The 144,179-nt window shown below is 39.5% G+C and overlaps 2 protein-coding genes across 2 annotated transcripts; one reads left to right on the top strand and one right to left on the bottom strand.

Annotated features, from left to right (window-relative positions):
• Window positions 1–48,134: 48,134 nt before the first annotated feature.
• NKX2-4 (NK2 homeobox 4) lies at window positions 48,135–49,774 on the top strand. The gene is made up of 2 exons (XM_049868890.1): window positions 48,135–48,558; window positions 49,179–49,774. The coding sequence occupies exons 1-2, from the start codon at window positions 48,147–48,149 to the stop codon at window positions 49,772–49,774; spliced, it is 1,008 nt and encodes a 335-aa protein (XP_049724847.1). The 5' UTR covers window positions 48,135–48,146.
• Window positions 49,775–54,864: 5,090 nt separating this feature from the next.
• XRN2 (5'-3' exoribonuclease 2) lies at window positions 54,865–143,499 on the bottom strand. Its single transcript, XM_049868888.1, has 30 exons — window positions 143,322–143,499; window positions 125,390–125,517; window positions 125,195–125,306; window positions 123,129–123,240; window positions 121,611–121,669; window positions 121,445–121,534; window positions 120,563–120,635; window positions 120,365–120,415; window positions 119,734–119,891; window positions 118,921–118,995; window positions 118,701–118,834; window positions 118,544–118,601; window positions 118,353–118,460; window positions 105,870–105,914; window positions 104,315–104,446; window positions 100,533–100,651; window positions 98,123–98,258; window positions 96,588–96,695; window positions 96,406–96,495; window positions 95,637–95,709; window positions 89,079–89,162; window positions 88,150–88,247; window positions 87,987–88,066; window positions 82,049–82,105; window positions 76,085–76,153; window positions 75,871–76,002; window positions 73,795–73,922; window positions 64,144–64,207; window positions 59,334–59,472; window positions 54,865–56,450 (listed from the first exon to the last, which is right to left on the bottom strand). The coding sequence occupies exons 1-30, from the start codon at window positions 143,394–143,396 to the stop codon at window positions 56,385–56,387; spliced, it is 2,853 nt and encodes a 950-aa protein (XP_049724845.1). The 5' UTR covers window positions 143,397–143,499; the 3' UTR covers window positions 54,865–56,384.
• Between the last annotated feature and the right edge of the window lie 680 nt (window positions 143,500–144,179).

Here is a 144,179-nt window from a genome sequence, read left to right as displayed (position 1 = left end):
TAATGATCTCTTGCTTTCTTCATGTATGATGTCCTTGATGTCATTTCACAACTTGTCAGGTCTTAGGTCATTATTGCTCAACGCATCAAATCTATTCTTGAGATGGTCTCTAAGTTCAAGGGGAATATACTCAAGGTTGTACTTTGGCTCTCAGGGACTTGTTCTGTTTCAAATTGAGCTTGCATATGAGAAATTGATGGTCTGTTCTGCAGTTGGCTCCTGGCCTGCTCTGACTGATGACGCTGAGTTTTTCCATCGTCTCTTTCTACAGATGGAGTCAATTTGATTCCTGTGTATTCCATCTGGCTAGGTTCATGTTATAGTCGCTGTTTATGTTGGTGAAAAAAGGTACTTGCAATGAGGATGATGTTAGTCTTGCAAAATTCTATCATTTGATCTCTGGCATCATTCTATCACCAAGCCCATATTTTCCAACTACCAATCCTTCTTTCTGTTTCCAAATTTTGCATTCCAATTACCAGTAATTATCAATGCATCCTGATTGCATGTTCAATCAATTTCAGACTGCAGAAGCTGGTAAAAGTCTTCAACTTCTTTATCTTTTCCCTTAGTGGCTGGTGCATAAATTTGAATAGTTGTATTAACTTGTCTTCCTTGTAGGTGTACAGATATTACCCTATCACTGACAGCACTGTATTTCAGTAGAGATCTAGAAATGTTCTTTTTGAGGATGAATGCAATGCCATTCCTCTTCAAGCTGTCATTTCTGACATAGTAGACTATATGACTGTCAGATTCAAAATGGCCAATACTGTTCCATTTCAGTTCACTAATACCTAGGATATCGATGTTTATGCATTCCATTTCATTTTTGACGATTTCCAATTTTCCTAGATTCTTACTTCATACATTCCAGGTTCCAATAATTAATGGATGTTTGCAGCTGTTTCTTCTCATTTGGAGTCATGACACATCAGCAAATGAAGGTCCCAAAAGCGATACTCCAACCACATCATTAAGATCGACTCTACTTTGAGGAGGCAGCTCTTCCCCAGTCATCTTTTGAGTGCCTTCCAACCTGGGGGGCTCAACTTCTGGCACTATATCAGACAATGTTCCACTGCTATTCATAAGGATTTCCCTGGGTAATTCTTTTCAGAAGTAGACGGCCAGTTACTTCTTCCTAGTCTGTCTTAGTTTGGAAGCTCAGCTGAAACCTGTCCTCCATGGATGACCCTGCTGGTATTCGAATACCGCTGGCATAGCTTCCAGCATCACAGCAACACGCAAGGCCCCACAGTACAACAAACTGATAGACACATGGGAGAGACAAAGATTAGACAGGAGTATAAAACAAAAATAATACACGTGAGGAGTGTGCTGCTTAGTTCAGTCAGATACACGAGTCCAAATGGGAGGCTCCTGTCTGGAGGCAGGATGTGAAGGCAGGAAGGGACAGGAATTAGTTGAATGGACACAGGCAACCCAGGATGGCAAGGGGAAGTGTGCTGTCACATTGTGGGGATTGCCATAAGTGTCACAAAACAATATGGGTATAATTTTTTGCATGAGAAATTAACTTGAGCTGTAAACTTTCACCTAAAGCATAATAATAATAATAAAAACACAACTTCTAAATAGGAAAGCTTTAATTTTCTATTTGCCTATGCCCCATCTCACTCCACTCCAGCTTAAAATGGCCATCTTAAAGCAATGCCAGCGACCCACACTCTTCTAAAAAAAGGAGCCTGCTCTCAGGCTCTAGATGGAGCAAAGCACAGAGTATTCACAAATTATTGTATGTGCTCATCTAGGGGCTGCCTGAAGAAATGAAGCAAGACCCCTCATCTTGGTTTTGGCCAGTCTCAGAGATCATACAGGGCTGAGGGGCAGCAGGCAACAACTAAAAGCTATAGCTTCCTGTAGCAGCCTCAGGCCATACAATAGGCACCCAACGACTGAAAGGAAACACCAGGGAGAAATTTCTTTCAGAAATTAAGGCTTTCAAAAGCACCCTGTATATGGGGGAACTGAGAAAGCCACAGGCATGCTCAGGACAGAGCACATACTCATAAATTACCAGAGAAGATTCTGTGTTTTCATCTTGGGCTGGTCCCAAATCTCAGTGCAAGCTTTGCTAAATTGTTGAAGGAGGGCCGTGGAAGTGAGCCAATTTCCAAAGCCTGGGACAGGTGTTTATATTTCCCCCAGCATTCAAAGAAATCTCTGTTAAAACACTAAAAGTCAGAGGCGGAGCCACAGTGACGAAGCAGTCAGGCTCTTCTTGTGATCCCTCTTACAACAAAGAACCAAAAAAACAAGTGAATCAATTATGTATGAAAATCTAGGAGCCCTGAACATCAAAGGAAAAGTTGAGGAATCAAGACTGAGTAGCAGGGGGAGGGAGAGATGGTGTAGAAGCAACGAGGAGATGCCAGATGTGACCCAGTGGAAAGCAGCGAAATCCACTGCCACAAGCACAAAGAGGCAAGCAGCGGTGTCCAAGACATGCTTTCCACATCGGGAGAGACTGAGCTGCGGCGAATCCACTCACACATCCACAATCAGTGAAAAGCAGCACTCAATAGGCAAAAGATAAGCACACGCATCTAACCCACCATATGGGTCAAAAAACACCCCTTTGGCAAAAACCTCTCTCCCATTTACCTGCTCCCTTTTTCCCATGTTACACTGGGTCTGAGACAGTTTCAGAGACTGCAGTATCAGCTGGGCTACAAGAAGGACCCGTCACACATCCTGAGCCATTCTCCTGGCCTTGGAGAGGGAACAAATTAACAAACAGGTAAAAATAACTGGCCAGCTCTCCTAAGCTAGGAACTCAGGGCAGAAACAGCTCCTTTGCCTAGGCACAGGAACAAGGAATCCATGGACTTTGAATGCCTTTCACCCCTGCATGGACCTGTATTGGCCCATTACAACAGCACAGGCCCTCATTAGTGTAGTACAACAGGGTATACAACTGAAGTCTAACGTCAGCTATATCAGCTATACAGCGGAGAGGCAAGTTCATGACATTTGATACCACTCTGCCTATTAAGCACACTTTCCTTACAGACATTTGGCACAGCTGTCAGTCCCCTGCCTTGCTCAGTGTGTGACCCCCTACTGCACCCAGATACCTGTGCCTACACCAATCACCCATGCTCGTATAGGCTCATATAGGAGCCTGCACCACAAATTTGGTGATCAACTACCTGGACACCAGAGTTGAATTCATATGAGAAAAGTAAACGGACTACTGGGCTCACATACTTAGTAACAGCTCTAACCACCTGGTGACAGGACATTAGAGTTTCAAAGGTGCCAATAATTAAACTAGCTCACATGAGCAGCCTATTTGGGCATACAAAAAAAAAAAGCTAGGACATAGTAAGCAAACATAAAATAAATAAATACAATAACTTATTGATGGCTTGGAGACAACAGTCAATACCAAATCATATAAAGAGGCACACCATGATGGCTTCAGCAAGCTCCCAAAACAAAGACTCAAGAAATCTTCTGGATGAAGAGAACTTCGTGGAATTACTGGAGGTAGAATAAAAAACATTAATATACAGAACTCTTCAAGAGATCAGAAAAGAGATCAGGCAAAATGCAGAACAAGCCAAATAGCACACAGACAAAGCAACAGGGGAACTTAAGAAGATTATAGAAAAGCATAATGCCAAATTTAACAGGATGCGAGAATCCATAGAGAAACAGCAAACAGAAATCCAGAAGATTAACTACAAAATTTCAGAATTAGACAACTCAACAGAAAGTCACAGGAGCAGAATTGAGGCAATGGAAGTCAGAATTAGTGAGACTGAAGATAAAGCACTTAATACCAACATATTTGCAGAAAAAATCAAACCAAAGAATTTTTTAAACAATGAAGAAACCCTAGGAATTATGTGGGATTCTATCAAGAGAAATAACCTATGAGTGATTGGAGTGCCAGAACAGGAGGGGTAACAGAAAATACAGAGAAAATTGTTGAAGATTTCTTGGCAGAAAATTTTCCTGATATCGTGAAAGATCAGAAGACGTCCATCCAAGAAGCTCACTGAACCCCACACAAGGCAGATCACAAAAGAAAGTCACCAAGACATATTATAATCAAACTTGGCTACAGATAAACAAAACATCTACAAAAGAGAGTCAATGAAACTAAGCTTGGACTACTCAGCAGGAACCATGCAGGCAAGAAGCAATGGGATGACATATATAAAGCCTTAAAGGAAAAAAATTGCCAGCCAAGAATTATATCTCTAGCAAAAGTCTCTCAAATACGATGGCGAAATTAGGACATTTCCGACAAACAATTTTATGTAATACACAGTGACCAAACCAAAATTACAAGAAATACTAAACAGAGCCCTCTGGTTAGAAAATCAATAACATCAGATAACAACCCAAGACTAGAACACAGGACAGAGCAACCAGACATCAACCCAGATAGGGAAATCACAAATATAAATCAAAGAAACAACACTGAAAATAGGGAAACATTATGTAAAAGATGAACACATTAAAACAAAAAACAGGGAATAAATAATGTAGTCATAGATCTTTCATATGGATTAGAAATCAGGGAGATATAAAGAAATGAAAGATTGGTATAAACTTTAAAAAGCGGGTAAATATTAAGGTAATCACAAAGGAAACAACAATCCTACATATCAAAAAAAAGAAAAAAAAACAAGAAAAACAAAGATTCAGCAACTACAATATTAACAAAAATGAAAAAGATGAAAGAAAACACTTAAAGAAAAACAACTCATCACAGAAAATTAAGTGGAACAAGGAAACTGTCAACACAAAAAAAAGACATCAAAATGACAGCACTAAACTCATGCGCTATCAATAATTACACTGGATGTAAATGGACTAAATGCACCAATAAAAAGACAGCGAGTGCCAGAATGGATTAAAAAACACGATCCATCTATAAGCTGCCCAAAAGAGATATACCTTAAAGAAATGAACTAAAACTCAAGGGATACAAAAATATATATCAAGAACAATCAAAAAAGAGCAAGAGTAGCAATACTAATTTCTGACAATATAGACTTCAAAGTAAAATCCATCACAAAGGATGAGGAAGGACACTGTATAATGATTAAAGGGTCAATACACCAGGAGGGGAAACCCTGGTGGTATAGTGGTTAAGTGCTATGGCTGCGAACCAAAGGGTCGGCAGTTCGAATCCACCAGGCGCTCCTTGGAAACTCTATGGGGCAGTTCTACTCTGTCCTACACGGTTGCTATGAGTTGGAATTGACTCGACAGCACTGTGTTTGGACACCAGGAGGACATAACCATATTAAATATTTATGTACCCAGCAACAGGGCTCCAAAATACATAAAACAAACTCTGAACAGCACTGAAAAGAGAGATAGACAGCTCCACAATAATAGTAGGAGACTTCAACATACCACTTTCAGTGAAAGACAGAACATCCAGAAAGATGCGCCATAAAATATTCTACATCCCACTTTGGTGAGTGACGTCTGGGGTTTTAAAAGTTAGCAAGCGGCCATCTAAGATGCATCAATTGGTCTCAACCCACCTGGAGCAAAGGAGAATGAGGAACACCAAAGATACAAGGTAAACACGAGCCCAGGAGACAAAAAGCGCCACATAAACCTGAGACTGCATCAGCCTGAGACTGGAAGAACTAGATGGTGCCTGGCTACCACCGATGACTGCTCTGACAGGGAACACAACAGAAACTCCCTGATGAGACAGGAGAACATGGGATGCAGACCTTAACCCTCATAAAAAGACCAGACTTAATGGTCTGACTGAGACTGGAGAGACCCCAGAGGTTATGGACCCCAGACCCTCTGTTAGCCCAAGATTGGAAACATTCCGAAAGCCAACTCTTCAGACAGGGATTGGACTGGAGTATACGACAGAAGATGATTCTGGTGAGGAATGAGCTTCTTGGCTCAAGTAGACACATGAGACTATGTGCGCAGCTCCTCTCTGGAGGTGAGATGAGAAGGTGGTGGGGGGGCACAGGAGTTGGTTGAATCCTGGATACAGGGAATACAGTGTGGAGAGGAGTGCACTGTCACATTAGGGGGAGAGCAGCTAGATAACATAGCAAGGTGTGTTAAGTTTTTGTATAAGAGACTGACTTGATTTGTAAACTTTCACTTAAAGAACAATAAATAAAAAAAAAAAGAGAAGCTCAATAAAGACATGGAAGAACTAAATGCCACAATCAACAAACTTGACCTCATAGACATACACAGAACACTCCGCCCCACAGCAGAAAAGTATACTTTCTTTTCCAATGCACATGGAACATTCTCCAGAATAGGCCACACATTAGACCACAAAGCAAGCCCTAACAGAATCCAAAGAATGAAAATATTACAAAGCATCTTTTCTGGCCATAAAGCCACAAAAGCAGAAATCAATAACAGAAAAAGCAACGAAAAAAATCAGACACATAGAAACTAAACAACACCTTGCTTAAAAACTACTGGGTTATAGAAGAAATTAAGAATGGCGTAAAGAAATTCACAGAATCAAACAAGAATGAAAACACATCCTACCAGAACCTCTGGGATACAGCAAAAGCTGTGCTCAGAGGTCAATAAATGCACACACCCAAAATGAAGAAATGGCCAAAATCAAAGTATTAACCCTACAACTCGAACAAATAGAAAGAGAGCAGCAAAAGAAGCCCTCAGGAACAAAAAGAAAGCAAATAATAAAAATTAGAGCAGAATTAAATGAACAGAGAATAGAAAAACAATTGAAAGAATTAACAAGAACAAAAGCTAGTTCTTTGAAAAGATCAACAAAATCAATAAACCACTGGCCAAACTGACAAATGTGAACCAGGAGAGGAAACAAATAACCCGAATAAGAAATAAGATGGGTGATATCACAAAAGACTCAACTGGAATTAAAACAATCATAACAAAATACTATGAAAAACTACTTCAATAAATTTGAAAACCTAGAGGAAATGGACAAATTTCTAGAAACACACTACCTACCTAAACACAAACAGGGGTAGAACAACTAAATAAACCTGAACCAAAATAAAAGATTGAAAAGATAATTAAAACTCCCAACCAAAAAAGCCCTGGCCCTTATGGCTTCACTGGAGAATTCTACCAACCTTTCAGAGAAGAGTTAACATCACTACTACTAAAGGTACTTCAGAACACAGAAAAGGATGGAATACTCCCAAACTCATTCGATGAAGCCAGCATAACCCTGACACCAAAACCAGGTAAAAACACCACACACACACACACACACACACACACACACACACAAAATCACAGACCAATATACCTCACGAAATTAGCCCCAAAAATCCCCAACAAAATTCTAGTCAATAGAATTCAACAACATACCAAAAAAAAAATTTACCATGACCAAGTGGATTCATACCAGGTATGCAGGGATGGTTCAACATTAGAAGAACAATCAATGTAATCCATCACACAAATAAAACGAAAAACAAGAATCAGATGATCTTATCAATTGGTGCAGAAAAGGCATGTGACAAAGTCCAATACCCATTCATGATATAAGCTCTCAGCAAAATAGAAACAGGAAGAAAATCCCTCAACATAATAAAAAGCCAACAGGCAACATCATCCTAAATGGAGAGTCTGAAAGCATTCCACTTGAGAACAGGAACCGGACAAGGATGCCCTTTATCGCCACTCTTCTTCAACATTGTGCTGGAGGTCCTAGCCAGAGCAATTAGGATAGAAAATGAAATAAAGGGAATCCATATTGGTAAGGAAGGAGTAAAAGTATCTCTATTCGCAGATGATATGATCTTATACACAGAAAACCCTAAAGAATCCACAAGAAAACTACTGGAACTAATAAGAGAGTTCAGCACAGTACCAGGATACAAGATAAACATATAAAAATCAGTTGGATTCCTCTACACCAACAAAGAGAACGTCAAAAAGAAAATCACCAAATCAACACCATTTATAATAGCCCCCAGGGAGATAAAATACTTAGGAATAAATCTAACCAGAGACGCAAAAGACCTATACAAAGAAGACTACAAGACACTACTGCATAAAACCAAAATAGACTTACATAATTCGAAAAACATACCTTGCTCATGGATAGAAAGACTCATCATTGTGAAACTGTCTATTCTACTCAAAGCGATCTAAATGTACAATGGAATCCTGATTCAAATTCCAATGGCATTTTTTAATGAGATGGAGAAAGAACTCATCAACTTCATATGGAAAGGGAAGAGGCCCCAGCTAAGTTAAGCATCACTGAAAAAGAACAAAGTGGGAGGCCTCACACTACCTGATTTTAGAACCTATTATACCACCGCAGCAGTCAAAACAACCTGGTGCTGGTACAACAACAGATACATGGACCAACGGAACAGAATTGAGAATCCAGACATAAATTCACCCACCTATGAGCAGCTGATATTTGACAAAGGCCCAAAGTGCGCTAACTGGGGAAAAGACCGTCAATTTAACAAACGGTGCTGGCATAACTGGACATCCATCTGCAAAAAAATTAAACAATATCCATACCCCACACCATGCACAAAAACTATCTCAAAATGGATCAAAGACCTAAATATAAACTCTACAATGATAAAGATCACAGAATAAAAAATAGGGACAACACTAGGAGCCCTAACACATGGCATAAACAATACAAAACATTACTAACAATGCACAAACACCAGAAGAGAAACTAGATAACTGGGAGCTCCTAAAAATCAAACACTTATGCTCATCAAAAGACTTCACCAAAAGAGTAAAAAGGCAACCTACAGACTGGGAAAAAAACTTTTGGCTATGACAAATCCAATCAGCATCTAATCTCTAAAATCTACAAGATACTGCAAAACCTCAACAACAAAAAGACAAACAACCCAATTAAAAAGTGAGCAAAGGGTATCAACAGGCACTTCACCAAAGAAGACATTCAGGCAGCTAACAGGTACATGAGGAAATGCTCACGATCATTAGCCGTTAGAGAAATGCAAATCAAAACTACAATGAGATACCATCTCACGCCAACAAGGCTAGCATTAATCCAAAAAACACAAAATAATAAATGTTGGAGAGGTTGTGGATAAACTGGAACACTTACACACTGCTGGTGGGAACGTAAAATGGTACAACCACTTTGGAAATCAATTTGGCACTTCCTCAAAAAGCGAGAAATAGAACTACCATATGATCCTGCAATCCCATTCCTTAGAATATATCATAGAGAAATAAGAGCCCTCACATGAATAGATATATGCACACCCATGTTCACTGCAGCACTGTTCACAATAGCAAAAAGATGGAAGCAACCTAGGTGCCCATGGACAGATAAATGGATAAACAAATTTTGGTATATTCACACAATGGAACACTATGCAATGATAAAGAACAACAGTGAATCTGCAAAACATCTCATAACATGTATGAATCTGGAAGGCATTATGCTGAGTGAAACTAGTGAGTCACAAAAGGACAAATATTGTATGAGACCACTATTATAAGAACTCAAGAAAAAGTTTAAACACATAAGAAAACACTCTTTGATGGTTACAAGGGTGGGGAGGGTGGAAGAGGGTACTCACTAAATAGATAGTAAAAAAAAAACGAGAATTATTTTAGGTGAAGGGAAAGACAACTCCCAATACAGAGGAAGTCAGCACAACTGGACTAAACCAAATGCTAAGAAGTTCTCCGAATACAACCAAACACTTCAAGGGACAAAGTAGCAGGGGCGGGGGTCTGAGGACCATGCTTTCAGTGGACATCTACATCAACTGGCATAACACAGTTTATAACGAAAATGTTCTACATTCTACTTTGGTTAGTAGTGTCTGGGATCTTAAAAGCCTGTAAGCAGCCATCTAGGATACTCCACTGGTCTCACGCCTTTGGGAGCAAGGAAGAATGAAAAAACTAAAGAAATAAGGGAAAGATTATTCTAAAGGACTAATGGACTGCATCTACCACAGCCTCCACCAGACTAGGTCGAGTACAGTAGATGGTGCCCGGCTACCACCATCAACCACTCTGACAGGGATCACAATAGAGGGTCTTGGACAGAGCTGGAGAAAAATGTGGAACAAAATTCTAACTCAAAAAGAAATACCAGACTTGCTGGCCTGATAGAGACTAGAGAAACCCTGAGAGTATGAACCCCAGACACCCTTTCAGTTCAGTAATGAAGTCACTCCTGAAGTTCATCCTTCAGCCAAAGATTGGACAGGCCCATAAAACAAAATGAGACTACAGGGGCACACCACCCCAGGGGCAAGGATTAGAAGGCAGAAGGGAACAGGAAAGCTGGTAATAAGGAACCTAAGGTTGAAAAGGAAGAGTGTTGACATGTGGGGTTGTTAATCAACGTCATAAAACAATATGTGTACTATGTAAACCTTCACCTAAACTACAAAATAATAATAAATAAATAAAGTTCTGCATCCCACTTTTGGGAGTGGCATCTAGGGTCTTAAAACCTAGTGAGCGGCCATTTAAGATGCACCAACTGGTCCCAACCCACCTGGAGCAAAGGAGAATGAAGAACACCAATAACATAAGGAAAATATGAGCCCAAGAGACTGAAACAGCCACATAAACCAGAGATGCCATCAGCCTGAGACCAGAAGAGCTAGATGATGCCTGGCTACCACCAATGACTGCCCTGACAGGGAACACAACAGAGAGTTCCTGATGGAGCAGGAGAAGAGTGGGGTGCAGAACTCAAATTCTAGTAAAAAGACCAGACTTGATATTCTGACTGAGACTGGAGGGACTCCAGAAGACATGGCCCCGGACTCTCTCTTAGCCCAAAACTAAAACCATTCCCGAATCCAACTCTTCAGACAAAGATTAGCCTGGACTGTAAGACATAAAATGATACTGATGAAGAGTGTGCTTCTTAGGTCAAGTAGATACATAAGACTAAATGGGCAGCTCCTGTCTGGAAGCTACACAAGAAAGCAGAAGGGGACAGGACCTGGTTGAATGGACACAGGAAATACAGGGTGGAGAGGAGGAGCGTGCTCTCACATTGTAGGGAGAGCAACTAGGGTCACATAACAATGAGTGTATAAGTTTTTGTATGAGAAACTGACTTGAATTGTAAACTTTCATTTAAAGCACATGATTTCACCTCAGAAACCTTAGAGCCCAGAAGGCAGTGGGACAACATATTAAAAGTGCTGAAAGAAAAAAACTGTCAACCAAGAATTCTGTATCTGACAAAACTGTGCTTCGAAATGAGGACAAAATTTAGACATTCCCAGATAAACAAAAGCTGAGGGGGTCTGTTACCATGAGAGCCTTGTAAGGTTGAAATGAAAAGGCAGTAGACAGTAAATCAAAACCATATGAAGAAAAAAGATGTAAATCCAGTAAAAATAGTTTCATGGGGAAATATAAAGGCCAGTTGATGGTATTTTTGGTTTATAGCTCTACTTGCTATGTTCTACATGATTTAAAACACAAATGCATAAAAATAATTACAAATTTGTGTTATGGGGCATAGTGTATAAAGATGTAATTCATGACAACATCATCATAAAGGTGGTGGGGGAGTGCCATAGAAATGCAGTTTTTATACATTATTAAGTTGGTACCAATTAAAACTAGGTTGTTATGAATTTAGAATTTTAAATGTAATCCCCATAGTAATAAAAGGAAATGAGAAGGGAATCAAAATGTTTCACTACAAAAAATCAACCAAACACAAAAGTAGGCAGTAATGGAGGAAATGAGAGGCCAAAAAAGGTGTAAGACACACATACAGAAAAAAAAGAAACTGCAAAATGAGAGAAGTCCTTCCTTATGGAATATTATTCAGCTATAATTTTTTTATAAAAAGAAATGATGTTCTGATACATGCTGCAACAAATATAAACCTTGAAAACATTATGCTGAGTGAAGCAAGTTAAACACAAAAGGACAAATATTGTAGGGTCCCTGAATGAATAATTTCTTTTATAAGGATCAGCACAAAGCTGGTTCCTATGAGGTGGAGGTTAAAGATGTCCCAAATGTCCAACTTTTCCAAATTGCTGACTCACTCCATCATCTCTAACATCAACTACTCCTCCTCCCCTCTGTACTCTCCCTTCTGTCTTTGGGTTCCGTAATACGCTGCAATGTCTCACAGAACTCACGAACTGTATCTCAAGGAAATAGCTTGGGTGGTGGTGGAGGCTAGCAAGTCCCAAATCCATGGGTCAGGCATCAGGATTCTCCTGAACCATGTGGTTGCAGGGGCTGACAAACCGAAACTGACAGGTCAGATGACAGGCTGCTGGCGCACAAGGCTGTGGAAGCTGGCAAATCAGGTCAGACCATTGTCTCCTGGCTAAAGGGGCTGCAGAAGCTGGTAAACCCCAGGATTGGCAGGTCAGATGGTAGGCTGCTGGCTGAAGTTCCAAGAACCAAGAGGTCAGATGACCACTAATCGGATGCAGGATCCACAGAGAGAGAAAGAGAATCTCTCCAGAGCATTTGTATACATTTGATGCAGACCACATCCTCAAGGAAACTTCCCCTACTTAAGAAGGCAGTGACTTGAGTCGTGGTCTTTAATAGGGATAGCGACTGAAGTAAGGGTGGTGACTTTAGTCACATCCTCTAGTAAGGTACGTAGATACATCCCTATTCCTGCCTCATTAACAAAACCACAGGCATAGAGGCTAGGATTCACAACACATCACAAAATGGAGGATAATTACAACAGATCACAAAATGGAAGACAACCATACAATACTGGGAATCATGGCCAAGTTAACACATAACCCCAACCATCACAGGTTCCATACACTTTATTTGCATAGTCTCACTCAATCACCGTGTGAGTCACAAAGCTATGACTAGAAGGGCCATTTTAAGTAATTCATTGCACTTGCTTTTGATGTAGGTAGAGAGAAGTTGGGGTCCTCCTCCCATCTTGATGCACACCCTGCAGCTCAAACTCAGGCCAGACAAGATGAAGTTAAAGAAAAACAAAGACACTTTTACTAAGAGTTCAGAGAAAGAAATAGCCTTGTTTTCTCAGTAATGTTTTATTCTTGAGTATTTTTATCACTGAAACAGATTTTCTAGAACTAGAAAGTAATTATGGGACTAGAGACAATCAATGACAAAGGTGGCATAAATGGTTTCACTGTAATACCTGAAATACTTTCACATGACAAGTTTAAACACGCTAGCATTTTCATTTCATTATACCGGCAACATGATTAGTTTCAGCATACAGGTACTGAAGCTGTTGATCCAAACGTAATCTCTTGTATTTTTCAGCTCTGAAATATAAATGTCAATGAGTTACTGCTGCCTAAGATGTTTATACACACACACACGCATATATATTGTAGATCCTATCTTTATACTTTTTTGACATAGCTTCCTTAGGTAGTGAAATGATGGCAGTGTTATGTCTTAAACACACTGTCTTGGTCATCAAGTGCTGCTATAACAACAATACCGCAAGTGGATGGCTTTAACAAAGAGAAGTTCATTCTCTCACAGTTCAGTAGGCTAGAAGTCCAAATTCAATCCATGACACGTACTAACGAACTTAAAATTTGTGAGATTTATGAACATAAAAACAGAAGAGTCCAGAAATTTAAATGCACACACATACAGTCAACTAATTTTCAACAAAGATAAAAAAGGCAGTTCATAAAAAAGGTACTTGAAAAATTGGACATCCACACGCCAAAGGAAGGAAGGGAGAAAGGGAAGGAGGAAGGGAGAGAAGGGGGAGGAAGGAAGGAAAAGAAAGTGGGGTAGAAGAATTAGATTCATACTTACTAACATCCTACACAAAACTTGACTCAGAAGGGATCGCAGATCTAAATATAAAACCTAAAACTTTAAAATTCCTAGAAAATTCTTTTGGTTAATGAAAATATTCTATATCTTGATTGTGGTAGTTAAAGTTGTCAGAACTCACAGAACTTAACAGTAAAAAGGGTGATTTTTAATATATGCAAATTATACCTTAAATTCTTCAAAACTATGAATGTTAAGACAGTTATTGTTGTTAGGTGCCATTGAGTCGGTTCCGACTCATAGCGACCCTATGCACAACAGAACGAAACACTGCCTGGTCCTGCGCCATCCTTACAATTGTTGTTATGCTTGAGCTAATTGTTGCAGCCACTGTGTCAATCCACCTTGTCGAGGGTCTTCCTCTTTTCTGCTGACCCTGTACTCTCCCAAGCATGATGTCCTTCTCCAGGGACTGATCCCTCCTGACAACATGACCAAAGCATGTAAGACGCAGTCTCGCCGTCCTTGCTTCTAAGGAGCATTCCGGGTGTACTTCTTCTGAGACAGATTTGTTCATTCTTTTGGCAGTCCATGGTATATTCAATATTCTTCACCAACACCACAATTCAAAGGCATCAAATCTTCTTTGGTCTTCTTTATTCATGGTCCAGCTTTCACATGCATATGATGTGATTGAAAATACCATGGCCTGGGTCAGGCGCACCTTAGTCTTCAGGGTGACATCTTTGCTCTTCAACACTTTGAAGAGGTCCTTTGCAGCAGATTTGCCCAATGCAATGCATCTTTTGATTTCTTGACTGCTGCTTCCATGGCTGTTGATTGTGGATCCAAGTTAAGATAGTATTACCTTAAATAAAACCTATCAACTTTGCCACTAACCATCAAATGTGATTTGGGTAAAAACCTATATTTTCTGGGCTACCTCTTTCATAAGTAAATTGAAGTCAACAAAAGTAGTTTCTGGAGCATATAAAAACATATTTATAAACATATCTTGGAGCCCTGGTGGTGCAGTGGTAAAGAGACTGGCTGCTAACCAAAAGGTGGGCAGTTCAAATCCACCAGCTGCTCCCTGGAAACCCTATGGGGCAGTTATACTCTGTCTTACAGGGTCGCTATGAGTCAGATCCCCCTTGATGGCAACAGATTTACTTTTTTTTTTTTTTAGGTTGATTAGAATTTAAAAAAACACTGAATTATAGAAAATTCAGAAACCAGGAATTACATAAAACTCAGAAACATTATTTCAAAATGATATTTCTTTGCCCTTGAAAACAGCTTCTAAAAGGCTTGGTTTATTTTTTAACCTTTGAGAATATGAATGTTCCTTCAAAACAAAACAGTAAGACGTAACACAACCAACCAAGGTCTTTCCCATTTCTTTTAACGACAAAGCTTTCAGTATAAAAGCAATATGAAGTAGCCATGTTGCACACAAGCTTTGTGTTTTCAATGAGCTTGCTACATATAACAGTTTCCCAGCAATGGATATATATTCAAACACATATCCAGCCTACCTCTTCCCTACACAAAATCTTCTGCAGAAGGCGGAAAGTCGGTTTCACCAGAGCTTGGGCACAAGGCATATTCTTTCCCTTCTGCCTCGCAGACACCCTTGTGAGCAATGCCACTATGGCCCTGCACTGCACATGCACACAAGTTGGGCAACAGGGGCCTCATTTAGGTGTACGGCTATGGACTGGCTGATAGCTCATAATATTCTTCTGCTGTGGAGAAGATCCATGCCTAATCTTAAGCTGCAAACCTGAAATGGGTTTCAGGACACTGTAAACCAGCTTCCTCAAAAGTCATCAAGATTATAAATGGGTAAATGGATTTAAACTATATTTACACAAAAATCTGGAAGAGTAGTGGACTTTTTTCTCCTGGAGATTTAAAGGACACATTATTTCTGAGAATCAAAAGAATCTCCATACTGAAAGTTACATACTTCCTCCTCTTATCTAAGGTAGTTTATCTTTTGCCATAAATACCTTGTTGTTGTTGTCAGCTGCCACAGAGTCGGTTCCAACTCACAGTAACCCTATGTACAACAAAACAAAACACTGCCTGGTCCTGCCCCATCTCACAATTGTTGTTATGCTTGAGCCCATTGTTGCAGCCACTGTGTCAATCCAGCTCATTGAGGGTCTTCCTCTTTTTTCCCTGACCTTCTAACTTTATCAAGCATGATGTCCTTCTCCAGGGACTGGTCCCTCCTGATAACATGTTCAAAGTATGTGAGATGAAGTTTCCTCATCCTTGCTTCTAATGAGCATTCTGGCTACACTTCTACCAAGGCAGATTTGTTCATTCTTCTGGCAGTCCATGGTATATTCAATATTCTTCACCAATGCGATAATTCAAAGGCATCAATTCTTTTTCAGTATTCCTTATTTATTGTCCAGCTTTCACACATATATGAGGTGAATGAAAACATCATGGCTTGGGTTGCGTGCACCTTAATCCTCAAAGTGGCATCTTTACTTTTCAACACTTTAAAGAGATCATTTCCAGGAGATTTGCCCAAAACAATGCATCATCTGATTTCCTGACCGGTACATGTGTGGGAGCAGACTGTGGATCCAGCTAAAATTAAATCCTTGAGTTCAATATTTTCTCCATTTATCATGATGTTGCTTACTGGTCCAATTGTGATGATTTTTGTTTTCTTTACGTTGAGGTGGAATTTATACTTAAGTGCTTCAAGTCCTCTCCATCTTCAGTAAGCAAGGTTGTGTCATCTGCATATTGCAGGCTGTTGATGAGTCTTCCTCCAATCCTGATGCCCTGTTCTTCTTCATATAGTCCAGCTTCTCAGATTATTTACTCAGCATACAGATTGAATAAGTATGGTGAAAGGATACAACCCTGACACACACCTTACCTGACTTTAAACCATGCAGTATCCCCTTGTTCTGTTTGAACGACTGCCTCGTGAACACAATTAGCTGTTCCTGAATTCCCAGTCTTCACAATATTATCCGTAATACGATCCACACAGTTGAATGTCTTTGCATAGTCATAAAACACAGGTAAACATCTTTCTGGTATTCTCTGCTTTCAGCCAATATCCATCTGACATTAGCAATGATATCCCTGGTTCCACATCCTCTTGTGAATCCAGCTTGAATTTCTGGCAGTTCTTTGTAGATGTATTCCATCTTCTTTTGATGCTTCCTGTGTCGTTTAATATTTTCCCCTTAGAATCCTTCAATATTGAAACTTGAGGCTGGAATTTCTTCTCCATTTCTTGCAGCTTGAGAAATGTCAAGTGTGTTCTTCTCTTTTGGTTTTGTATCTCCAGGTCTTTGCACATTTCATTATAATACTTTACTTTGTCTTCTCAAGCCTCCCTTTGAATTCTTCTGTTCAGCTCTTTTACTTCATCATTTCTTTCTTTTGCTGTAGCTACTCGGAATTCAAGAGCAACTTTCAAAGTCTCTTCTGATGTCTCTTTTGGTCTTTTCTTTTCTGTCTTTTTATTGTCCTCTGGCAGGGTGACCCTTCTGTTATCTGAAATACTTGGCAAGGCTTCCAGTAACACAGCAACACACAAGCCATCACAGTAGGACAAACTGACAGACACATGGTAGAATAAATACCTCAGGACTTGTCATTTAGCTTCTGCTTTAACATACTCAAGAGTCCCCAGGTGGTGCAATAAATTAACACACTCAGCTGCTAACCAAAAGTTTGGAGATTCAAGTTTACCCAGAGATGCCTCGAAAGAAAGGCTTGGGAATATATTTCCAGTGGTTGAAAAACCTATGGAGCAGTTCTACTACGATACACATGGGGTAATCATGAGTCAGAATTGACTCTACAGCAGTTCCTTTTTTTTTTTGTTTTTAAACATACTCACCCAAGGGAACACGGTAACTCATATGGCCATGAAAAACTTACTGGCATTCTCAAACCAATTCGCAGTTAGGAATGGATTTCAAATTCACAGAGTACCACCTATATATCCAAACTGTTGAATAATTTTGCTAGAAGGTTCTTATATTACATTAAGGTCTGCCTCCATATAAGTTCTGCTAATGAATTTTTTGATGCCATTGAGAAGACTAATCTTTCTTTTACATTATAGGTCTCTAAGTATTTGAAGCCAAGTATAATTTTCCCCCTAAACTTTTTTTTTCAATAAACTGGTGATTCCCAAGGGAAAAAAATGAAGTTGTTGAACAAACAAAAACTTCTACTATCTAGTCAAGAGTTTATTTAGTGGCTAGTAATTTTCAGCATATTTCTGCTTCAACACATTAAGAGTTTGGAAGTCATCACTCCCACAATTACAATAAACAGAAAGATACACAAAGCAAAAATCACTTACTTATCTTGGACCCATTAGAAAACTGAAGATGCAAAGTAAACTATCACCCTGAAATCTGCAAAGACAGGTGAATCTAAAGGGTCACAGCAGGGATCTGCTTACCTGGAACAGAAGCCACTAGAGCCATAAACTGGTAGGAACACTGAAATGTTAAATTTGGTGAATTGCTGGAGGCTGAGTGTAGACTAACATAAAAGTGAGAAACTCCTGGAAACCACATTTCTGGGTGGTGTCCACACTTTTGTGGGTTTTACGTCCAGGAACCCCATCAGGTTCTCACAGTAAAGAACCAAGAAAGATCCCCTCAGTAAAGAACCAAGAAAGATCCCCTCATGGCAGGGAGAGGGGGAAATGACTATTGAGAAATACACCCAAAACATTCTCCTACAAATGCCTACTCTCCAGGGTATTCTCCCAGGGAAAGAACTTTACCAGAGACTTGTCCAACCTGGGAAAAGGGCATTTCTCAGACCCCAGCCCCCTCCAGTCTTCCTACCTCACCAAAAGGGTAGAGGAGTTAAGAAACACTTGTGAAGGGCTCAGTAAGGGACACGGGTCCACTAAATGATTGAGATTTAGGCATAAAATTATAGGACTCTTCTTCTCCCCCACACCTTACCACTATACCAACAGGGCTCCAGAATAATACCAGAGGATTATACATGAAAGAGGGAACCCTGGTGGTATAGTGGTTAAAGCACTCAGCTGCTAACTGAAAGGTCACCAGTTTGAGCCCACCAGCTGCTCCAAGGAAGAAAGATGTGGTAGTCTGCTTCCATAAAGATTTACAGCCTTGGAAACCCTACGGGCATTTCTACTCTGTCCTATAGGGTCACTATTAGTTGGAATCAACTCGATGGCAGTGGGTTTGTTTGTTTGTCTGTTTGAGGGAAGGGGGAGTTAGGGATGACAGATCTGCAAAACAAAGACTATTTAAGAAAGAGTTCTTAAGGAAGTTCAAAGACAACAAGGGAGATGGAAACAAGGACACTAGAAGAACTTGAAGCCTCTAGCACCTACAGCTACAGCAAACATTAAACACAACCCAACTCCTAACCAATTTAACGTAAAACCTCACATTAAAGGCCTATTTACTTCAGTCTCTGTTATCCGGTACACCATGTTCAGCTTTCAACAAAAAATTACAAGTCACGCTAAAAGCAAGAAAAATTACAATTTAAAGAGACAATGCAAGCATCAGAACCAGACTCATATCTGAGACAGATTTTGGAATAATCAGATACAGAATTTAAAATAACTACAATTAGTATGAAACCCTGGTGGCACAGTGATTAAGAGCTCGGCTGCTAACCAAAAGATTGGCAGTTCAAAACCGGCGGCCCCTCCTTGGAAACCCTACAGGGCAGTTCTATTCTGTCCTATAGGGTTGCTATGAGTCAGAATTGACTTGATAGCAATGTTTTTGTTTTGTTTTGTTTTGGTATGATTAGTATGTTAAGGACTCTAATGGAAAAAAACAGGTAACATGCAAGAACACATGTGCAATGTAAGCACAGAAATGGAAACTCTAAGAGAAAATCAAAAGTAAATGCTAGGAATCAAAAACACTGCCACGGAAATAAAAAATGCCCCTGGTGATTTTATCATTAGGCCGGACATGTCCAAGGAAAGAATCAGTGAGTCTGAAGGCGTGCCAATAAAAACTTCTCAAGCTGAAATGCAAAGAATGAGAAAAAAAATACAACATTTCTACTTCTTGGAACCTTATATATTTAGGATAAAAAACAAATACAAGATACTTATTTTTTCAAAATAAAATCACATTACATGGCTTTGTAACTTGCCTTTTTATAATTCAATAGTGTATTACTGATATATTTTCACGGCTATAAATGTAGCTGAATGCAACATACCCTCACTCCTTTCAATGACTACATAGCATTTCCCATTGCTGGAAATCCAGATTATTTATAAACTACAAATTATGCAGCAATCAGTACAGTTTTTTTAATGTATATTCTTTTAAAAAAAAAAAACTTTTTTTTATATTCCTAGAAATGGATTTGATGGCTCAATGTGTACATACATGTAACATTTTCAGGGAAAAAAAGCTATACCACTTCATACTCTCGCCAACAATGTCCCCACTGGTCTTATTCTCCAACTCTGGGTATACTGTAAATGCTCCTGGGGAGAGAAATCGCCTCTTACGGTTGATTATTAGGATCACTAAAGTAAATGGAAGAAATGATGAAGTAAAAGAGCTGAACAGAAGATTTCAAAGGGCAGCTAGGGACAACAAAACATTATAAGAAAATGTGCAAAGACATGGAGTTAGAAAACCAAAAGGGAAGAACACAGTTAGCATTTCTCAAGCTAAAAGACCTGAAGAAAAAATTAAAGCCTCAAGTTGCATTATTGAAGGATTCTATGGGAAAAATATTCAGCAATGCAGGAAGCGTGAAAAGAAAATGGAAGGAAAACACAGTCACTGTACCAAAAAGAACTGGTCCACATTCAACCATTTCAGAAGGTAGCATATGATCAAGAACTGATGATACTGAAGGAAGAAATCCAAGCTGCACTGAAGGCACTGGCAATAAACAAGGTTCCAGAAGTTGAAGAAACACCAACTGAGAAGTTTCAACAAAGGGATGCAACACTGGAAGCACTCACTTGTCCATGCCAAGAAATTTGGAAGACAGCTACTCGACCAACTGACTGGAAGAGATCCATATTTGTGCCCATTCCAAAGAAAGGTGATCCAACAGAATGTTGAAATTATTGAACAATATCATTAATGTCATTAATATCACACGAGTAAAATTTCTCTGACAATAATTCAAAAACGGCTGCAGCAGTACATTGACAGGGACCTGTCAGAAATTCAACCTGGATTCAGAAGAGGGTGTGGAACAGGGTGTTACTGCTGATGTCAGGTGGGTCCTGGCTGAAAGCAGAGAATATCAGAAAGATGTTTACTTGTGTTTTATAGACCATGCAAAGGCATTCGACTGTGTGGATCATAAGAAATTATGGATAACATTGCAAAGTATGTGAATTCTAGAACACTTAATTGTGCTCATGAGGAACTTGTACTTACACCAAGAGGCAGTAGTTCAAACAGAACAAGGGGATACTGCATGGTTTAAAGTCAGGAAAGGTTTGGTCAGGGTTGTATTCTTTCACCATATTTATTCAATCTGTATGCTGAACAAATAATCCAAGAAGTTGGACTATATGAAGAGTGTGGTATTAGGACTGGAGGAAGACTCATTAGCAACCCATAAAATGCAAGTGACACAACTTGGATTGCAGAAAGCAAAGAGGGCTTGAAGCACTTACTGATGAAGATCAAAGACTACAGCCTTCAGTATGGATTACGACTCAACATAAAACAAAAATCCTCACAACTGGACCAGTAAGCAACATGATAAATGGAGACGAGACTGAAGTTGTCAAGGATTTCATTTTACTTGGATCCACAGAAGATTTACATGAAATCTTCTGTTCAGCTCTTTTACTTCATCATTTCTTCCATTTACTTTAGTGATCCTAATAATCAACCATAAGAGGCAATTTCTCTCCACGGGAGCATTTACAGTATATCCAGAGTTGGAGAATAAGACCAGTGGGGACAGTGTTGGCGAGAGTGTGAAGTGGTATAGCTTTTTTCCCTGAGGCAGTGGTCAAGAAATCAAATGACACATTGCATTGGGTAAATCTTCTGGAAAAGATCTCTTTAAAGTGTTAAAAAGGAAAGACATCACTTTGAGGACTAAGGTGCACCTGACTGCAGCCATGGTATTTTCAATCACCTCACATGCATGCGAAAGCTGGACAATGAATAAGGACTGCCAGAAGAATGAACAAACCTGTCTTGGAAGAAGCAGAGCCAGAATACGTCATCTCACACGGTTTGGACATGTTATCAGAAGGAATCAGTCCCTAGAGGACATCATGCTTGTTAGAGGGTCGGTGAAAAAGAAGACCCTCAATGAGATGAACTGACACAGTGGCTGCAACAATGGGCTCAAATATAGAAATGATTGTGAGGATAGTGCAGGACCAGGCAGTGTTTCGTTCCTTTGTATGTAGGGTTGCTATAGTCGGAACTGACTCGACGGCACCTAACAACAATAACATGGCCACTACTAGCTGGAATGGACTTGACAGCAGTCAGTTTAATACTACTGGGGAACAGGCACCTTTTCATTCTGTTGTACATGGGGTCACTATGACTCGGAATCAACTCAATGGCACCTAACACTATTTCTTCTGTAAATTGTTCACTCTTTACTGACTTACTTGAAGTCATTTTTATAACAGAAATTTAACACTTTGTGTATATATTTATTAAACACATTTTCCCCAATCATGTGTCTTATGTAATCAAATCAAACGTTTTCTGTAACCGAGTCCACGCCCTTCATTTTAAACATGCTGAAACTGACTTTCTCAATATTATACTTCTAGCTAGTATTGGAGCTGGGACCAAAATCCAGCTCTTTCCACATAATTCCAACAGTTACAAAACAACAGCAAAAAAAAAGATAAATGTAACTGATAAATGTAAATGGGTAGCAGAAAATACGAGATGGCGTAGGGGTTCAAGGAAGAAAGAGTCACAAAGAACTGGAGTGGCTGGTAAAGTCTTCATGGAAGAGAATTTAAATTAGGTCTTGATGGGATTTAGATTGTTGGAGGAAGGATAAGAACAAAGGTAAGGAGGAGGAATACGCTTGGAGGGTGTGATGGTTAAGGTTGTGTGTCAACTTGGCTGGGCTATGATTCTCAGTAGTTGGCAGTTATAATATAGTTTGGCAGTCACGTAATGATGGAATCACCTCCATGATGAGATCTGCTATGGGCAGTCAATCAGATGAAAGGGAGTTTCCTTGGGGGTGTAGCCTACATCCAATATATATGGACTTTCTGACAAAGCTTGCTGGCTTTTGCTCTGCTCTGGATCCTGCATTCAGCTTGTCATCATCTGACCTCCAGTTCTTGGGACTTGAGCCAGCAGCCTGCCAACTTACCTGCAGATCTTGGAATCATCAGCCTCTGCAGCTACAAGCCAGCAGCATGCCATCTGCCCTGCTGTCTTGGATTTGTCAGCCTGACTAGACCGCAGAATATATCCTGGAAGTGAGATGGGTTGGAAATAGTCCTCCACAAAGAGAACTACAGAAGCCATAAGAACAATGGATTTTCTGACTGTAAACCAGGGAAATTGAGTCCTTCTATAAAAGATAGCCTCATCACTTCCCTTATACCATGAGATCATCAAAAAAAAAAAAAAACCCACTGCCATTGAGTTGAATCTGAGTCATAGTGACCCTATAGGACAGAGAAGAACTGCCCCCACAGGGTTTCCAAGGCTATAAATCTTTACAGAAGCCAACTGTCACATCTTTCTCCCTCGGAGCAGCTGGCGAGTTTAGCACCTGAGCGCTTTAACTACTGTACCACTAAGGTTCCTATGAGATCACCATAGATAGTAAAATGCCCAGTGGAACCTGGAAGAGCAGTGGCGCAGCCAAATGCACTCTTCATCTCCCCTGCTGGATGCTACAGAAAAAGTGAAAAGAGGAAAGTATGGTAGCAGCAACCAACTTGAGATCTACTAGGCAAAAGTTTGAGATCTACTGAAAATTTAAATCTACTGGCTGATTAGAATGTCAAGGCCTGTGTTCTGAAGACAATTTACTGTAAGGGGCAGGAATTAGACGGGGAGTCAGTGTACAAGTCATAGAACAAGCAACAAATAGGAGGAGAAGCAGTAACAGAAGCCAAGGAAGAAGCTTTCTAGAAAGCAAGGATGGTCATTAGCATCAGTTTTAGCCAAAAAATCAAAGAAAAGACTACTGGATAAAAATCTATTAAAATTGATAACACAGCTGTGGTGGCCATGTTTTATTTTGTCTACTCTTTCCTTCCTTACTACTGGGAGCTGCTCTCTACCTATCCTCTCTCAAACACACAACACACAAAATACCCATACTCATGACTTGACCTAATAGTGCTAATGGTATCTGCCTATGACAGGACTACGGCCACAGTGGGTAAGCATTTGACCCAAACAGAGCTAATACATCCTTTTTAGGACTAAAGGGTAGAGAGTTCCCTCCACTCTCTAAGTGGGGGGGGGGGGGGGGGTGGACCAAGAATGAGAAGCCCAGAAGCTGTTGCTAGCCATGTTTCTTTCCACATAGAGAAAACTGATCTGTAGTAGAAGAAATTATACCAGCACGCACAGGGATGTCAGGAGATAAGTGCCTGGTGGCATTTGAGTTTCTCAACCCGTTTGTCCCTGATACCCAGCTGCATGCACACTCTTCTCTGATACCAACCCCAGTATCATTCAAATAAATCCTTCTTTTCACACAAGCTAGTTCAAGTTATCGTTGTCGTTAGTTGCCATCAAGTCAGCTCGGACTCATGGCAACTCCAGGTATAATAGAACAAAACGTTGCCTGGTTCTGCACTATCGTTCATGATCATTGCTATGTTTGAATCAGGTTAGGTTTCTGTCCTCTGCAACCAAAAACAGTTGTGAATAATACAACATCGGTTTACATGTAAATCAGTGGTCTGACTTTCTACATGGATGTACTTCTTAATATACTTTATTTTTAGAGCATGTTATGAATTAAATAGGAGCCTTGGTGGTACAGTGGTTAAAGCACTAGGCTGCGAACCAAAAGGTCAGCGGTTCAAACTGACCTGCGGCTTCGTGGGAGAAAGATGTGGCAGTATGCTTCCATAAAGATTTACAGCCTTGGAAGCCCTATAGAGCAGTTCTACTCTGTCTTATATGGTCACTATGAGTCAGAAGCAACTCAACGGCCATGGGTTATATTAAATTGTGTCCCCCAAATATGTGTTGGGTTCTAATCCCTATATACAACCAGAATGTCTCTTATAAGGGAGGGTAATGAGACTTCAGCTCATTTTCTTTGGACACATTATTAAAAATTTTCTTTGGACACATTATTAGGAAAGACCAAATGCTAGAAAAGCAAGTCATGTCTGATAGAGGGTCAGCAAAAAAAAAATGGAAACCCTCATTGACACAGATTGACACAATAGCCACAATGGACTCAAACAGACCAACAATCATGAAGATGGTACAATACTGGGCAACGTTTCATTCTGTTATACATAAGGTCACAATGAGTCAGAGTCAACTCGATGGCAACCAACCTTATACCTGTGGGTGTAATCCTATTTGGAAATGAGGTTTTAGTTGTTATATTAATTATATCATACCTGAGCACAGTGAATTCTAAATCTAATCACTTCTGAGTTATAAAAAGATCAGATTAGACCGAGATGTCTTGTGAGGCGTGCCAAGGAAGGAAGGAACACCCAGGGCTACTGATAAGGATGGTATGGACACGGCTGAGACCTTGATTTGGACTTCTAACCTCTACAACTATGAGAAAATAAAGTTCAGTTCTTTAAAGCCACCCACTTGTGGTATTTCTGTTACAGCAGTTGCAGAAACTAGGGCAGAGCAGTTTTAGGTTTATAGAAAAATCGTGCATAAAGTACAGACAGCTCACATTTACCCCTTCCCCCTGCACAATTTTTCCTATTAACATTTTGCATTCCTGTGGTAGATTTGCTACAAGTGATGAACAAATGTTGATACATCATTATTAAATAAAACCCATAGTTTACATTAGAATTCTATTTGTGTTTACAGTCCTATGTGTTTTGACAAATGCTTGACGTCCCGTGCCCATCATTATAGTATCATACAGAATAGATTCACTACCCTAAAAAATGCCCTAACTTGCTAAATCCAAGAAAAAGTCTTTAGACCTTGTAACATACCATGCCAGATCCCTCACTGTCAAGGGAAGATAACAGCATCTGTCCTATACACTTTTTAGGGTTGACATTCAAACAAAATAATAGGACTAAAACTGTTTAATGGGGATATAAAAGAGAGATAAGTATATGTTGACACCTTTGTTTCTAGACCTATTTGTCTCTTCCATCTCTTGACTCTCTCTCATACCTGTCCTTTCTCCATCCCCGTGGCTGCTGTTTTGTATCAAACCCTCATCATTTCCGGCATGGATTTTTATAATAGCCTCCTAACTGGGTGCCCTGCCTCCAGCATTAGCATTCCTGAATTTATTCTCTACACTAATGCCAGTATGACTTCCCAAAAACATAAATCCAGTCTTGTTGCCTTTTATGAATAATGTCCAAATTATTTAGTATGGTACACAAGATTCTTTATTATCTGGCTTCTACCTAACTTTCCAGGCCCACCTCCCACTGATACCCAACTCGTACCCTATGTTTCAGTCATGTGTAATAACTTGCCATTTCCTAGACACTCCATGCTTTCCTAGGTTTGGTACATGATAAACATTCACTAAATAGTCATTGACTTTAATTGTTTCTGTGCCTTTGCACATGCTCTTCTGTCTGGAATACCATCTCCACCAAATCCCTAATCTATAAAATTCATCCCAAATTCACTTTAGCCAGCTCACCTTCCTCAGTCCTCCACACTTCCTCTCCTCGGACTGAGTTAGGAGCCCCTCCTTTTTATTTCCACAGCCCTTCACGCATAACTATTATGATGTTGTTAGGTGCCGTGGAGTTGGTTCCGACTCATAGCAACCCTATGCACAACAGAACAAAACACTTCGTGGTCCTGAGCCATCCTCTCAATCGTTGTTATGCTTGAGCTCATTGTTGCAGCCACTGTGCAATCCACCTCGTTCAGGGTCTTCCTCTTTTCTGCTGACCCTGTACTCTGCCAAGCGTGATGTCCTCCAAGGACTGATCCCTCCTGACAACATGTCCAAGGTATGTAAGACACAGTCTCACCACTCTTGCTTCTAAGGAGCATTTTGGTCGTTACTTCTTCTGAGACAGATTTGTTCGTTCTTTTGGCAGTCCATGGTATATTCAGTATTGTTTGCCAACGCCACAATTCAAAGGCGTCAACTCTTCTTCAGTCATCCTTACTCATTGTCCAGCTTTCACATGCATATGATGCAATTGAAAATACCATGGCTTGGGTCAGGCACACCTTAGTCTTCAAGGTGACATCTTTGCTCTTCAACACTTTGAAGAGGTCCTTTGCAGCAGATTTTCCCAATGCAATGCGTCTTTTGATTTCTTGACTGCTGCTTCCATGGCTGGTGATTGTGGATCCAAGTAAAATGAAATCCTTGACAACTTCAATCTTTTCCCTGTTTATCATGAAGCTGCTCATTGGTCCAGTTGTGAGGATTTTTTTCTTTATGTTGAGGTACAATCCATACTGAAGGCTGTGGTCTTTGATCTTCATTAGTAAGTGCTTCAAGTCCTCTTCACTTTCAGCAAGCAAGGTGGTGCCATCTGCATAATGCAGGTTGTTAATGAGTCTTCCTCCAATGCTGATGCCCCATTCTTCTTCATATAGTCCAGCTTCTTGGATTATTTGCTCAGCATACAGGCTGAATAGGTATAACTATTATAGTACTTTTAAGACTAAATTGCAAATACTGGTTCACCAATGTCTGTCTTCTGTTCCACTCCGTGCCCTACCAGGGGGCTTCACTGGGGACAGACTGTCTTCTCCTCTGTAGCCACACCACTGTGCTTAGCATATGACCCACAAATGCTTACTGGATGAGTGAATGAATGGATAGAGCACATACTCAGGCAGCTGTTTTCTCCAAGGGCAAAAAAGCATTCCACCTCTACACAGATTCTTCATTTGTTAGTTTAGCAGCCAAACAGTACTGGAACAAATCTTTACGCGAAATACTGTGCTTGTTACAGAGGTGTCCTTAAGAAGCACACAATATGTTAAATATTAGAGACCCCATCTTGGGTTTCCAGGACATAACCCTCAACGTGTTTTCCTACGTTGGCATAGAATTGTCCTAAGACAAACTATCCATTAAATGTTTTTCTGTTTGGTTGATTCCAGGATTATCCAGTTGATTTTATTCCAAAAGGGTAAGAGAAAGGTACTTCCTTTATACTTGAAGATTCATATTTTCCTAACAAAGAGGATAATATTATTCAACTTTTTGGCTTTAAAATGTCATAGGTCTAGAGGAGGTTAATTTAAAGGAAGGTGACATGGGATGATGAGAAGAATCAGCTCCCAAAGAAATGTTTCTCTTCACTCGTCCAAATCCATTACTATACTAAAGTCACTTCTCAAATGGCTCCTTTGACATACAACGGGTTGCCAACTCTGCAATAAAACATTGTATTTTAGGAAATATGTCCTTTGTTTTTCACATAAAGGAGTGAGTGAGAGCAAAAGAAAGGAAGAAATAAAGCTAACATTTTATGGAACTGCTGAGAAGTGTGCTTTCACTTAATCTAACCTCCCATTCTTACAAACGAAAAAATTGAGATTCAGAAGGGTTAAGTAAAATTTACCAACAAGTTTTACAGTTTGGTAGAGTGGGATTCAACTGAGGTTTAGCTAATTCTAAAGCATCATTGCTCTTTGCTATGCAATACTCCTCTCAAAGTAACAAGGATGAAAATGAATGGATAGAGCACATACTCAGGCAGCTGTTTTCTCCAAGGGCAAAAAAGCATTCCACCTCTACACAGATTCTTCATTTGTTAGTTTAGCAGCCAAACAGTACTGGAACAAATCTATACGCTTGAACATTTATTTTAAAAACCCAAACCCACTGCAGTCAAGTTGATTCTGACTCGTAACAAGCCTAAAGGACAGAGTAAAACTGCCCCATAGGGTTTCCAAGGAGCACCTGGTAGTTTCGAACTGCCAACCTTTTGGTTAGGATCTGTAGCTCTTAACCACTATGCCATCAGGGTTTCCTAATATTTATTTAAGGGTGGTTATTCCTGGATGTTATTTCAGAGGACATTCCTTTCATGTGTTATGTATTTCTTGGTTAATTTTCTTTTATTTTTGTTTTTTTTTAAATGAGCACAAAGTGCTTTTTTAGGAGAATATTACAAGATACTAAAGTACTTATATAAGACTGAACTAGACAGATAAAAAAATGTTAACGAATATCTAGTGTGAATGAGAGATGTGGGGAGAAAAGGGTACATAACACACTAAAAAAAAAAAAAAAAACACTGCTGACGTGTAAATCAATACAGCCTATTTGGAGGCAAACTGACAACTTCTAGGTGGTGCAAAGAGCCCTGGTAGCACAGTGGTTAAGAGTTACAGCTGCTAACCACAAGGTCGGCAGTTCAATCTACCAGCCACTCCTTGGAAACTCTATGGGGCAGTCCTACTCTGTCCTATGAGGTCGTTATGAGTTGGAATCAACTCAACTGCAATGGGTTTGTTTTTTTGGTTTTTGCATAGGTGATGTAAATGGTTAAGTGCTCAACTACTAGCTGAAAGGTGACAGTTTAAAAAATCTATGGAGTAGTTCTACTCTGCATACATGGGGTCGCCCTGAGTTGGAATCAACTCACTGGCAACCAACAGCCACCACCAAACTGTATAAAAATGCACTTACCCTTTGACCTACTAATTTTACTTCTAGGAACCTATCCAACAGATATGTTTGTTTGTAACAGAACACAAGGATCTGTATGTATATTCACTGAAACCCGGTTAGTTAACAGGAAAAAAAGCAACCTAAATATTAATAGGGGATCGGTTAACTAACTTACGGTAAAGCCATATTATGGACTACTATGTGACCATTATAAAAAAATGATGAAAATATGTATGTACTACCATGAAAACACATTTGTACTGACAAGGAACATATGTATAGGTACTGATGTGGAAAGTGACATAAAATATTGCTAAGAAGAAAAATCATAGAATATGCATGTAATAATACCACTGTACAGTGAAACCTGTGAGAGAAGGACCTCAATGAGGCTGCTTATTTTTTCGGGTCTTGGAAATTTTCCTCCTTTGATAGGGTGCAGTCTTACCACTTTTCTACTGCTCATTTTAGTGGTAGATATTTGTTTCCCTTTGCTGACAGGTTTTTGCCTTACACAGGTTCTGGCTTTTGCAGGTTTTACTGTGTGTATATACATATGTAGAACCCTGTGTGAATATATGTCCTAGATTCATAAAGAAATAAAATTTTAGAAAATATGTATATTTACATAGACAAACATAGAACAACAGGTATGGAAAATCTCATAGAAAACCCTTAATAATGATTATTTCTGGAGACAGGTGGTGACTTGGGTGTGTGTACAGGTGATTTTCACACTAGCAAAAGTCTAAAAACATTTTATGCAATGGGCCAGTGGATGAATATTTCAGCCTTGTTGGCCATACGGTCTCTGTGGCAATGACTCAACTTTGCTGCTATAGCATGAAATCAGATACAGACAAATGAGCATGACTGTGCCCAAAAAAACTTTATTTATAAACACTGAAATTTGAATTTCATGTAATTTTCATGTCATAAAATAGTATTATTCATTTGATTTTTTTTCAATCATTTCAAAATGTAAAAACCTTCTTTATTCATGGGCCATACAAAAGTAAGTGGCAGGTCAGATCTGGCCTGCAGGCCATAGTACCCCGAACCCTGCTCTGGAAATACACTGCTCAATAGCCATGAGCTACAAATCCTTACTCAGCATTTGAAATGTGACTAGTCCAAACTGAGATGTGTAGTAAATGTAAAATTACAAAGACTTAATGCAAAAAAGAATGTAAAGTATATTCCTTAACAGTTTGTTGTTAACTATATACTAAAAGACTATTTTGGACATGTTGGGTTAAATAAAATATATTATTAAAATTAATTTCACCCACTTTTTACTTTATTTAATGTGTCCACTAAAAAAATTTCAATTACATATGTGGCTCACAATTTTCCCACTGGATTGCAATACTCTATGTATTTCCATATTACTGGAATTGTTTTGCAACAAGCTTCTATTTATTACTTCTGTAATTTTAATAATATTGAGCTGATATCAATAATTAATACCCATGACCAAAAATAAGATATTTACAATTCGCTATAACCTGATAAATTATATTGTTATTTCTTCCTAAGGAAATTACTTTATTATTGTAATAACTTAAGGAAGAAACACCTTTTTTTAAATCACTGCTCCATTAGCTCTACTTACAGACACTTGAAACGCCCAAACTTTCTGCTGTTCTTATAAAGAAAATGCATACAAAACAAACATCCAGTTGACTAATAAGTTTGTAAACTTTGCCGAGGTAAACCATTAAAATGGCCTGACATTGTAAAAATAGACTCATTAACAATGGCTGCTCAAAGATGCTATAAATCCTGATCTATCAACCTTGCAGCAAGGCAAGAAAGTAGTCATCAACAATTTTCCTGGAGATCTCTTTTCCACTTCGATAGGAATATTTGTTCACTTGAATTCACTGTCCATGTCGGTAACACTCTAAGCTCTCTTCTACTGTACCTATGTACAAAAACCTCATGAAAGTGCCTAGCACGTTAGTAAAAGATCAATGAATGTTAGTGGTTTTTAAAATTTTACCCTAATATTCTCCACTTTACAATAGCATCTGTTCTGAAAATGTCACTAGTAACTCAACTGTTTAGAACCTGGCGTCCGTTTTCTTTGATATATTTTTCCCACAGGCATACATACATAGACACACATACACATGCTTTAAAAGTGCTGTTCCAAGGTTGAGATAAGATGCCAGGAGTAAGTCTGTTTTCTCTGGTAGCAGAAGAGGAGCTGCTTCCCCAATTTGCTAAGGCACCCAGAATACTCTTAAGCATGTAGAAGTCTCTTGATAAATGCATATGTTCATTCCAGACCTCTTTGTTCTGGGAGATTTTTTGTATGGAAAGAAGAAAATAAAAGTTGAATGATATAAACCTTCATGTATTTAGAGAGCTTTATGAAAAGTGACTAGTCTTACAGTTTGGTAACAAAGGACTGAACTAGGCTCAATACCTGCAAATTATGGGTGATATATGTATAGCCTCAGTATAAGAACTTTCTCATAACTAGATTGTCCTTCAATATCATGGCTTTTATGAAGTCTTCCTTGAAAAGTATGTGCTTCATTCCTGGACTATCAGAAGACTACATATCAGGACCATATTATTTTGTTTCCACCCCACAGAATTACCTTAACTGAGCTGATCCGGTGTTACAGTCTTAAATTCTGGAGGAATGGCCATGATAATGAGCCACTTTTAGGAAATAAAAACTTCACTTGCTTTAAAACTCTTAAGAATTTGAGAGGCAGAGCCAAGATGGCGGAAAACACAGATGTTTCCGGTGAGCCCTCTTTACAACAAAGACCCAAAAAAAGTGAAACGAGTATATTTATGACAAGCTGGGAACCGAGCTTCAAAGGCAAGCTTAGAAAACAAACTGAGGGGCAGGGGGAGGAAGAGACCGTTCAGAAGTGGAGAGGAGTTACCAGAACTGAATCGCGGGGAGCCCTTCGGCACCATTCCCGAAGCAGCCGCAGCGGTGGGCTGGTACTAGTGTTCAGCCGCAGCCAGCCACATAGCCTGCTCACACCTCCAGAAGCTGAGAAGAAGGGCACTCTCGGCAAAAGCTAAGTACTTGAGTATATTCTACCAGGCTCCCCACACCCCCCACCCCCAAGCCGGCTTCAGCAGCTGAATTCCCTGGGCCTGCGTTAGCCACTGTTGAGCACCTAAAGCCATCCTCCCGGCCTTGAGGAAGGAAAAAATTTGCAACTGGGGGAAAAGACAATTTGCTAGGTTCACTAACCGGAGGAGTTCAGGACAGAACCAGCTCCTGTCCAGGCATAAACCATCCGTGGACGCTGAGCACCTTTCCCTTCAGCATGGACCTGTGTTGGCCTATTTCGGGAGAATAGGCCCTTGCTGGCAGACTCCAATGGTTTCAGCTGTGTGGTGGAGAGGTGGGTGTTTGATGTTTGACATTGCTTTGCCTATTAAACAAGGTCCTCATCTACCCACATCAGGGACCTAAGGACTGGTAGCTCCACTCAGGTCACCCAGCCACCTGTGACAGTGGTCCAAAGATAACTGGTACCTCCCAGTCCTTACAGCCAAAAACTTTGGGTGCCCATGGTCCGTCTGCAGAACCCACCCACCTGCATGCTCTAGGGAACAGGGACGCACTTTCCTCAGAGACACTCGGGGGTCGGTTCACAGGCCCCTGCCTTATTCAGAGTGTGACCCCCTGCTGCAATCAGATACCGGTATATATGCCAATCACCCCTGCCCCTCTAACTGTAGGACAGAGCCTGTACCACACACTTGATGATCAGCTTCCTGGAAACCTGAGCTGAATTCATACAAGAAAACTGAATGGACTCCTAAATTGAAATACCTGATAACAACTCTAGCCATCTGGGGACAGGACGTCAGAGCTCCAAAGTCGAAAATTATCAAACTAGCTCACTCAAGCAACTCATAGGGGTACACCAAAACAAAACAAAGCAACTACGACACAGTAAGCAAGCATAAACTAATAACTTATAGATGGCTTGGAAACAACAGTCAATATCAAGTCACATAAAGAAACAGACCACGATCACCTCAACAGGCTCTCAAAACAAAGAATCCAGGGATCTTCTAGATGAAAGTACATTCCTAGAATTACCAGAGCCAGAATACAAAAGTTTAATATACAGAACCCTTCAAGACATCAGGAAGGAAATGAGGCAATACGCAGAACAAGCCAAGGAACACACAGAAAAAGCAACTGAAGGAATTAGAAAGATTATTCAGGAACATAATGAAAAGTTTAATAAACTGGAAAAATCCACAGACAGACAATAATCAGAAATTCAAAAGATCATCAATAAAATTACATACGTAGACAACGCCATAGAAAGTCAGAGGAGCAGAACTGAGCAAGTAGAAGCTAGAATTTCTGAACTTGAAGATAAATCACTTGGCACTAATATATTTGACGAAAAATCAGATAAAGGAATTAAAAAAAATGAAGAAACCTTAAGAATCATGTGGGACTCTATCAAGAGAAATAACCTACGAGTGATGGGAGTACCAGATCAGGGAGGGATAACAGAAAATACAGAGAGAATTGTTGGCAGAAAACTTCCCTGATATTGAAAGATGAGAAGATATCTATCCAAGATGCTCATCGAACTCCACATAAGGTAGATCTTAAAATAAAGTCACCAAGACATATTATAATCAAACTTGCCAAAACCGAAGATAAAGAGAGAATTATAAGAACAGTGAGGGATAAATGAAAAGTCATCTACACTGGAGAGCCAATAAGAATAAGCTTGGACTACTCAGCAATAACCATGCAGGCAAGCAGGCAATGGGATGACATATTTAAAAAATTGCCTGCCAAGAATCATATATCCAGCAAAACTGCCTCTGAAATATGAAGGTGAAATAAAGACATTTCCAGATAAAAAGAAATATAGGGAATTCGTAAAAACCAAACCAAAACTACAACAAATATTAAATGGAGTTCTTTAGTTAGAAAATCAATCATATCAGGTATCAACCCAGACTAGAACACTGGGCAGAGCAACCAGAAGTCAACCGAGACAGGGAAATCCAAAAAAACAAAGCAATATTATTTAAAAAAAAAAAAAAAAGCTCAAAACAAGCTAACAGCGATGTTCTTATATAAAAGAAGACAACATGAAAATAATAAAGAGGGACTAAGAAATGTAATCATACACCTTCCATATAGAGAGGTAGATATGATGATACAAAGAAAAAAAAGTTGTGTTTAAATTTAGAAAAATAGGGGTAAATAATAAGGTAACCACAAAGGAGACAAACTATCCTACTTCTCAAAATAAAATACAAGAAAAAAATAGAGACTCTGCAGAAACAAAATCAACAACAACAAATATGAGAAAAGAACAATATATAAAGATAATCCACTAAGCATATAAAATTAAGTGGGAAAAAGAAACTGTCAACAACACATGAAAAAAGTCATCAAAATGACAGCACTAAATTCATACCTATCCAAAATTACCCAGAATGTAAACAGACTAAATGCACCAACAAAGAGACAGAGTGGCAGAATGGATTAAAAAACAAGATCCGTCTATATGCTGCCTACAAAAAACAAACCTTAGAATTAGGGACACAAACTTAAACTCAAATGATGGAAAAAAATATATCAAGCAAACAAAAATCAAAAAACAGCAGGAGTGGCAATATTAATTTCTGACAAAACTGACTTTAAAGTTAAATCCATCACAAAGGATAAGGAACGACACTATATAATGATTAAAAGGACAATACACCAAGAAGATATAACCATATCAAATATTTGTGCAACCAATGACAGGGTTGCAAGATACATAAAACGAACTCTATCAGCACTGAAAAGTGAGAAGGACAGCTCCACAATAATAGTGGAGACCTCAACACACCACTTTCGGTGAAGGACAGGACATCCAGAAAGCAGCTCAATAAAGACACAGAAGATCTAAATGCCACAATCAAGCAACTTGACCTTACAGACATACACAGAACACTCCACCCAACAGCAACCAAGTATACTTTCTTTTCTAGTGCACATGGAACATTCCCTAGATAGACCACATATTAGGTCATAAAGCAAGCCTTAGCAGAACCAAAAACACTGAAATATTACACACCATCTTCTCTGACCATAGGCCATAAAAGTGGAAATCAATAATGGGAAAAGCAAGGACAAGAAATCAAACATTTGGAAACTAAACAATACCCTGCCCAAAAAAAGACTGGATTATAGAAGACATTGAGGATAGAATAAAGAAATTCATAGGATCCAATGACAATGAAAACACTTCCTATCAGAGCCTCTCGGACACGGCAAAAATAGTGCTTGGAGGCCAATTTATATCAATAAATGCACACATCCAAAAAGAAGAAAGGGCCAAACTCAAAGAATTATACCTACAACTTGAACAAATAGAGAGCAACAAAAGAAACCCACAGGCACCAGAAGAAAACAAATAATAAAAATTAGAGCTGAACTAAATGAAACAGAAAAACAATTGAAACAATTAACAAGACCAAAAGCTGGTTCTCTGAAAAAATCAACAAAATTGATAAACCACTGGCCAAACTGACAAAAGAAAAACGGGAGAGGAAGCAAATAACCCGAATAAGAGATGAGATGGACGATATTACAACAGACCCAACTGAAATTAAAAGAATCATATCAGATTAGTATGAAAAATTGTACTCTAACAAATTTGAAAACCTAGAAGAAATGGATGAATTCCTAGAAACACACTACCTACCTAAACTAACACAAACAGAGGTAGAACAACTAAATAGGCCCATAACAAACAAAGAGATTGAAAAGGTAATCAAAAAACTCCCAACAACAACAAAAAAAGGCCCTGGTCGAGACAGAAGGCTTCACTGCAGAGTTCTACTGAACATTCAAACAAGAGTTAACACCACTACTACTAAAGGTATTTCAGAGCATAGAAAAGGACGGAATACTACCAAACTCATTCTATGAAGCCTCCATATACCTGATACCAAAACCAGGTAAAGACAGCACAAGTGAAGAAAATTATAGACCTATATTCCTCATGACTGTAGATGCAAAAATCCTCAACAAAATTCTAGCCAATAGAATTCAACAACATATCAAAAAAATAATTCCCCATGACCAAGTGGGATTCATACCAGGTATGCAGGGATGGTTCAATATTAGAAAAACAATGAATGTAATCCACCACATAAATAAATCAAAAGACAAGAATCACATGATTTTATCAATTGATGCAGAAAAGGCATTGGACAAAATTCAACACTCATTCATGATAAAAACTCTCAGCAAAATAGGAATAGAAGGAAAATTCCTCAAAATAATAAAGGGCATTTATACAAAGCCAACAGCCAACATCACCCTAAATGGAGACAGCCTGAAAACACTCCCATTGAGATCGGGAACCAGACAAGGATGCCCTTTATCACCGCTCTTATTCAACATTGTGCTGGAAGTCCTAGCCAGAACAATTAGCCTAGATAAAGAAACAAAGGGCATCCAGATTGGCAAGGAAGAAGTAAAAGTATCTCTATTTGCAGATGACATGATCTTATACACAGAAAACCCTAAGGAATCCTCCAGAAAACTACTGAAACTAATAGAAGAGTTCAGCAGAGTATCGGGATATAAGATAAACATACAAACATCAGTAGGATTCCTCTACACCAACAAAAAGAACATAGAAGAGGAAATCACCAAATCAATGCCATTTACAATAGCCCCCAAGAAGATAAAATACTTAGGAATAAATCTTACCGGAGATGTAAAAGATTTATACAAAGAAAACCACAGGGCACTTCTGCAAGAAACCAAAAGAGACTTACGTAAGTGGAAAAACATACCTTCTGGTGGATAGGAAGACTTAACATTATAAAAATGTCTATTCTACCAAAAGCGATCTATACATTTAATGCAACTCCGATCCAAATCCCAACAACATTCTTTAATGAGATGGAGAAACAAATCACCAACTTCCTATCAATGGGAAAGAGGTCCCGGGTAAATAAGGCATTACTGAACAAGAACAAAGTGGGAGGCCTTACTATATCTGACTTTAAAACCTATTCTACCGCCACAGTAGTCAAACAGCCTGGTACTGGTACAACAACAGATACATAGACTGAAGGAACAAAATTGAGAATCCATCAACTTAGAAGCAGTTGATATTTGACAAAGGCCCCAAAACAGTTAAATGGGGAAAAGACAGTCTTTTTAACAAATGGTGCTGGCAGAACTGGATATTCATCTGCAAAAAAATGAAACAAGACCCATACCTCACTCCATGCACAAAAACGAACTCAAAATGGATCAAAGACCTAAATATAAAAGCTAAAACAATAAAGATCATGGAAGAAAAAATAGGGACAATGTTAGGAGCCCTAATACATGGCATAAACAGTATACAAAACATTTTAAAGGATATAGAAGAAAAACTAGATAACTGGGAGCTCCTAAAAATCAAACACCTATGCTCATCCAAAGACTTCACCAAAAGAGTAAAAAGACTATCTACAGACTGGGAAAAAGTTTTTAGCTATGACATTTCTGATCAGTACTTAATCTCTAAAATCTACATGATACTGCGAAAAGACAATAACCCAATTAAAAAATGGGCAAAAGATATGAACGGACACTTCACTAAAGAAGACATTCGGGTAGCTAACAGATATATGAGGAAATGTTCATAATCATTAGCCATTAGAGAAATGCAGATCAAAACTACAATGAGATTCCATCTCACTCCAACAAGGCTGGCATTAGTCCAAAAAACACAGAATAATAAATGTTGGAGAGGCCGTGGAGAGACTGGAACACGTCTACACTGCTGGTGGGAATGTAAGATGGTACAAACACTTTGGAAATTGATTTGGTGCTTTTTTTTTTTTTTTTAAAGGTAGAACTAGAACTACCATACGATCCAGCAATCCCACTCCTTGGAATATATCCTAGAGAAATAAGAGCCTTTACACAAACAGGTATAAGCACTCCCATGTTTACTGCAGCACTGTTTACAATAGCAAAAAATTGGAAGCAACCAAGGTGCCCATCAACGGATGAATGGATAAATAAATTATGGTATATTCACAGAATGGAATGCTACACATCAATAAAGGACAGTGAGGAACCTGTGAAACATTTATAACATGGAGGAACATGGAAGGCATTATGCTGTGTGAAATTAGTCAGTTGCAAAAGGGCAAATATTTTATAAGACCACTATTATAAGAACTTGAGAAACAGCTTAAACTGAGAAGAAAACATTCTTTTGCGGTTACAAGAGGGGAGAGGGAGGGAGGGTGGGAGACGGGCATTCACTAATCAGATAGCACATAAAAACTACTTTAGGTGAAGGGAAAGGCAGCACATAATATGGGGGGGGGGTCAGCATAACTGGACTAAACCAAAAGCAAAGAAGTTTCCTGAATAAACTGAATGCTTCAAAGGCCAGCATAGCAGGGGCAGGGGTCTAGGGACCATGGTTTCAGGGGACAGCTAAATCAACTGGTGTAATAAAATCTATTAAGAAAACATTCTGCATCCCACTTTGAAGAGTGGCCTCTGGGGTCTTAAATGCTAGCAAGGAGCCATCTAAGATGCATCAAGTGGTCTCAACCCACCTGGATCAAAGGAGAATGAAGAACACCAAGGGCAGAAGGCAATTACGAGCCCAAGAGACAGAAAGGCCCACATGAACCAGAGACTACATCAGCCTGAGACCAGAAGAACTAGATGGTGCCCGACTACAACCGATGACTGCCTTGACAGGGAACAGAATAGAGAGCCCCTGAGGGAGCAGGAGAGCAGTGGGATGTAGACCCCAAATTCTCATAAGACCAGACTTAATGGTCTCACTGAGACTGGAAGGACCCTGGTTGTCATGGCCCCCAGACCTGCTGTTGGCGCAGGACAGGAACCACTCCCAAAGCCAACTCTTCAGACATACTTTGGACTGGACAATGCATTGGAGGGGGATGCTGGTGAGGGGAGATGAGAGGGTAGAGGGGGTTAGAAGCTGGCAAAATGGACTGGAAAAGAGAGAATGGAGAGAAAGAGTGGGTTGTCTCATTAGGGGGACAGTAATTGGGAGTATGTAGCAAGGTGTATATAAATTTTTATGTGAGAGACTGACTTGATTTGTAAACTTTCACTTAAAGCACAATAAAAATTATAAAATTATAAATTATATAAAAAAAGAATTTTATAGTCAGTGTCCCTATAGGAAGCCCCTTGTGAAAAATTACTTCTTTTAGAGCTGTTAGAAAATCCTTCTTTCCCTGAGAATTTGATTTGTTTTTTCCACCTTCCTAAAATTAAGGGGCAAATTATCTGAGAAGCTGGACTATATGAAGAACAACTCGGCATCAGGATTGGAGGAAGACTCATTAACAACCTGAGATACTCAGATGATACAACCTTGCCAGCTGAAAATGAAGTGGACTTGAAGCACTTACTGATGAAGATCAAAGACTACAGCCTTCAGGATGAATTACGCCTCAACGTAAACAAAACAAAACAAAAATCCTCACAACTGTACCAATAAGCAACATCATGACAAACACAGAAAAGACTGAAGTTGTCAAGGATTTCATTTTACTTGGATCCACAATCATCACCCACAGAAGCGGTAGTCAAGAAATCCAATGACGCATTGCATTGGGCAAATCTGCTGCAAAAGACCTCTTTAAAGCGTTAGAAAGCAAAGATGTCACCTTGAAAACTAAGGTGCACCCGACACAAGCCATGGTGTTTTCAATTGCCTCATATGCATGTTAAAGCTGGACAATGGATAAGGAAGACCGAAGAAAAACTGACTCCTCTGAATTGTGGTGTTGGTGAAGAATATTGACTATACTACGGACGGCCAAAAGAACGAACAAAAGTGTCTTGGAACAATTAAAACCAGAAGGTTCCTTAAAAGCAAAGATGGCGAGACTACATCTCACACATTTTGGACAGGTTATCAGGAGGGATCAGTTCTTGGAGAAGGACATCATGCTTGGGAAAGTAGAGGGTCAGCAAAATAGAGAAAGACCCTCAATGAGACGGTCAATCCATAGTGGCTGCAACAATAGGCTGAAGCATAACAACCATTGTGAGGACGGTGCAGAACTGGGCAGTGTTTCATTCTGTTGCACACAGGGTCTACATGAGTTGGAACCGACTCAACGGCACCTAACAACAAGAACAAAACTAAGAAAAGTGTCACTGGCTTTTTCAATTGACCACCAGAAATCTCAGAGCCAAGTGTGAGGTTCCGCTTCAGTGACTTGTTAGGCTTCACTCAGAATTGATGTTTATTTCACCTATGCCTTAAGTTCCTACTCTTATAAGATCCTGATTTATGAAATCCTGTCTACTCTGATACACATGGGGTTGCCATGACTTGGAATTGACCCAACAACACCTGGTGATGGTGGTGGACTCTTACTAAGTGTTTAAAGTACACAAACATATTTATTTATAAACTGCCTCACATCCATTATGAACCGAGGTAGAGAAAGAATAAATGTATAATTAAGATATTTTGCATCATATGATTCCTCCGGAGTATGGCAAAATATCTACGTAAGAGTGATACAATTTACTTGCTCGAACACATGGAAATGTGGCAATGTATGTATACAGAGGTAGGGGCAATTCATGATTAAACCCTTTTGGATACGAAAAGCGATTTTCATGAGTGTTTACCTATATATTCATGTTCTGCCTATGCAGCTGAATGCAAGCACATACAGTATGATAAACACACTGAACATTCTCCACCTCCCCTTTTGAAATGGGTCGACAATAGATACCCCAATTTGTTCATTTAAGATCCATAACTAAATAATTTTTTATGCCACATAAATATATATTTTTTCTTTTTCTCCTGAGCAGAGCAATTAAGCAACACTCACAACCACTAAACCTGGGTTTTAGGTGAAAATGATTTCAGAGGCCACTGCAAACACCAGGCTTCTCTTCAATCCTCCAATGTCTTTATAAAGCAATTCCTAAGTCACCATTTCCATGACCCTTTTAATCTCCACAAATTGTTAGTAAGAGTGCACCAAGGCAGTCTGCCATTATGTCCACAACTGTAGCTCAATTATATATTCACTATCACTGATCATCCTAAAGAAATACTGCACTTAAGAGAACCAACTCTAGGAGAAATCCTCATACATATGAAACTATTTATAGAAAAATGAAACCTCATATGTGATTCAAAATTTTCCAAGTATTTTCTATGTTTATAATGGTAAGCATATAAAAAAATCGCAACATGTTAAAACAATTACCCTGTAAATTATTCCATTATCCAAATCCTAGAACAGTTTATGTACAAAATTCAATCTTAACATAACCTTCACAGTTAAATATTTATTTATCCCACTGAAAAATGAGCTTTAAACATTTTAAAGATTTTTAATTATTTTTTTAACTGTATAACTTTAAAAAATTTTTTACCTATTGAGGTTTGCCATTTATTGTCATAGTTTTGTTTTTTAACTTATTTTGGATATATGACCTTTTTATTTTGGAAGAGATGTTTTAATCCAAATGTTAGATATTAAAGGCATACTGCATACCAATGAGAAGTTGCTTTCATTTAAGCTGGTCCTAATTTTTTCAAGCAATTCCTCTCTGTCTTGGTATTTTTTGGCCAAATTCCAGCAGTTCGTGGCACTTTCGTGAAATTTTTATTAATTTCTAAGTCTGAGTCACCTTTTCGGTATTGACCTGATATAATTTCCTACAAATTATCTTTTATATTCAGTACTTCATTTTCCCAAAAACCTAGTAAATACTAGATTTACTGAAGAGCCAGATCCCATTATTAATTTCCTCCATAAACTGAATAATTGGTACTTAGCAATTTTCAAGTCCATGTGACTTATTTTACTATGTTGTTCCTTTGTTTGTTTCTGAGGAAATCTAAGGAGGCGACTTTTATCAGTACAATTCTCCTTGGGGCACTCACAGAATAAAATAAATGCAAGTATTTCATATTAAGCTTTTTAATGCAAATTACTGAAGCAATATTTAATTGCTTAAAACCTACCAAAACTGATATTGAGATGAATACTAGCTTATTGCTTCCTTTTAAGCAGAATTCGCAACCTAGAATTCAGATTAAAAAAATAGATACATACAAATATCCATCAAGTATTTCCTCAATATTGGCAGTACAAAGAAGAACACAAGAGGATCAAATTGGGCAAATTACTCCTAATTATAGCCTTGTCATAGTTATATCTTCTAAAATGTATACTGTAAAATTTTATTTTTATGTAACAATCTAATAATCAATTTACCAAAACTTCGAAGCTGGAGTTTCTCCTTCAAGAAAGTGATGGTAATGAATAATCCAATCACCTGGCTCAGGTGTGAAGACTGATACCTTCCTTGGCAATTAACAATGGGTAATTTGTCAATGTAAGGTGACACATCTTTACTGGGACTTGCAGGAGAGAGAGAATTTAGTTAAAAATTCACTGAAACTCAAGTTAGGAAAAAATTGAAGGCAGGTGAGAATAAAGTTATAAAAGTATACTTTACTTTTTAAAAAGCTAAATGTACTCACTCTAAGCAGGTATGTGTGGAGATACAGTAGAACTTTTAGGATGATTAACTCCTCACACAAAATAATAAATAGAAAAATGATTTTGCTGAAAATTCAATGGTTCTTTTTTCCTATAAAAAGAGCCATTTAATGGCATTTCAAAACATGTAAAGGAACTAAAAATGTCAAAGACATTGTTCAGGAAAATACCATTATACTTTAAAAAGCTCTAAACTAAGCAAAATATACAATAAACTTGTTATTCAGAAGTAAAAATTATACTTCAATATTGCCACTTTTTCCCATATTATGTACTTTACTTGTTCTAAAAATTAATAATAATATTATATAATAAACTTAGAAAATTTTTAATTTCTACCTTGAGCTTACAAACCTACAGTGAGAGAACTGTGACACACTGTTCCATTTTCATATCCTTACTCCACTGTTAGAGCCTAATGAATGTTACCCTCTACAGTGACTGTAAAAACTAGTACTACAGCTAGGCCCTAGAAGGGGAAGCTTCTTGGGGTTTCTTTTAAGAAACCATGTAATTGGGTCTCATTATTATGATGATTTCAACAACAATAACATTTTTAACATCTAGATCCATCCTCATATTGTACTAACAAGCATTTTTAATTCAAAGCGTGTATCTGAGCTGCTTTCATTTGTCGGAATTATCATTGGTGAGAAAACTATTTTCAATCTAAAATATCTGAATCTCAGCAAACACTGACTTAAAGATTTTTTTAAAGAGTAGTTAAACTGCAAGGAGTTCAAGTTTTATGGAAAAAATATTTATGAAATAATTACTGAGTCACATAGAAATAACAAAGTCATGTAAATTTAAGTGTAAAATCATCATAAGAGGTTTAAACTAATTTAAATGAATATTTAAAACAAAAAAACATTTAGGAAGATAAAAAGAAATGAAAAGCAAGTTTCAGAATCTGGTGAAATTAGCAAAAATTAAAAAGTTATTAAAATAAACTTCGTGTTTCATCTCTACAACAGTTTTGTTTCCTCTTTATAACCTCAAGTTTATTATAAAATACTAGTACTCTTGACATGTTTCTTTATTCCTTCCTAACTGCAAAGATAATATTTTAAAGTCACTTCCACAAGATGACAATTTTATTACTCAAATTATTTCATGGCTATTTTAAATTAATCACAAATGTAGCAAGTGTCTCACTTCTAAAATGTGCTTATATTCCTAAATATTCAAGCAGAAAGCTATATTTTCAGTTTGACCTTACAAGAAACTTCAGGATTCACTGGAAATCTATTTGCCATCCTAGAAAACCAACAACCGTTCCCTCTAAGCACTGGCTGGAATCCCATTTCAAAGGAGATATGTTACAGTTTCTCAACTCCTCTCTGGTCCCTTTCTTGAATTTCTGTAGGACAACAAACCCCAAGCCTGAGGGAGGCTCCTAGTTCAGAATTTTTTTTCCAAATTATTTTTGGCCATAAGGTTAACTAACACATCAGTGATTTTCAATAAATTCCACATTTTTTCAGAAAGCCAAGAAACCTCACTGGATATTTCCTATACCTAGTCTATCAATCTTTTTGTCTAGGAAAGTTTTCTATGTCTGTCACAGCCTATAAGCTTTCAGTGTTAAATTTGGTGTGTGAAACTACAAAAAAAAAAAAATTCTAAAATATGAAAAAAAGCAAGGTACCAAGCAGTGTACAAGTACTCCCAGACTTAAAATGGAGTTTTGTTCCCACAACCACTCTGCCCTTAAGTCAGTTCTTAGGTAAACTGAATACCTTGTTTCTTTGGTTTTTTCTTAGTTTTCATTACTATTGTCTTTATTACCAGTTATCTTTACAAATCTGATCTTTATTTGTCTTTAGGGGTTGGAAACATTACATACCAGCTTACAGATATATTTTAATACACACATACATACATATACATCATTAACCATAAGATGCACCAAAAAACAAAAAAAACAGATGTTCCTAAGTGTAGTCTGTCAGTAACTTGAATACGTTCTAAGTCGGGGACTACCTGTTTATAGCATGCTACCCCTTGTGTAAAAATGGTAGTATACTTCAATATGTACAGGCAGTCCCAGGAGAAACAGGTATCACCCACTGCCTCTGAGAAGTGCAACTAGGAAGCTGGATGGCAGGAGTGGGAGGGGACACCGCCTCACTGTATTCCCTTTGGTAGTATTTGCTTTTTTTTTTTGAATGAGTGCCAGCATCATTTTTTAAAAGGAAAAAGAAGCCCTCCCCCCAAAAAAAATTTCCTGAGAAATGCATTTCCTGTGAAATCCAATTTACTTAATAGTATTTAAGAATCTACTGAGTATAAATTTCCATACATAATTTAGGCAGACAACAATCTGATGAAATGAATCTGATTAAAACCTTCAATGGAATATCAGATTATTTTATGTCTGTATGTAAATGTACATATACATCCTCCAGACTATACCTATTTTCAGAACCATTTGCACACATTCACACAGTGTTTCTAGCATGCAAGTATGCAATTTCTAGAATAAGATACAATAACCGATAGGGAGAAATGCTGAAGATTGTGGAATTTTTTCACAGCTGTTTACCTCTAACGTAGTATTTGGCATATCACATTCCTAAGCAGTAGAAAGGTGACTCTCTGCAGAGAACCTCCAGATATGATAAAGTTCTCTTTTACTTAAAGATGGAAGTCTTGCAGATATAAATACACTAGTAGCAGGACCCAACACGATTAAAAAATAAAACAAACAATCACGTGTAGTATAACGACCTAGTGTGAATTGCTATTCTTGAACCTCTATGGATAACATTACATGAGATAAGATATATAGCCTGAAAAAAGAGTCAATATTAATCAACTAGGAAAAAATGTAATTGTAAACAGGTTCTTACTTTGGACAACTAATCAACATGGAGATTAGGATAATGGGTTTCATTTCTGAAATATATTTGAGCTTGCAAATATAATGATTTAGAAATCATTTTTATATCCAAAGATGCAGTAACAACTATTTTTACTTACCTGTTTTCTCTGAGGAAAGCTTGAAATACAAAATTTTCTATGTCTTCTTAAATTTAAGCTAATAAATACACATAAACAATACAATTTGAATGAACCAAGAACTTAAAATCCAAAGCACAATTTTTAGAAGGATCATGACAATGGCTTAAACACACACATACGTGCTTCGTTGTTTAACATTACCTTAAAAAAAAAAAAAAGACAGGAAAGGTAGGCCTAAGTGTTTCAAATTCAGGAAAGACCTGTAAAAGCAGTATCGTGTGAAAATTGTAGCCTTAGTAGCTTTGCTAAGTCAATAACTGATGTCTGCAAACAATTCATGTAACCTTGGATTTTATTCTTATAATATTTTTAAGTACTACTCTATATAATATAAACTTGCCTGGTTGTCACTCTGCCCCCATAGGTGATCATACTGACTTCCCAATGCCCACCCCCCCCCCAAAAATGGCAGATGCTTTGCAAAACTACATGGAAATGGACAACACAGTAAGAGCAAAACCAGAGAGGACATTCCAACCAGAAGGCTGAAACTAAACAGGAAAAGGAATAGGTAATACAGTTCTTGTCTTTGAGACATGTGCTGTCAGATTAAACTTGATCGTTTCTCACACATCCTTTTTCTTCTTTTTTAAGCAATAAAATCTTGCTTAAGAAAGCACTCTCCTTGTTTTGCTTTCTCCTGTCACCAATCACCAAGAAAACTTGCTAAAAGTTGTATTTTTGTTTTCCATTATCAATTTTATTACTGCAAGATTGTTTTCAAAATTTAATCAATATGCTTTGAACACTTTTTTTTGTCTTATTCTTTGTCTTGTTCAGCATTTGGTGGAGAGTTCACAATGTTTAGGTTTTCCTTTGCTATCCAGGTGAATTTCCAAATCAAAGGATGACAAAGTTTAAAAAAAAAAATGAGTATATCCATGGTTTTGTATTTTTTCAAGAGAAACTACTATCTTCACCTGATTTCTGCATCCATCCCATATTCCTTGAACAGGTTAAATTTGTCTGACAACAACAAAAAGCCCCATTACAAACACAAATATTTTGGATTTTTTTTTTCTTTCTCTTCTTTTTGATCATGGTAGTGATAGGAGAACCAACCCCAAGTCGGATATTTGCTTTTTGAAAAGAAAAGAAAGGAGGAAGGGAGGGAAGGAACAAAAAACAAAAAAAAAGGAAAAAGAAAGCAGTAAAGAACTTTACAGGTGCAAACTGAAGGAGATACACTTTAGTAAATAAAAATGTACCCTCCTTCCCTTGTCCAAACCCATCCCCACAGAATAAAACCAGAATACTTACAAGTTAGCATCTATCTGTGTCTCTGTGTGTTTTCTCTCTTCTTTGCATTTGGATACTTTGAGCTAATTTGGAAGTGCCCGTTAGGGTAGCTCACAAAATGATGCTTAAAGGTCTAAAGATGCATAAATTAGGAAGCCCTACAATGGCAGAGGACTGTCCTTGTACCTCTTTATGCGCTCTATGGTCGGACCCAAGAGTTCTTTTTTTTTTTTTTTAACACTTTAACTGATGGAATCAGTGAAGGGCTGGTCGCTCAAGAGGGCGAAGTGAACCCTGCAATGCAATCCCCTTCCCCTATTACACCGGACTTCGCAACGAAGTCACTTCAGGAAATGAGGGGCGCGATGGGGAGAAGCGCGGAACCCTCCACTCCCAATCCCGACGCCGGTCTTGGAGTTTCTCTTTTTAGCGTTCGAGGGCTGGGTAACGTCCTGGGATAGAGGCAGGAAGCAAAGGAGAATGATCTTTTCAAGAAACACCCAAATGACCCCTTTACCTTTTTTGCCTCCATTATATGAAGCGGAGGTGGGGGGGGGGGAGAGAAAAAGATGTCAATGACCATTGTTTGCTCGTTTGGGATGTTGCTCCGCCCCCCGAGTCTGTCGTAAACCTGGCGCCGGACTAAAATAAACCCCAGATCCCGGAGCTCCGGGGCTCGCCGCCGACTCCTCGTCACAGGCGCCGCCGCTGCGCCACGGTGGCGGCGAGGAGCGGCTGCCGCGACCCGCCCGCGCCCGTCCCGGGCCCCCTACCTGGCGGCCCGCCGAGCCATGTCGTTGAGCCCAAAGCACACGACGCCCTTCTCCGTGTCCGACATCCTGAGCCCCATCGAGGAGACCTACAAGAAGCTCGGCGGTGCCATGGACGGCGCGCCGTCGGGCCTGGGGACGCCCCTCGCGGCCGCCGCCTACCGCGCGCCGCCGCCCGGCCCGTCCTCGCAGGCGGCGGCCGTGACGGGCCTGCAGCCGCCCCACGCCATGTCGGGCCACGGCGCGGCGGCGGCCACCTACCACATGGCGCCCGGCGTCTCGCCGTTCCCGCACGGGGCCGTGGGCGGCTACTGCAACGGCAGCCTGGGCAACGTGGGCGAGCTGCCCGCCTACACGGACGGCATGCTGGGCGGCGCGGCGGCCGCGGCCCCCGGCTGGTACGGCGCCAACCCGGACCCGCGCTTCTCGTCAAGTGAGCGAGGCGGGCGCGCGGCTGCGGGCGGCTTTTCCCGCCACAAGCGCGGGCGCGGGAGGAGGGCGTCCTGGGGCCCAGACCCGGGCGCACGTGCCCTACTGGGGCCCAGCCTCGGGGGCTGCTGGTCCCAGGGCGCGCGGGGGGTCCGGGGGCCCGGCCCAGGGCACCTGGGTATTTGGGGTTCTCGGGCGCGCGCCGGGTTCGGGGTCCTGGCCCCGGGGCGCGCAGGGGATCCGGGGGCCCGGCCCAGGGCACCAGGGGAATTTGGGGTCCTCGGGCGCGCGCCGGGTTCGGGGTCCTGGCCCCGGGGCGCGCGGGAGGTCCGGGGGCCCCGCCCAGGCCACCGGGGGGATTTGGGGCCCTCGGGCGTGCGTCGGGTTCGGGGTCCTGGTCCTGCCCAGGGCACCGGGGGGACTTGGGGCCCTCAGGCACGCGCCTGGCTCGGGGTCCTGGCCCGGAGCGCGCGGGGGTCCGGGGGGCACCGGGTCCGTACGCGCCGCCCTGAGCCCAGCGGCCCCGCGGCGCTGTGGCCGCTGTGGGCGTGCAGACAGCGGGGCGGCCACCGGCACCGGCTCCGGGCGGGCCTGGCGCTCACCGGCCTTCTCTCCTGGGCCCAGTCTCCAGGTTCATGGGGCCGTCGGCGGGCGTAAACGTGGCCGGCATGGGGCCGCTGACGGGCATCGCCGACGCCGCCAAGTCGCTGGCGCCGCTGCACGGGGCGGCGCCGCGAAGGAAGCGCCGCGTGCTCTTCTCGCAAGCCCAAGTCTACGAGCTGGAGCGGCGCTTCAAGCAGCAGAAGTACCTGTCGGCGCCCGAGCGCGAGCACCTGGCCAGTATGATCCACTTGACGCCGACGCAGGTCAAGATCTGGTTCCAGAACCACCGCTACAAGATGAAGCGGCAGGCCAAGGACAAGGCCGCGCAGCAGCTGCAGCAGGAGGGCAGCCTGGGGCCGCCGTCGCCGCGCCGCGTCGCGGTGCCCGTGCTGGTCAAGGACGGCAAGCCGTGCCAGAACGGCGCCAGCACGCCCACGCCGGCCCAGGCCGGCCCGCAGCCGCCGGCCCCGACGCCGGTGCCCGAGCTCCGGGAGCTGTCGCCCAGCCCTCCCGCGCTGCACGGCCCCGGGGGTGGCCTGGCGGCCCTGGACGCGGCGGCCGGAGACTACGGCGGCGGCGTGCTCGGGGCCAACCTGCTCTATGGCAGGACGTGGTGACCGCGCGGGCCCCCGGGCGGGGTCCTGCCTGCGGCCCGAAGGGTCTGCGAGAAGCTGCCGGCACGGTCGGGGGAACCGCAACAGGCCATCGGCAACGAAGGGGCCGCGGGGAGGGAGGGGCAGGCTCTAAGTCTCTTTGCTGGGGGTCGGGGAGAGCGGCGGCCCCAGGGACCGAGTACTGCAACATCTCCCCACGAGGCTATCTATGACTTGGTGATTTCCCCTTCCAGAATTTCCTAAATGAAGTGAAAAGCTGGCCGAGTCCCTGTCCACCATGTGCCCAAACAAAGCTCTCAGAGTTTTGAAAGTTGGACACTTTGTTGGTATTTGTAGCTCTACAAATCCACCCAGCTTGAATGATGAGTCCTTTTGAAGTGGAATTTATCTCGGAAGATTAATTTTCAAAGCCCCCCCCCTTAAGTGCAATTTCATTGTTTGAAAGTTGTAGTTCAAGGTGGAGAATGCACATAGCAACATTGTTGCATAAAAATTATTGCCGTTTAGGTAATGGAAAAAATGAATAAAAAAACTCAAAATATGGTTATATGGATTGATACAGCTTTTCAAGTTTAATGCTGATTTTAAAATGTGTTGATCATTTGGCAAATGCATTTGTATATTATTCTAAAAGGATTTGTTTTCTAAGATGCTGCTCATTGTAAGAAAGAGGGTTGTAAACTGCTTTTTATATGGAATCTGGTCTCCCAAAATGAACTGATAAATACACCCCGTCTTTCTGTAGATATGTTATTTACCATATCTGAGGTATTTTCTAGTCTTGGATTTGAATACCTGGTAAAGTACTAGAATAAGCAAGTAAAATTGCTAAAACTGACAACTACTGACAACAACTAATCGATATTTGAAAGTACGCCAAGAAGAAAGAGAATAAGGCGATTTATAATCAGGATTTAAAGAATAAGATAGTCATAATTTTTCTGTCATATTTAGAACTCATCGGGAGGTTGAGCCTTGATTTTGTTGGTGGTTTACTGTACAATGTACTCTTTCATATGCCAATTTATATTTCTTGTGTTTAAATTGATATTTAAATATAACTTAAAAGAACCATAAGTACTTTTTTATAACAGTCAAATGGCCATTTTCATTAAGTTGTGTAAGTTTTTTTGTTTTGTTTTTTTACATTAGTTGGCATGATGTGATAACAGCTCAGTTTACTCATGATTTAAATAATCAGTGTTGGAGTGCAAATACTAAAAGAAATCTGAAGAACATAAGCTTATAAAATTAATGAAGAAATAGCAGGGATAAAGTTTGATTTATAAATTACCAAAACAGATAGCTTCCAGAGACCTCAAATCTCTTTTACATTTGTGGTTTAAGGATTACAGTTTAGAGGTAAAATATTTTATTACACTTCATTGTTCTACTTTGTGAAGGTGCAAACTGGATCTTAAGGAATGTGTTTTAGAAGTTAAAATTTCACTTTCTCTAAACTATTATAGTAAGCGTTTTTGTTTTTTTAATAACTTAAGTCCCTTTCTCAAGAAGAAAACAAAAAAAGTTTAGGCAAGGGGGTCACCCTTTATCAAAGGACCACGAATGCACTTTGGAAAATGAGATAGAATTTTTAGAACATTTTATATAAAAAGTACTAATTTCGGCAGAAAAAATAGTATGAAAATGGTGACTACTTCTACAGAAAATTTACCCAACTTGGGTTTTTGCATATCAATGGGTGACTTTAGAAATTCAAACCAAGCTAGTATAATTGTCATTGATATGCCAAATTTCAAAATGATTGTTTATTTCGATTTGATTCCCAGAAAATATGTTCTAAAGGTCCACGTGGTTTGCTGTTTCTTTGTTTTTATACAACCTATAAAAATAATAATGGCTTTATGGACCATGTAACGTATTTAAACAAAATAAACCTTCATGGGCAGTTTTTTTTTCCCCCTTGATAATTATTTCCAGAACAAGTGAACCTATTAGACCGACAGAGTGCACTCTCTATCAAAAATATGTGTTCATTAAGGAGAAACAATTTTCTTCACAGAATATTTTCAGAAAGTGAACTTGATGTAGGTATGTATTTTTTTCTTTCAGCATTGTGTTAAGTAGTAAAGGACCCAAGCCAGAAATAATTACTGCAGAGGGCTTAACATTTTATGCCCAGAGAAGTGTGAAGTGTGTGTGTGCACATCCTAAAATGAGGGGATTTGATTCCTGAAACGTTAAAATAGAAAATGTTTTTACTATAGAATTCCAGGTTCTGATTAATACAAAACAAGCCTTTTTTTTTTTTTTCCTTCTTCTTCTTTTGCAATTAGTGCTTTGCAGATCTGTTTTGTAAAACCACAAACGGCCAGACTAGGTGAAACTCATTAACTGAAGAGGAGGATAAGTGTCTTCACAACCAAGACGGAGGACTGGCTGCAGGGTCTGAGTGGAACAAAGCCCTCTCAAAGTTTAGCAGAGGCCACAGCAAAACTTTGTTTCAAAAATGCTAACTCTGCAGATGAGACATTTTTCTAAAGGTTTTGGGGTTTTATAACAATCTGATTTACCTTTGCCAATCAACAGCAGTGGGGTGGGGTAATTGAAGAACGGAAACCAAAACCCAGATTCAAAGTTGCAGAGAAGAGCGGCAGAGATTGCAGGTACTTCTCTGTCATCTGTGTTGGGGTGTAAATTGAAGTATTGGTTATGTGTGTGAGTGTGTATAATTTTAAAGGACACAAAAAGGGTATTTTGTATGCGGAAGGGTAGAAGTGGAAACCAGTTGTCTCAGGCTTTGCTTAGAACTAAAACCTGATGGTCAGACTTGTGTCAAGGCTGATGTTGTGCTCAATCTCCTTTCTGCTAGCGACGCTTTGCTTTCAATTAAAGCAAATCAGGGACTCAGTCCAGTTCCCTAAATGCGAGCACCACCGGTATACTGACAACTGCCCGGTAGGGTCTCCAAGGCTGTGGCCTGGATGGAAGCAGACCGCCACGTTATTCTGCGGAGCAGCTGGTGGGTTCGAACCTCCAGCCGCTCCCTTAACTACTGCACCACCGGGGCTCCCCATTAACTGCATTGAATATTGTTGATTTAGACATTCAGAATAAATTTATGAACCATAATTATATATAGAAAAGAATCACTGATTGGATTTTTAGATATGAATTTGTGCATGAGAGAGAACAATGCACTGTGTGGTGGCAGCATGAATTTCCTATGTGGTTCAAAACATGGACCATATTCCCCAGTTGTTGTGTGTGGATGAAAAACCCTGTGTGTTATTTGAGTCCAGTTTTTGAAACACTGCTACTTTCCATCCCAAATCCCAGTGGGACAGAGATGTAGGACACATTTTAAAAACATACATTAATGGGCTCTCACTGCCAGTGAGAACTTGTGAGCACCTGGGACAGATTGAGAGAGGACGCCCAGACGAAGCTGGATCCACATCCTGTCAGGGATTTATCCAGGAGGCATTGAGATAACTCTGTGATTTCAAGTCACTTTTATTATTTTTAAGTTTACAGGTAATGGAAGCTTCTGGGAGAGGTTTCTTGGTTTTGTTTTTACTTTGACTGCAATTGAATACTCGCAATAGAAACATCTTTTCAGTTTTGGGATCCCATGTAACCTTTTAATTCAGTGACTGTTTAGGTCACTTCTAATAAATATTTAACCACCAGAATTGTCTAAATCGAAGTCTTATTTTTGCAGTAGTCAAATAGCAGTATTTCCATTTTATACACAAAAATTAAAGCATGTTCTCTCTTGGCTCTAATTCCATAAGTGCGATATCGGGAGACTAGGAACACAGGCATTCAGCTTAACCCTGAGTGGAGGAAAAGTCCGTCGAGAGTTTATTGATTTGTTTTCTGGCTAGAAATAGAGCAGTCGATCACCGGGCAGAAAGCGTGGCGGGATCTCAGCTCCCTGACCCTTTGGGGTGGGCAGGAAGGAGGGAGACACCGACTAGCGGGAGGGCGCCGGCCCGCCACTCTGCCGCCTGCGAGTGGGGAGCGGAAGGTGGCTCTTCGGAGAATGGCTAGATTTTAGATCTCTAAGCAAAGCTAAGTTCGGTACATGCAGACCTCAGAATTTAAAAGGGCGTCCTCGGAGAAACGTTCTGAATTTTCTCACACATTCCATGTTTGCATTTGTGCAGGGGACTGAGACGACGAAAAGGCGCTGGCCGAGAAGCCGCAGCGCTGCGTCCGGAGAGGCCGGGGACGACGGCGCCGCGCTCCAGGGTGGCCTGCGCTCGCGGGGCGCCGGGACGGGCGGCGGGGTCCGCAGCCGGGGAGCTTGCACCGAGGCCGCCCGGGAGGGGCTGTGGCTGGGGACCTAGCACCTTGACCCGAGGAGCGGCTCGTCTGTCCCCGCTCCTGGCCGCGAAGTCGTCGGGCCTGGCCGAGGGACGCCGGAAGAACGGAGCTCGGGACCCCCAGGCCCAGCCTGGTCGGCTCCCGAGGTCGTCGCACGAAAATTAATTTATCGGTCATGATTCCTAATTTGCCTTTGTAACACTAAATGGCAAATTAATTCCAGTTTGCAGCCGGCTTTGCACTGAAATATTAGGCCATTTGATCTTTAAAGGGTAAACAAATGTTCATTAAGGGCCATTAGCGCCACAATAGGGTGTTTTCAGATACTATGATTTTTAAAAATCTTAAAGTGAGACTCTGAAAACATGTGTCCTATTTAAAAACAATAGGATGAAGTGCAATTAAAATTAGCCCTTTGGCTTCATTTTTGCATCAGAATATGTAGGGAATATTTATAGCTTTAAATATTCTACCTAAAGCTTTAAGAAGTATTTGTTGTAATAAAGCATTTCGGGAAGATTCAACCATGGGGACAAGCTGGAAAGGGAGGGAGAACAACGGTGAGAGAAGTCAGCAAGGTGGGGGGGAGTGGAGCAGGGCCCTGAAGTAAGGGTTCAGCTAGCTGGCACCCTCTCCTGTGGGGCTGTGAAAAAAGCCAAGCCTAAAATGGGTTATTTTAAAAGACAGTCTAATAGCTTAAGATAAATCAAAACTAAAGGTCTGAGAAGGAAAAAAAGAGTGGAGTAGGAGTCTATGTCACAGGCACCCAGAAAGCCATACAGAGGAAGACATTTATGGGCTGTTTTGGAATTTGCAATATTTTATTTAGGTATACATTTTTATTACTTGGAGAATAAACTACAGAGAAAATTAACAGCAGAAGGCACTATCACTTTAATATAGACTGCAGGTGATATGTAGCAGTTAATTTCTAGCGGAGACTCCACATGTCAGCGATGAAAGAAGACCCTGCTCTGCTCACCAGTCACTTGGAATCAACTCCCATTACCCATTGCTGTCAATTCTGACTCATAGGGGCACTCTAGGACAGTGTACAACTACCCCATAGGGTTTCCAAGGAGCACCTGTGGATTCAAACGCCAACCTTTTGGTTAGGAGTCATAGCACTTAACCACTACGCCACCAGTGTTTCCGGGAATGAACTCAGTAGCTCCAAAATATCTTTGTATTCAAGGCTAGGGTGGCATTTTTTTCCATGTAGACTAAGATTAACAACTGTGTCTTAGTTGGATATTAAAGCAAAAATGTCCTAAACCAAGGTCAAAAGAAATCTTATAATTTTAGGATAAGAGGGGGAAAAATGGAAACAAAGTAGCAAGAGGCTTTATGTGTGCCTACATTCAGTGTGACAAATCAGCTGAGAATGCAGATGGTAATGCTGTGTGTGAACTCCAAACAAAAACTTCCAGGAATTATGGTATGCTTCCTAGCAAGGAAACAGAGAGGGTGCAAATTGCAATCTATTATGACATAATGTAAAAAAGAAAAAAAAAACCTAAGGAACATACGCTGTAGCCATGAATTACATTTCTCATAAAGTGTGTAGAAACGTAACTTATTCTCATGAAGACTTTATAATTAGCCAAATCAACTGCTGACAGACTAATACATATCATATATATTACATTAAGCCCTTGCTGACCATATCCTCTTAAAGCCTTTCTCTCCGCTGACTGGCTTCTGACATCTCACTGTAGAAATGAACTGTTTTCTGGAAAAGCTGATTTAAAAAAAATACTTGGCCAAGATTTTCAAGTTGAAAATGTCATTAAAAAAATAACACAGGACACCAGAGTTTTAAAAGTTTTTTTTTTTTTTTTTAACTAAAGTCCAGAAATTTTCAGAAGACAAGTACATTAATGAAATGTTTCCAGAGAAATACTGAACAAGTATGTCTTAAACATGTGTACTCTGGTTGGCTGAGGGTTCCAGCTCAAGAGTTCATACCTAATTCTTACACATTAAAAATCAGCATGGATCGTAAATGATCTAGAATACACTGTGTTTTGAAATCCACAGCTGGTTTGATTTTTAACCATAGTGAAAAACCAGTAGTCCCATTTCATCAAATGTGTTTTACAAGCAATAATAAATTCGGATCCACTGTATTATGCAATGCACATCTTTGGAAAGCGACATAAAACAGTGAGATCAGATCAGTAGAAATATACACAGTTAAAAGAAATACACAAAGTACTGTAGTTTTATTAAAAACTACTACTCCAAAAAGAAATCTCCTTTCCACAGGTAGCATAAAACTGCAGAACGATGAAAGGATTTGGGAAAGCTTTACAAAAGCCTAATTCCAATTGTATCTTCCTGAGGGTGGTGGCAACGGGTATTTTCTTCCTTCTCGGGGATATCCCTGAAAACAAACAAAAGAGAAGAGTTTATTTCCTAGACTAACAGACTTGCAAACAAATGAATCTTTCATTTTTATGGGAAAACACACCATAAGGAAGCTGAATATATCTTAAAAGTGCAGCATGTGGAAGGTCTCCATAAGGAGGTGCTTTTGATCCAGAGCTTTACACAATCTTGGTGTAAAGTTGGACGTTAGCAGATAAACGCGGACCAAAGGAAAGAAGCTTGAACAACCACTTCAGAACTTTCCTAAAATGCACACAAATGAAATACAGTTGTCTTGTTTAAACAAAATGGACAGAACGGGTTCTCAATCTTCCCCACTATTCCCAGCAATAACTCAAGTCACATGGTGGGTGAGGTGCCCACATCATATTCTGACGTATTCCTATGCTCGGAAAGTCACTTTGCTTAGCCAAGGCAAGAGGTTGCAAAATCAGATCACCTAACGAGCAAGTAGAAACCCTCGTGGCGTAGTAGTTACGAGCTACGGCTGCTAGCCAAAAGGCTGGCAGTTCAAATCCACTAGGCGCTCCTTGGAAACCCTTTGGGGCAGTTCTATTCTGCCCTACAGGATCGCTATGAGTTGGAACAGACTTGACGGCAATGGGTTTGTTTTTTTTAATGAGCAATTAATCATAATGATTTTTTATTTAGCAATAAAACAGTAGGGCATTAACTAACACATTAGGTTATTATACAATCAATTACTGGTGACATAGCATATCCTAGAATGCTTACAAACATAAACACAAGATAAACATGACACCCCTTCCACCATAATTCCCTTTCTAGGCCTCTCACCCATCATACCCCCATTATGAATTCCGACTCATGGTGACCCTAAAGGACAAAACAGAATTGCCCCATAGGGTTTTCAAGGAGTGGCTGGTGGATCTGAGCTGCTGACTTCTTAACTGCTGCACTACCAGGGCTCCTCTAGGCCACTAGGATTCTGAAATTAACTCTCCCATTTTGCCACTCAGAGTACTAATGCAGTTTAAATTATAATATGAATATATGCAGACCCTCAAGGTTACAATATAGGCTAAGGCCTTGTTTAGTAACATCCCCCCACACCCCCACAAAAAAGAGAAAAACCCATTGCCGCTGAGTTGATTCTGACTAAGAGCTACCCTATAGGACAGGGTAGAAGTGCCCCACAGGGTTTCCAAGGAGTGCCTGGTGGATCTGAACTACCCACTTTTTGGTTAGTAGCTATAGCTCTTAACCACTATGCCATCAGGATTTCCTGTTTAGTTATATAAACTTCCCTAAATATAGTGAGGTCATAATTCTGTTTTAACAGCAAACTTCTACAATTTAATAGTATCCAACATATATCACAGTAGAAGAGACTGGGAAAAAGAAATGTATTTTCAAAAGGTCCTAAAAGAATGATAAATTTATCAATTGTTTTACATCTTCTAAGTGAGTAAGAATTTTCCTTCCTGTAACAGCAGAGTTCCTCTGAAGGAGGCGTGAAGAACAATGAACTGAGGTCAGCAGTCCAGGAGAGCTGGAGTCCCCAGCTCACAAAGCTGCCAAACTGTATGAAGTTTTAGGGTTTCAGTTCCTAACTTGGAAAATGAGGTGACTGGAATAAACATTCTCCAAGGTTTCATAAAGCTATAAATACGTCTTCATTTCAAAAATATTCATTAATTTAAATTGCCTATCTCATCTTGGAAACCCTAGTAGAGTAGTGGTTAAGAGGTACCGCTGCTAACCAAAAGGTCGGCAGCTCAAATCCACCAGGTGCTCCTTGGAAACCCCATGGGGCAGCTCTACTCTGTCCTACAGGGTTGCTCTGAGTTGGAATCGACTCGACGGCAACGAGTTTTTAAGTCTCGTCTTGTCTATAGTAGCATAAACAGTCTCAATCTACTGATGAGATTTTTAGAGGTCTGGGGTCGACAGCATTCAAAGCAAAATTCTAGGAACTTATTTTAATGAACTGTAACAAAATCCTTTTAAAAGGCATTAACTATTTGTGATTAAGGTAAGGTAGGCAGAGACTTGTAAGAATACACCAAAAATTGTAAAAAGGATTTTCCTTAACTACGAGAAGGACAGAAGTACAGATCTCACATAAAGAGGCCTTGTGGCAAGAACATGAGTTAGAAAATCACTATGCAAAACACCGCCAAGAGGGCTGTACACACCACCAGGTAAGCAACTGAAAACCACTTCACATAGCTGCAGGTATCCATGACCACTACGTACTTTGAACCTCAGCATTCTAATCCTATTCTCTGGCAAAAAAAAAAAAGACTCCATTAAAGAGTACGTAAATATTGGCCAGGGTGTCAAACTGATGGGGGAAATTAAGTCAAGCAGAGCTCAGTTTTACACGTTGCTAAAATTGGATGCTATGAAGAGAAGGAAATGAACTGACAAAGCTTACATTTACAGATTGTCTAGGAATTATACTCATTCAATGGTAGAGTGAAATAACTCTTAGTAGAAAATTATTAGGGAGAGATTTCTTCTTTCCATGAGGAAGGATACCAGATGAATCATCAGGAGACTTCCAAGATGAATAAAGACAACAGCTGGAAAGTTGGGTTCTTTCAGCTCCCAGAAAATTATCATCTATTTTGGGAAATCTAAATTTCTATTAAAACAAAGAACAATATCCTTAAAGGAAATACAATGTGTTTTACTGACTGACCATATCTGTGCTAAATATCATTGACTGCCATGATTATAAGGCTTTTTGGATTGAAAATTCTTCAGGTACTTACCCTATACCCATTTTTAATAATGGACTCAAGTTCAGCTGACCTAGTCTATCAATATCTTAGCCACGATGTTTCTAAGAGAATACAGAGTTTCGAGAGGCATGTCAGTACATGTCTAAGTACATAGCCCACTTTATTACCTGTCTCCCTCCTCGATCATCGCGTCTGGGTGGATACCCACCGGGTCCGGCTAGTAGCTGGTACTGGTTTGCCTGGAAGGCTGCATTCTGGGTTTGGAGCATCCGGTTCCATGGCAGCAGAGGCTCAGCCCCAACACCTCTGTGGAAAGTATCACGTGTGCATTAGAAGTCAAGCCTGTTATACAGCAAAAAGCCTGGAACAGGCAAGCATCGTCTCCACATTTTAGGACAATGCAATTGGCCTGGATTTGTTGTATGGGATGTACAGTATCCAACCCCAATAACCTTCATGTCCCCTTATATCCATGTTTTGTGAAGTATCAGCATTTATTAAAAAGAGTGTTTAAACTTAATGCAATGAGAAGGTCTGACTTTCAAAAAATAATTTTGTTCATTTTTAATTGTGAAATTTCCTTTTTAGTCACTTAAAGATTTGGACCCAAGATCACCAAGTTGGCTATATTTAAAATGCTACACAAAGAATAAACATGTATAACACAGGAGAAGAAGGCTTTATTTTAAAAAATGTCCAGACTCCTTCTTGGAGTCCATTCTTTCTAGTTAATTGCAGGCTGCAAATGAATTCTTACTGCTGAGTATTTTGAATCCAGGGTAGGGGACTTGGCTGTTTTTTCCCATCCATTATTCTGCTCAATATGTCAGAAGGTTTGATCAGGAGAAAACCTTTTCAAGTTCTATTGATGCAGCTTTCAATTGACCACGGTGACCTAGCAACATGAGCACTAATTGGCATGGGCTGACTGGCATTTGGTGTACAGTTTACATGGGAACACAGGCTCAACAGCTATTATAACCCAGTTTGCCGTCCCAGATTACTAGTCGAAAGAAATGTTTTAATTGTCTTCAAGTGCCTATTTTAACTCTGTAGATATAACGCAACAGGTACAAGGTATTAAGTCATAACTTAATTAAAAACTGTCACATAAACAATGTAGCAAAGACATGCCTTCTAAAGATACAACTTTCTCCTTGAGGCATTTTCCCCAACTTCCATATTATAGAACAGTAAGTACAAAGAATAAGCAAATGCAAATTTCTCCAGTATTTTCATATGAGAAGCTCTCGGGGCCATTTAAAAGATGTTGGGAGGAATTCCAATAAAACTTTAAATGTGTTGAAGTACTGACTGACTGGTACCACACCAGCATACGATTCTCACTTTCTAGGTCTTAGGGGAAAAAAGCCCCAAAGTTGGGCTCCGGTACAATGCATGCGTCTCACAGCTATTCAAGCCTGAATCCACCCCCTTTACCCACACCCCCACCCCCGCCCCGCCCCACCGCCCTTCTCCTTCCTTCATTTGCAGCCTGCCTTCTTTTTTAAAACCCCAAGATAATTATTTTTGCGTGATGGCTTAAAGAACAGATTTCTAAAGAACTCTAGACAGGCCACTGCTATCTTCACAGTTAGTGGCTGACATCACAGCACTAATAACATAGCTTTCAGTAAGTGATTCAAACTAAAATTAAAAATATGTATCTCAGAAAGAAAATTATGTTTAGGGCTTTTAATTATTTTTCAGATTCATTATTAATACAAATGTGTTTTAGCAAGAACAGGCCCATGCTGGCGACAGAAATGGTCTCTTCCAGTCTCTGCAGGCATGAGGGGCTAAGGTTTGTGCTGTGACCAAGGAGGCTCAACAAAACTGGCCCATACATGCAAAACGGACACGCCAATAAGGTAACTCACACACAGTATTAACTACGATCAACTCTTTTTTTCAGTTTTACAATGATAAAATTCACTCAAATGAGTTTAAGGAAACTCTGCTGGTATGAAGAGACATTATAAATGCAATTTAAAACTAGGCTAGGAACAAAGCCACAGCTTAAAACTACAGTTATCCTCTTGCTTTGAAATGATTACTTATGATATTTTTGACAAAGATAATTATGACAAACACTGTTAATGATTAAAATTAAGCAGAAAGACTGAAAGAGGAGGAACATGTACTAAACTCTTTTGCCTTTTCCTGGCAGAAAGGTCTTTATTTTCCACAAACTTAAATTTCTACACTAATTGTATTAATTTGCAAATAATTACAAATCGAAATCTGCCCGGGAGAATACCCTTTAAGATTGTGGATGCTGGTGTTGAGATTAACACATCTTAACGAAGCCTTCGCTGACAGGAACGCAACGGGGAAGAACTCTGGTGGCCAAGGGAACGCGTATGCTGGGCATCTTTCCTTAGCAGTAATACTAGGCTGTCTTTCTTTAAGGAGTCCTGGTGGTACAGTGGTTAAGCACTTGGCTACTAAATGAAAGGTCAGCGGTGTGAGCCCACCAGCCGCTCCGCAGGAGAAAGATGTGGCAGTCTGCTTCCATAAAGACTGCAGCCTTGGAAACCCTATGGGGCAGTTCTACTCTGACCTATAGGGTTGCTATGAGTTGGAATTTAATCCATGACAGGTTTGTCTTTCTGTGGTTAGGGATACCGGGGGGATGCTTCTATTGTATTTTTAAATCAAATGAATATATGGATTATAAGTACTATCAAAAAGTAGGAAATTATTCAAGAAAATAATGTCGTTTTCAAACACTGAAATGGGAAAAGTAATGAACTAAAAGTCAGTAACACCTGGTTCTGTAGGAATTCCACTACTTACTAATTGTGACATCTCAGGAAAGTCAGAATGACTGCAAGCTTATATTTTCTCCTCTGTGTCTTCCAAGGTCTGAATGGTTAGGCTGATGACAAGTGCCACAGAAATGACTAATTTAATATATTTACTTATTTGTTAACAGACTAACAAGTTTAGGAGGGCCAATTTCAAACTTTGTTTTCTTTATGATAAAATGATATATTTCTTAAATGATCATGATTCAAGATTTATATGATAGAATTTATGCTTCACATTTAACTTTTGCTTAAAGGCATGACTTCAAGCAACCTGACTAAAACTAAGACAAAAACTAAACCAAAAACACCCATAAAACATGTCCCTAATCTGCTGGATTCACAAAGTCAGTCCGTACTCAGTAGTATCAGTACTCAGCTTCGGCAGAAAAAGAGAAAAAAAAAAAATGATGGCTGCCAGGGCAACGGAAGGGAAAAGGATGATCCTAGGACAACTTTTAATGTGCACTGTGGGAAGGAAAAGAAAACAGATGCTTGGAGGTAAGAATGAGGGTGCCTCAAAAGTAGGAAGCAGGTCCTTTACTTCATTTGTAACTATAATATTATGCTCAGAGTAAGCAGTTTGATGAATTTTGTTTGAGGGAAAAGTTTCTTAGTAAATAATGGTATGGGAGAGTAATTAAGCTACTCAACTTCTGTGTAACTTAGTTTTCTCATCTGTAAAAATGTAAAAATAATAGCATCTACTTCAAAGGATTTCTGGAGGGATTAAATGAAGTCATGTTTATTAGCACAGTATGTTAGCACGGCGCTGATACTTCATAAGCAGCCGATAAATGTCAGCTATTTCTGTTAACAAGGGAAAGCAGTGAGCAACAAGGTGGGAAACTCTGGTCTTACATCAAACTTAACAAAAGTCATGCAGAAAGACTGCTATTTAAAATGACATCAGTTCCAATCTGATAGTATACAATTTAGGGAAAAAATTAGCCCTTACTGATCTGCTTCAACAATTAGGCTATTCTGAGGACGATGAAGTAGCCCATTCTGTGTGCTTTACGCTGAAACAAAACATCAGCACAGGTACCAGGAGTCACGGCAGCGTGCACTAAGTAGTCGATACTATTACTAAACAATGAGTAAAACGGTTCCTCTTATCCTCTCAAAGAAAACAATGAAACGAAGCTTTGGAATCTCTACAGAATTTCAGAATTTTCTTAAAAAAGGAGCAGCATTTACAACCCAGTTTATAAAAACACTTCACTTATTTCAGATGTGACCAGGTCAGAGATTGCTAAAGCAGAGGCAAGAGGAACAAAAGATCAGAAATGAGAAGGCAAAGAAGAAAGTCTTACAACAAAGGAGCTCAATTCGTTTTAGCATTTACCAGTGCTGGCAAAACCAGCATAAAATGATGCATTTTAAAGCTGCCCTTTTAAAATTATCCTACAGATGCTAATAAAATTATTCATAACATGGCTAGCTGTCTTGTCATGTAGAGTCCGTCTGACTTACAAGCACACAACTTATCAATGAAGGAACACATATAAAACATCCCTTATTATTAAACCATGTCACATTCTTTCTATTCCATGGTACTTATTAGACTGCAGATCCCATAATCCTCTTCTGAGTCCCTTCTGCGTTTAATTCAGTTCAGTCTTAAGTAGTTAAAGAAACTGTTTTCAGTGGCAACTAATAACCACTGACCTACAGTGACACGGCCCTACAATAGGCTTGTCAGCCCTGAAAAAGTTGTACCAAAGAAGCTGATTAGGACTTCAAGAGGTCTGTAGCAAGAATCAATGGTTGGTCTGTACTAATGCTCTGTTGCCGGCACAGAAATGATAAAAGTGGAACACCATTAGTTATGCCTCATTAAGCTGCACAGTCCTTCTAAAAAGAAATTTGTTTAGCCTGTCCAAAACCTAATACAGTTTTAAGCTCTCTTGTTACATTTTTCAGGACAACTCAAAAGCTCAAAAAAAGCCAAGAATCAAGAAAAGTAGGGAAGTATATAAACACGAATCTTCTAATTCAAAGTGTTAACCTTTATTTCTTGAAGGACAGGTGCAACAGAAATTGTTCTCTTTTGTTTTTCCTTGGCAGGGGGTATATTTCAAACCATGGAGATTTTAGTTTCTAAAAAGCCTGTAGGAAATGTTGATGTAGGAAAATATTTTAAAATCATGTTTGCTTTTATTACCTTTCAAATCTTTGCTGCTGGAAAAGGGGAGGAGGACCTCGCCAGGAATCTTGGGGCCTCATATCTGCAAAAGAAACATGGAAGGCTTAAAGAGAAGATTTTAAAACACAATCACTATTCAATTATCCCCACATTTTATACGAAAAGTTCTTGGGCAAAAAAAATCTAAGATAGTATGTAAATCAAATAAACCATGAACATAATTAGACTTGCCCTAAATGAAAAAAATGAGAACAATGTTGTCAAGTTTTTTGTTAGTTTTGTTATTTTTCCTTTAATAACAAAACATAATTTTAGTAACCTTAACCATTACACTCACAGATCTGTGTGTGGGAGGTGGCGGAGACATATATATTTGCATTTTTATTTTAAATCCTTTGCAAAAGGAAAGGATTTCATGTCTTGCCATAAACACAAACTAAATGAATAGTAACTTTAATCCTAATACGTTTTCTAGCCGTGTGAACTGGCAACCAGTGCTGGCTTACCTAGCTGTGGTGATGCACACCGAACAGTACACAACCTCCCCACACAGGCCACGTGGGTCGACATGCTAATAAAGGGACCACCGACTCTTCTCTTGTCCGGAGTCAAACTTTAGCCCCTAGCACAAGGCTGAACTAGCAACAGCAACTAGGTACGAGAAACAAGTGGCTGCAGTTGTAAACAAACTGCTCAGTGAACAGGACGCAGGAAACACCTCACCGGCAGCACAGGCCAGAGCAGACTCAGCGGCTGGGTCTCAGTCAGCGCTGCCCAGTCTCTAGCTCAGTCACCTGCACGCCCTTCAGCAGGGTCTGAACATGACCTAATTAAAACAGCTGGTTCCAGAGGTTGTCTGATGAGTTCACTGCGTGAGGACAGTACCCTCCTCCCAGACTCCCGAGACCCAAGGACAACAAGGCTTACCATAATGTATTCAGGCTCACATTTTAATGGAAACACAAACTAGAAACATCGCTTCCAGAATTACTTTCTTAAAAGAAAGAAGAAATGAAAGCTTATCTCTGGTTTAGGAATCAAAAAACAGGCAATCTGGGTTTACTGTAAAAAAGAAGAATTGTGTTTTTAAAAAACCCACCACAGAGATCTTGGAACAAGTCAAGCTGTGTGGTGTTCCCTCAAATCTGGCTGCTAACAGGCTACTATCACTCTGGGCTTCCCTTCTATCTTCACATGGCCAAGGATGCCAGGCTGAACAAAGTTTTCTAAATGCGGACAAACTACACCCAGGGAGCAGCAGTGCACAGCACCAAGCCTGCAGCTCCCCCACACAGCCTGCTCCCTGAGCGGGCCCGGGGGGCCTTCCTCACTCTCCCCTCATCTGCTGGAAGCTGAGGGGCTTACATCTGGGAAAGCTCTGAGAGTCTTCCCTTGGAAGGCAGCAGGAAAGCCCTTTATGGACCACTGCTTCCACACAGTATCCAATTTTGAACTGAAAGAAAGGTGGTTGCTCTAGTCATTTGAATTGTTCTTTATCTTTTTTAAAAACCAAACTACTAGAAGTCAAAGTAAGTAACAACGCTAAGGAGGCTTCACGTGCTTGTGGGTCATGAGGCATGTTCTGTTCACCCTCAAAACCTGAATGGAAGCTCAGGAAGCTAATTGCCACGCATCCCTACAGAGCAAAAAAAAAAAAAAGAAAGAAATTCCCTATCCTAGGCCTAGAGTAGCTTTTACAGACTATGTACTATCAATAACTCATAATTAGAAGAAGTAAAACCAGAAATCCTTATAAGAATAGTAATCATTTAATCAGTGTATCTTACTTCTAGTGAAAAAGCTTAAGATGTATTTACCTGGATGCAATAGTATTTTCAATCAGTTACCATTTATGAGAAAATAATCTACTGAAAGTAAGTCAACATTTAGGCCTTTTTTTTTTCTGATTATTACTTTAACTTGATGTTCACTGGTCTATTCGGATTGTGTAAAAAAATTAGTCAAAACGTTCCTAGGAGTATTTGATTTTGGTGCCTTCGCATATACAAAATTGGCTAACATAACAAAAGTCAAAAGAAATACAGCATATTTCACTCAGCTCCCCGTCAACACCTTTGTACTTCACATGCCCCAGAATAGCTGTGGTCACCCCAGAAACCCGCCTCTTTTTACCATGACGAATGAAAGCCATGATTCTGGTTCCATTGTGTTTCTTTATGTATGGTATAATCATTAAATACACACACTCTCCTTGGTACTCATAAATACTTTCACACAGTATTCTAAATAAATTTATAATCAAGTGAAGATAATAAAAAGACACACTTGTATTCAGAAAAACCTTCAGAAGCAACTTACCCTGATTTTTTTTTTAAATAAGGGCAAAAAAAGCTTGTTTATTCCCCCCTAGAAATAGTTAACACATGGAGAGAAAGCCATCACCATCAGTAACACACACTCATTAAATTCAAATATGCTACATGATAGAGTAAGCACACCTGTTACTTCCAAGTAGGCTCCGAAAGTAAAGACCATTAAGTATAAACAGAAATGCTTTTTAAAGAGAGGGAGAACTCATCGGGATAGTCCACCTACACACGCATCCTGAAGTATCTACAAAACAGCAAAATTCTCTATTCCATCACTTCCAGTAAACCAAGTGCTTCTCCTCTCTCTTTTGGTATTTATCGCCTCCATAACAATTTTTTTCATATGAATAAACTAAGGCCATGAAGAAACCATAATTTTTTATTAAAACTTAAGCAAATTTTCTAAGTCTTTTTTGTTGTTGTTCTGTTTTGCAGAACGTCTTTTGCATTCAAATCCAAAAAGGCAAAATAAAAAGACTCAGAGAAAAATTTCAAGGCTATCTTTAAATAAATCTTTTCACATGGCTCTGAGCAATATATACATATGCCTCAAGTATTCATAAAGCAGAAATATTTCCTGGTTTATAAGTAATGAAGTAGAAGATAAAATAAACTTATTATCATTCATTTGTATGACTAACAGAAGATCCATTTGAGAGGGAGAAAAAAACTCTGAGAGTGAATTACACTTCAGAAAGGTACAGACGTAGAGGAAAAATGACAGTTAATTTTTTTCACTGGTCTTTAAAAACCTCCCTTTTCTAGAGCTCTAAGGCCACATAAACCAAGGTTTCACCAGTAACTCCAGAGACAATTTACCTAATCAGTGTGGCAATCACTGAAAAGATTTCATGTTTACTGATTGCATTAATCAAAAATCACTTCTGAAATTCAGCTAAGCAACAAGTTTACCAACTGAAATGAAGGGAAGTCAAATATCAGGTTCTCTGGGTTGTAGAAATCAAATGCTTTTGTTCACACTGAGCACTCAGGGCTGTACTTGACACCAACAAGGTATCAGTACTGGACAATTATTCATCAGCCAAAGACAACCACAGCACACACCTGACCCAGAGCATGTAATTTTAAAACTCTGATTTCACACATGAAGAAAATTGGTATGACACTAAACACAATTTTAAAAACTTGATTAAATATGTTAGATCTCAATTTTACTAAAACTGTATGAATTTTAAAATTTGACCAAATTTTAAAATTCAAAATTCTATAAAAAGGAAAGATGATTTTTTTATCATTTACCTAACACTTTCACAGTACTTACTGTGCTAGGCACTGTTTTAAGTGCTTAACAACTTAAACTCATTTAATCTAGCTAACAGCCCTATGAGTATTATCCGTGCCATTTCAGAGATGACAAAACCCAGGCCCAGGAACAAGCCTGCCCAAGGGGCACAGTGAAAGCCTGGAACTATGTTCTCTTATCCACTGGCCTTGCTGTCAGTTGTTTGCTGCTGGCGGAGTCAGCCCTACCGCACGGTGACCCCAGGCACGACAGGATCAGATGTGGTCTACGGGGTTCTCACTGGCTGGTTTCTGTGGAAGTGGAGGACCAGGCCTTCCTCCCTAGTCCACCTCAGGCTGGGGGCTCTGGAGAAACCGTTCAGCATCACGACGACACACAAGCCTCCACTGACAGACGGGCGGTGGCTGGGCTGGAGATGCGCCGGCTGGGAAGCGAACCCACACTTCTCACGCGGAAGGTGAGAATTCTACCGCTGAACCACCACTGCCCTCAACTAGTACACTAGGGTTCCTTCAAGTTTCACCTACACTGTGCTTTCATTTGAGGTGACCCTTCACATTGTTTTATTTCAGAAGGACTGGCCTCAGTGTCTGTGCTTCCCAGTCAGGAGGCTTAGAAACTCAGGATTTCAAGAAGACAGAAATCTGAAAGCTACTTTTGATATTCCGAAGTTTACCACTGACATTGCCACATGCATCTAATTAAGACATGAAAAAAAATGTACTTAACATACGTACTGTGGTAGCAAACATCCTGACAAACATGGGATTTATGGGGAGAAAATAAGAAAAATTTTGGTTAAAATACTTGAGTCACTGTTCTTTCTTGACAGGATAATAGTATCCAAAAAATATTTAATATTTAAAAGATAATATACCTACAAGGGGTCAGATAAAAATTAGAACAGGATATAGAAAGAGAGGTATGAATAGACAGACAAGATAGGAAAGAATGGGAAGGAATGAGTCAGTCTAAAAGTAGAAGTATATGAAAAAGAGAAGAAATAATTTCTCCAGTACAAGATGGGCAGGGATTAATTCTGCATAAATTTAAAATCTGGAGGTCACAAGAGACTACAAAATAAATATGCCAGAAAGCTCTTAAAGACAGTAAACTAAAAGAAAATGAAAACCAAATCAAATATTGAGCTATGTGTAAAGAGTACTGGGGAAAACATCCCAGAACATGGGATTTTCTTTCTTAATAGCTGACATTTGTCTAGGCTTACGGTACAACTATGACGAATTTACTATTCCTCAATGAACATTCCAGCCCAGGCCAATTATTTGCCTAACACCTCTCTTACAAAGGTATCAAGAAATGATTTGTGAAATGACATAGTTGCCTTCTCAGAAATCCAATCTCACAACTGTATGCTTCTTCTAGGTTTTCTTTTAACCAAGAGCAATTAAAATTCACTAACCTATCCAACATTTTCTTGAACTTTCCATTTTTGGTTCATATGCTGATAATTTCCAAATTTCCTTCTCCAACCCTGTCCTCTCTCTTGAGCAAGTGCCAGACCCATATTACTATCAACAGATGACTTCCACATCTTTCAGGGATTTCAATCTCAACAAAAATCAGATTCATTATATTCTTCCATACTTCTGGATCTTCCTGGGTTTCTGAATTCTGTTAAAGGCCTCGTTAGTCACCCAAGCGTCCACAGTGAACACATGAGAGTCATCCTGATTTATTTTTTCTCTCTCACTTTGCACATTATCCATTCCTACAGCCCCTCCGCCTCCCATCTTCTCGACTTTCAATCTGCTTTGCCACACACTAACTCAGATCTTCATTGTCTCTCCTCCTAACTAAAGTAACAGCCAATTCTGTCCCACAACCAACAAAGCCACAGTTCTAAGAAAAAAGGCTGTTACTACTTCTGCTTAAGGAGAGCTCTAAAAAGCTCTTCCAAATAAAGGCAAAGACTAGCACCCAAATTAATAAACCAGCAAGGGTCAAGGACAGCCGATTTATAAAAGAAAAACTGGTCAGGTAAGAATATTATCAAAGTATCAATTTAAAATATCGTATCTTAAAACAAAGACATAAAATTCCTTGCTTATAAATTAGCAAGAACTTAAAAAAAAAAAAAGACAGCACCTGGTATTGGTGGAGCTGTGACATTCTCATAAGCTGCTACAGCAGATGTGAACTGGTGTACCCTTATTTGCAGGATAAAGTGGCATTATTAACCAAAAGCCTAGAAATTCAGTATGTTTCGGTCCAGCAATAACATTTCTACAAATTTAAAGCAGAATTACGATAGAAATAAATTTTTGAAAGATTATTAGAAAAGCACTATGTTTGAAAATTAAGCAATATACTTAAATAAAACACAACAGAAGTCAGAAAATATTATGCTAAGTGATAATTAATACATGACAAAATTTGTGGGATAAAGCTAAAGTCATAATTAGATGGTAATTTACAACACCGAAATACATATACACCCAACTCTTCACTTATCGACATAGTTAAGGCTCCAAAGACCAGGTCATTACACAAAATCAGTGCTATGCAAAATGGACAAAGACCACATCAGATCACAAAATGGAGGATGGCCACATCATTACATTAACTGCCAAATTATATCACTACATAACTATCAAACCACTGAGAATCATGGCCCAGCTAAGCTGACACATAACTTTAAACATCACAGCCAGCGTTACTCTAGCCTCGCACTTCGGTGTTCTTTACTGCCAGACATACATCGTTAATGTGCAAAATAATCTCACAGTAGGTTTTTTTTTTTACTACTTCTGTAAATGCAGAATGTTGGATAAGGAGATAGCTAGTAAGTGAGAGGTAGGTGTCTTAGAAAGACTGAAAACAAATTACACAAGTCTCCATCTCAAAAAATTAGAAAAAGAATCACAATTTTAATTCAAAGAAAGTAGAAGGGAATAATGAAGACAAAGAAAAGCGGAAATCAATTAAAATAAAAAACGACCATACAATGAAAAAAATCAGCAAAGCCAAGGATTGGTTCACTGGGGTGGAGGCCTCGGAAAATTAAATAAGCCCTACTAAAACTAATCAAGGAAAACAAAAACAGTATAAATTACCAATATCAGAAATTAACTTTAAAGCCTTAGAGACATTAAAAAAATTCCTCATAACCATCATCTTGATAAATATTGGTTGAACTTACCTACAAAGTTTATACCTAGCTCTAGCACTTTTTTTCACTGGCTATACAAAGGCATTCGACTGTGTGAATCATGACAAATTCCGGATAACATTGAGAAGAATGGGAATTCCAGACCACTTAATTTTGCTTATGAGGAACCTGTAGACAGACCAAAAGGAAGTCATTTGAACAGAACAAAGGGTTACTGTGTGGTTTAAAGTCAGGAGAGGTGTGCACTAGGGTTGTATCCTTTCACAATACTTATTCAATCTGTATGCTGAGCAAATAATCCAAGAAGCTGGACTATATGAAGAAGAAGGTGGCATCAGAATTGGAAGAAGACTCATTTACAACCTGCATTACACAGATGACACAACCGTGCTTACAGAAAGTGAAGAAGGCTTGAAGCACTTACTGATGAAGATCAAAGACTACAGCCTTCAGTATGGATTGCACCTCAACATAAAGAAAAGAAAAATCCTCACAACTGGACCAATAAGCAACATTATGATAAATGGAGAAAAGACTGAAGTTGTCAAGGATTTCATTTTGCTTGGATCCACAATCAACATCCATGGAAGCACCAGTCAAGAAATCAAGCGATGTATTGCACTGGGCAAATTTGCTGCAAAAAACCCCTTTAAAGTGTGAAAAAAACAAAGATGTCACCTTAAGGATTAAGGTGTGCCTGACCCGAGCCATGGTGTTTCAACCACTTCATATGCATGTGAAAGCTGGACAATGAATAATGAAGACCGAAGAAGAATTGACGCCTTTGGATTATGGCGCTGGCGAAGAACACTGAACTGAATATTGGACTGCCAGAAGAACGATCAAATCTATCTTGGAAGAAGTACAGCCAGAATGCCGCTTAGAGACAAGGACAGTGAGGCTTCATTTCACATACTTTGGGCATGTTATCAGGAGGGACGGGTCCCTGGAGAAGGACATCATGCTTGTATGGTAGAGGGTCAGCAAAAAAGAGGAAGACCCTCAACAAGATGGATTGACACAGTAGCTGCAACAATGGGCTCAAGAGTAACGGCTGTGCAGACAACAAAGGATCCGGCAGTGTTTCGTTCTGCTGTACGGAAGGTCGCTATGAGTCACAACAACAAGTAGAACTCTGCATCTCAATTATTTTTCCTATATGGACAAAGAGCCATAAGAGGCAAGGAACTGATAAGCAATGTGTCAATGAACACTTGGCTTTAACAATAAGCTGGACGTGCTTTCACCACTTACTGGTAAAATCTCAGGGCACAGACACCTCTTTCAAAGTGATTAGACTCTCCCATCGTATGTAGAATGGTTTGATGTTATACATCCGGAAATACTCAAAAATGTTATCTGCTAAACCTTGGGGGAAAGCAGCTAAACCACTGCACCACGCAGACTCCCACAGGCTAAACCTTGTAGGCCTTCTGTGCTTCACTCAACAGAGTAAAGCTGCTGCAGTCCGAAGTCTCCAGGAGGGAGTCTAACAACACTCCACGCGACGTCAGTAATTTTAAGCCTTATAGCAAAGTCCCTTGACTGCAGGCAGGGAGGGAGGAAGAGAAAGAGGGAGGGAGGGAGGGAGAGAGGGAAAGCGGGAGGGAGACAAGAAAAAATAGACACTGAAAACAGGGGCCCTGAGAGAATAAGACCTTTAGAACCCATTTCTTCCTCTGTCCTACATTCACAAAACCTGGGCTTCAGACTAAAAAACCGTTTGTAAATTATCATCACAACAGTGCTAGGTACCTCATTATATTACTCATTATATTACTCACTGTATTACTCATTATATTACTCATTATATGAGTGATGAGGTACACAGTACATCCTTATTAAATACTTCCCAACAATCATCACGTTATTCTGATACTTTCACTGATAACTACAGCTTTAGTTTAAAAAGACTCTGAGGGCTTCTGCAAGAAAGTATATTTTTTTTGTTTGTTTTTTGGAACTATTTCAAATGTTCAGAAAAACTTTTTAAATGATATGACTCTCAGATTTTGTAAATGTTTGCTTCTTGCCGCACTGTTTCCTCTCCCTGGCGCTGCCCTTGTCTGGTTGGGTAGCAGCTGGACAACCAGGCTTCATGAAGAGAGTGGTTTTGAGAACTGGGCGCATGACTTTGCTTCCTTGAAAAATGGGCACAGCCATGGAGCTCAGAAATAACATTAAATGGGGATACAATCTCAAATTAATGCAAACAATCGACCATTTTCGCTCTTTTGTCCTGCAAAGGCGTAATTATTTTATGGTTAATATTTCTGAACTTCCCATAAAACAAGTTATGAGAGGTGAGGGAAAGGCCAACATCTTCACAGGACCACAGGGCTAAAGGTCTATTCCTACCTAAAGCAATGCCAAGCTTTCTCTTAGGCAGTACTGAGATACCATTTAGGTCAAGAAAGGGATACTGCTATGTCTTTCAAGTAAATAAGTAAATTGATTTAATTGCCCAAATAACTGTATTACTGGAAGGAACAGTAATCAATTCCACATGCTTCCTTCTGCATGTAGTTGACTCAGAAGCAGATTTACAAGTGAAGGAAGGAACCCAATTCATCTAATTCAATTAACTACACACAGTCAAAAGTCTTCTCCTATAACTCTCCTAAATCATTTATTTTTTAAGCCTACTGTGTCTGCCCCTGATGTAACAGATCTTTTTAGCAATAAAGACTACACACCAAGCTTTCCTGTAGTACATAAAACCTGCAAAAACCGAAACCTGTATAAGGTGAAAACCTGTCAGGAGGAAAACTCAAATATTTTCCGCTAAAATGAGCAACAGAAGAGTGGTTAAGCTTGTACCCTGCAAAAGGTGGAAAACCTGCAACGCCCAGAAAAGCAGGGCAGTCCCATCAATTTCCGGCTCTCACAAGTTTCACTGCACTTAATTTCGCACATAAAATAACCAACTAGTAAAAACTTACTTGACATAAGTTTTGGAATCTGGGCTTGTCCTCTCAGCAGGGGCCTGTACAAGCTCCCCTGGTAGGTGGCAGGTGGTGGTGCGGTGTTGCTGTAAACGCCAGCGCCTGAGCCTCTGGGTATAACATGGCTGCAACAGGGTCCCACACACACAAGAAAAACTTATTTATAGATCCAGCCATCACATCACAACTGACACAAATTAAACAAATCTAGTAGCCATCTCTTCACTACCAGAATTAACAAAAAGAAAATGTAAAGTTTAACAGAGTTCAAAACTACACGCCGTGGTCATGGTCACAGCAAAAGTGCATTTGTCACACTAAGACTCTTAATCACATAAATCTTTACCCACTAATTATGCAAAAATGAGTCTTTTTTTAACACTATATTCCAGTTTTTGTCCTCAAGAACCCAGCTGTTGTTATCACTGTACACAATACTACTCTAATCTTGCTATTTTCAACTTACTATATCAAACACTTCCGTGTGTTTTAGTCTTTGTAATTATATATATACCTATAGAATACTTCATCATGTTGATGTTTCTCATTTCACTATACCATTTCCTCATTTGGCACCTTTAAGACATTTCTCATTTTTTGCTATTATAGATTACCATGCACTAAATATATCCAGGTGTATAACTTTATGCTTAAGAAGTAGGAATTGGGATCAAAGGTTAATAGTATTTTCAGAATTCTACTTACTGGCACTACGTTGCATTACTGAAACAATGCAAAAAGATATCAAGAATATTTTAAATTTGTATTTATTATTGAAAAGAATGAAGACTTTCCAAAATTCACAACAATAACATCTAACATTTACAGTGTACAGGAACCACCCTAAGCGCTGAACAGACATTAGCTCACTTAATCTCACACAACTTCATAAGGTAGGTGCAATCATTACCCTCATTTTACACACAGGGAAACCGAGGCCCAAAGTGGTTCAGTAACTTGCACAAATTATGAAGGGGTAGAATAGTCATTTGAATGCAGACATTCCAATTACAAAGCCTGTGCTCCTAACCACTAACCACACTGCCTCTCTTAATATTCATTTACACAGTACATGCTGATGGTGACCTTCGGTCTCTATCACTTTTGGATCTTAAAAAAAAACCAAATCTGTTGCTGATGAGTTGATTCGGACGCATAGCAACTCTACAGGACACAGCAGAACCACCCCACAGGGTGTCCAAAGTAGATTCGAACTGCCGAACTTTTGGTTAGCAGCCGTAGCTCTTAACCACTGTACCTTTGATCTTAATGTTTTCCTATAAATTTGGAAATACGTATTTATGAATTATAATTATTAATTCATGATTAATAACTCATTAACACTTCCCGAATACTGTTACTTATATATTTCACTGTTCAAGCAGTGGGTAAGCAAAAATTTAAGAGTAGTGGCTCTGGGTACTTCTATACTGGCAAAGAGGTTTAAGGGTTTGGCTGCTAACCAAGGACAGTTCTACCCTGTCCTACAGGGTCGCTGTGAGTCAGAATCGACTTGACCACAATGGGTTTGGTGTTTTTTTAGTATATGCTAGTTAACAAGGAGCCCTAGTGGTGCAGTGATTAAGTGCTTGGCTGCTAACCCAAAGGTTGGGGGTTCAAACCCACCAGCTGCTCCTTGGGAGAAAAATGTGTAAAGACTGCAGCCTTGGAAACCCTATGGGACAGTTCTACTCTGTCCTGTATGGGCACTATAAGTCAGAATCTACTCAACAGCAATGGGTTTGGTGTGTTTTATACTGGTTAACACTTTAAACAGATTCTTTGTAATACATTAATCCAACTAAAACTTTGAGTGTAAAGAGAATATTTTATTTCTTTGAAATAACTGTCACAGAGATAGTAAAACTCTTATAAAGAGAAAATAATGTAATTCCTATTCAATACATAAGCCAATACATTTTTAAAATGAATAAAAGCATTTCATCAGTCATTAAAATACCTATGAGATGGTTGGGTTTTATGATCTCTTAAATATTTGTGTTGTAAATCTTCACTGCTTGGACTGATGCAGATAAAACAAAATATACAAAGAGATAAAAACCCACCACTCACCCTAAAGTCCTGAATGCTGCCTGGTCCAGGTGCACAGGGCGCCGGTCGCGACTAAAGCCCAGCTGGGGCTTCCACTGCCGCCCGTTGCTGGATTTCTCCCAGTCGCCAGGTTTCAGCACTGGTGCTGGTTTTCTGACCATTAAAAATACAATATTTTAGTTACAGGAATGAACATAGTATAGGAAATAAACCTAGATAGCTTAAATTTTGTCACCTTGCTCCTGGAAGCATTACGGCTTTAAAAACGTAATCTTCAGCAAACTGTGGGTCTTTAAAGTTAATACTGAAAGAGAACAAGAAATAGTTCAATAATTTTATTAACTCTTATTAGCCTGGCTCAACTATCAGATAAAGTTAAGCACTTTTCATACTTAAACGGAATAACCAAAATTCAGAAATTATTTCATCCAATGGTTTTACCAAACTGCTGCTAATCCCTAGAACACAGCCTTCACGTTAACTTTCTCTACAAAAAGAGCCTGTTCTAGCTGTCGGTGATCATAGAGAAATAAAAAACGTTGTCCCAGCTCTTGAGAAATTCTGATATAATAACAGAGACAGGTCAAAGATGTTACAATAACAACAAAATGTAAATTAAAAAAAAAAAACAACTTTTATTTTGTTCAGTTCTTGGCTAAGCAAATTATAAAATCCTTTCCCTGCAGAGTAGTGAAGATTAGTTCTTGTTGCAATAAAAAAAAGAAGCACACACCAAGTGAAGCATTTGTAAAATAAAAAATGTAGACAAATGTCTAAGAAATGTACTGGGGGGAGGAGAAGAACCTCACTAAGCTTCCTAGTTGGAACCCTGCACTCAGCTTTACTAATGTGTCTCTTTGATAATGAAACAGGCACAATTTGAAAACTACACAAACACCTATTTGCATAGTTTAAGTTGAAGTAGAGTCAAATGTCCTTCCTGGTGGGGGTGGGGCTGTGTGTGTCTGTCTGTCTGTCTGTCTACCACAAAGCTTGGTAAGTATGTAAGTCTTCCTTCTGATACACCAAGGCCTCCTTAAGGACTCTGGATGTGTGCCAGATTTATGTTTAAGGATGCTCATAATATCGTTATGAATAATGCTGAAAAACTGTAAATTTTAAGTGTATCAGTAATAATGGACTAACCAAAACCAAAGACACTACAAGAAAAGAAAACCACAGGCCGATATCCCTTATGAATACAGATGCAAAATTCCTCAACAAAACACTAGCAAACAGAATCCAGCAGCATACCAGAGTCATATACCATGACCAGGTGGGGTTTATTCCGGGAATGCACAGATAGTTCAACACTGGAAAATCAGTGGATGTATACACCTCAGCAACAGAACAAAGGAAAAGAACCACACGGTCATCTCTATGGATGCAGGAAAAGCCATCTGACAAAATCCAACACCCTTTCTTGATGATAACTCCCAGGAAGACTGGAATAAAAGGGAAATTCCACAATATGGTTCAGGGCATATATGAAAAACCAACCGCCAACATTATATTTAATGGAGAGAGACTGAGAGCTTTCCCTAGAAATCAGAACACAACAAGGGCCCTTGCTCGCACCACTTCTATTTAGTATTGTAGAAGTCCTAGCCAGAGCAGTAAGACGAGAAAAATAAAAGGTATCGAGATTGGAAAAGAAGTAAAATTATCTCTATTCACAGATGACATGATCTTATATATAGAAAATTCTGAAGAATCTGCAAGGAAGCATCTAGAGCAAATAGAGAAATTTAACAAAGCTCAAGTCACAAGGTCAATGAACAAAATCAGTTGGGTTTCTATACACCAGCAGTGAGAAATCTAAAAGGGAAATTAGGGAAACAATTCCACTTATAACAGCATCTAAAATAATAAAATATCTAGGAATAAATTTAACCTGGGATGTGAAATACTTATACAATGAAAATTATAAAACACTGCTGAAAGATGTTCTGTGTTCATAGATTGAAAGACTTAATACTGCTAAGATGTCAATGCTATCTAAAGCAATCTACAGATTCAACACAAAATTCAAACAGCCTTCTTTACAGAAATGGAAAAGTCAATCCTCAACTTTATGTGAAATGACAAGAAGTCCTGAATAACTAAAGCAATATTGAAGGAGAAGAACAAGTATGGGGACTCACATTTCCTAATTTAAAAATGTATTTATACAGCTACAGTAATCAAAACAGCTTGGTACTAGAATAACAAGACACATAAACTAATGGAATAGAAATGAGAGGATAGAAATAAACCCACACATCTATGGTTAACTGATTTTTGACAAGGGTGCTAAGTCCATTCAATGGGGAAAGAAGAGTATCTTCAATTAAGGTGTTGGTAAAACTGAATTTCCACCATGTAGAAAAATGAAAATAGGATCCAAAAAAAATGCCTTATACCATACACAAGAACAAATTTAAAATGGATAAAGACCTAAATGTGCAAACTAAAACCGTAAAATTCTCAGCAGAAAATGCGAGGACAACACTGAAGAGCCTAGCTTTTAACAATGGATTATCTAATATAACAAAAGTATGAACAGCAAAAGATAAAGATAAATAGATGGAACCTCATAAAAATAAAAACTTCCGTTCAACCGAAGACTATACCAAAAAAGTGAAAAGACAAGATACCAACTGGGAGAATATCTTTGGAAACCATATATGCAATGAGAATCTAATAATTACAACCTATAAAAACTTTGGTAACTTAGCAACAAAAAGACAACCCAATCACAAGATGGGCAAAGGACTTGCATACACATTTCACCAAAGAGGATGTCCAAATGCAGGGGTAAGGAGGTTCTGACTCACCTAGCTAAAGCGTCTAGCTACCAGGCCAGCTCTGATCCCTGTGTAGTACAATGGATCCCCGTCCTTGACAGGTAACTTCCCTATTATTTGTTACCCAATTGTCTTCATAAATACACCAAGGGCAAAATAAATAAAATGTCAAAACCTATACATGGTTGAAAATAAGAAAACTGAAGAGAGCTTTCATTTGTATCACAAGTAGCACTTTAAACACTATTAGTAAGAAGAAAACAATGTCCCAAAGCCTCAAAGGATAAGAAAATGAATGTGTAACACCTTTTTTTCTGATTCATTTTAAAATATATCCTTAGAAATGTTATTTCAAGCATAGTTATTATTTGAGACTGATAGCACATTTTACAAAAGAGCAGAAAACCACAAATATTGTTTAATTTTTACTCTACCTTTCCCTGACGCATTCCACAATAAATGCTAAATCAGCATACCAATGTAAACTGTTCTTGCAGGGAAAATAGTTGACATTTTAAAACGAAGGGTTTCTAGGACTCAAGATGTCTTTTCTGACATTCTATCAGAGGTTAACCAGCTGGGTGTCCTGTAAAGCATTATAGCCAGTGGAAAGTTAAACCCTCCCAAGGGTTCTCACACACTCCACTTCCTTCAGGCTCTCTGAGTTAGATGCTTGCCAACCATGAACCTTACATAAAAACGCTGCAGTAACGGTTACATAAAAAAAAATCCACCTTCACACGTTTACATTTTTAAAAATCTCCTTGAAGAGATATAAAAACTATATAAACATTTAAATTGTTTTAGAGGAGAAGAAAAGCAATGAAAGATAGCTAGGGGCAGGCAGAGAAAAAGAGAAGAACATTTCAGGCAATGAGAAGGAAGGCACAGAGGTCAATGGGATACAGAGGGGAGCAGCCATATAAGGAGCATTGGAGGGTGAAAAAGCCAAGGCATATAATGGGCCCTCAAGCCTGGGGAACTGGGGCAACAGGAGGCCCACGGACAGAAAGGAAAGGCCAGGAAGGAGAACTGGTGAGGGGCATAGGACAAAGAAGTCTGTTTTGGAACACTGAATCTGAGGTAAAACGAAACAGTGTGTCTGCGTATTGTGTGTACAACCCTCCAAATGAACAAAAAATTGTTGCTGCTTTGGGAAGAAAACTTTTTTTAATTTTAAAATCATATGCAAAAGGTTTTTTAATATCTTTAGTTAACAAATAATTATTCTAAAAATACAAATTACAAAAGTGGAAGGAGACCAAAATGAGGAAAATTAAGGACAACATCTCAGTTCCATTCAAAGTTCAGCTAATAATATGACGAATATGGAATCAGGATTGAAAAAAATATATGCTCTCCTAAGTCACAGCTGGCTGTACTTTCTAAGGGCTCTTCTATGAACTTAAGACACTTCAATAACCTCTGCAACACACGTTCTCAACACTAAACCTAAGACCGAGCGCAAAGTGGGGAACCCACCTCAACTCAGCTTGAGGAAACAACTACTCAAATACTTAATGGAACATCCGACACATCCAAACAGAGAAGGAAAAAGCCGCCAGGAGTCAGAACAGAAGTGACTGGCGTTTGACACTAAAGACGGTATTTTCCGACTTCTGTTTAGAAAGCAGATACAACACTGGGATGTACAAGGTCTGAACGAACAGCTGTAGGCAACTGGACCGCAGCCCCAACATCACCCCTCAGTGAAAACCACAAACAGGTGAAAGTAAACTCTGGTCTTTAACAATCTCTAAGAAAATTAAATCAATATTATTAGAAAGTTATTTTCAATATATACCTGAAAACACACCTAGATTTGCAATTTCTTTTACAAATTTAATGATCGTGTGAATACAGTGGATACCAAGTAACACTAAAGACACCCCAGGCTCGATGTAAGGGACCAACATCACACATACAAAAGTTCTAGGATTTGTCAATTAATTCTGTAACTCTTCCTTTGGGTCAGCCTCTGTATCCTAAAAAAGACTAGAAACATGAAAAATCAGAGGGCTGGGCAGGAAGGCACTTAAAAGTCTATAAAAAAAAAAAAAAAAAAACTGGGAAACACAAGCAAACATGAGAATCTGAAGAGAGGACTGGTGGGATGAACTGGCCTCAGGCACCACTGCAAATCAGAGACCAGCACGGTTTCCACACACAGTGTCCACATGGATTCTGTCAGAGTCAAACTGTGAGGAGCGTGGTTTTCGATGTGTATTCCACCCTTAACCAAAACCAAACTAAACCCATTTCCACCCAGTTGATCCCAACTCGTAACGACCCTATAGAAAACAGCAGAACTGCCCCACAGGGTTTCCAGCGAGCACCTCAGGGATTCAAACCGCCAACCTTAACCACTCTTAACCACTATGCCACCAGGGTTTCCTCATCCTTAACAGAAGAACACAAAAAGCAAGGACAAATTATGTGTAAAGATAAACAAAAAATTATGTATGAATATTAATACCAGCAGCCAATCCAGGAAGATCTGAACTCACACCAGTTCTCTTTAAATAAGCGCCTTTCTAGAAAGACTATCTGTTGCTATCTAAATCCATTAAAGGTAGGAAAATAAATATGCTCATACTTCACAATGTGAAATCTCAGTATAACCTAAACTATTTCCTGAGAATGAACGAAATAATAAAAACGGGTGGGAAGGGGAGTTTCAGGATTAGCTTTCTTTGGCAGGTTTTTACCTAATTTTTTAGTATCCAAGATGCACTTGTTTTAGCCTAAAGATCAGAACAACCGACAACATGAACTCTGCCATCAAGATTAATAATTGTATGTAATAATTACCAGACTTTGTTGCTTTTTATTCTAAACAATCATATTACATCCTACTTTTACATAATAGGAAATGCTGTCACTTCTGAAGAAATGGGGTATAAATAAGTTTTCCAGAGAGCCGAAATAACTGATATAAACTTTCACAAATCCATTCTGTGAATCTCATCTTAACGAAAACATATCATGCGTTTTTTTTTTTTTTTTAAACGCTGCAGGACCACAATTGCGAATATAATTAATCTGTTACAACATGGAGAAACTGTGTGGGGCTCTGGGGTAGAGAGGTCTTTTTGCTCTGACACAGTGAACTGCCCCTAGAAACTCCTGCTTAGACTTTCCACTTTTCTAATCCAGGAAGAATTAGAGGTTGTCAGGGGTAACCAGAAAACAGATGAGCAGGCTTGTTAAATCAATAACCTTAACAATACACAAAATTTAAAGTCAAGAGGCTCTGAGGTCCACAACACAGGGACTCTCCAATCTCAAAACAATGGTGGAATAAGAAGACACCATTTCCTTGTGAATCAGGCCTTTTTTTTTTTTTTTTTTTAACTTATCTCCAAGTTCAGAGCTGTGTTCTGGGCCAACGCTATGAATTTCAGAAAACTTACCTGATCGCAGTGTTGTGTGACAGATCCCGTAACAGGGGAACAGGAGAACACACTATTCTACAGAGAAACAAGACAAGAACCACATGTTTGTAAACTGTAACCCTTTAGGTTAAGTCGAAATAAGATGTGGCTATGCTTGCTAGGCTTTACAATATGCACCAACAAAAACAATATAAATATTTATATCTTTAAAAAAGGACTTGTTTTCCTTGTTTGTAATTTCATAAATAGAAAAACAATTAGGGGCAAAAGGCTTACATCAGAATTTGTAAAGAATACCTACAAACTAAAAAAAAGAGGGGGGGAGGGGAGAAGGATGGATAGTCCAATTAAAAAAACATAAGAGGTACTTCATACATGAGGAAAGCTAAACGATTAATAAATATATCATAAGGTATTCAACCCTCTCAGTAAACAGGAAAATGCAAGTATAAAACACAAGGTAACAGGAAGTACCTGCTAGATTAACCAAAATTAAAGTCCACAATTTCAAGAGTTTGCAAGAACGTGAAGCAAGAGAACTCTCACAAATTCATTCTGTGATTCATTCAGTGAGAAAACCTTCAGAAAACGACCTGATACTATCTAGAAAAGTTGAAGACACATATATCCTACTACCAGCAATTCCGTTTCTGGATGTGTCTTAAGCAGCGTTTTTCACACTCCCTTTATACCCTTAAAAATTACTGAGGACCCCAAAGAGCTTTTGTTTCTGTTGATTGTATTTATCAATATTTACCTATTTGAAATTAAAACTAACAAACTTTTAAAATACTATCTTAAAGGTAACAATAATAAACCTATTTATGGTTTTTTATGAAAAACATTTTTATGAAAAATATTTCTAAAACAAAACAAAAAGCTAAGTGAGAAGACTATCCATTTTACATCTTTTAAAAAACACTTTGTTTTAGGCGAGCACTGAAAGAGCAAATTAGTTTCCCATTCCACAAACTGTACGCAAGCAAAGTGTTCCGTAACACTGGCTGCAGTCCCCACACTGTGTCAGCATTCACCCTGTTTCCTCCCTAGGTTCCCTGTCTCCTTTGCATTTGGTTTTCCTACCCCTTCCAGCCTTCTCATCTATGCTTTTGGGCAAATGTTGCCTTCTTGTTCTCATATAATTGTTCTATGGAGCACTCTTCTATGGAAGCACTGTCCTATGGAGTTATTTTCAGGTACTATTTTTTATTTCATAGGCCTAACTGCTTGGCTGGAAGATGGTTTCCAGGAATGGCTGAAATTCCAAGTCAGAGGACTGTCATAGGGCCATGGTCTCAGGGGCTCCTCCAGTCTCTATCAGGCCAGTAAGTCTGGTCTGTTTTTACGAATTTGATTTTTTGTTCCACATTTTTCTCCCGCTCTGTCCAGGATCCTCTACTGTGATTCTGGTCAGAGCAGTCAGTAGTGGCAGCTGGGCACCATCTAGTTCTTCTGGTCTCAGGGTCATGAAGGCTCTGGTGCATGTGGTCCGTTAATCCTCTGGACTAACTGCACCCCTGAGTCTTTGGTTTTTATTCTCCTTTACTCTGGACCGGAAGAGACCATTAGTTGTATCTTAGATGGCTGCTCCCAAGGTTTTTCCATTTATGTAGTAGGTGTCTTTTGGAAACCCTGGTGGTGTAGTAGTTACGAGCTACAGCTGTTAACCAAAAGGCTGGCAGTTCAAATCCACCCGGCATTCCTTGGAAGCCCTATGGGGCAGCTCTACTCTGTCCGATAGGGCCGCTGTAAGCTGAAATCGACTCAATAGCAACCGTTTGGTTTTTTGGTTTGGTACGTGTCTTTTGGTTTTCTGAAACAGCGTTTTGCAGTTTTCTTTGTATAAGTCTTTTATGCCCCTGGTTAGATTTATTCCTAAGTTATCTTACGGAGGGAGGGGAGGCTATTGTAAATGGTATTATTTTCCTGATTTCCTTTTCAAAGTTCTCTTTGTTGGTGTAGAGAAATCTCATTTTTGCACTTTGATCTTGTATTCTGCTAGTTTGCTGAATCCTTCTATTAGTTACAGTAGCTTTCTTGTGCAGTTTTTGAGATTTTATATGCATAGGATCATATCATCTGTGCATAGGATAGTTTTACTTCTTTCTTGCCAATCTAAATGCCTTTTATCTCCTTTTCTTGCCTAATTGCTCTAGGTAGGGCTTCCAGTACAATGCTGAATAGTGGTGATAAAGGGCACCTTTGTCTTGTTCCCATTTTCAAGGGGAAGGTTTCAGTCTCTCTCCACTGACGATAATGTTGGAGACTGGTTTTGTGTAAACACCATTTATTATAACTGAGGAATTTCCCTTCCTTTTCTAATTTTACCGAGCATTTTCATCAGGAACGGGTGTTGGACTTTATCAAATGACTTTTTTGGGTTGACAGATGATTATGTGGTTCTTTTATTTATGTGGTGGGTTACATTGATTTTCTAAGGTTAAACCATGCTTGCATACCTGGTATAAATCCTACTTGGCCATGATGTATCATTTTTTTGATACATTATTTAATTCTATTGGCTAGAATTTTGTTAAGAATTTCTGTGTCTATATTCATGAGGGATATTGGTCTGTAATTTTCTTTTTTGGTGGTGTCTCTGTCCGGCTTTGGTGTCAGGTTTATGCTGCCTCATTGAATGAGTTCAGAATTCCTTCCTGTTCTATGCTCTAAAACCATCAGAGTATTTTTTGGGTGTGGGCTCTTCTCTGAACGTTTGGTAGAATTCTCCAGTGGATCTATCCGGGCCAGAGCTTTTTTCAGCTGGGAGTTTTTAGTACCTCGTCAGTTTCTTCTTTTGTTATGGGTCTGTTCAGACTTTCTACTTCAGTTTATGTTAGTTTAGATAGGTAGTGTGTCCCTAGAAATTTGTCTATTTCCTCTAGATTTTAAAGTTCTTGAGTACAATTTTTCATAGTATGCTACTGTCCTTTTTATTTCAGTTGGTTCTGCTGTAATGTCGCCCATCTCATTTCTCCTGTTTTTGTCAATCTGCCCAGCAGTTTGTCAATATTATTGATCCTTTTTCAAAGAACCAGCTCCCAGTCCTGCTGATTCTTTCTGCTGATTTTCAGTTCTGTTTCATTTACTTCTGCTCTTGTTGATTCTTTCTGCTGTTTTTCAGTTCTATTTCATTTATTTCTGCTCTTGTTGATTCTTTCTGCTGTTTTTCAGTTCTGTTTCATTTATTTCTGCTCTTGTTTTTATTTCTTCTTGTGACTTTGGGCTTCTTTTGCTGCTCTCTTTCTGTTTGTTCAACTCATAGGTTAATGCTTTGGTTTTTGCCCCTTCTTCTTTTTGCTGCATGTGTTTAAGAGTTGCCCTGTGAGTACTGTTTTTGCTGTGTTCCAAAAGTTTTAGTATGTTATTTTCATTCTCGTTTGATTCTAGGAATTTTTTTCTATTTAATCTTTTACTTTTTCAATTACCCTGTGGTTTTTAAGCAAGGTGCTATTTGTTTCCATGCATTTGATATTTTTTCCTTGCTCTTCCTGTTACTGATGTCTGCTTTTACAGCACTGTGATCTGAGAAAATGCTTTGTATTATTTCGATGTTTTTTTAATTCATTAAGGCTTGCTTTGTGGTCTAAAATGTGGTCTACTCTGGAGAATGTGCCATGCGTGCTGCCAAAGAACAAGCACTCTGCTGTTGTTGGATGGAGTGTTCTCTCTCTCTAATCTCTCTCTCTCTCTCTCTATCTACCTATCTATCTATCTAGTTGAGTTGGTTTATTATGGTATTCAGATTTTTCTTATTTTTGTTGAGTTTTAAATTTTTGCAAATCTCTTTAATATCTGGCTTAATATTTATCCTAACAGCTGGACTCTCTTATCTGCTTCTGATTCAATCTCTTGAGACAATACACTTCATCTGGCCTCTAGTAAACTTCAGTGTACACTCTTTCCAAAGAAAGAAAACGAAAAACCAAACCAAACCCACTGCCATTGAGTTGATTCTGACTCATAGCAACCCTTAAGGACAGAGTAGAACTGCCCCACAGAGTTTCCAGGGAGTGCCTGGTAGATTCAAATTGCTAACCTCTTGGTTAGGAGCCATAGCACTTAACCACTACGCCACCAGGCTTTCCGAAAGAAAATGAGAAAGACAAATGACATCTCAGTATTATTATGAAAATAGTTTTGACCTCAAAAATCCCCTTGGAGAGTTTCAGGGACACTCCCCACTTCAGGCTTCTTGGACTATACTTTGAGAAACACTGGTCTAGAGAATCCAGTTCTTATATGCACCAGGAGACTTTTCAAGAATATTCACAGCAATATTGTTCATAATAACTCCAAAATGGAAACAATCTAAAATACCTATTAACAGCAGAACAGATATTGATAAAGCTATACAACAGAATACTATACAGGAATGAAGATTAACATATTATTACTTACATCAACATTAATAAATTTTACAAAATGTTGAGTGAAAGCAGACAGACACAAAAGAATATATTCAATATGATTCCATTTATACGAAGTTCAAAAACAGGCAAAACTAAACCATATTGACAGTAACACATACCCAAGTGGTAAAACCACGAAGAAAAGCAAGGAAATGGTTTCTGTAAAAATCAGAATAATGGTCAGCTCTGGGGGATAAGACTAGCCATGCTCTACCTGGAGGGTGGTTACATGAGAGTTCCTCTGATAACTACCTGTGAAATGTGTGTGTACATATGTACGTACACGTGTGTGTATATATATATGTATGTTTTTATTTGTGCGTGTGTGTATAACAAAGTTTTTCTATACGTATTTCAAAAGAAAAACGTTTTTAAAATAAAATCTTTATGGAGATAGAGCCAAGGGCCAGGGGGCCTCCACCCAGAATCCAAAGGGCACAGCCAACACCCAGAGTCTGGAGGGCAGGGCCATTCTCTGGTCTCAGAGGACAGAGGGTTATTTTCAGGTCTTGAGAGCTAAGGTAATTTGTTGTGCTGGATTCTGAACTTGCTTGGTATCTGTTATCCCTTCTATTCCTCCAATTTCTCCCATCTGTAATGGAAGTACTGCCTTGTACTTTGGAAACAGATAACTTGTAGTCTAGATTTCACAAGCGCACAGATGAAAAGGAATTTTGCCCCAGGATGGAATATGCCTGAAGTCTCACCCGTATTTGATTTAGACGATTCACAAGATGAGACTTTGGACTTGGAGTTGATTTAAGACTTTTGGGATGACAGGAGGGGGTGAATGCGTTCTGCATGTGTCAAAGACATGATCTGGGGGGCCCAAGGGAGAAATGTTACGGATTGAATTGAAATAAAATTTTGTTTGAAGTAAAACAAACAACCCCCCGCCCCCCACACAAAAAAAAACCTTTAATGAACACTTTAAAGTTTGGCCAACTTAAAATGCAGTGAGGTTTAATAAATATACCTTTAAGTTTTGATACTTACTGAATTATAAATCACAAACTAGAAATACCTAGAATTCTGCCTGAGGAAAACTGAATGCACTAGTTAATTTATCATACAAGCTTTTAATGAAAATTCTGTTGAGCTGAATAAAAAACAACAATGGACAGCATTATTTTGGATGGATGGATGGATGGACGGATGGATGGATGGTCAGTCATGAGATAGTACAGTCAGATGAAAGTACATGAATTCAGGGCTTATTTGTCAAGAACTTTCATACACGTCCTCTCATGTAATCTCTTACGTTATTACCTCTATTGTGCAGGTACGAAAACATTTATAATATTATGGAAGTTTTGATCTCATGGAGCCCCTGAAAGGGTTTCAGGGATTGTCAGGGCTCCCTGCACAAAGCGACACAGCTACTGTGTTGAAGAGCTGAACTTGAATCCAGATCTTTTTTCAGGCCAGCAGGTTGTTTGGTTTTTTTAATACGATTTTCTTACTTAGAAAATAAAATGAAGGACAAGAAGAAGAAACCGCTAACCTAGCTTTCCCAGTCGCCTCAGTTACACACACCAACTTACTGATCTGGGAGAACGGCTTCTCCATCCAAGGAAAACTTCCCTCGAATCCCGTGACACAGCTCAGGTGGTACCTCCACGGGCTGCGAAAAGAATCCCCTAATGATTAATTAACCGAGTAATTACACTCTCTGAAAACACTTCAGGATGGAAGGAAACACTGTACCTCTGTGGAACCTGTTTGGTAGAGCTCTAAAATGAAGTCATGGAGTGGGTGATGCTTCCCCACAAACAGAACGTCACCACCAAGGCTGTTTCTTTTAGCTGAGGAGAAAGGTAAGACAAGAATAAGACCGACAGGTCAAACAATTATATCTGCAAGATTAATTTTTATGAGGCTACAACAAGGACAGGACACCCAAATTTTAAAACTTAATTACCAAGTTTACTGAAAACAATTTAAAGGTTGAGTAAATGTGTGCTGCGCCTCTGCGGAAGAAAAAACATTTTGACAATCCGGCTTCAGAGAACATCAATGACTATCACGAAAACGTATCACTGAAAGATCTGGCTGTAGTACTGCAACATAAGGAGCAAGGTTTCTTATTTATACAAAACTCAATTTCTTATTTTAAGAAATCTATAAACATTCCCTGAGGAAACACAAATAAATTACATCATCTGATGACAAACATCATTGTCAAGATAGTTGCTGAAAAAGAAATTATTTCTACAGGTTTATAATACTGGTATTAAACAAATTTTCCAATAGAGCCCAGCTTTGCAATGTCCCAATTTGCATATTTTAATTGTTACTATTAATGACAAAATGCCATTTTTTATGCAAAATAACATTTCAAGTTAGCACTCTGAGTGCAAAAATGCTTCTGTGTGTTCATGTCATACATTAAAAAAAAGGATATTCTCGAAGTGTTGCTTTTTAATAAATTTAACAAGTTAATATTTTTACTTAATACTTAATTTAGAGATAATAAATTTAAAAACAAAGTTAACTTTTGTTAAAAAGAAGTAAAATCAACCATTTATGTCCCTCCTATAGGAAATTTGACCAAAAAAAAGGACGCGATTTTATACGGAAATGTGAAGTCTGCGTTACAGACTTAAGGCTGCCAAGCAGAAGTGTAACGTGCTTACTTTCTTCTGGAGTAAGGTCTGGGTAGACCTCTTCTAGAGCAGCCCGAAGCCTTCGCTCATCCACAAATGGCAACAGAGCAACACCTGGGGAAACAAACCCACAAGAACCACCACAACTATTAGGATCACCTAAATTCCAAGTTATTGATCCAAATAAACAGGTCTAACAGAATACTCTCGCTGGAACTGAAATCATCTGCCAAAACTCAAATACAAATACCGTCCACATGATGGGAGAAGAAAAAAATTCTCCTTAAAACAGCTCATATGGAAAACTATTAACTCTGGCAGCAAGATTTTTAAATTAAGTGAACAAGTTGCCACAAGGACAGCAGTCCACGTTCTGGCCTTACTTACGAGGGTTTCCTGAGGGAAGCCAGTTAATCTAGAGTTCTAGGACCTGAGCTTATTGTTTACTCTTTCCAGGGCTTTGTTTTTGCTTTTGTAAAATGAGGTCCTTCAACTCAAACACCTGGATGGTTTGTTCAACTAGAATACTTGAAAAGTCTCTTCCAGCTCTAAAACTGCATAGTATTCTGTCTACATTTTTAAATCTACTAATAAATTTACCAAAAAAACCTTCAGAGGCTTGCTTAAATAACTTAGCTTTGGGGGGGAGGAGGCTGACCAGATGCTGTGCATTCTCTGGAAGGTGCTGGAATTAGATCCCTGCTTTACTTGGACCTAATTTTCAAAGACATAGCTCAGGAACACAGGCTCAGCAGAAGATACAGAAAGCTATTAAAGCGCTACACACTCTCCTATACGTGGGATAAACAGAACTTTGGCTAAATAATTTTAAAATAAATAGCAAATGCTAAGTAACCAAAAAAAAAAAAAAAAAAAAACCCACCAAACCCACTGCTTCGAGTTGACGAGTTGACAGAGCTGAATAATTTTCAAACAATTGCCACTCAAAACGACTATACTTGTGATTATTCTCCTTCAAATTAGGAGAAATGAAAAAAGTTTTCAAAGTTGTCATTAATTAGTTACTGTATTTTCAAAGTTAGGAAATATGTACAACTTTACTACTTAATAAGAAAAAAATACATATTTTTAAAGTTAAAAAGAAGCTGAGTTCTAGTATAAATTTCGAAGGGCCTAAATATTTGATTCACGGATACTACTATCATCTGAGTCAGGCTATTTCAATTACTGCTAAACACGTATGTGGGAAAAACCTAGGGAATCGTTGAGATTCATTTAGTCATACACTTAAGAGAAATCTATCAATGAGAAATTACAGCACTAAATAACGAACTATGGGTAACACCGGGAAGAATGTGAATACCAGAACACTTAATTGTTTTCATGAGGAACCTGTACACAGACCAACAAGCAGTTGTTCGAACAGAAAAAGAGGACAATGTGTAGGTGAAAATTAGGTAAGGTGTGTGTCAGGGTTGTATTCTCTCACCATACCTATTCGATCTGTATGCTGAGCTTTAAATAATCCAAGAAGCTGGACTATGTGAAGAAGAACAGGGCATCAGGATTGGAGGAAGACTCATTAACAACCTGCATTTTGCAGATGACACGACCTTGCTTGCAGAAAGTGAAGAGGACTTGAATCACCTACTGACGAAGATCAAAGACTACAGCCTTCAGTATGGATTACGCCTCAACATAAAGAAAAGAAAAATCCTCACAACTGGACCAATGAGCAACATTGAAATAAATGGAGAAAAGACTGGAGTTGTCAAGGATTTCATTGTACTTGTATCCACAATCAACACCCACAGAAGCAGCAGTCAAGAAATCAAACGGTGTACTGCACTGGGCAAATGTGCTGCTGAAAACCTCTTTAAAGTGTTAAAAAGCAAGTATGTCACTTTCAGGGCTAAGGTGTGCCTGACCCAAGCCATGATATTTTCAATATCCTCACATGCACGCAAAAGCCGAACAATGAATAAGAAAGACCGAAGAAGAATTGACACCTCTGAATTACTATGCTGGCAAGGAATACTGAATACACCACGGACTGCCAAAGGGACCATCAAGTCTGTCTCAGAATAAGTGCAGCCAGAGTGCCTCTTGGAAGCAAGGGTGGCAAGTCTTCTTCTCACGTACTTTGGATGTGTTGTCTGGAAGGACCAGTCCTGGAGAAGGACATCATGCTTGGTAAAGCAGAGGGCCAGCGAAAAAGAGGCAGCCCCTCAACTAGACGGACTGACAAAGTGGCTGCAACGACAGGCTCAAATGTCAGTGACTGTGAGGACGGTGCCGCAGCAGGCCGTGCTTCGTTCTACTGTGCACAGGGTCGCTATGAATTGGAACTGACTCGACGGCACCTAACAGCAACATCAGGAGGGACCCGTCCCTACAGAAAAACATCGTGCTTGGTAAAGCAGGGGGTCAGTGAAAAAGAAGGGGACCCTCAATGAAAAGGACTGACTCGACGGCACCTAACAGCAACATCAGGAGGGACCCGTCCCTACAGAAAAACATCGTGCTTGGTCAGGCAGAGGGTCAGTGAAAAAGAAGGGGACCCTCAATGAAAAGGACTGACTCGACGGCACCTAACAGCAACATCAGGAGGGACCCGTCCCTACAGAAAAACATCGTGCTTGGTCAGGCAGAGGGTCAGTGAAAAAGAAGGGGACCCTCACTGAAAAGGACTGACTCGACTGCTCCTAACAGCAACACTAAAGAAAGACTCTCCTGCACTACCAATTCCAGAAGCTAAAACCCCATCAGTAAGCAACCTGCAGTGGTACCGAAGGCAGTAACGCCACAAAGCCACCAGAGGAGTCCTACTGGCTGGCCGGAAAGGAATGTCTCTACACCAGATGTGATAATGATGGTGCCTGGGAGACACCTGATCTTAAAACGGCAACAGCAACCACCTCTTCCTAAGCACTTACTGTGTTAGGTGCATTGCCTGACTTAATCCTCTCAACAACCCAGAAGAGGCCAAGCAGTGATAATACTTCAGTAAACTGACTCATTTTAGACATGAGCTCTAGGCAGACTCTGTGGGCTGAGAGTTTGGCTCTGCCAGTACGACTTTGCTCAAATTAATTAAATATACAAAATTTGAAATGACTGTGCAACACTGCTGTTATACGTGAAGCAAATATCTGAACACACAACGCTGCTGTTATTACAAGCAATGCTGGAAAAGTATCCAGGTATATTTTATCTTCTGTCATTTCAAGATGTGCTCATCTCAGACAAGGACTCAACTATTAGCATTACTTTCACGAAGTTTTAGAAAGGCATATGATGAAATAAATAACTACATTCTCTAAGAGACTAAATTTTACCTCAGTAAAGGCGTGCTCTTGCTAGAGTCTAATAAAAAATATATAAAATATAAAAATATTAAAGGTCTGACTTTGACTAGACAGTTCACTGTGATGCTAATGAGTTATTTTACAATCTATATTACAAGCAAATAACTCACCAAAATTAATGCTGCAATGCAAACTATTAGAAGTGTTAAATGTTACTCAGGATCTCTTCTGGATTATAACGTCAAATGTAGAGTTTTCACAGATTCACAAAGTCAATGTGAGCTAATTTCAGAAAAGTATTCTTAAAGACTGAAAACGATTCCCTTATACGTTTATTTGCAAGTCTTTTACTCTTCTGCCTATGACTTAATGAAGAAATACCCAAACATTACCTAAAAATGGAAAAAACTATACACAAATTTTAATACGAGATTTCATTATCTCAACCTCCCTCTCCTACTAGTGCAAACCCTGGTGGCGTAGTGGTTAAGAGCTCGGCTGCTAAACCAAAAGGTCTGCAGTTCTAATCTACCAGGTGCTCCTTGGAAACAATATGGGGCACTTCCACTCTGTCCTATAGGGTTGCTATGAGTCAGAATCAACTCGACGGCAACAAGTTTGGTTTTTGGTTCCCCCACTAATACATACAACCAAGAAGTTGAGTAATATGCTGAATGTGGTACTGTCCTGTCTCAGCAAGGGCCACAGGCTGGCCTCAGTACCCAGCACCCTAGCTGTACCTGTATCTCCACAGAGATACTTAGCCTTGGCATAAGACCAAATTTCGGTCTGCCTCTATATATTTTTATACTATTTTCCCCTCTTTTAAATTATATTGAAAGTATTCCTTAATGGTATTAGAAACACAATTGATTTATACTATAATGATACTCTACCAACATCACCTCGCTGAGTCCTCATTATAACACTGTAAGGTATTGTTATTATTCCCATTTTATAGAAGGAGAAATTGAGGCACACAGAGACTAAGAAGGCTAGCCAGGGTCACGCGGCTGTAAGTGCCAAGCCAGAGCTCAGCCCCAGCCGCCTGGCCCCGGAGTCCAGGCTCCAAGATACTTGCTGCGCTGATGAACAGAGCTGGAGACATAGCAAAAGGGACAGACTGGGCTGACTGCCATAGCTCAGCCGGCACGCTAGACCAAAAAACCCCATAAGGGAGAAAGTAACAACAACATTCTTAAAAATGTCCACAGAAGGCATTATCTGGCTCAGGTGACACTTAATGCCACCTCAACACGATGGAGAGAACCATGGCCACCTCCAGTCTTCCCATCTCGTCCACTCCAGTTCACCCCACTTGCTGCCTTTCTCATTTGCTGGCCTCTGGCTGTGCCACTACATGCAGACCAGCAGCTGCCTGGCTCTTCGTGTCCACTCAGGTTTACACAGACTGCTGGGCCTTGCTGACACAATGTGTATATTCCACCTGTTTTTCAGGTCGATACCTGAACTTAAAGGGAAGAAATCTGGTGTGCTAGTTAAGAAATGGCGATTAGTCACACGAACCAATTAAATCTTAATTCTGTTAACTGACACACAGTAAGGGCTAAAAAAAAAAAAAACCTAAAAACAGGAGGCATGTTTTATGTTTGTAACTTATCTGAGGATAAGATCATTTTAAAAGGAAAACAGCAACTAATAGTATCTTCTGTGATTTTCACTTAAAAGCTTCTTTAGTTTAATTTTGAAACAAAAAGCCATGATTTTTTTAAGTCTTCAAACAAATATAGAGGAACCCTGGTGGCACAGTGGCTAAGCACTCAGCTGCTAACGGCAAGGTCGGCAGTTCAAACCCAGAAGAAAGATGTGGAATTACGCTTCCTTAAAAATTCCAGCCTTGGAAACCTAACGGGGCAGTTCTACTCTGTGCTACAGGGTTGCTATGAGCTGGCACTGAATCAACGGCAATGGGTTTTTTAAGCCAAATATAAGCATGGTTCCTTTTTTCTAATTACTTCAGTTAATTAGGATATACCATCCTGATATACAAATGCATGAAAGACCAAAAATGCTGCTTAACTCTGTAAACTCTACACGGGAAGTAAAGACCTGACCAGAGAATTCCAGCATTAAGTAAGAGCAACTCAGTTTCTCATGTATCCCACCAAATACAAGCTATGAATCAAGTCTGAAAGAACCTGGTTGAGCTGTAAGTATCTGTTAATCCCCTCCTCCAACAACACAATTATAAAAGGCTTCTACTATGTCTCGACCTTTACAATCAAATGCTACACTCTAGTTTAAAGACAGCCTCAAAGCCTTTACTGCCCTCCCTCCCAATTTTTTTACGCCTCCTCTCCCTCTATCCTAATCAAAACATCCCCCGCAAAGTACCTTCAAAAACAACCTGAGATCCCAATCCATTTGCACATAACAATATATGACCATCCAACGCAGTGCTTACACAACCCCGATCAGTGGGGTACACTTCCCATTATCATTCCATTAAAACAATATGAAATTTCTACAGCTTTGTAAACCAAATGTCAGCCCTAAAATCTCATAAAATAATTTATAAATTCCTAGTTATGCTCCTCTGCCCCATGATTCTCTTTGAGCCATTTTACTGGTAATCTGCATCACAGGAAATAATGAAAAAAAATGAAAACAATGATTTTACCAAACTTGCTTATTATCCTAGAAAAACACATGGTGGAAGAAAAGGTTGCAATGATTTGTAAAAAGGGGGCTTTGCTATAAAACAGTAACTGGTTTACCGAGTGAGAGACTTCTCTGCTTGGTTTAGTCAACTATCATCACTCATCCACTGACTGGTTAATAACACCTTACATGTGGTACTGATTTTATACTGCCATTCTCACAAAGTGTGTTAACAGGTAGAATGAGAGAATACTAAATAGATACATGAATAAGAAATAAACTTTAATTAATGACCGATATCAAGTATTTAAACTGAAAGTTTCTGATGCACTTTCCAAAAGTTTCCATGGAGTATAAGTGAATCCCCGAAACGACACTACCATGTTTCTACACTTCTCAGTACCCTTAAAGGGTGTTAACGAGCTACCAACAGAGTAGAGCAAGACCCATTAACTGCAAAGGAGAAAAAAGACATAATGATTAATCTCTTTCAACCCAATTTACTTTTTATCAGAATGTTACTATCAGTATTAATCATTGCTAAATCCAAATTGAATGGAAAAATATCAATTTTCACATACAGTTCTTAAAATATCTTCTACAGATGATTCCTTCATACCATAAATCATGTTTGCTCGCACTTTTACTAGAATGACAAAATTATTTTAAACAAAAAGGAGTAATATCAAAATTTTACCTTGCCATGCGTATTTCTTCCCATTCAAATCGATGGCAAAATCTTCAGGGTAGAAATCAATTATGCTCGAATCCTTTATCAGGGAGGAAAGTAAAGAATTAAGACAATAAAAGCTACACGTCTCTGTTACAAAGAATGTGCTGTACCTTTGTTCAAGTTGTCAGACCTGATGAGAAAATGAGGCGCATTCCTTTTAAGACATGTTTAGGTACGAAATCACTAATCACTGCTCTAATACAACAAAATTCTCCACTTTATTTTAAAAGATGAAATAGAAAAGGCATTATTCTACAAGAATTTTAGAACTGACGACCGTAGGCCTAAGGCAGGCAGTCAATAAAGAGTTTCCTGACTGTAACAACCACTGCTTCGAAGCTATTCCTAATTCTTCACTCCTTCCGGCCAATACACACAAGCTCAGAGGTGATTTCTGGTAAGCCGGTCTTCTGAGCTCTGGTAGCCACCATTGGTGGCTAAAAGAAATAAAAATAAAAACTTACAGGTAGACTGAGAACAAAATGACTGTTATACGAATTTCTTCCAAATACACACCAATTTTATTTACTGGGCAGGATACTGACAGCCAAAGAAAGCAAGGGGGTAGGGGGGAAGAAGGACATAGTGAAAAATACACAGAACTCAAACACATTAATTTTGCTTCTGTACTTCATTATTTTAAGTAAGAGATGCAAAAGCAACTGTGGCTAATTTTAGTGAAACAGAGGACAAAAACCCAAACACAAACCAGTCAAAATACTAAGAGACTCACAGGATCACTCATGAGTTTCCGCCACGATGGAGGCAGAAAGTTACCACTTGCAGCTGGAAAAACTCCCATAAGTTGTTCCAGTGGTTTAAACTGCAATAAAGCAAAAAGTTAAAGATAAGACACACAATTTTTACTCAAGCCAAAATTCTATGAATTTTATGATCTTAAATCACGAAGCTTACCGGTTTTGTGCCCTTCTCAAAATCTGAAGGCATGCTTGCAATACCTTCAAAGTCTGAAGCAAATGGTGCGTAATGGAATGGATAATACCACTTCCAGGAAGCACAGCCCTAGGATAGTCAAAAACAGTAACAAAAACCTGTGTTAACGCCAGGCACATTGAAAGGGAAAAAAGCAAAAAATTAGACTGTAACCTGTAACATATTCTATTTATAAAACACATGACCTATGGTATATATTTCATAGGCCCTTAAATGTTTTGATTAAATCTGAACTTCTTCATATCAGTGGCTCACTCCTTGATTTAAAAAAAATACCATAAGGCATCTTTAATAACTAGTACTTAATGATTCAAACCTTTTGATAACTAAGATGTCAGACTGGTCAAAGAGTAGGTAGACATACTGGGGATTGTAGCCCTGATAGTTAGTATCTGGTTTTGTGCTCTAAGAGCAAAGCAACTTAAGCTTGGTGTGACCTGGGAATAGATGAAGTTTGTTAAGTATCTTTATATTCACAAACCTAAGTGAAGACTTTTCATCTTTAAAATATTTTTGGTGACATTTCCTTCCAACTCTAGAGCTGCCACCATCAAATAAAACGAGCAGTTGTAGCTGACACTGAACGAGCATGGAGGTGCTAAGGAATTTCTCTGATAGAGTGGCTGGGAGTAAAACAGCCCAAAGTTTCATTTTACAATTTCCTATTACATTTTCACATGACAACTCTCTCTTCACTATAAAAATACTTGAGTAACCCCACCAAAAAGAAAACAAAAATAAGTTATGCTCATAGAAAAGTCTTTATGACACGTTTTGACTGTGTCTAATAAATTAAAATCTTGAGAGTAGGAGTAAGACTCGCAAATAGAGCATTTTACAGATGATACTTCATGCATAACATTATTTTCTACTTAACAAACTTCAGCTATTTCCAGGTCACACCAAGCTTAAGTTGCTTTGCTCTCAGTGCACAAAACTAGATACTAGCCACCAGGGCTACAATCCCCAGTATGTCTGTCTACTCTTTCACCAATTCGACATCTCAGTTATCAGAAGGTTTAAATCAGAAACAGATCATTCCAATTAAAATGCAAGTCATACAACATCACTATGTCATACGGACACTGGTGTAATTCAAATTCCTTTCAAATTCTTACAAGCATTTTCCAGGCTTTGTCCTTTGTCCAGTGACTTTGTTTAGTGACTGCTGGTTAGTTACCTGGTTCTTTTTTTATTCCAATTAAAGACACACTAAACTTCAATCATTTTAAAGACAGAGTACAGTTAACTGAAGTACTTGATGCTGAAATACCCTGACACAACAAAAATTAACTTTGTTTATGTATTAACAGCAAAGAAGCTTCAAAGTCTTTTCAAGCAGATATCATTTAAGGTAATAAATTTGTGAATAGGAAGCTTTTAAAAATGGAGTCTGCATTTTATTATAGGAAATAGCTCAATAATACACATTATTATAGAAATTACTCTCTTTTTAAAATTATTAGCTAGAGATATGAAGAGAAATGTTTTTGTACCTGGTAATAATATCGAAGAACCCAGCAGAGCCCTTCAACATAAGACTGGACAACTTTACGACGGAATTTCTCATCAGCTGCGTCAACATCAAATTTGTTCTTATAATATCGCTGCTTCCAACCAGCTTCCCATAGCCTGAAAGCCAGGCAGAGCCAGTTCATGCTCAATTAATATACTTTCATTAACTGATCTTCCCAAATCAATTTAGATTTAATACTCAGGAGCAATGTGAATGAGTTAAACAGAAAAACTAAAACATTCATTCAATTATTTCTGAAAAGTCTACTGTCACAGAATTTATTATCAACTTAAAGATAGTTAAACATAAAAAACTCAAACACTGATTCCAGTTAAGACCATTATAAAATTACATTTTAAAAACCAGAGAGAAAAAGAACATTTACTAAATACAGAACATTTTTTGCCCAAATTTTAATACTGCTTTACATGCTGATTGTGGGACAATTCTAAAACTCATTTTAGGATTCAAATATTAAAGGTATTTTATACATTTCAAGTTCTGTGGCTTGTTAAAATATGTCTGTATTTAAACTACACAAATTACTTTAAAAAAAAAAAAAAGACTTGCACAAGTAATTTTTTAAAGATAAAAAACACCTTATAAAAGAATAGTCTGCAGCCAGGCAGAAATTCTACGTACACTTACTTGGCCCACCCTTCTTTCAACTAAGAGATGTTGTCTGTTTAAGGGAAAGAGTTGTATAGGTGTGCGTGTGTGTGTGTGTGTGTGTTGTACAATTTACCTAGAAGAAGGCCAATTAATCACTTGATAACTGCTTATCATTGAAAATAGCATGTGAGGAACCATATTTTTACTCAAAGCTAAGTTACTTTTTCTTAAAAGTACCCATTTCTCATTCTCTAGAGTTTTTTTTAAAGAACACAAAGAAGTCAAAGAACACTAAAAAACAAATCAGGCCAAATCAAGAACATCAAGGTGATTCTCCACTAAGGGCTATTTTCTACCATGGGCCAGATCTTACAAATCAATTGCAGTCATGTTTCAAAATATACCATACCAATTCAAGCACCATCAGCCCCCAAATGATGCCTAGAATATCAATTAGGAGATATATCCTTCATCCATACAATAGACTATACCTGTTTTACAAAAATTTTAATGAAATAAATGCTGACAGCCCCACACATTTCTTGGTAGAAACGTTATCTATTTTGCTTATCTTTAGCCCCAGCAGTAAACAATAAAATACTACACAAATCAAGTTACCTATTAAGCTAATATTGATCATGATGGCTAAATAAAACAACATGTTCTAAGAGGACAATTCGCTTACAGGAGCAGAGGATAAAAACCACAGATCAGGTAAATGCCCAATCACTCGTCATCCTCAATCTCATAACCTCACCCAAAGAACGTCAGAAAACTGCAGAACCACACCAGACACTGAGGAACGTTCTAATCACACATACAAACCACACTCCTTCCATGTCCTATAAAAGAAACATGAGCTGTGGTTGACTGTTTTTCTGTTTAGCTGTGAAATACAGTGAACTCTATGGGACTGCCTTCTTTTTCTGGGTCTCCCAAGTTTTCCGTCTTTGACAGGATACAGTCTTGCCACTTTTCTATCACTCATTTTAGTGGGAAATATTTGTGTTTTCCTTCTTTGACAGGTTTTTGTCTTACATGGGGTCCAGCTCTCATGGGTTTTACTGTATACCATTTTCCCAAACTCTTAATGAGTTTAGAATTACTGAGACTGTTGGCTTTTTGCACTTGAAGCCCAGGGTTCAAATCTGGACTTGAATACATGATTAAATCTATGCTTAATCTTATTGTATAATGATTCTAAACTTCAGCCTCAACTAAAATCTCCCCTAGCAATGCTAAGCATACTAAAGGGAAACTCCACTGTCACAAAATATAATTGTGTATGTGCAAGTTTGTGGTTTTTAAAAAATATACATATTTATCTTTTAACAGGATGATTTCTGCATGTATCACTTTTAGGAAGAACCTTTTCAGTTGAGAGGATTAAAGCACACTACATTCAGTGCCCAAGCGTAACTTAACTTTCTGGGTTAAGCGGCCTGAAAATTTAATTTCAAAGCAGTAACATTCAGATCACATAGTCAGAGCTGAACACCTCACGTCTAGCCGATCTACTGCCTGGTCTCAGAGGGAAAAGTGGCTCGGAAGATGAACACCTGCACGCATACTAATCTAGACACTCAACTTTAACAACTATCACTTACACATCTCACTGGAATTCTCTGACTATTCTAACCCTCCACATTAATTACTGGTGGATAAAAAGATCACAGACAAGCACCTGAAGGCACTGCTGCTCTAAGCTAAATAGCATTCATTAGACTGCATCTATCTCAGCGATTTGCTAACAAAGCGCTACCAAAAAATGGCTTCACCTGACGTTGTCCTCTGGCTCAGGTTCACTGTCACTGTCTTCCGCTTTTCGCTTAATTCCTCCTATTGGAGATGGGGAGCCATCGGAAGTGAAACTCGTATTGGGAGATACTGAAGGACTCTGCAGACAATGATGACATTAAAGAAGAAGGCTTTAAGGATTCATGTTACGTAAGATGTTACATCCAACTGCCCTTACCTACCTACCATGCTTCACGGTAACACATCTTTTAGAGCTGGTAAAAAGACAGGGTGAATATATTTTAAAGGCATGTAAACTGAGCTTACCCCAGTCCACCACCTCAAAAAAGAGTAATAACAGCCCTAAACTTCCCATGCTTAATTTCAAAAGAACTTGAACATTAGGGTAAAAACTCCTTCAGAAAAAAAAAATTCCATTTTATAGTTCTATTTTTTAATTATAGGACTTAATTCTTCCCACCCCCCACAGTGGTTCCCCCGTGCTACAAATTCACAATTGATTTTCCACCTATCAAGTAGCAAAGCTGGCGGGGGAGGAGGGGCGGTAAAAACTGCATGCGTGTGTGAGTGAGACAGAGAGAATGAGAGAGTCGACGGTGGCCAAAACGTGGCTCAACAGTATGGGTTCAACCTGGTACAACCACTCCGGAACAGTTTAATGAGTCTCGGACAGGTAATAACATTAAAAAAAAAAAACAAAAAACTTTTTTTTTTATGTGCTGTTAAATACATATAACTGAATTACCTGTTAAATTATTTTTTAAACAGAGTGAGCCCTGTTGTAAACTACAGACTTTCATTAATAATAATGTATCAATTTTGGTTTATCAAATGTAACAAATGTACCATACTGTACCAAGGCAAGCAAGAGGGGAAACTGTGTGCTGGGGAGGGGAGGGAGGGCTATGGGACCCTCTGCACTTTCTGCACAATTTTTCTGTAATCTTAAAGCTGCTCTAAAAAAGACAACCTATTTAAAAATCTATTAATGATCTCAGAAAATGACTTGGATACTACTTTATAAATTCAGTATTATCTTCTCTTCATACTTAATGAACGCAGTAGCAGCACCCTAAATTATGTGAATATTTAATTTAAAAATTTAAAGGAAATCTTCTACAACTTAAGTTATTTAAGTTACATGACCGAACACACTGTAAAAGGGGCAGAAAAGATTTTCACGTTAAAGCTTCCCTTGTGTTATTACTTCCTTACTGCTGAAGGCTTTTTTATTGATAGTATAACCATAAAGGTAGTTATCATCACAGGCCAAGAAAAACTAAAAACAAAGACAAATTACATTTCACACAGAGCTTAGAACATTTTCTTTTTAAAAACGTTTATCAAATTTTATTCATAATGTATACCCAATGCTGTAAAAATAATATAAAAATAACTATAGGCAGGCACTGCTGCTTGGGAAATGAGGTAGGTATTTTTAAACATGGATCTGAGTTTGAAATACCAAATCCAACGTTTACTAGCGTTGGGCAATATATTTAACCTCTGTGAGCCTCACCTTAAAATAGGGATGATAACGTCCTGTGTCTTTCCAGGTCATTGCAAGGATTACATGACACAATACAAGTGAAAGATCACTGGCATGCTGACTGCCTGGCGCATGGTGGCTAACCATCCAGTAAAGTCACCACTATTCTTTTTTAAACCCTACACTAATCCACTAATCATGATGGTAACATTTCCATTAATAGTCTAAGTACAAAGAAGTTACATAAAAAGCAAACTTTCCAAAGCTGATTCTTGACTAACAAAATCAAATGCCACCTTTAGATAACAAAAATAATACAGCTTCAAGTGGGAAAAAAAAGAGGCTGTCTACCCTTTAGCACTAAATCTCCACCTGCTCTCCTCTGCTCCACCCCATCAACAAAAATATTATTTTCTGAACGTATTAGACTCATTCAAATAAAAAATGAGCAGAAAGCAAATTTCTTTTCAAAAAGCTGTTTTTCCAACAGATAAATTTCATTAAATTGAGGATAGCCTCAGAGAGAATGAAAACAGTACTTCAGAACGCAAAATTTAAAACCACATAATTATGAGGAAACAGAAGTTATGTAGTAACACATTAGCAATACTGACCATCACAGGCACTAGTCCAATGCTGGAGATCAGCATACCCAAACAGCTCACAAAAAAATAAAATGGCAAAAATTCGGCATTTTTAAAGGACTCATTTAAGAACTGGTAATTTGGCACCATGATTTTCTCAAATTCAGAACATCGGGAAAATCCCATTATGCAAATAATCCAATTCCATGCCATATATACATAATTCTGTCAGAAGGGATTAAGACAGGGATCAAATAAGCAGACTAATCACCATATCTCTCTGCTCCTATTCCCATGACAGACATTACTAATCAACGGTGGGTCTAGTCCTGTGGAGCCGGACTATGATGTTAGAATCCTTCTCAAAACAATCACAGGTGGCAAAAAGTTTAGACTTGTCTGAGATTAAAAAAAAAAAAGAATTCTATTATCAACAGGGCATTTGAGAACACCATTTTGCAGGGACTCCAATCCCAGTGCCATCGAGTCTATAACCTGTATAATCTTGAATGACGGACATCAATCTTTTCTGTTCTCCAGTATTCAGATGTCTCACTGCAACCCCTTTCCCTGACCCTCTACACCCCATTCTGTTGGTGGTGTAAGACAAAAACCCAAAATCCAAACTGGAAAAAAAAAAATAATAATAATGGAAATCCAGGCTGCTTTCTCTCTGGAGATTAAAAATCTAGTTCTCAAATCCCAAATCTAAGGTCCTAAAACTTCTAGGTATACATTTATGTGAATACAAATTGAATCAGTGTTCTCATATGGCAAAAAATTCCACGTGCGAGGTCTTCCTATAAAAAGGGACATGAGCATTAACAGAGTGTTAGAAGAAAGAAATTTAAACACCGAAGCTTACACAATTTTCCTGGATGTGTCAAAGTTTACAACAGAGGCCACACCTTATGTCCTTCTTCCATCTACTACTCTCTCTCAGGCCTTCTAACCTGAAATAAGCCACAGCTTCCACTGTCTGCTGTCTGTAAGTCAGTGGTCTACCCACTCATCCCTGTCCCCTCTGCCATGCGCTCAGAGCTCAGAGTCTATTGCCACTACAGCAGGAAGCTGCTGGACAGAGTACAGCCTTGCTGGCTCAGTCTGGATCGAAACGTTCAAACAAAGAGGGATACCATATGGGACAGATCTATCCAGTTCCTGAGTTTCAAACAGGGAGCAAGCAGACTTTGGAAAGTGAGGATTACCTTAAAATATTTATTTGTATCTATCGTATGCCTCAGTTGGAGGGTGAGAGTTTAGACAATGAAAGATATCTGTGTTTCATAAACTGAAAAATATTATTTTGCAAAACGTCCATAAATGATCCCTGGGATGAAAGGGGAAATAAGGGAGCAAAACCCACCCACCCTGCTTTCTTGCTCCAGATGTGAGACACCTGAAAATCCCCCTCGTGCTTCTAGCACCATCTCCTACTTTTGGGGGAGGGGAGGAGTACTGTGGTACATTTGCATAAGGAAGCCTGCAGCCAGTTAGCTCTTTATAAAATTTACATGTATCTATATATCCAACATACCTTTCTTTCACATTGTTTAGGTATTTTCATGTTGACACAGGTGGATTTAACAGAGTTAAAAATATCTCAAGGAAAAAGAAACTGAGAAAGACTACAGAACAAAACCATCCCAGGCTAAGTAATAAAATACAAACCCATACACACAACTGACATTTACCACTTCTTCAGTGCCACATAAAGAAAGCCACTTACAGAGTTATTATGCATCCTCATTTCATAGGCTGCTTGTCTTGCATTATTGGCTACTTGAGAACCTGGTGAATTTCTTGAACCCAAGGCTTGGGGGGTTAATATTCCACCAGGAGTGAAAGCTGGTTGATCTCTCTAACACAAACGGAAATGAAAGCAGAAATTAAAGTAAAATCACAATTAAATGACAGGAAGAAAAGAGAAAACGGAATGGTGTTCTCACTTTAACCCCTAACTGCCAAGCCCATTAAAAGACCAAACGGATGTCTGTTAACAGCAGGGCTGTTTACACTTTGATCTGATGGTAACTTACACCCTGTAAAAACCTGTAACATTTAGTACTCTTCCCTAAAGTACATATCATACACTGTTCTGATACAGAGAATTTTTTCAAGTTTCATTAAGCTAATCTATTATATTTACTTTTGATTTCAGAAAACACCTGACACAATTTCAAACAAATAAAAATAATACTCATATAAAAAAAGTAAGTCAAGAGTTTGATATATATACTTTTGTTTACCCTTTGCCTTGTTGGAATTTAACTTTATTTCCAAATAAATTAGAACTTATGATTATAGCTATAATAGACAAGAGCTGTGACTAACTGATAAAAGATATTGACTAAAGGAAATTATATATAAAATAGAAACTGAATATGCCTCTCCCAATCTAAGTGGTTTTTAACCTACCCGCAATAATATATAACTCTACTTTCCTCCCTTTTAGGTTCCTGAAACTACCTGATTATAATAAAAAATAGTAAAAGTAACTCCTAGGCTCTATGAGTTTAAAATCCAGTAGGGAAGACAAGGAAAACAAGTACTAAAGCAAGTTAAGTGACTATAAAGTATTTTACAATCAAGTAAGAAAACAAATATCACAGGCAAGAAGCACCAGAGTTAAGAGAAAGAACGGCTCAACTTGGACTACGAGTGGAAACAACAAGGGAGGCCTTGTGGAAAGGTGTGAGGTGAACTGCAAAGACCAGGAGGACACTAAATGAAGGTATCACCGAGCCGGGGGAGCACGGTGCATTCAGAAGACAGCAGAGAACGAGCGAGAAGAGCGGCCTGGGACCAGACTGCAGCACGCTCTGAACACCAGCGTATGGAGTCAGAACGGGATGCTGAAGGAGTAAGGAGTCGGTGATGACCTCGGACCACAGGAACAACGAGGTTTAGAAAGCGTCATGTTTTAGGAAGATTTATCTGACAAGAGGTAGGAATACGACAGAGTGTAGTAACTTTCCAGAGGATACAAAGGGTTTACTATTTCTATTACAAAAACAACACCTGATTCCTGTAAAAAATTCAAATACCTAAGTGCCACTCCCACCTCCTACCCCTCAAATGTATCCCACCAGACTCCAGAGCTTAGAAAAGACTTCCCCAAAATCAACACCAGCATTTTCTCCAAGCAAACAGGCAGCTGAGTGGACACCTATGTCCCTGACCAACTCCTACTGAATGAGGAATAAATTTACGGTAATGAGTATCTTTTTCCCAAATTCTAAAAGTATGCTATTGCCAATCTTACGAAACTACTTAAAACTCACCTTCATTCTTTTTCTTTTTTCTTTCTGTCGTCTTCTGAAACTGTCCTAAAAGTATAAAATCCACATATTCTGTCAAATAATTACACAAAAATGTCAGAGTTAAACATTACCAGGGATGACTTGGCAGATAACGTAAGTTTTAAAGGAAGACCCCAGAAAACCAGCTACATAATTAAACTAGACAACATTGAATGCGCTGCTTACCAAAACTTTAGATGGCTAGAGGGCATTCTAAACTGAGTTTAGATTTAACTTAATTTTTATTCTTAACTGTGTTCAAATAATTTTTGACATCATTTGAAGAAAGTGCAGGAGCTATGACAAAGACCCTTAGTTTTACTCTGGAGCAAACAGACTGTCAATATGGAGAAAATACAAACATGTAAGAAAAAAAACAATTCTTAAGCTTCAGCTGAATGAGCTTAATAACCATCAGTTTTATTAAAAAATTGACAAGACAATTTAGTAATGAGACTCTATAATCTAAAAAGGACTTGGGCAGTTCCTAACTTTCAGGAGCATACATGTCACAAGAGGGAAAGGAGAGAAGAGGGACTCTATGCAAACACTAGTCCCCAGCTTCTGAAAGTCAATCTAATGGAGAAAGAAAGGAAATTCAGATGTCTGCAACACTTACTGTGGACCAATTTAACTCAGAGGAAGGAGTCCACTCAGCATTGGTTCTTCCCCTCCAGTCATTTTAAAATTGCAGCCATGGTTTCAACTGGACGGGATTTTGGGCTGATTTCACTCCCCACTATCTGGGCCATTCAAAGGCCTCCCTTGCAACAGGAAGTACTTCTCTAGCAGCCCAAGTTTCCCTGAGCATCAGGGCACTTACAACCCGACAGCTAGGGTGGCTGTAGCTGCTGCTGCACCCTAGAACAGGGGCCAGGAGGTACTGTGCTGTCACCGTACTAGCTGCACATTTCTTTCACCTCCAAGTCAGAACTGCCAACTGCAACACAACACCTTAATGAGATTTGAAATGTGTGATTTCTGCCAGGAGATGGGCTGAACACTGGATACAAAAGTCACCTTGTCTGTTCAGTGGAGCCCAGGTGAGTTACCTTAAAACCTCCAACAATACGGAAACCACCCATTTCTTTAATCAGGCCTTTGCCCCCATCTTCGAGGAAACTTCTATTATCTAGGCTAGCAATGACCCCTAGACCTTCAAATCCAATAGCTGATTTTCAGTCCATGACTCCTTCCTCCGTGAAATACACTCTTCACTTGGCTTCCAGAGCACTACACCCATCCATTCTCTGCTCCCTTTCCTGCTGCGCCTTCATTCCTCAACAATCCAACCTTCTGATGTCGGCATCCCTTGGGCTCAATACTGGGTCCTTTCCGCGTCTCTACTTCTTTCGGGAATGTCACCTAGGTTCATGGCTTTAAATAACATCTCTATGCTGATGACTCTCCAACTAGGACCTCTTCCCATTTAGCATCTCCACTTAGATGCCTCAAGTATAACCCGAATGAAGTCCCCACCTCCACCTTCGCAAGACCCAAAGTGTTCCTCATCACAGTTACTCAGACAAAATGCCTTGGAATCGGAGGGAGAGCCAAGACGGTGGAATAGAAAGACGCTTCCGGCAAGCCCTCTTACAAAAAAGACCCCCCAAAAACAAGTAAAACAAGTATATTTACAACAAGCTAGGAACCCTGAACATCAAAGGCAAGCTTAGAAAACGAACTGAGGGGCAGAGGGAGGAAGACACAGTCCAGAAGCAGAGAGGAGTTACTGGACCTGAATCACCGGGAGCCTGCAGGCACCATTCCCGGGAGCGGCTGCAGTGGGCTAGTGCTAGCGTTCAACCACAGTTTCCTCAGGGACGAGCAGCCAGCCACACAGCCTACTCATACCTATGGAACCAGAGAAGAACGGTGCTCTCGGCAAAAGCTAAGTACTTGCATATATCTTACCATGCCCCGCTGCTCCCAAGCCAGCCTCAGTGGCTGAATTCCCTGGGCCTGAGACAGGTCCTGTTGAGTGCCTAGAGCCATTCTCCAGGCCTTGGAGAAGGAATAAATTTGCAACTGGTGGAAAAGATAATTTGCCAGCTCCACAACGGGGGAGCTCAGGAAAGAAGCGGCTCCTGTCCAGGCATAAACGGTCTGTGCACTTTGAGTACGTTTCCCCTCTGCATGGATCTGTGTGGGCCTATTTCAGGAGAACACTCCCTTGTTGACAGACGCCAACCGTTTCAGCTGTGCAGCAGAGAGGTAGGTGTTTGATGTTTGACACTGCTTTACCTATTAAACAGGGTCCTCACCTACCCACATGAGGGGCCCAAGTACTGGTGGCTCCACTCTGGTCAACCACCCATCCATGACAGGGGTCCAGGGACAAGTAGTCCCTCCCAGTCCTTACAACCAAAAACACTGGATGCCCATGGTCCATCTGCCGAACCCACCCACCTGTACACTCTAGGGAACAGGGACACGCTTTCCTCAGAGACACGTGGGGGACAAATCTCAGCCTCATGCCTTGTTCAGAGTGTGACCCTCTGCTGCAACCAGAAACCAGTACCTACACCAATCACCCCTGACCCTCTAAGACTACAGGACAGAGCCTGTACCACACACTTGATGATCAGCTACCTGGACATCTGAGCTGAATTCATACAAGAAAAGTGAATGGACTCCTAGACTGATATACCTGATAACAGCTCTACCCAGCCGGGGACAGGACACCAGAGCTCCAAAGGTGAAAATAATCAAGCTAAATCACTCAAGCAACCCATTTGGGCATATCAAAACAAAACAAAGCAAGAAGCTATGACACGGTAAGCAAGCATAAAATAAACTAGTACTATAACTTATAGATGGCTCGGAGACAACAGTCAATATCAAGTCACATAAAGAAACAGACCATGATCACCTCAACAGGCTCTCAAAACAAAGAATCAAGGGATCTTCTAGATTAAAGTACCTTCCTGGAATTATCAGAAGCAGAATACAAAAGATTAAAATACAGAACCCTTCAAGACATCAGACTCATACTCACAGCGGCCCTATAGGACAGAGTAGAACTGCCACATAGCTTCCAAGGAGCGCCTGGCGGATTCAAACTACCGAACCTTTGGTTAGCAGCTGTAGCACTTAACCACTACACCACCAGGGTTTCCATGAGTCGGAATAGACACGACAGCACGGGGTTGGGCTTTTTTTTTTCTTCTTCTTCAAGACATCAGGAAGGAAATGAGGGAATACCCAAAACAAGCCAAGGAACACCCAGATAAAGCAACTGAAGAAAATGAAAAAGATTATTCAAGAACATAATGAAAAATTTAATGAGCTAGAAAAATCCTTAGACAGCAACCAGAAATTGAAAAGATTAACAATAAAATTACAGAAGTAGACAACTCAACAGAAAGTCAGGGGAGCAGAACTGAGCAAGTGGAAGACAGAATTTCTGAACTTGAAGATAAAGTACTTGGTACTAATTTTGAAGAAAATCAGATAAAAGAATTTCAAAATATGAAGAGATCTTAAGAATCATGTGGGACTCTATCAAGAGAAATAACCTACAAGTGACTGAAGTATCAGAACAGGGAGGAATAAAAGAAAATACAGAGAGAAATGTTGAAGATTTGTTGGCAGAAAACTTCCCTGATGTCATCAAAGAAGAGAAGATATCTATCCAAGATACTCATCAAGCTCCACATAAGGTAGATTTTAAAAGAAAGTCACCAAGACATATTATAATCAAACTTGCCAAAACCGAAGAAAAAGAGAATTTTAAGGGCAGCTAGGGATAAATGAAAAGTCACCTACAAAGGAGAGTCAGTAAGAATAAGCTCCGACTACTCGGCAAAAACCATGCAGGCAAGAAGGCAATGGGATGACATGTAAAAAATTGAAGGAAAAAAATTGCCTGCCAAGAATCTTATATCCAGCAAAACAGTCTCTCAAATATGATGTTCAAATTAGGATATTTCCAGATAAACAGAAGTTTAGGGAATTTATAAAAACCAAATCAAAACTACAAGAAATACTAAACGGAGTTCTTAGATTAGAAAATCAATAATGTCAGATACCAGCCCAAGATTACAATGCTGGACACAGCAATCAGAAGTCAACCGTGACAGGGAAATCACAAAAACAAATCAAAATAAAAAAACACTCAAAACAGGAACAAACAGCGATGTTCTAATATAAAAGAAGACAACATTAAAACAATAAAGAGGGACTAAGAAATGTAGTCATAGATCTTCCATATGGAGAGGAAGACAAGGTGATAAAAAGAAAGCTCAGGTTTAAATTTAGAAAAATAGGGGTAAATAATAAGGTTACCACAAAGGTGACAAACTATCCTACACATTAAAATAAAATACAAGAAAAAAACAGAGACTCAGCAGAAACAAAATCAACAACAACAAATATGAGGAAAGGACAATATATAAAGATAATCTACTCAGGACATAAAATTAAGTGGGAAAAAGAAACTGTCAACAAAAAAAAGACGTCAAAATGATACCACTAAATTTATACCTATCCATAATTTTGCTGAACAAAAATGGACTAAATGCACCAATAAAGATACAGAGAGTGGCAGGATGGATTAAAAAACACGATCCGTCTATATGCTACCTATAAGAGACACACCTTAGAGACACAAACTAAAACTCAAAGGATGCCAAAAATATATATACCAAGCAAACAACAATCCAAAGACAGCAGGAGTGGTAATATTAATTTCTGAAAAAATAGACTTTAAAGTTAAATCCATCAGAAAGGATAAGGAAGGACACTATATAATGATTAAAGGGACAATACACCAAGAAGATATAACCATATTAAATGTTTATGCACCCAATGACAGGGCTGCAAGATACATAAAACAAACTCTATCAGCATTGAAAAGTGAGATAGACAGGCTCCACAATAATAGTAGGAGACTTCGACACACCACTTCTGGTGAAGGACAAGACAGCCAGAAAGAAGCTCAATAAAGACACAGAAGATCTAAATGCCACAATCAACCAACTTGACCTCATAGACATGTACAGAACACTCCAGCCAACAGCAGCCAAGTAGACTTTCTTTTGTAGTGCACATCGGACATTCTCTAGAATAGACCACATATTAAGTCATAAAGCAAGCCTTAGCAGAATCCGAAACACTGAAATATTACAAAGCATCTTCTCTGACCATAAGGCCATAAAAGTAGAAATCACTAACAGAAAAAAGCAGGGAAAAGAAATGAAACACTTGGAAACTGAACAACACTCTGCTCAAAAAAGACTGGATTATGGAAGACATGACGGATGGAATAAAGAAATTCATAGAATGCAATGAAAATGAGAACACTTCCTATCAGAACCTTTGGGACACAGTAAAAGCAGTGCTCAGAGGTCAATTTATATCAATCAATGCACACGTACAAAAAGAAGAAAGGTCCAAAATCAAAAACTTATCCCTACAACTTGGACAAACAGAAAGAGCAACAAAAGAAGCCCTCAGGCACCAGAAGAAAATATTAAAAATAAGAGCAGAACTAAATGAAATAGAAAACAGAAAAACAACTAAAAGAATTAACAAGACCAAAAACTGTTCCTGTAAGTATCAACAAAATTGATAAACCACTGGTCAAACTAACAAAAGAGAAACAGGAGACAAAGCAAATAGCCCAAATAAGAAATGAGAAGGGTGATATTATAACAGACGTAACTGAAATTAAAAGAATCATATCAGATTACTATGAAAAATTGTACACTAACAAATCTGAAAACCTAGACGAGATGGATGAATTCCTAGAAACACACTACCTACCGAAACTAACACAAACAGAGGTAGAACAACTAAATAGACCCATAACAAAAGAAGAGATTGAAAAGGTAATCAAAAAACTCCCAACAAAAAAAAAAAGCCCTGGCGGAAACAGAAGGCTTCACCGCAGAGTTCTACTGAACATTCAGACAAGAGTTAACACCACTACTACTAAAGGTATTTCAGAGCATAGAAAAGGACGGAATACTACCAAACTCATTCCAGGTAAAGACACCACAAGAAAAGAAAATTATAGACGTATATCCCTCATGAACGTAGATGCAAAAATCCTCAACAAAATTCTAGCCAATAGAATTCAACAACATATGAAAAAAATAATTCACCACGACCAAGTGGGGTTCATACCAGGTATGCAGGGATGGTTCAACACTAGAAAAACAATTAATGTCATCCACCACATAAATAAATAAAAAGACAAGAATCACAGGATCTTACCAATTGATGCAGAAAGAGGCATTTGACAAAGTTCAACACTCGCTCATGATAAAAACTCTCAACAAAATAAGAATAGAAGGAAAAATTCTCAACATAATCAAGGGCATTTATACAAAGCCAACAATCAACATCACCCTAAATGGAGAGAGCCTGAAACATTCCCACTGAGATCGGGAACCAGACAAGGATGCCCTTTATCACCACTCTTATTCATGCTGGAGGTCCTAGCCAGAGCAATTAGGCTAGATAAAGAAATAAAGGGCATCCAGATTGGCAAAGAAGAAGTAAAAGTACCTCTATTTGCAGATGACATGATCTTATACACAGAAAACCCTCAAGAAAACTATAGAAACTAATAGAAGAGTTCAGCAGAGTACCGGGATATAAGATAAACATACAAAAATCAGTTGGATTCCTCTACACCAACAAAAAGAACATCCAAGAGGAAATCACCATATAATACCATTTACACTAGCCCCCAAGACAATAAAATACTTAGGAACAAATCTTACCAGAGATGTAATAGACTTATACCAAAAAAAACTACAAAACACTTCTGCAAGAAACCAAAAGAGACCTACGTAAGTGGAAAAACATGCCTTGCTCATGGATAAGAAGACTTAACATTATAAAGATGTCTATTCTACCAAAAGCGATCTATACATTTAATGCATTTCCAATCCAAATTCCAACAACATTTTTAATGAGATGGAGAAACAAATCACCAACTTCATATGGAAGGGAAAGAGGCCCCGGAAAAGTAAAGCATCACTGAAAAGAAGAATAAAGTGGGAGGCCTTACTCTACCCCATTTCAGAACCTATTATACCGCCACAGTAGTCAAAACAGCCTGGTACTGGTACAACAACAGATACATAGACCAATAGAACAGAATTGAGAATCCAAACATAAATACATCCACGTACGAGCAGTTGATATTTGACAAAGGCCCCAAAACAGTTAAATGGGGGAAGAACAGTCTTTTCAACAAATGCTGCTGGCATAACTGGATATCCATCTGCAAAAAAATGAAACAAGACCCATACCTCACATCATGCACAAAAACTAACTCAAAATGGATCAAAGACCTAAATATAAAATCTAAAACGATAAAGATCATGGAAAAAAAAACAGGGACAACGTTAGGAGCCTTAATACATGGCATAAACAGTATACAAAACATTATTAAGAATGCAGAAGAAAAACTAGATAGCTGGGAGCTCCTAAAAATCAATCACGTATGCTCATCCAAAGACTTCACCAAAAGAGTAAAAAGATTACTTACAGACTGGGGAAAAGTTTTTAGCTATGACATTTCTGATCAGCGCCTGATCTCTAAAATCTATGAGATACTGTAAAAACTCAACTATAAATTACAAATAACTCAATTAAAAATGGGCAAAAGATATGAACTAATACTTTATTAAAGAAGACATTCAAGTAGCTAATAGGTACATGACGAAATGCTCACTATCATTAGTCAATAAAAAATGCAGATCAAAACTACAATGAGATTCCATCTCACTCCAACAAGGCTGGCATTAATCCAAAAACACACAAAATAATAAATGTTGGAGAGGCTGCGGAGAGACTGGAACACTTCTACACTGCTGGTGGGAATGTAAAATGATACAATCACCTTGGAAATCGATTTGGCACTTCCTTAAAACTACCATACGATCTACCAATCCCACTCCTCAGAATATATCCTAGAGAAATAAGAGCCTTTACACAAACAGATATATGCACACCCATGTTCACTGCAGCACTGTTCACAATAGCAAAAAGATGGAAGCAACCAAGATGCCCATCAACAGATGAATGGATAATTAAATTATGGTATATTCGCACAATGTAATACTATGCATCGATAAAGAACAGTGAGGAATCTGTGAAACATTTCATAACATGGAGGAATCCGGAGGCATTATACTGAAAGGGAAAAATATTGTGTAAGACAACTATTATAAGAACTCAAGAAATAATTTAAACAGAGAAGAAAATATTCTTTGATGGTTACAAGAGGGGGGAGGGAGGGACTGTGGGAGAGAAGTACTCACTAATTAGATAAGTAGATAAGAAATACGTTAGGTGAAGGGAAACAGAAGAGGTCACCACAACCGGACTAAACCAAAAGCAAAGAAGTTCCCTGAGTAAACTGAATGCTTCAAAGGCCACCATAGCAGGGGCAGGGGTTTGCAGACCATGGTTTCAGGGGACATCTAAGTCAACTGGCAGAATTAAATCCATTAGGAAAACATTCTGCATCCCAGTTTGGAGAGCGGCATCTGGTGTCTTAAACGCTAGCGAGTCGCCATCTAAGATGCATCAGTTGGTCTCAACCCACCTGGATCAAAGGAGAATGAAGAACACCAAGGACACAAGGTAACTACCAGCCCAAGAGACAGAAAGGGCCACATAAAGCAGAGACTTCATCAGGCTGAAACCAGAAAAACTAGGTGGTGCCCGGCTACAACTGATGACTGCCCTGATAGGGAACACAACAGACAACCCCTGAGGGAGCAGAGCAGTGGGATGCAGACCCCAAATTCTCGTAAAAAGAGTGGACGTAATGGTCTGACTGAGACTAGAAGGACCTCGGTGGTCATGGCCCCCAAAACTTCTGTTGGCCCAGGACCAGAACCATTCCCAAAGCCAACTCTTCGGGCAGGGATCGGACTGGACAATGGGATGGAGAGGGATGCTGGTGAGGGCTGAGCTTCTTGCATCAGGTGGACACTTGAGACTATGTTGGCATCTCCTGTCTGGAGGGGAGATCACAGGGTAGAAGGGGTTAGAAGCTGGCAGAACAGACACGAAGAGAGAGAATGGAGGGAGGGCGTGGGCTGTCTCATTAGGGGGAGAGCAACTGGGAGTATGTGGCAAGGTGTGTATGAGTTTTTGAGTGAAAGACTGACTTGATTTGTAAACTTTCAGTTACAGCACAAGAAAAATTTAAAAAAAAAAATGCCTTGGAGTCATTCTTGATACCTTTCTTTCTCTCACATTTCACATTTAACTCAAAGCCAATCTCACTGGCTCTATTTCAAAATGTGTTCAGAATCCAACTAAGACCTCGTATCATCTCTGCTGCTGCCACCTGGCTCCCTTGAATTATTGCAAAAAAGCCTCCTAACTGGGCTCACTGCTTCCACTCCTCTGTAGTCTCAACACGACAGCTAGGCTCATCCTTTTAAATGTGTTGGATCATGTCACTCGCCTACTAAAAACTCCCCATGCATGCAGAGTGGAAGCTAAGTCTTTATAATGACCTATCAGGCCCTACCAGATCTGGCCCTGCACCATCCTTCTGACCTCATTCCCTACTACTTTCTCCTTGCTTTGTCTGCTCCTGTCACACTGGCTCCTTGCTGTTCTGTCAACATGCTGGCTATGCTCTTGCCTCAGAGCCTTTGCACTGGCTATTCCATCTAAAACACTCTTCCTACAAATATCTGCACTGTTTACTCCTTCATGTCCTTCAGGTCTTTACTCAAATGTCATCTGTCAGCTGGGCTTTTCCTGGTCAACTTTCATCATCCCCATCTCTGCTTTCCCAGATGCAGGTCCCTCGTGCACTTTAATTTCCTTCATGGAGCTTTTCACTCTCTAACACATTACATACTTATTTTGTTTACTGTCCATGTGCCCCAAGTGAATGTAGGCTCCAAGGGGGCAGGAATTTTTGTGTACTTTTTTTGTTTTTTGCTCGGTCACTAGCACTCAGAACACTGACTGGCAATTAATAAACAATAAATATTTGCTGAACGAATGAACATTTCCAAGATAAAAGGCAAACATCAAAGCTTATAAAATAAAAAGTATCACATTTCTGGCCTTTGTTTTGTTCAATTTTAGTAATAAATATTCATGGACTCTTTTTCTACCACCTGTTCTGCTGTAATCTATCTGTTAAATACCTGTTTCTAAGGGTGGTAGGTACCAATAAGCATGAGGGAGGCTCTGGGAGGACCTCATTTATCTTTAATCAATCGTGTGCTATGAACGCCTTTGGAAATCTGCTGAAAGCCATGGATACACATCCCAGAAAATGGGTACACACAAAAACTTCCATATTGAATTTCTGAGAGTTCATAAATCTCTGTGATGTCAACCACACTAAAGGACATCATATAACTTCAAGATCACCAAAAAGGATCCAATGCTTTGGAATGTTCTCTCCGCCAGGGCAGCTGGAAACCGTATCGATTAAATAGGAAACATTGTAGCACCTATATAAATCACATACTTCCCTTCCAATGTCAAGTATCACCAATATTTAATGGTACAGGGTCTGCCAAAGTCATACATATTGCCAAGTACTGAAAGCTTTTGCAAAGAGTGCTTAGTTACCTCACTGTGTTACATCAAATGGTGCCCAAAATTCTGAAAAAGAGATCACTCACTACAGCGTACAAAGTTAAAGAAAATATGAAATCTTGTCAGATAAATGATGTTTTAATCTGTCAGATCATGTAGCAATATACCAATCTGTTATGTTGCAATTTGCTCAAAATAATCACGACTCTCTATAAAATCAGTTTCTGAAACCATTTCCCTCACTCCTTTCTAAGAAGCTACTATGTGCTCATACTGCCACTGATGGCCTCCCCTGTCACCCCTGCCATCACTCTTCAGGGCCTCGGAACCCCTGGCTGTGGCTGAGGTGCCCATCCACCTGGCTCTGATGCCTCCAGCAGCACTATGTGCCAATGGCATCTCCTGTCATTAGTGATTTCTTCTCACCTCCCAGGAACCAGCTCCTCTCCCTGGTCATTAAATGCCCACACCCAAGGCTTCTGCCAGAGACACTTTGACTCCACACAAGCTCCCAGGGCCTTCAGGTTCACTCTCATGACTTCGAGTACCTCCAAACTCTGAATGTTTCTCAAATCTCTTTCCAAAAGGCCTCTGCCCTCAGCTTTAGACATATCCATCCATATGCTTAAAGGATATTTCTCCTCTTAGGTGCCCCACTACCCTCAGACTCAACATCTCTAAATGAAACTCAATTTCTACCATGTCCCCACTCCAACCTGGTCCATACCCAGTGCTTGCTATCTCAGTGAATGGCACCTAACCATTCACTAACCACCCACGCCAGAAGCCTGGACTTCTCACCTAAGCACTCCGTCATCATATGCAATCAATTTCCAAGTGCTTTGTCATTTCATTTCCTTCTTTTAGGTTTAAATTTCTTACTCGGAGACAGAAAGGACCACGTAAACCAGAGACTGCATCAGCCCGAGACCAGAAGAGCTAGATGGTGCCCGGCTACAACCGATGACTGCCCTGACAGGGAGCATGACAGAAAGCCCAAGGGAGCAGGAGAGCAGTGGGATGCAGACCCCAAATTCTCATATAGAGACCAGACTTAATGGTCTGACTGAGACTAGAAGGACCCTGGAGATTATGGTCCCCAGACCTTCTGTTATCCCAAGACAGGAGCCATTCCCAAACCCAACTCTTCAGACAGGGATTGGACTGGACTATGGGACAGAAAATGATACTGGTAAAGAATGAGCTTCTTGGATCAAGTAGACACTTGAGATAATGTTGGCATCTCCTGTCTGGAGGGGAGATGAGAGAGCAGAAGGGGTCAGAAGCTGGCCAAATGGACACAAAAATAGACAGTCGAGGGAAGGAGTGTGCTGTCTCATTGGGGGAGAGCAGTTAGAAGTATACAGCAAGGTGTGCATAAATTTTTGTATGGGAGATTGACTTATTTGTAAACTTTCACTTAGAGCAGAATAAAAAAATTTTTTTAATTTCTTATTCAGAGCTGCAACCTTCTGTCCTGGCTGATGCAATATAACCCAGACCAACTATACTCTACTACCAGAATAGTAGTTCTGAGGTCTTAACCTGTTTTCTAGAGCATTTAAGTATCTCCTATAAAACATGGCAGCCACCAGTTCAATCCTAGCATTCTTCTAGCCTTGGAGCCCTCATTTCATAGCCTATTGGTTACAAAGGTGTTTAAATTTATACCCGAATTAAGATTATGAAGACAAAAAAAAAAAATTTCAACGCAACTCAAACAATGTGCAATAGATAATTCCACGCAACGAGCATGATAACTTTCACAAAATAATTAAAGTACTGGCCAGTCACGAATGCATTAATGTTTGGTACACTACAGTGGTACAACAATGCACTCAAAAGAGGTTAAAAGTACAATCACAGAATCCTCACAGCCTGTTAGAGACAGGGGCAATTTTAGCTACTGCAATAGAAACACTTTACCTCATCATCCTTTCTCTTTTTAAAAATGCTATCCTCAACTTCACCAACTGCTAACATGATCATCTGTACTCTTTGCAGATTGACATAACCACTTTCTGTAAGGTAGCCCTGTAAGTGATAAAACACATGTCAAATCATCCTCTTATAAAAGCATACGCTTCTGTTCTGAAGTTATTCAAGCATGTACTTACCCCAGTCTTGTGTACCACTTTTTTGTATATGTTAACCAAACGGTCAATTGCACCTTCCCTGTCAGCAGGAGACAAACATTATGTATTAGGACCAGCAAGTATGACAAAGGCAAGAAGGCTAAAACAGTAGCTTGAAAAATGACACAGATACACATACCTAATCTCTAAAGACGGCAAGTGAGGAAGGAAGTCATTCCCCACGAAGAAGCACATGAAGACCCAGTCATCAATGCTCCTCTCAATGTCAAACGTAAATGGCAGGCTGGCCATGGTGAGCTCTCTTTCCAAATACTACAACCAAAAAGGAATTCTGCTGTGAAAGGTGTCAAAAGGCACCCTCCCTTAGAATGCTCGTTCCAACGGTTACCACTGCATACCTCACGAAGAACATTAAGCCGAAGGAAGATAAACTCTCCCTCTGCGCAAGGGAGACTATCTGCAAGTTCATCATGCTGCGAGAAATAGAGTCAAGGTTAAACAAGTCTACTTCAAACTCTGCAATTTTTCCCAACCAAACAAATTTTAAAGGCTTTTTACTAAAGCAAGATACATTTTACTATTACAAGTATTAAATAAAAAAGAATTCAGCCACTCTAAAGTAAAAATTACCCATAATCCCAACTAGATCCAAAGTTAGCAAACATCTTCTGTAAAGGACCAGATGGTAGGTATTTTAGTCTTTGGGAGCAACATAAATTCTCTTACCACATATTCTTTCCCTTTTTTTTTTTTTTAAACAACACTTTAAAAATGTAAAATCCACTCTCAGATCATAGACCAAATCCAGAGAGGTGTAGTTTGCCAATCACTGACCTGTACCCAGTCAGTATTACTTGTGATGTGTATGCCTCTATACCTTTCTCTGGGAACTGGGAATATGAAGTTTAACATGTCTGATTTAAAGTTCCTCTTCAAAGAGTAATCATTTGAAACAAATAACTTCCACAAACAAATCACAGCAATGGATATTATCTATGAGACCTAAACCTCACATAGGCTATGTCAAAAAAAAATGGAAGGTAGAAAAATCAGAATATGATGTGTGCATGTTTTCGAAGGTGGGTAAACGTGCTGTAAGAGATCTAGCTCCCTGAGGGCTGAGAAAGCAAGCAGGTAAAAAAACGGAATCCACCATAACCTTCTTGTTTTCCACTTTAAAAATAAGGTAGCTGCCATTTCAAGGTTCTTACCTTTCCTCTCTTTTCTCTTGGTAAACCTTCACAGTCCTTGACCTCATGTCCAAACTGATTACAAAGACCACAAGGTTTGGGTTTGTTTGGCTTGAATTCTTCTCTAATAATGGTAAAGTTGGGCTCATGTGTAGCGAGGCCAAGCATAATGAGATCAGCTATCAATCAACAACAACAAAAACACTGAGCGGTGAGCTGAGAGAACGCTTACCATAACCAAAGTACTACAAGACACCCACACAAAGAAAAGCCCAAATAAGCACACAAACTGAGGAGGCAAACGCAAAAGCCTAAAACTTCTCAGAGTTATCAGCCAACAAGACGTCCTCCAGATATGTGGACCTAGAACAGAGACAACCGCTCAGGAGTAAACACTTGGGAAATGTCCCATTTTAGAGATACACGTATATGTAGCCATATAAAAAGCTTGAAGGATATTGAAAAAAAACTTTAAAGACAGGTAGGCATTAATCACATAGATCAAACAGCAAGTCAGTACTACTTCCTTCTCAAATACAAAATAAGCAAGTCATTTTAGAATTTCCAAGCAACCATGAATAATCCATATACCAAGTCACCAACTTGCTATGTTTTAATCTAAGAGAATCAAATCCCCAAAGAAGAAACTTACCATCTGCTCCACATAAACAATGATGAGTATTTGGGTCATGGTTAGGCTGGGCTAGAGAGAGAGCGGGGGAGAGGAAAACATGTATGTATTATCCCCCAGGATATCATACCTTAGCAAACATTTTCTAGTCAATGGCTTTTCTTCTTCTTTATTCTTTTACTTAGAACGCACAGTCAAACATCTGTAAGTGGATTTTACCTCTTTGTCGTCTAATGTAATCCATGATTTTATGTTCTCCTTCACCAGGAGCACTGGCATCAGATAAAATAACCTATAAAAAAGTTTTAACACCTTCAGCTCATCTTCCATTTTCTACGTGCACAAAAATTTTTTAAAAGAGTATCTTAAAATAAATTAATGAGATAATTCTATTAAGATAGCATTAGTAAATGGAAATTTTTCTGAAAAACATGTTTGCATATGTGGGTGTTACACACTAAAACTATTCTATTAACTTAAAACGCAGAACGAAAAAGAATGAAATGTCTGGGTTAGACTAGCCATTAGAAAAATTAATCATTCCCAAGTTCCTACAATTCTCACTACTACCCAAGGATACAGGCCCAACCATATAATCCTCAACAGTAACAGACAAAAGGCAGCCATTAAATGCAATCTGCTGTATTTAATTAACAGGGAAACAAACTTATCAACCAAAAAATTAAAGTTCATTTACATTTTACTTAAATACTATGACAGTGTAGTCATTCTTCTTTTTTTTTTTTAAAATACAGACCCACAACGTTAATTGAGCTGTAGTTTGATTTCTAATACCAGAAATTTTCATTTAAAATTACTTTCCAATACAGGTATTTGTAAAAATTATGGATCCCATTTTATGGCTTCATAGTGATGGTAAGAGGACTAAACTAGTATCAAGAAAAAATTCAGATGTCACTGATATCTAAAACCTGGCCATGCAAGGTACTCCATTTCCAAAAACCCTGGAAACTTCTCTTTCCTTTGACAGTCAGCTAGCATTTTATGGAGAAAAAGAAGGATAAATACCGACCAGTCATATCAAAGTACAGCCTCAAATGATCACCTAATCTTTTTGAAGTACCAAAATGTGAAACTTACTGTCAAATTTTTCCACCCAGGGTCATTATTTAAACGATCAGCTATGTAATAGCGAAGGCATTTAGCAAGATTGTCCATGAACTCAGTTCCCTAAAATGACAGAAGGAAATAAATTAATGTATCATTTAAGAGTTAGCAAGAGCTGGCAAAGTGTGAGACTACTTACTGGTGTAATACAGTTACTGTCAAATCTTTCTTTTATTTCTTCTGGAGGAAGAAAGCCACCTAGAGAAAAGAAGCAATGTGTTGTTCTCCCCATAAACAGTGAGGCAGAATAACACTCAACGTTAAACCAGAGCAACAACAGTGAGTTCAAATAGGAAAGAACCACAAGCGTTGGCACCTGAGGAACTGCTGCCTCTTTCGCTAAGTAAATTGAGATCATTCCCCCAAAATGTAAACTAAGCCTTAACAAGACTTTCAAAAAATACATATACATAAAAGGTATTATATTGTTATATGAAAAATATAAAAATTATGAAGGTCTTCCTAATGCCCTCCACAGTGCGTGCACACACACACAACACAGATTAGGGTTTTAATTTTCATAACAATTGTTAATATAAAGTAACCTTAGAAAAATGATATTAAAATGCTGAGTTTATCAAAGATTTACATGACCAAACACAAAATGATCACTGGGAAGGATATAAACCCTTATATTGCCTCTTTATCACTGATTAGTTTCTTCTCAAGAAACAAATACTTTTCATAACGTTGTCAAGAAAAAGCACATCCTTAAAATCAAAGACACTGTGGTATAAATACAAACAAGTTTTAGTCTTAATCACAAGCTGAGGCTAAGGAGCTATATATTCACACACTTGCAGCAAATTAAAGTAACGTAAAATTTACTGTTAGCACAGGCCTGAGCTGACTACACAATAGCATTTTTTTTTCATCTGCCAAGTAGAGTTATCCTGGACCAATAAATCGTGACTCTCCTGGCCTATTATATTGCCTTCCATAGGAGAAAGCCAAACAAATCACCTCGCTACATGCTCTCACCTCGCTTCACACACAAGGCATGCTGGGAGAGAACCCAGTCCCAGTCGGCATCCCCTGATGCTCCATTCCTCTCTGAGACTTAGTTCCTACCCATATTCCCATCAGGAGAACTGAGAAGATGACCCTTCCCCACACAAAAAAAAACAAACTTTGAGGGACTGCTGGGTACTGTGCCCATTTCCTTAACCCCTATTGACTGTACGAGTGCTGTGGTGAAAGGTGCAAATACAGATCGAAGCATCCTGGGTCTGCTCAGACACACCTCTTTGTTTTAAGGGTAAGCAAGAAACAAGAGTCCCAAGACTGATGTGAGGAAAATGTGACAGCCCCCACAGAACACCTTCAATGTATTTTCAGTTTACTGATATGTAAAAGCTAGCTGAAGAGCTGCATTTGCACTCAAAGCGGTTAAGAAGCTGCTCTTTTTAACAGAATCCCCTCCTTTTAGTCTCAAGTTTCCCTGTAACTGTAGTTTGAAAATGAGCAAGGTTATTAATGGGAATGAAGAATGCCATCAAAAGCTTTTCCTCACCAGTGAACATGAACATACATTTTCCTTGGATACTCTGGGATCCTCACTAAATTAAACTCTCACCTATTTGTTAAGAAAAAGTTGCTTACCCGCCCCCTGAACAGGTCTTTTCAAAAGTGCAACTTCGAAATGTATTTCCTTTACCTTTTGCCAGTATTTCTTCCCTGACTCGCTGCTTCTCAACTGCTGCTTCCATTCCTTCTTTTGATGCTCTGAACCTCCTCGAACGCTGCTGGTTCATTTTAGCACGCGGTGCCTGAAAACATGTATTTCATACTCAGATAACACTACTCAAAATATTTACAAATTTGCCTGCACATTACTTTAAGTCAGTCTATCTTATAATAGTGGTACTCTAAAGGGAAGGTAAGTAGTATGTTTAATAATCATTTCATGATACACAGTAGGTCCTGAGAACCTAAATTTGACCCAAAAAGCTAAACGCTGAGCTCCGTTAGGTGAATGGGTAGCACATCAAATGGACAAACATCCTACGAAGTCACGGCACTTAGTACTGCAAGACCTGTGGCCTAACACCCATTCCACTGGTTTATGGTGCTCAAGGCACCCAAGAAGAAAAGCTCACTTTAATCAAAGACCCAGCCAGCATGTGATAATCCAAACCCTGGATCAGGAAGAACTTCCCAGAGTCCCAAACCTAAAAGGAAGGATGGTCTCCAAAAGTGACTGGGAATAAATCTGTCACAATTTCCATAAGAGCAACAGAAAACTACTATTCTTGGCCTACAGGACCTCAACACACTTCCATTTTGTATCTCTCACAACAGGGTTTACCATTACCCCTCTATCTTTTCAATAAGGCACAACAATTAGAAAAGGGAGACTTTTTTTTTTTTTTTTTAAACCAGAAGTACTTTTAAATCACTCTAACCAAATGTAACTTACATCACTGGATAAGCCTGAATGAAGTGAACTTGACTGCAAGTTCTGAGTTACTGAACTGAGCCTGGGGTTGGATAGGGCTCTGAAGTAGCCTGTCTACATCTAAGTTGTTTCATATTTGCATTTGAACAGTTCCCTTTCCAATGAGACCATCTAATACAGCCTTCTCAAGTGCCAAGTTCTATAATCTATATTTATACTTTGAACAAAATATGTGTGCACATACATGTACATGTATGTATGTGCACACAGGAACATGCAGATCTTAGACTTCATCTAGCAGTAAGGGCATACTGGATTATGTTAAAGACTTTCTTCAAGAAATTTAACTGAATGTGTTTTGGAATGTACTCTAAATAAGACATATTCCTATTCTCTCTATTCTTTACTTCACTGTAACCAACTTGGCAAGTTATCAGGTAGCTACTGTTTTTCATTGAGTAAATACAACCTCACAGAAAGGTTAATCTTCTTGGACTCAAAGCCTGGATTTTCAAAATCATTCCATTAGTGCCTATCATGTATTACATCTAAAAGAATCTAATTGCATATGGCTAAATAAATTGAGTTATGATTTACCTTAATTCTCCCTAAACCCTGGTATACACTTTGGTGATCATTTATAACCTATTTGGTATTATTATAGGTCAGTAAGCTACCCACCTCTTAAAACATTTTGATGACTATTCAGAGCGTAAGGATAAAATCCAAACTCTCGTGTGTGGCACGTAAGGCCTTCCTCAAGTTGTCACTCTACTACCCCTTCCAATCCAAACCATCTGTAGCTGCCCAAACATGTCAGTTTGGTCAAATGCATACAAACTGCATCTGCCTAGCACGTCTGAGACAATGTAGAAGGTCCCCTTTCCCATGCTCGTCCCACCCATCCCCCACCACTACCCACCAATGTCCTATTATTCCTCATCCTTCAAAAAAAATGGGACAAAAAGCACCTCTTCTCTATTTCCTGACTCCCCTAGGAGTACTGACCTCCCTCAGCACCCTGCATATGCTATCTAGTGTCTATAAAGTCCTTATGAGATTAAACTCATTTATCTGTCTCCCTCCCTTTGGCAGTTAAGCATTTCAAAGGCATGGGCAGTCACTAACATCACTGGCATCTCACAGTGCTTGGCACAAATTAGGCACTGAAAGGATGTTTGAATGAATGATTGAAGGATAAGACTTTCCTTCTCCAACTCACCAGAGTCAACATTTTTCATTGCTTAGATAACTTTCATTCTAGACCCTGGGAACACAGCAGAAACAAAAACAGAAGTTTCTAGGTTAATTATTTTAGCACTTACCACTCCATCTATGGCCATGTAGAGAAGTCGTCTTGGTCTTACAATATTGAAAAGTCTGTCGATGTACTCAAAAATCGCAACCATCATTTCATCTTCATTTTTTGGTGCTGGTCTGTAATTACAAGCAAACAATGTAACACAACGACAGTACTTCTTCTGGAGCTTGTGATATCACTGACAAGAACAGGTACGTACTTGTCTTCAGGATGAGTACAGGGGTGGATGATTCCATTCATGTCCAAATACAGGTTATCAAACTCCACATCATTTGGATTAGGTTTGCTGGCATCCACTGGAATCTTCACACCATTGCATTCTTTTGGCTATGAGGAAGAGACAATTAATAATAGTTTGACTGTTCAGGTCTAAAAATGATAGATTTCAGGCTCAGCACAAATCTGTTTCATTCTTGAATTGGAAATAATTTACAAAATCTTTAAACACTTTACAAAATCTTTAAATCTTAAGTTATTTTATTCCTTAAAGCAAACTGAAGCAGGTGTTTTACCTACAGAAAATACATGACTACCAATACAGCAAGTTAATCTTGACTACGTAGATGGTATTTATCAAACTCCCAAATCATTCACTGTCCAAGTGAGAGACCATGGAATCACCTTAGAATTCTTTTTCTTCTCCACCCAATCAATGTTGTTGTGTGCCATCTTTTCTCCCAAGGAGCCACTGGTAGGTTCGAACTTCCAACCTTCCGGTTAGCAGCCAAGTGCTTAACCATTATGCTGCCAGGGCTCCACCCAATCAATAACTCTTGCCAATTTAACCCAAAAAGTGCTTCTTCACTTGATCTCTTCTCATCCCTATGACCATGACCATCATCTCTCACCTGAAAGACCTGAACAGCCTGCTGATAAGACTACCCCACCACTCCTGTCTCCAGTCCACCCTCTATACTGTCAGAGTCTCCGTCTTGCCTAACTGTTCCAATGGTTGCAACAGCAGGTCCAGACTAATAATCCTGGACCCGTAGTAGTCTCCTCTCCTAACACAATATCCTTCGAGCTCACCCAATCTCTCCCAAGTCCCTGGAAAATGCTCTTTCATCTCTTAATGCTTTTGCAGTTTCTCCTTTCAGAATGCCTTCTGCCTCCCTGCCAACCTCATTTGCTGAAATCTTTCCAACACTTCACACATATCTCCCAAGCAACTGGCTGCTCCTTCTTCTGTGTTCCCTCCGAATTTTCCATATTCATTTGTAGCACTTCCACAGATTTATAATTAGTCATTCTAACCCAACAACACTGTGATTCTTCAAAAGGTAAAGACTGCACCTCACTCACTCCTGAGGCACTCAATTATATTTTTGTAAATGAACATTACCTTTGTCTTTTTTGTCCAGAACTTCAACAAAAGATAAGAATGAGATCACGTTTTTACTGTTGCTAACAGTAAAAAAAAAACCCTTAAAATGTAACAGATCCCCAAATACATAAAAAGAATCATTTGTAATAGCAAAAAATTTTAAACAACTTAAAAGTCTACCATATACATGCTATACCATGGATCAACCTCAAAAACATCATGCTAAGTGAAAGAAGAAAAGTCTGGTGGTGCCGTGGTTAAGAGCTACAGCTGCTCACCAAAAGGCTGGCAGCTAGAATCCACCAGGCACTCCCTGGACACCCTATGGGGCAGTTCTACTCTGTCCTTTAGGGTCGCTATGAGTCAGAATCGACTCAACGGCAACAGGTTATGTGAACGAAACCAGTCACAAAAGACTACATGTCATACAATCTAATTTACATGAAATATCCAGAATAGACAAATCTATAGAGGCAGACAGTGGATTAATGGTTGCTTCAAGGCTGCGGGTGGAGGCAGTCTGGGGCAGATGAGAAGAGATTGCTAGAAAAACAAACCAAACCAGCTGCCGTGGAGTCATTTTCGACTTGTGGTGACCCCATGTGTCGCAGAGTAGAACTGTGACTTTTCAGAAGCAGGTAACTGGGCCTTTCTTCCAAGGTATCCGTGGGTGGGTTCGGACCGCCGACCTTTTTTTTGTAGTCAAATGCTTAACTGTTTGTACCACCAGGGACTCATAAGTGACTGCTAATGGGTATGATATTCCTTTTGAGGATGATGAAGATGTTGTAAAAAACAGACAGTAGTGACAGCCGGAAAACTCTGTAAACCTACCAAGAAATATTAAATTGTACACTTTAAATGCTGTGTAAATTTTATCTCAATAAAGCTGTTAAACACAAAGAAATAAAATAACAGGTCAACTTAATTAGGAAAAAACACACCCATCAGGCAGAGGCTGGATTAATAAACTGTGGCATGTCCACATACTAAAAAGCCAGACTCAAGTGAGAGTCAGAGAACCAGAACTGGACGGTCACAAATATACCACTAAGCCAAAACAGCAAGCTGTAGAAGGATATATACAGTGTGCCATTTAAAGAAAGTTTTAAAATATATAAAATAAAATCTTATTAGGTACTGGCCGGGGATACATACATATGCAATGAAAACAGAAAAAAAGGAAGGAAATGATGAGCACTAATTTCAAGATGGTGGGGATCTCTGAGAGAGAAGGAAAGGAATGTGACTGAGCTTCAATCTGTATCTGCAACTGGAGAAGAAGCCTATCAAAAGGGCTTTAAGAACAGAATGACAGGGAAGAAGCGATCAGACTGCGCTCTGTACAGACATGATGTGAACCAAGGACAGAATGACAGGGAAGAAGCGATCAGACTGCGCTCTGTACAAACGTGATGTGAACCAAGGACAGAATGACAGGGAAGAAGCGACCAGACTGCGCTCTGTACAAACAAGATGTGAACCAAGGACAGAATGACAGGGAAGAAGCGATCAGACTGCACTCTGTACAAACAAGATGTGAACCAAGGACAGAATGACAGGGAAGAAGCGATCAGACTGCACTCTGTACAAACAAGATGTGAACCAAGAACAGAATGACAGGGAAGAAGTGATCAGACTGCACTCTGTACAAACATGATGTGAACCAGGAACAGAATGACAGGGAAGAAGTGATCAGACTGCGCTCTGTACAAACAAGATGCGAACCAAGAACAGAATGACAGGGAAGAAGCGATCAGACTGCGCTCTGTACAGACATGATGTGAACCAAGGACAGAATGACAGGGAAGCGATCAGACTGCGCTCTGTACAAACATGATGTGAACCAAGGACAGAATGACGGGGAAGCGATCAGACTGCGCTCTGTACAAACATGATGTGAACCAAGAAAAAGGGGCTTGATCAGAAGCAGTAAGTGGAGTAAGTGGTAAGGAAAGCAGAAGAATCAATTCTTGGGGGGAGGAGGGTGTCTATGGTAGAAGATAACCTGATAACTGAACAAAAACAAATTCTATAAAGGCAGGAGGCTCTGCCTCTTCATCTTACCTCTACACACTGAAGTCTGTACTTTCCTCTCTCCTGTACCAAGCAACTAACACACTGAGAAGAATCAAAAACCCACTTTCTTTGTGCCCCATAGGAGGCCAGATAGTAAACATTTCAGACTTTTTGACCATGCGATCTGAGTTGGAATGACTGGACTCTGCCTTTATGGAACAAAAGCAGCCATAAACAATATGTATGTGTATGGATGTGGCTGTGCTCCAATAAAACTTTATTTACAAAAATAGGACGCTGAGCAGGCTGACCCTTGCCCTGATGCCTAAGGGCACAGGCACGTTGCAGCACAGGCAGGCTGCAGCTCTTCAGTGAATGTTGAGTGTAGCTGACCAAGAAGCTCTACTTCTGCTACCGAGAAAAAATTACAGTATAAGGAAGAGGGGAGGGTAGGTGGGTCCTAGTTTTCAGAAGTGAGCTCCCTATGAGGTGCATTTATTAATGCTCCCATTTTACAATTGAAGAAACTGAGGCACAGGGTTTAACTAACTTTCTCAAAGCCAGAAAGCTAGTGAATGGATGAACGGACTGCATGAGCTAAGCAGTTGTAGTTAATAAGCCAAAAGGAAATAAAATCATAAAAAATACTCTATCCAAAAGACAAAATAAATGGAATATAAAATGGTACAACCACTTTGGAAATGAGCCTGGCAGGTAATTTTTGTTTTGTTTTGTTTTGTTTTAATCTACCATACAATCCAACCATTTCACTCGCATGTATTTTCCCTAAAGAAATGAAAGCATATATTCACATGAAAACTTGTACACAAGTTTTTTTTATAATAGCCAAAAACTGCAAACAATCCACATGTCCATCAACTGGTGAATACATAAATAAAATGTGGTATATACCCCACCACATATTATTGTCCAAATAAAATGTGGTATACCCCAACACATATTACTGTCCAAATGAAATGTGGTATACCCACATCACATATTACTGTCCAAATAAAATGTGGTATATACCCCATACTACTGTCCAGATGAAATGTGGTATACCCGCATCGCATATTACTGTCCAAATGAAATGTGGTATACCCCATCACATATTACTGTCCAAATGAAATGTGGTATACCCCATCACGTATTACTGTCCAAATGAAATGTGGTATACCCCATCACGTATTACTGTCCAAATGAAATGTGGTATACCCCATCACGTATTACTGTCCAAATGAAATGTGGTATACCCCATCACGTATTACTGTCCAAATGAAATGTGGTATACCCCATCACGTATTACTGTCCAAATGAAATGTGGTATACCCCATCACGTATTACTGTCCAAATGAAATGTGGTATACCCCATCACGTATTACTGTCCAAATGAAATGTGGTATACCCCATCACGTATTACTGTCCAAATGAAACGTGGTATACCCCATCACGTATTACTGTCCAAATGAAACGTGGTATACCCCATCACGTATTACTGTCCAAATGAAATGTGGTATACCCCATCACGTATTACTGTCCAAATGAAATGTGGTATACCCCATCACGTATTACTGTCCAAATGAAATGTGGTATACCCCATCACGTATTACTGTCCAAATGAAATGTGGTATACCCCATCACGTATTACTGTCCAAATGAAATGTGGTATACCCCATCACGTATTACTGTCCAAATGAAATGTGGTATACCCCATCACGTATTACTGTCCAAATGAAATGTGGTATACCCCATCACGTATTACTGTCCAAATGAAATGTGGTATACCCCATCACGTATTACTGTCCAAATGAAATGTGGTATACCCCATCACGTATTACTGTCCAAATAAAATGTGGTATACCCCATCACGTATTACTGTCCAAATAAAATGTGGTATACCCACATCACATATTACTGTCCAAATAAAATGTGGTATACCCACATATTACTGTCCAAATAAAATGTGGTATACCCCATCACATATTACTGTCCAAATAAAAAGAAACGAACTATTGGTACATGCAACTAGATGAATTTCAAAATAATTTTGCTAAGTTGAAAGAAGCCAGGTAAAAAACGATGTATCTATATAATTCCATTTATATAAAATTCCACAAAATGAAAACTAATCTCCAGGGTCAGAAAGCAAACCAGTGGTTGGTTAAAGATGGGGGGAAATGAGTGAGGATAGAGATGAATTAAAAAGGGACATTTTGGGGGTGATGTTCATTATCTTGACTGTGATGGTGCTGTCATGGATATATACATATGCCAAAAAGTATTAAATTTGTACACTTTAAATATGTGTAGCTTATTACATGTCAATTATACTTCAATAAAGCAGCAAAAGGGAAGAAAGGAGAAAAGAAAAATAGATCGACCTGGGGGGAAAGTCATCCAGAGTTCAGAGAAGACAGAAAAAGTTCTAGAAATAATCAAAGAGCATTCCTTAGAAATAAAGACTCAAACAGTTGGCCAAGTACTAATCAAAATGATTTTCAGTTTTCAAAAAAATCTATACATACATAATGGAGCCCTGGTGGCACAACAGTTAAGTGCTTTGCTGCTAACCCAAAGGTTGGCAGTCGGAACCCACCCAACAGCTCTGCAGAAGACCTGGTGATCTGCTTCCATAAAGATTAGTCAAGAAAACTCTGTGGGGCCGTTCTACTCTGTCACGTGGGGTCGCTATGAATGGGAATCAACTCGGCAGAACCCAACAACAACACACATACGTAATCATGGAAGTTTACACTGTCAAAGATAAAGACCTTAAAAATTTCAGAAAGAAACATGGATCAACTACAAAAGAACGAAAGCAGCAGAAAAAGAGAAATTAAGAACATGGCCTCCTGGGTTTCAATAAGGGCTCTAACATTAATCAGCTGAATGACCGTGGGTATGTTACTCAACTACTCTGCCTCACTTTCCTCATTTGTAATAATAATAAAAACAACAATAAAAGGAGGAGGAGGAAAAACAGGAAGAAGACTGCTTCGTCGTGTGGCTGTTATGAGGATTTACGAGCTAATACCTGTAAAGGTCCAATGGCAGTACCTGGTACATGGCAAGCACACTACATAAGCATTGGCTAAACCACGTTAACCTTCGACTTGTCATCAACACCACTGGGTGACAGAAAGCAAAAGAGAAAGGACTTCAAAGTTTTGTGGGCAAACAATTTTCAAACTCAAACTCTGTGCCCACGTATACAAGGGTAGAATGCAGAGACTTTTAGGACTACGTTACTCAAAATATTCACCTCCTACATATTTCTTAAGAATTCAATTGAAAAGTAAAAACAAAGGAAGGATTAAGCCAAGAAATATAATGGTCCAGAATACAAGACCTTCTGTTGAAGAAGTGAATAAAAAAACTCAGAAGCTTTGCAGTAAACCTACAGAATAACCAGGTGTGACTGGAAGAGAAAAAAGCAGACTCCCCAAGGAGTCTCCAAAAAGGAAAAGGACTTGATATGATATCTAATATAATGAAGAGTTGAGGGAGGCACAAATGTGAAGGGAAAGAAAGGCAACATCAGCAAGAAGGTAAAGGCAGCGCAAGAAACAAAACGGAATTACACTATGTGACCTGAACCTGCACAGTGACCACAAGCAACAACATCATTTGATTCTCCAGCTTTTACAACAAACCTGCAAATGAAACGTTCCTGAGGCCTCTGGGAAGATGGTGGCACGAACACATCTAAGTTTCCAATCCACTCCACAAGTACATCAAGAAACACAATGAAAAATCTACTCAGCACAGAAAACCCAGTGCCATTGTGTCAATTCTGACTCACAGCGACCCTACAGGACAGAACAGAACTGCCGTATCAGGTTTCCAAGGAGCGCCTGGTGGATTTGAACTGCCGACTTTCTGGTCAGCAGCCATAGCACTTAACCACTACGCCACCGGGGTTTCTACTCAACACAAGGAACATTAAACCAGTGGGCAGAGGACAGCAGCAAGGAGCTGCAAACAGAATCAATTCAACAACAAATCTCTTGTGGTAAAAAAAAAAAAAGTACTTCTTTCATTGTCCCCACTGTTGGCACGGAAGCTGTAGCGGCTCACAGACTGAGACTCCCGCAGAGCCCACTGGGCCAGGCAACATACACCTTGTCTTTGCACAGAGAAGGGCCCTGAGTTCAGGCTCCAGTGTAAACAGGGCAGATCTCCCCAGTGCTCCATTTAGGGTGTTCCTTCCCCTCTTGGCGTGGTTAACAGAAGACTGTCACAGTCCCAGTAGGCTTACAGCTTCCCTGAGCATGGGGAAGGGCCCCAATTTCCAGCTCTGAAATAAATAATCCCCTACAGAGTGGGGAGGGAGCAGCAATAAACAATTGAGGACTACACCAGCTGGAGGACAGTTCATTCACTGTGAGCTTTCTGCTCAGTTTAGGAGCCACTAAAGAACTGAAAACTTTATGCAGAGCAGGGGAAGGAATGATAATCAAAGACTGAAGAATGGATTGACTAGTGTTTCTCTCATCTGTATGGGAGTCGCTGAAAGACAGAAAGCTTGGTTGGGACTGAAACGGAAATATCACAGGGAGAAAAAGGGAGCAGTAAGCAAAGTCTCCAAGCTCTACACACCTAAGTGTTCCTTGCAGAAAGCAGCACTGTCAAAAACATCAGATACTCAGGAAAATTGAGACAGCTAATACTTTATAAAATTCTAATGCCCTGGCTTCAACAAAAAAAATCACAAGTCACATAAACCAGAAATCATGGCCCATTCAAATGAACAATACAAAGGAAAAAAAAATCGTATTTAAGAAAGCCCAAATAACACACTGAAAGGATATAATACAGCAATATTAAACAAGTTCAAAGAACTAAAGGTAAACACAATGAATTAAAGGAAATCAGGAAAACGATGCATGAATAAAGCAAGATTTTAAATAAAGAGACAGACACTATAAAAAGAAACCAAACACAAAAATTGGAACTGAAAGAGGCGATAACTAAAATGAGAAACTTGTTGGAAGGATTTAACAACACATCTCAGCATGCAGAGGAATCGGTGAACTGAAGGATAAGGTAACTGAAATTATGGAGGTTAGAGAGCAACAACAGAGAAGGCTCACGACTGCCGAGCAGTTAATGGAATTATGGAACATGAAGTGAACCAACATACACATCACAGGAGTTCCAAAAAGAAAAGAGAGAAACGAATAAAAAGAATACTTGAATAATGGCAGAAAAATTTCCAACCCTGACAAAGGATATAAACTTCCAAATCCAAGCTCAACAAATTCCAGGTAGGATAAACCCAAAGACATCCACATTGAGACACGTTATAACCAAGCTCTTGAAAAATAAAGAGAATCCTGACAGCAGCAACGAAGAAACAAATGGTCACATACAAAGGATCCCCCTGTAAGATTCAATGTCAACTGCTCCTCAGAAAACTTGGTGGCCTGAAAGCAATGGAATGACGTATTTAAAGTGCTGAAAGAAAAGAACTATCAACCAAGAATAGTGTGTCCAGCAAAACTGTCCTTCAAGAATGACAACAAATATTAAGAAATTTCCACGTTAAAACAGTTGTGAAAGTTTACAAGCACTAGACTTGTCCTACTAGAAACGCTAAAAGCAGTCCTTCAGATAGCAAAGAATATGAAAAAGTAACTTCAACCCATGCATGGAAAAAAAGATCTCCGTTGAAGATAACCGCACAGGCAAGTAAATGAGCAAGTTTTTAAGTATTTTTTGCTTGGTAATTCAGTGGTTATGTCCTTCATGCTTTACAATAACAAAGACATAAAAAAAATACATATAAATATATGTTATTCTTTTTTATGGGGCACGGGATTTTGAGAGAAAATAGTTTTTGAAATGTAGTTGGTGAAACAATACTATAAACGGGGAGGGGGATGAGGGAGGCAGGAATGGTATAGGTACAGTGTTTGTATGTTGTTGAAGTTTATACCATTTAATGCAGGTTGTCACAAATGTAAGACATTAAATGTAATACACATGGTAGCCAAAAAGAAAACATCTAAAAAAAAATTGAGTAGGGAAAAAAAAAAAAATCTACAAACAAAAGTTGGTAGTATTTTAAGAAAATAAGGGACAAAGAAGGTATAGGACACAAAAAAAATCACAATGTGGCAAAGTAAGTCCTTCCTTAATTAGTGAATGCAAACAGACTAAATACTCCAATAAAAAGGCAGAGATGGCAGAATGAATTAAAATTAAAAAAAAAAATCTAATCATCAAACCATATCTTGCTCACGAGAGACACATCTTAGACCCAAGGACACGAGTATGTTGAAAGTGAAAGGATGGTAAAAATATTCCATATAAATAATAATTAAAAGACACCTGAGGTGACAATTTTAATATCAGACAAAATTGACTTAAAATGAAAATCTACTATAAGAGATAAAGAGGGGCACTATATGATCATAAAAAAAATCAAAACCAAATCATTTACTGTCTAGTCGGTTCCCACTTGAAGTAACCCTACAGGACAGAGCAGAGCTGCCCCATAAGGTTTCCAAGGCTGTAAATCTTTATGGAAGCAGACTGCCTCATCTTTCTCAAACAGAGCAGTTGGTGGGTTCAAACTGCCAACCTTCTGGTTAACAGCTGAGCACTTTATCCACCGTGCTATCAAGCTCCTGATAGGATGATAAAGGGGTCAGTTTATCGACAATATATAACAATTATATATGCACCTAACTTCAGAGTCCCAAAACATATAAAGCAAGCAATGATAGAACTGAAAGGAGAAATAAAACAGCTTTAAAATATTAGTTGGTTGGCATAACATATATTTATAAAGAAAATATTCTACATCCTACTTTGTTGAGTAGCATTTGGGATCTTAATAGTTTATGACTGGCCATTTAAGATACTCCACTGATCCCACCCTGTCTGGAACAAGGGAGAATGAAGAAAAGCGAAGACACAAGGAAAAGATTAGTCCAAAGGACCAATGGACCAAACTACCACAGCCTCTACCAGACTGAGTCCAGCACAACTACTATCACCAACTGCTCTGACAGGGATCACAATAGAGAGTCCCAGTCAGAAGTAGAGAAAAATGGAGAGCAAAATTCTAACTGGCAAAAAAAAAAAAAAAATTCTAGACTTACTGGTCTGACAGACTGGAGAAATCCCAAGAGTACAGCCCCCAGACACCCTTTTAACCCAATACTGAAGTCACTCTTGAGGTTCACACTTCAGCCAAAGATTAGACAGGCCCATAAACAAGACAAGACTTAATGGGCACACCAGCCCAGGGGCAAAGGACAAGAAGGCAGGAGGGGAACAAGAAAGCTGGTAACGTGGAACCCAAGGTCCAGAAGGGGAGAGGGCTGACACATCATAGGGTTGGCAATCAAGGTCACAAAACAGTACGTGTATGACCTGTTTAAAGAGAAACTAATTTGCTCTGTAAACCTTCACCTAAAGAAAAAAAAAAAAAAGCAGCAGCAAGGAAGGTGAAGTACAGTGATTATCTGGTTAGAGCCTGGGTAATTTACTTAAAAAATAAAATATTAGCTTGAAGCTTCAATAAACCACTTTCAATAAGAGACAGAACATCTAGAGAGATCAATAAAGAAGTAAAAGACCTGAATGGCACTTCAAACCAACACCATACAGAACACTCCACCCAACAACGGCACACATTCATCTCCAGTGCACATGGATCATTCTCCAGGATAGATATTAATTCACAAAGCAAGCTTCGATAAATTTAAAAAATCTGAAATTATACGAAGTATATTCTCAGGCCATTATGCAGTGAAATTAAGATATTAATAACAAAAAAGCTGGAAATACACAAATATATGGAAATTAAACAACCAGGAGTCAAGGAAGAAATCAGAAAATGCTTACAGATGAATGAAAACAAAGCATGGCATATCAAAACTTATTGGGACAGCAAAAGCAGTGCTCAGAGGGACATTTATGACAGTGAACACCTACATTAAAAAAGGAAGACCCCAAATCAAAAGCCTGGCTCTACAACTTGAGGAACTAGAAAAAGAAGAGCAAACGAAACCCAAAGCACCAGAGGAAGGAAATAACAAAGATTATGGCAAAGATAAAGGAAACAGAATAGAGAAAAATCAATGAAACCAGCTGGTTTGTTTTTAAAGATTAATAAAACCAACAAAACTTCAGCTAAATTGACAAAGGAAAAAAAAGAGAGATGATACAAATATCTAAACTCAGAAATGAAACTGGAGACTTAACAACCAGCTGTACCGAAATAAAAAGGATCATAAGTAACTGTAGGAACCCCTGGGGGCACAGCGGTTAGGTGCTGCGGCTGCTAACCAAAGGTCGGCAGTTCGAATCCGCCAGACGCTCCCTAGAAACTCTATGGGGCAGTTCCACTCTGTCCTGTAGGGTCGCTATGAGTCGGAATCGACTCGACGGCACTGGGTTTGGTTTTTTGGTTTAAGTAATTGTACACCAACAAATTACACAACCTAGATGGAATGGACAAATTCCTAGAAACACAAATTTAGCGCACTAACTCACACAGAAATAGAAGATCTCAACAAACCCGTAAGAAGTGAAGAAATTGAATCAGTCATCAAAAACCTCCCAAAACTTCTAGGCAAGATGGCTTCACTGAGGATTTCTACCAAACACTGATAGAAAAAGTGGCCCCAATCTTTCTTAAACTTTTCCAAAAAACAGAGGCAAACACTTCTATGTGAAGCAGTCACATAGGAACTCATTCTCTAAGGCTAGCATTACCTTGATAGGTCAAAAGAAAACTACATACTACACCGACCAAAAAAAAAAAAAGGCAGAGCAGCTGCTGAGGCTGCTTGTGTACAACCAAGCTTCTCACCGAATCTGGTGCCTTGGTTTCGAGGTTTAGGGTCATGGTTTCACGGGACATCCCAGTGAACTGGCCTTAAACATGTTCAGCATTTCTGTTCTCCCTACTAGTTCGTTGTGTACTGCCTGGGGTCTTAAAATCTCACAAGCAGCCATCCAAGGCACGGCGACTGGTCTCTATTTGCCTGAAGCAACAGAGGAAGAGGGAGAGTCAGGAATAGCAGAAGGATATAGAATGTGCGGCTAATTCCCTCCATGAACAACTGCCTCCTTTGTCACGAGATCAGAAGAACTGGATGGTGCCTGGCTACCATTACCGAACATTCTGATCAAGGATTCTTCGGAAGAATTCTGATCAAAACGGCGAAAATGAAGAACAGAATTTCAAATTCTCATGGAATCCCGATTTTCTGCAGTCATAGAGGCTAGATGAGCCTCCAAAACCATTGCCCTGAGAACATCTTTAAACCTCAAACCAAAAATATCCCAACATCTTCTTAACACCAAACAGGTGTACAAAAAAAAAAAAAAAAAATCTGCCTTGAGCATTATGCTCTTTTAAAAACCATCTATCTGAGATCAAACTGACAACAGCAACTTGAAAGATGAGACAGGAACTTAAGGGGGCAGTGAGTTTATGTCAGTAAGAAAGGAACTCAGAAAAGGAGGGTGAGAATGGCTGCACAACTCAAAAGAACATACTCAATGTCACTGAATTGTACAAGCAGAAACTACTGAATTGGTGTATGTTTTGTTGTATATATTCTCAACTAAAAAATAAATTAAAACAAAACAAAAAAACTACAGACCAACATCCCTTAGGACCATAACTGCAGAAGTCCTCAACAAAATGGTACCAAACCAAATCCAAAAGCGTACTGAAAGGATTATATACTACAGTCAAGTGGGATTTATCTCAGGAATGCAAGGGTAGTTCAACACTAGAAAATCAACCAATACACTGCATCAGTAGAACAACAACAAAATAATCACACGATCATCTCAATCGACACAGAGAATGCATCTGACAAACTCCAACACCCTTTCATGATAAAAACACTCAACAAGATAGGAACAGAAGGGAAATTCCTCAAGATGAAAGGGCATTTATGAAAAACCCATAGCTAACACCATGCTCTATGGAGAAAGGCTAAGATTCTCAGCTTACAACCATGAACAAGATATGGATGCCAGCTCTCACCACTGCTATTCAATATTGTACTGGAAGTTCTAGCCAGAGCAATCAGGCAAGGAAAAGAAATAAAATGTATCCAAATCAGGAAGGAGAAAATAAAACTATCCCTTTTCACAGATGACAGGACCCTGTACATAAAAGACCCCAAAGAATCCACAAGAAAGCTACTAGAGCTAATAAATGAACTCAGCAAAGTGGCAGAATACAAGGCCAACATACAAAAATTAATCAGGTTTTTATACGTCAGCAATGAGCAATGTGACCAGGAAATTAAGGAAACAATAATGAAATACCTAGGAATAAATTTAACTAGGAAGTGAAAGGCTTGTACACTGAAAACTATAAAGCATTAGTGATATAAATAAATGTAAGGACATTTCACGCTCATGGATTGGAAGACTTAATACAGTAAAACCTGTGAAAGCTGGAACCTGTGTAAGGTGGAAATCTGCCAGAGAAGAAAAATTAAAATATCTTCCACTAAAACAAGTGATAAAGAAGTGGTATGACTGCACCCGGTCAACGGCAGAAAACTTGTGAGACCTGGAAAAACAAAGCAGTCCCAATGAGTTCCAGCGCTTAAAGGTTTCACTATCATTAAGATAGGTTAAGTGCTACGGCTGCTAACCCAAGCGTCGGCAGTTCAAATCCGCCAGGCGCTCCTTGGGAACTCCATGGGGCAGTTCTACTCTGTCCTATAGGGTCACTAAGAGTCAGAATCGACTCGAAGGCACTGGGCATACTACCTCAGGAAACCCTGGTGGCATTGTGGTTAAGTGCTATGGCTGCTAACCAAAGGGTTGGCAGTTCGAATCCGCCAGGTGCTCCTTGGAAACTCCATGGGGCAGTTCTACATCCTACAGGGTTGCCATGAGTCGGAAGCGACTCTACAGCACTAGGTTTATACTACCTAAAGCAATCTATATGTTCAACACAATACTTATAAAATTCCAACAGCCTTCTTTGCAGAAATGGAAAATTCAATCCTCAATTTTATATGGAACTGTACGGGTCCTCCAAATAGCCAAAACAATCTTGAAGAAGAAGAACAAAGTAGGTAGACTCACATTTGCCAATGTCAAAACAGATTATAAAGCCACAGTAATCAAAACATTCTGATACCGGTACAGTGAAATACAGACCAATGAATAGAATCCAGAGTCCAGAGATAAATTCATCCATCTATGATCAAATGATTTTTAACAAGGGTGCCAAGTCCATTATAAAAGAAAAACCTCTTTAATACATGGTGCTGGGAAAACTGAATTTCCGTAAACAAAAGAATGAACCTGGACACACCACTCACACCATATACAAGAAAAACATACAAGAAGAGCCCAGGCAAACATGCGGGTCATGCTTTGGAATCCAGTTTTCAGCAAGAGAGAATCAGATACGACACTGAAAGTACAAGCAACAGAACAGACAAATCTGACTTTATCAACGTTAACAACTTTTATTCACCTAAGAACTTTATCAATAAAATGAAAAGACAAACCTACGTATTAGAAGAAAATTTTTGGAAACCGTATGTAGCGTGTTGTTAGTGTCATGAGGTGCTCGAGTCGATTTCGACTCACAGCAGCACCATCTGACAGGGCAGAACTGTCCCGTAGCGTTTCCTAAGCTGTAATCTTTACGGAGTCAGACCACCGCGTCTTCTCCTGTGGAGCTGCTAAGTAGACTCAAACCACTAACCTTTTGGTTAGCAGCTGAGAGCTTACCCACCACACCACCAGGGCTCCTTATGTACTGCATAAAGATTTAGTATCTAGAATATGTAAAGAACTCCTGCAACTCAACAACAAAAAGACAACCAAATTTTTAAAAAATGGGGAATAGACTTGAATACACAATTTACCAAAGAAGAAATACAAGTGGTCAACAAGCACATGAAAAGATGCTCAACATCATTAAAAAAAACAAAAACCTAAACTCGTTGCTGCTAAGACAATTCAGATTCATGGTGACCCCAGGTATTAGAGTAGGACTGCTCCGTAGGGGCTTCTTGGCTATAATCTTTATTAAAAACAGATCGCCAGGCCTTTGTTCAGCGGGGCTGCTGAGTGGGTTCGAACTGCCGATCTTTAGGTTCATAGTCAAGCACAAACTGTGCCACTCAAGGACCTTCAAAACCTGTTGTCATCATGTCGATTCCTACTCACAGCAACCCTACAGAACAGCGTTGAACAGCCCCATAAAGTTTCCAAGGCTATAACCTTTATGCAAGCAGGGTGCCACATCTTTCTCCCATGGAGCATCTAGTGGGTTTGAACCGCCAACCTTTCAGTTAGTAGCCAAGCACTTAACCACTGCACCACGAGGGATCCTTTCAACATCATTAGGGGAATGCAAATCAAAACCACAATGAGATACCACTTCACACCCACTAAGATGTCTATAATTAAAAAAAAAAAGAAAACAACAGGTGTTGGCAATGATGCCACGGTGACCCTAGGTGTTACAGGGTAGAACTGTGCTCCATAGGATTTTCTTGGATGTAATCTTTACAGAAGCAGATTGCCAGGCCTTTCTTCTGTGGTGCTGCTGGGTAGGTTTGAACCGCCAACCTTTCAGTTAGCAGCTGAGCACAAACCACATGCACCACCCAGAGACTTTGAGAATCAACTTGATAGCACCAAGTTTGGTTGTTTTGGGCTTGGCAAGGATGTGAAGAAATTGGAACCCTCATCCATTGCTAGTGGGACTGTAAAACGGCTCAGTCACTGTGGAAAACATCCGGTGGTTCCTAAAAAAATTAGGCATAGAATTACGATAGATCCAGCAATTCCACTCCTAGGTACACAACAAAAAGATTAAAAGCAGGAACAAAAACAGATACTTGTACACCATGTTCACTGCAGCACTATTCATAACATTCAAAAGGTAGATACAGCCAAAATGTTCAACAGATAAACAAAATGTGGTACATACATACAATGGAATATCACTCAGCCTTAAAGAGAAATGAAGTTCTGATACATGCTACAACGTTGACCCTGGTAAACATTATACTGACTTAAATAAGTCACAGGAAGAGAAATAGTGTACAACCCCACTATATGAAGTATCTAGAATAGGCAAGTGTATAGAGACCAAAGTTTATTAGTGGTTACCAGGAGCCAGCAGGAGAGAGGGGGAAGGCGGAGTCATTGCTTAGGAGACCCTGAGCTCCGTTAAAGGTGACACAAAACTTTGGAAATGGATAGTGGAGATGGTTGGACAATATAATGAATGTAATTACTGAATTATACATGTAAAAACGTTTTTGTTTCATACATTTACCATAATAAAAACAAAGAAACAAACAAAAAAATGCTAACCTGTTTAGCCAAAGCCCAGCTACTGTAACTACAGAAGCCCACAAAGTTAGACTACTGCTTACAAGCTGGGGGTGAAGGCTAAGGGCAGCAATGGTATAAAAGTTAATCTCTAGCCAAGAAAGTGGTAAGACAAGGGATACTTCACACAGGTGTTGGAATAAAAAACAAAGGCATATGACTTAAAGTTATAAAGTTTACTAATAAAAGAAATAATGACTTCCTGTATTAAGAGAATAAGGGGGCGTTCTGAAGAAGTGCCTTAATCCTCTCCTATTAAAACTAAAATTCAATTTAAAAAATAAATAAATAAAACCAGTAAATCAAGGACAAGCATATTAAGACATAGCGCCAAAACAGTTAAATGTGGTTTTCTCTGGGGAAAAGAAATGAGAGCAGGGAAGGTTGGAAAGAGGGCGTAGCTTATTTTTTAAAACTCACGTTCAAGCAAAATTTAATGAAGTTTGATTGAAGTTTAAAAAGCAATCAAACAAGCATGCAGTTTAGCAATCAAACAAGCATGTAGTTTTCTCCAAACAAGCTTGGAGAAAAACACAAGAAATAACGAAATGTCACCAAAACAAAGCTTTCAGTTTCTCGCCGGATAGAAGCTAAGAAAGTAAACAAAATGTTACCAATCTAAACAAAACGAGTTCACACTGGCGGACGGGCACTTCCTTCAAAATCAAGGGGTGCAGAACAAGAGCCGCGCCTGGACTTTCCTAACCCAGCAATTCCGACTGAGGACGCAAAATCGAACTCAGATGGAATGACGAGAACAATAAATACAAAACTCACACATGATCAAGTCTACAGACAACACGTTAACAACAAAAAGTGTAATGTTCGAATGCACCCAGGAACCCTGAAAATGTCAACAAACAGGCTGCCCACGAGTTGGGCGCCTAGAAAAGAGAGGACTTATCAGACTTCTATCCTGTCCCGGACGTTTCTAAGGCGCTGCTGTCGCCTTAGGATCTGACAGCAACAAATGGCCTTTCCAGCTAGATGAAAACCTTTGGGAACGGTTAGCGCAGGGCACAAAGCCCGCCGCTCGGGGTTACTTTACAAGGTTGTTACACACCGGGGCCCGCGCGTCCCGAACCAGCTAACCCGGCGGACGCGGCTCCGGCTCCGGCACCGGCAGCCTCCGAGCCTCTCCCGCCGACCCACACCGCGCGGTCCCCGGAGGAGACAAAGCCGTGGGCGGGGCCTTCCGGCCCGAGGACCGCGGGACGGGGAGCAGCGGCCCTCCCGCCAGCCCCGACCCCACTGGGTCCGCGGCCCGCCCAGCCCCCTCCTCCCGGCCCCGGGTCCGAGCGCGGGCGCCCAAGCGCGTGTCCGGCCTCGGCTGCCCGCGGGAGTGCTGGGCGGCTGGGGCCCTGGCCGCCGAGGGCCGCGAGCCAGACGCGCGGGACCCCCGACCCGGCCGGGCTGCCGCCTGGCACCCTCTCACCTTCTCCTCCACACAGTTGACGATGATGGACGGGTACTTGCGGCTAAGCCAGCGGAAGAAGGCCGGGACTCCCATAGCAGTGGCCCAGCTGGGAGCGGCGGCCGAGCCCGCGGACGAACGTAACCAAGAAACAGGCGGGAGCGGCGGCTTCGGGCACCGGCACTTCCTCCCACGTGCGCGCCGGCGACGGGAAGTGATGTCACGGCGGCGCCGCGGGGGAAGCCGGGAAGGAGCCGCGGGCCGGGCTTGTTCTCAGGGGTCTGGGCCGGCGCGTGCGGGTCCCGGTTGGCGTCCCCGAGCCCGAGGCGTCTCGGCGGCTTTCCCAGCATCTCGCTCCCCGAGTCCACGAGCTCCCCTGGGGCGGAGTCCGTGCGCTCCGCAGGTCCCTGGGGAGCACTTCTTGGACGGTTGGCTCACCTCTTCTGCAGGAGAGCGTGTCTGTCTTCGCCCGCCTTCCTTACCCTTCTCAGCCAAGAGTAGAATCAAGGCATGAAAATTCACTAGCTCTGTCTGCTTCCCGGTTTCTGCCCTTTTTTTTTTTTTTTTGTGCCACCGTGTGTGTACTCACACTATCAAAAGGAATATTTTTAAACATTTTACAATAGCGATGGCTGGTTTATGACGTCTAGCCGGCACTTACCATCCAATGCAACTTTGCTAATATCACTACTCAGCATTTATTGAGCGCTTACAGCATGCTAAAGCTTTGGCTCAGCTCTCATGTTCTGTCACTTGCACCTTCTGAGGGCACCATGATCCTCATGTAACAAAGGAGAAAGCAAAGTTGTAGACGGGTTAAGTTCATAGAGCTTGATTTTTCAGTCCAAGCAAAGATAATTTAATCTCCTGTCCTTGCAC

Source organism: Elephas maximus, chromosome 25 (assembly GCF_024166365.1).
Source record: "Elephas maximus indicus isolate mEleMax1 chromosome 25, mEleMax1 primary haplotype, whole genome shotgun sequence".
Lineage (NCBI taxonomy): Eukaryota > Metazoa > Chordata > Mammalia > Proboscidea > Elephantidae > Elephas > Elephas maximus.
Note: the sequence above shows the minus strand (reverse complement) of the source record. Positions and strands in the feature narration are given on the sequence as shown.

Bases quoted from the DNA above. Each gene is read 5' to 3' on its own strand.
- NKX2-4 (XM_049868890.1), top strand. From the start codon at position 48,147: ATGTCGTTGAGCCCAAAGCACACGACGCCCTTCTCCGTGTCCGACATC. The intron at 48,559-49,178 runs GTGAGCGAGGCG...TCCTGGGCCCAG, and splicing joins GGACCCGCGCTTCTCGTCAA to TCTCCAGGTTCATGGGGCCG.
- XRN2 (XM_049868888.1), bottom strand. From the start codon at position 143,396: ATGGGAGTCCCGGCCTTCTTCCGCTGGCTTAGCCGCAAGTACCCGTCC. The intron at 104,447-105,869 runs GTGAGTTTTAAG...CGTTTGTGTTAG, and splicing joins AAAAAAGAAAAAGAATGAAG to AGAGATCAACCAGCTTTCAC. The intron at 76,154-82,048 runs GTAAGTTTTCTG...GTTCTCTTTCAG, and splicing joins TCACACAACACTGCGATCAG to TATTAACTTTAAAGACCCAC.